The 136,288-nt window shown below is 54.6% G+C and overlaps 9 protein-coding genes across 16 annotated transcripts in view; 5 read left to right on the forward strand and 4 right to left on the reverse strand.

Annotated features, from left to right (window-relative positions):
- Positions 1 to 3,346: 3,346 nt before the first annotated feature.
- On the forward strand, positions 3,347 to 8,501 carry DUS3L (dihydrouridine synthase 3 like). The gene is made up of 13 exons (XM_080820383.1): positions 3,347 to 3,502; positions 4,167 to 4,440; positions 4,688 to 5,200; positions 5,525 to 5,566; positions 5,688 to 5,840; positions 6,133 to 6,249; positions 6,450 to 6,515; positions 6,596 to 6,706; positions 6,963 to 7,059; positions 7,182 to 7,257; positions 7,516 to 7,704; positions 7,789 to 7,917; positions 8,004 to 8,501. Exons 1-13 carry the CDS (start codon positions 3,402 to 3,404, stop codon positions 8,074 to 8,076), a joined length of 1,941 nt encoding a protein of 646 aa, XP_080676509.1. The 5' UTR covers positions 3,347 to 3,401; the 3' UTR covers positions 8,077 to 8,501.
- Positions 8,502 to 8,572: 71 nt separating this feature from the next.
- PRR22 (proline rich 22) lies at positions 8,573 to 10,553 on the forward strand (the record flags this gene model as incomplete). Its single annotated transcript, XM_080820395.1, has 3 exons — positions 8,573 to 8,847; positions 8,949 to 9,011; positions 9,406 to 10,553. The coding sequence occupies exons 1-3, from the start codon at positions 8,718 to 8,720 to the stop codon at positions 10,551 to 10,553; spliced, it is 1,341 nt and encodes a 446-aa protein (XP_080676521.1). The 5' UTR covers positions 8,573 to 8,717.
- Positions 10,554 to 12,169: 1,616 nt separating this feature from the next.
- Positions 12,170 to 60,633, reverse strand: CATSPERD (cation channel sperm associated auxiliary subunit delta; the record flags this gene model as incomplete). Its single annotated transcript, XM_080822367.1, has 23 exons — positions 12,170 to 12,249; positions 12,399 to 12,610; positions 13,779 to 13,936; positions 18,871 to 19,054; positions 20,798 to 20,926; positions 22,265 to 22,339; positions 24,043 to 24,095; positions 26,064 to 26,142; positions 29,243 to 29,301; positions 30,513 to 30,602; positions 31,383 to 31,496; positions 36,387 to 36,563; positions 38,226 to 38,308; positions 39,533 to 39,628; positions 40,564 to 40,714; positions 42,700 to 42,783; positions 46,038 to 46,151; positions 47,288 to 47,355; positions 50,767 to 50,881; positions 51,594 to 51,666; positions 57,726 to 57,802; positions 58,657 to 58,711; positions 60,560 to 60,633. 23 exons carry the CDS (start codon positions 60,631 to 60,633, stop codon positions 12,170 to 12,172), a joined length of 2,400 nt encoding a protein of 799 aa, XP_080678493.1.
- Positions 60,634 to 61,359: 726 nt separating this feature from the next.
- LONP1 (lon peptidase 1, mitochondrial) lies at positions 61,360 to 80,717 on the forward strand. Its single transcript, XM_080812217.1, has 18 exons — positions 61,360 to 61,815; positions 64,861 to 64,949; positions 65,626 to 65,745; positions 67,323 to 67,569; positions 69,236 to 69,297; positions 69,774 to 69,903; positions 70,317 to 70,400; positions 71,365 to 71,585; positions 72,231 to 72,369; positions 73,168 to 73,346; positions 74,716 to 74,803; positions 75,222 to 75,344; positions 75,427 to 75,543; positions 77,785 to 77,925; positions 78,293 to 78,458; positions 78,966 to 79,183; positions 79,261 to 79,425; positions 80,352 to 80,717. Exons 1-18 carry the CDS (start codon positions 61,384 to 61,386, stop codon positions 80,526 to 80,528), a joined length of 2,898 nt encoding a protein of 965 aa, XP_080668343.1. The 5' UTR covers positions 61,360 to 61,383; the 3' UTR covers positions 80,529 to 80,717.
- Positions 80,718 to 80,819: 102 nt separating this feature from the next.
- RPL36 (ribosomal protein L36) lies at positions 80,820 to 81,771 on the reverse strand. 2 transcript variants are annotated; one of them, XM_080812226.1, is made up of 4 exons: positions 81,719 to 81,771; positions 81,448 to 81,542; positions 81,030 to 81,164; positions 80,820 to 80,946 (listed from the first exon to the last, which is right to left on the reverse strand). In XM_080812226.1, exons 2-4 carry the CDS (start codon positions 81,538 to 81,540, stop codon positions 80,857 to 80,859), a joined length of 318 nt encoding a protein of 105 aa, XP_080668352.1. In that variant the 5' UTR covers positions 81,541 to 81,542; positions 81,719 to 81,771; the 3' UTR covers positions 80,820 to 80,856. The 2 variants fall into 2 exon arrangements, with proteins under 2 accessions (XP_080668352.1, XP_080668353.1); XM_080812227.1 differs by lacking the exon at positions 81,719 to 81,771 and having other exon boundaries at positions 81,448 to 81,686.
- A 1,758-nt stretch (positions 81,772 to 83,529) lies between these two features.
- On the reverse strand, positions 83,530 to 88,404 carry HSD11B1L (hydroxysteroid 11-beta dehydrogenase 1 like). Of its 4 annotated transcripts, none has more exons than XM_080816412.1 (8): positions 88,170 to 88,308; positions 86,340 to 86,435; positions 86,118 to 86,248; positions 85,373 to 85,484; positions 84,923 to 85,014; positions 84,664 to 84,757; positions 84,379 to 84,544; positions 83,530 to 84,294 (listed from the first exon to the last, which is right to left on the reverse strand). In XM_080816412.1, exons 2-8 carry the CDS (start codon positions 86,410 to 86,412, stop codon positions 84,099 to 84,101), a joined length of 864 nt encoding a protein of 287 aa, XP_080672538.1. In that variant the 5' UTR covers positions 86,413 to 86,435; positions 88,170 to 88,308; the 3' UTR covers positions 83,530 to 84,098. The 4 variants fall into 4 exon arrangements, with proteins under 4 accessions (XP_080672538.1, XP_080672539.1, XP_080672540.1 ...); XM_080816413.1 differs by having other exon boundaries at positions 84,923 to 85,011; positions 88,170 to 88,280; XM_080816414.1 differs by lacking the exon at positions 86,340 to 86,435 and having other exon boundaries at positions 86,118 to 86,244; positions 88,170 to 88,404.
- A 100-nt stretch (positions 88,405 to 88,504) lies between these two features.
- Positions 88,505 to 90,703, forward strand: MICOS13 (mitochondrial contact site and cristae organizing system subunit 13). Its single transcript, XM_080817410.1, has 4 exons — positions 88,505 to 89,007; positions 89,687 to 89,864; positions 90,059 to 90,110; positions 90,467 to 90,703. Exons 1-4 carry the CDS (start codon positions 88,979 to 88,981, stop codon positions 90,562 to 90,564), a joined length of 357 nt encoding a protein of 118 aa, XP_080673536.1. The 5' UTR covers positions 88,505 to 88,978; the 3' UTR covers positions 90,565 to 90,703.
- A 3,040-nt stretch (positions 90,704 to 93,743) lies between these two features.
- On the reverse strand, positions 93,744 to 129,485 carry SAFB (scaffold attachment factor B). Of its 2 annotated transcripts, none has more exons than XM_080809369.1 (21): positions 129,170 to 129,484; positions 126,167 to 126,251; positions 115,283 to 115,347; positions 114,996 to 115,202; positions 112,083 to 112,145; positions 109,425 to 109,452; positions 107,975 to 108,485; positions 107,502 to 107,551; positions 106,576 to 106,670; positions 104,782 to 104,931; positions 104,600 to 104,682; positions 104,114 to 104,253; positions 103,853 to 103,941; positions 102,038 to 102,144; positions 99,488 to 99,778; positions 98,195 to 98,332; positions 97,929 to 97,971; positions 95,037 to 95,155; positions 94,633 to 94,733; positions 94,219 to 94,285; positions 93,744 to 94,071 (listed from the first exon to the last, which is right to left on the reverse strand). In XM_080809369.1, the coding sequence occupies exons 1-21, from the start codon at positions 129,356 to 129,358 to the stop codon at positions 93,942 to 93,944; spliced, it is 2,751 nt and encodes a 916-aa protein (XP_080665495.1). In that variant the 5' UTR covers positions 129,359 to 129,484; the 3' UTR covers positions 93,744 to 93,941. The 2 variants fall into 2 exon arrangements, with proteins under 2 accessions (XP_080665495.1, XP_080665494.1); XM_080809368.1 differs by having other exon boundaries at positions 93,745 to 94,071; positions 94,633 to 94,739; positions 129,170 to 129,485.
- A 256-nt stretch (positions 129,486 to 129,741) lies between these two features.
- The window catches only part of SAFB2 (scaffold attachment factor B2), a 32,211-nt gene continuing 25,664 nt past the window's right edge, over positions 129,742 to 136,288 (forward strand). For all 3 annotated transcript variants that reach the window (XM_080801698.1, XM_080801697.1, XM_080801699.1), the window contains exons 1-4: positions 129,742 to 130,025; positions 131,168 to 131,255; positions 134,927 to 134,991; positions 135,074 to 135,277. In XM_080801698.1, the coding sequence (XP_080657824.1) occupies positions 129,840 to 130,025; positions 131,168 to 131,255; positions 134,927 to 134,991; positions 135,074 to 135,277 (543 nt within the window). In that variant the 5' untranslated portion in view covers positions 129,742 to 129,839. The remainder of the gene's footprint in view (positions 130,026 to 131,167; positions 131,256 to 134,926; positions 134,992 to 135,073; positions 135,278 to 136,288) is intronic.

A 136,288-nucleotide genomic window follows, 5' to 3' on the forward strand; every position in this document is an offset into this window, starting at 1 on the left:
TTGAGGCCTGTGGGCGGCGGGAAGGAGCTGGCCAGTTCCAGGCGAGGGAGGATGGGAAAAGCAGGGCTGGCGGCCGTCCCCATAGGGCCATTTGCAGCCACAGGCCACAGGTCGGGGGCCCTCTCCCTGGGGTCCCTGGGTCAGCAAGGTGGGAAAGCCATCAGGCCAGCCCAGGGGAGTCAGGGCAGCAGGGCAAGCAGCCGGGTGGGGCCTGGGCGGGGGGATTGTGGGCACATGTGGGGCAGGGCAGGGGCTCACGCAGGCACAGCCAGCCACACCCCCACACACAAAAGCCACAGATGTGTGCACACTGCCACACACACACATACAACAAACACAGACACACATAAACACGTGCACTCAGAAACACAATTATATTCACAGGCCCCCCCCAAATCAGACACACTCCCCAGTCACATAGCACAGTAGATGCGTATACACCATCACACGTGCAAAAGCCATAGACACTTACAACACACACGCAACAGCCCCAGCTGCCAAGGCTTGCGGGTGCCCTGTGGCATGCCCCCCCCCCCACAGCACCCTGGCTCTTACCACCCTCCGCCCAACCCTGCTGTCTCGCGTCCTTGGCCTGGGCTGCCCTAATCCCTGTCTCGTGTCCTGAAGCCAGGAGATAAGGGGCAGCTGCAGCCCCAGATAAAGGAGGCGCAGCCACAAATCCGGGGTGGCCCCGGCAGAAACGGGCACCGAGCCCGGGCCGCACCTGTCCTGCTGCTGCCTCCCCATCCGGCCTGGCTGCCTGGCTGAGAGGGCCAGCGAGGGCAGGGGAGACAGAGACACAGGGAGGGAGCAGGGAGACAGAGAAGAGAGACTCAGAGGGAGAGAGGAAGGCAGAGACCAAAAGAAGCAGGGGGGGGCACCTGGGTGGCTCAGTGGGTTAAAAGCCTCTGCCTTCGGCTCAGGCTCAGGTCATGATCTCAGGGTCCTGGGATCGAGCCCCGCGTCGGGCTCTCTGCTCAGCAGGGAGCCTGCTTCCCCCTCTCTCTCTGCCTGCCTCTGATCCCTGTCAAATAAATAAATATTTTTAAATATAAAAAAATTAAAAAAGCAGAGGCAGAGAGAGAGAGTGCAGACAGTGCCTTCCCTAGGCCCTGCCTCCCCCCATCTGAGTGCCTCAGTGTCCCCATTGGCACAGGGTTTCCTGGGCCACCTGCCTCCTTTCTGTTTCTCCGAATCAGTCAAAATAGGACATTCAGAGGACAACTCGGGCCTGGTTCAGGGGCGGCATCTTCCTGAGTGTCCCGTTCTCCAGGGTGACACCTGGGAAGTCCTCATCCCCCTGCCACAGCCTCAGTGAAGGCAGGGCCCCCTAGAGCAGGTCCTGGCCCCTCTGTGCCTCAGTCTCCCAGCTGTGGTAAGATGCACTCAGCGTTCCTTGGGCACCTCCTGTGGGCTGGGCCTGGTCCTGGGTGCTGGGGACACAGAGTGACTGAGGTGGGCCAATTCCCACCCTCTCTGAGCTCAGTACAGTGGGGAAGATGGCATGTGGCCAGGTAGCACCAGGATGTTGAGGGCCATGATTCCTGGGGGATGTCTGGATGGCTGCCAAGGCTGAAGGGGGCCGTATCCCCAGTATGGGGCAGTTAGAGAGGCTTCTGGAGGAGGAAGGTGGGGGAGGAGGAGAAGGAGGAAAAGGAGAGAACTAGAGGGTGAGTGGAGATTGGGAGCAGGGAACAGACTTCTTGCAAGAGGGAACAGCACATGCAAAGGCGGAGAGGTACAACTGCCTCATGGAACGTCTGGAATGAACTTGGTATTTGAGTTTAGGGTGTGGGGGGTGATGAGGAATGAAACGGGAAGGCAGCAGGGGCTAGGAACTGTAGGAACTTGGGGGTCGTGGTCCAGGGCTGGGGCAGTAGGGAGACATGGAAGGATTGGGAGCAGGGGAAACGCCATGGTCAGATTTGTGCCTGGGAGTCTGGGCTTTGGGGGTAGGATGGAAGACTGAGGCCCAGAAGTTGGTAGGGGGTGTGATGGGAGAGGGGATGGACGAGAGAGAGACTCCGAGGGCAAGTGGTCAGGACACAGGAACCCACAGGCTGTGGGGAGAGAGGCAGGGTGGGGAGGCTGATGCCCTGGTCTCTGGCTCAGGACGGGACGGCAGTCCCTGGGCCAGGGACCTCTGAGACCCATGGATTCAGGTGGATTGGGGGTGAATGCCTGCTCCCTCTGCACAAAGTCAGAGAGTAGAATAAGTGAGTTAATGCAAAGGGCTTAGACAATATTGGTGCTCAACAATTGTTTAGCTACTGGCAAACAATTCATACTACACCATTATAATAATAAGCAATTAATATTGCATCATTAGTATTTTTTTTAAAATTTTTTAAGATTTTATTTTATTTATTTGACAGAGAGAGAGAGATAGAATCACAAGTAGGCAGAGCAGCAGGCAGAGAGAGAGGGAGAAGCAGGCCCCCCGCTGAGCAGAGAGCCCGATGTGGGGCTCGATCCCAGGACCCTGAGATCATGACCTGAGCCGAAGGCAGAGGCTTAACCCACTGAGCCACCCAGGTGCCCCTAATATTGCATCATTAGTATTAATGCTGTCAGTGGCCAATCCGCAGTCATACCCCTTTCCCCCGCTTACAGGAGGCCCTCCTTGACTGCCTCACACAGAAAATACAGGCCATCGCAAGGCAGACCCAGGGAGCCCTTGGAGGCCCAGAGAGGGGAGGCTATGTTCAGACAGCCCTCTTCGGGCCTCAGTTTCCCCTTGTACCCAACTGCCTCCCCAGAGGGGCCTGGATGCCGTGGGACGGTGGGGGAAGACTCCAGGTGGAACCTCAGAGGGCAACGGGACGGGCAGTCTAGGAGGGAGGAGTGAGCTCCGGTCCCTGGAGGTGGGCAGGCACAGCCGGGCACGAAGTGTCCCAAGACCGGACGCCGCAGGTCCTCCGTTTATCCCCAGACTGTCCTACAGAGGGCAGCCGAGGCCAGCGCTGGGAGCCAGTCCGCTCCCCCGCGGGCTCTCACGGGCACGGTGCCGCCCGTTGTCGTCGCGGGGGTTCGCCCCGCGTCTAGGACAGCCTCTGGCACGCAGGCTTTCAACTGTCGATAATGCCCCGCATAAGAGTGGAGTTTAAGCTTTTTTTTTAAAGCCCCAGTTTTAAGGTTTTTCGAATACCCTTGTGGGTGGAACGCAGCCGGTCGGAAGAGGCACGGAGTGTTTCCGGGACCCGCAAACAGCTCCGCGGTACCAACCTGAGCGGCACCGAGGCTCCGCCCCCACCCAGGCTCCGCCCCCTTACGTCGGCTCGCGAACAATGGCGTCACTTGGAGCGCCCCGGGCATGCGCGTTTCCCCAGCCCGACGGGAAGACGCTCTCGCGACCCGGAAGGCCTTCCCGCCGCTCTCCAAAGCCGGCGTGAGGGGGGCTGATGGCGGAGGGAGCGGCGGAGGCCCCAGCAGAGAGTGGTGGCGGCGGCAGCGATTCGGGAGCCGGCGCACCGGAACCGGGGGTGGCGCCCATTAAATCTCAGTGAGTCGCCGGGGCCGGGGGAGACCCTCACGAGGCCTTCCCGGCATCTACAGGCGGTGCACGCCGGGTGACGGGGCAGCGGCCCAGGCGGGAAGCTCGCAGGCTCTTCAGTCTGGGCTGGTTCTGCACCCGCAGGGTCGGAGCGGACAGCGCACGTTGGGGGCTGTCACGTGTGCGAAGGACACCACGGTGCTTAGGGGCGCGCAGGGTTGGAGGCTGGGGCCCGCAGTGCATGCTGGGGACTGTAGTCCGGGCGTGTGGCGGGAGTAGCCCTCGTGCACCTGCAGCTGGTCTCAGCAACGGGCGGGGACTTGGGTCTGAAGCGAGGGCCGTGGGGCATGCTGGGGAATGTGGCGACCGTGGCCCTGTTGCAAGGCATGCGGGGACGTGTAGTTTTCTCTAGCCGAACGTGGTTGGGGATGTTCATGCTGTTAGTAGTTTGGCTGGATACTCTGGGCATGGGACCCAGGGACAAAATTTAGGCTCTCCCTGTGGCCTTGAGATGCGCCCCGACTGGCAGCTGGCCGCTTCTAAGTGGTGTACTCCCCATCAGCAGACGCACCTAAGCAGGGACAGGTGTTCCCGGTCCCCAGTGTCCCTTGCGTCTGAGCCGGAGAAGGGGTTCCTTCCACAAGCGCTCTTCCCACTGCCTCTCTGCTGGCAGATATCTCACCACCAAGGAGCAGTTCCACGACTTCCTGGAAGCCAACGGGCAGGAGAAGCCGAGCCAGGGAGTCGAGGCAGGAGACCCCGGTGGCAATGACCTGGCCGAACCTGAGGCCAAGCGCATCCGACTGGAGGATGGGCAGGCGGGGGAGGCGGCCGAAGCCGGGGACAAGCTGAAGGTTCAGAAGAGAGCCCGGGGCCAGAACAAGGGGCGGCCCCACATGAAACCCACCCACTACGACAAGAATAGGTTGTGCCCCTCGCTGGTCCAGGTGAGTGTAATTGTAGCTTGAAAGTCCTAGAGACCTTCGGTCTGAGCCTCTCCGCTCCGCATTCAATCCTCCGGAAGCTGGAACGTTAAGTGTTGTTGTCTCCATCTTGTCCCTGAGTAAACTCAGGCTTGATGGGTTTCTGACTTGCCCCGGGACACCCCCCAGGAGGGGAGGGCCTCTCACCCAGGCTGCCTGGCTGGCCCGGCGTGCCCCCATCCTTCCTCGTGGCCTCTTGGTTTCCACGCAGGAATCAGCAGCAAAGTGTTTCTTTGGCGACCGCTGCCGCTTCCTGCACGACGTGGGCCGCTACCTGGAGACCAAGCCTTCGGACCTGGGCCCCCGCTGTGTGCTTTTCGAGACCTTCGGCAAGTGCCCCTATGGCGTGACCTGCCGCTTCGCCGGGGCCCATCTGGGACCCGAAGGCCAGAACCTGGTGCGGGAAGAGCGGGTCCAGGCCCCGCCGGTCCGCAACGGCCTGGACAAGGCCCTGCAGCAGCAGCTGCGAAAGCGCAAGGTCCGCTTCGAGCGCGCTGAGCAGGCCCTCCGCCAGCTAAGCAAGGGCCACGTGCCAGGCCCCTCCCCGGAGGCCGCGGTCCCCGACCTCTCGGGGGCCGAAGGTGCCCCCGGACAGGACAGCGGTGACACCCAGCAGGCCCTCCTGGAGCCAGGCCCTGATGCCCCAGCCAGCGGCCTGGGGCGGACCTGTGGGCCCCTGACAGATGAGGATATAGTCCGGCTGCGGCCTTGTGAGAAGAGGAAGGTACATGGTCGGGGCTTCCTGCTGAGGGTGCTGGGAGCCTGGGGTAAGAGAGAGCCAGACGCACATCCCCAGCCCCAGAGAGTTGGGGCCTGCGGGGGAGGGAATGAAGGAGGGAGGAGAAGGCTTCCTGGAAGAAGGGGCATCAGGCCTGCGGTTTTGACGGTTGGGCAGAGACTCTGCAGCAGAGGTGAAGACGGGAACAGAATGGTCTTCGCACAGGGATCCATCGACTTGTGCGGAGGCCCAGAGGAGGACTGCGGGTGGGGTGGGGAGCAGGGAGCTCCAGAGGCCTGGCGAGCTCCTGTGGGTTTTGTTTTGCTGCAGCTGGACCTCAGCGGCAAGCTGTACCTGGCCCCGCTCACCACGGTAGGTCAGCCCGGCAGGGCCCTGTGTCTGCCCCTGCCTGGTGGGTTTTGGGGCTGTGATCGGCATCCGGGGTTCCTGCCCGCTGCCCCTCACGTGTGCCCATGTCCCCCACGGCCCCCAGTGCGGGAACCTGCCCTTCCGGCGGATCTGCAAACGCTTCGGGGCTGACGTGACGTGCGGGGAGATGGCCGTGTGCACCAACCTGCTGCAGGGCCAGACGTCAGAGTGGGCCCTGCTCAGACGCCACCCCTGTGAGGACGTCTTCGGCGTGCAGGTGGGTGCCGCCCCAAGGGGAGGGAGGCGGGAAGGACAGAGGGGCTCTCGGCTGGCTGCCTCGCTCTGGAGCAGGTTCGGGGTTGGATCTCTCTGACCGCGGGCCTGACTCAGTCACTCCCAGACCCCTCTTGCCTCAGCCGTGGGCTCGAGGGCTGACCCGATGCCCCTTTGCGGGTCGGTGGCCTTGTCGCCGGGCCTCTTCCGAGAGACGGGGCCCCTGGCTGGATCCCCGCAGTGGGCAGGGCCGGCCTGGGCCAGCCCCTCACTCCCTGCTCCGCCCCCGGCCGCAGCTTGAGGGCGCCTTCCCTGACACCATGACCAAGTGCGCGGAGCTGCTCAACCGCACTGTGGACGTGGACTTCGTGGACATCAACGTCGGGTGCCCCATCGACCTCGTGTACAAGAAGGTAGTAGCGGCCCTGGACCTCCGTGGTGGCAGGGGGGGGGGGGGGGCCTGGAACCCGGCCTTGCTCTTGCCTGAGTCTCTGGGGGACCCGTGGGCGCTGCTGTGCCTTGGTTTCCCTCATTTGGCTGGCGCAGGCAGAGGAAGGTGGCAGGCCCAGCTCGCATCCTGCCGTCCCTTGCTGCAGCCCCCCATCTCTCCCAGGGCGGGGGCTGTGCCCTCATGAACCGTACGGCCAAGTTCCAGCAGATCGTCCGCGGCATGAACCAGGTACACCCTCGGCCGCTCCCCCCCCGCACCCCCGCCCCGGCTGGCCCAGGTCCCGCTGACCACTGCCGCCCTCCCCGCAGGTGCTGGACGTGCCGCTGACCGTGAAGATCCGCACCGGCGTCCAGGAGCGCGTGAACCTGGCCCACCGCTTGCTCCCTGAGCTGCGGGACTGGGGCGCGGCCCTGGTCACGGTGGGTCTCGGGGCACGGAGGGCGTGGGGGCCCCCACCAGAGCGTGCCGGGGGCGGCCCTTCCTAACAGTCTCTCTCTCCCCGCTCCTTCCTCCTGTTCTCTGGCTCTCCCTTCATCTCTGTCTCCGTCTGTCTCTTCATCTCTCTGTCTCTCTCTCTCAGCCTGTCCCTCTTGATGTCTCTCGGTCTCTCTCTCTGTGTCTGATCCCCCGCCCCCTGGACCGGCTCTCCCTCCCCGCGCGTGGCTTCTCCTTCAGCTCCACGGCCGCTCCCGGGAGCAGCGCTACACCAAGCTGGCCGACTGGGGGTACATCGCGCAGTGTGTGATGGCAGCCAGCCCCATGCCGCTGTTCGGTGGGTCCCCCGCTCCCACCTGGGACCCTGCCCTGCCCCCGTGGGCATCACTGGGCTGCCAGAAGCTCCCCCAGAGCTCCCGCCTGCCCCCGGCCCCCTGAGACCCCGCCTCTGTCCCTCAGGAAACGGGGACATCTTGTCGTACGAGGATGCCAACCGCGCCATGCAGACTGGCGTCGCGGGGGTGATGATCGCTCGGTAAGGGTGCTCTGTGCCTGGGGGGCTGCAGAGAACCGGCCGGAGCCGCCCCCTGCCTCCCTCCCCGCCTCCCTGCTCGGTGTCGCTGGCAGGTGGCTCTGCCGGGGGTGAGGGGGGGCGGGGGGCGGGCAGCGGACGTCTGTGCGCTCGTGGGTTGGAACTCTCGGGCTTTGAAGGTTGGCTGAGCCTGGCGGGGAGGCAGGGCCCCGGAGCCCTCCAGACCACCGCTCCCTACCCCACTGCCAACCCCACTGCCAGGGGTGCCCTGCTGAAGCCGTGGCTGTTCACGGAGATCAAGGAGCAGCGGCACTGGGACATCTCGTCGTCCGAGCGCCTCGCTGTCCTGCAGGACTTCACGCGCTACGGCCTGGAGCACTGGGGCTCGGACACGCAGGGCGTGGAGAAGACCCGCCGTTTCCTCCTCGAGTGGCTGTCCTTCCTGTGCCGGTGGGTGCAGGGCCACGCGCGGGCTGGGGGGTCCCGTGGGGTGGGGGGGGCCAGCCTGGCCTCACCCGTGCGCGCCGCCTGCAGGTACGTGCCCGTGGGCCTCCTGGAGCGGCTCCCGCAGAGGATCAACGAGCGGCCGCCCTACTACCTGGGCCGCGACTACCTGGAGACGCTCATGGCCAGCCAGAAGGCGGCCGACTGGATCCGGATCAGGTGCCAGGAGAGCGAGGCGCGGGGCTGCGGGAGGCCGAGGGTCCCCTGGGCCGCAGGCCTGACCCCGCCCTGTGCCCTCTTCACAGTGAGATGCTGCTGGGACCCGTGCCGCCCAACTTCGTCTTTCTGCCGAAGCATAAGGCCAACGCGTACAAGTAGCCGCGGGCTGGGGAGGGGGCGTCTGAGGGCCCAGAGGGGCCTCCTGCTGCATGAGAAGACAATAAATCTTATTCTTTTAAAACCCAGGCCTTTCTGTGACCCCAAGGCTTCCCCGTCCCACTCTGGGCTTTTGTGTCAACGCAGGGCTGACCGTTTCCCCAGCACTTAATTGTTCTTTCTCGTTGACAAGAGTCTCCCAGTCGCCCCCATGGGCCCGGCCCTGTGCTGGCCACCACGGCTCCCCAGAGCGGCTTTACCCACCAAGAAAGCGCTAGGCACTTAGGAGGTAGGGACCTTGGCCTACTCGGGTGTGGATCAGGGTGGGCTTCCTGGAGGAAGGAGCCCTAGAGCTGCCCAGAGTACAGCACGCAAAGGCAGAAGGCAGCAGACCGAGTTCGGGGTCTGCCCCGCTTTTTGTGAGGCCTGTCTCTGACTGCCTTGGTTTCTCCGTCTGCCCCCTGCCCCCCCACCCCCCCGATACCCGGAATCCCGACCAGTGGGCGGGCCGCAGCCTGGAACCCGCTGCCCAGAGTAACCAGGCAAACAGAACTCGGCAGGACTGAGCCTGATCTCCGGGTGGGCTGCCTGTGCTCCCACCCGCTGCCCCCCTGGCCTGCGCAGGCTGGCCCCCCTGCCTCCCCATGCAGCACCCCAAACCCTTCTATGCGCCTACAGCTCCCCAAGAAGGCTTCAGCCCCCGGGGCCTGGATGGCACCGAGGGGTCAGGCAGCCAGCCTGCTCCCGCCTGCACGGAGCCTCTTCCTGCTGTGGGTACGAGTCGGAGGGTGTTGGGTGTGGTGGGTATCGGGGTCCCCAAGGGGGTGGGAGACCAGGGCTCAGGACCCCGCCCAGCCACCTGCTTCTGTCCACAGGCTCCTCCAACCTCTATCAGCCCCCAAACCCGGAGAAAGAGGTGTTTCCAGGCCCTCCGGCAGGTACCAGCCTCCCCCCAACCCTTGATGAGGATTCGGGGGTGGGCTGGAAGGGTCGGGGCCAATCCTGCCCATGCCCCTGGCCCTAGGTGGCCCCCAGAAGGTAAGGCCTATGTCTCTGGTCCCTCAAGTAGGCCTTCAGGGACAAAGCCTATGCCCACCGTTCCCTGGACAGGTCCCCAAAACGATACCCGGGTCCCTGACTCCCAGATGGGTCCCCAAAAGCGGGCTCTCTGTCCCCATTCCTCATGATGGAGCCCCAGGCCAGGTGTCTATCCCCTGTCCCACAGATGGGCCCCCGGGGTTTGGGCTCTGCCCCTCCCCTCCTCTAGCCTGTACTCCTTGCCCCAGGTGGGTCTCAGAGCTCCTCTCAGGGCTGCCCCTCCCTGGCCTGCAGGTTTCCAGATGGCACCCTGCGGGTGCTTCTTTGACCCCCGCATCTACCGAATCGAGTGGGCCACCACCGACTTCGGCCAGTCGTCCCTGTACAAGCTGACGGCAGTGGGTGGTGGGGGACCCCCCGGGGGTCCGGCTGGGGGCCCCGCCTCCCCAGGCACCTACCTCCTAGAGCCCCAGCACTACCTCAAGGCCCCCGTGCCAGCCCCACCGCCCCCGCCATACCCGCACTACCAGCCGCTGCCTGGGGGCCCCCAGTACCTCATGCCCTACTTCCCCGCCGAGGGGCCTGGGCCAGAGGCCCTGGGCTTTGTGGGCGACGGGGGGCCCCCCGCCTACATGGAGCTGCCCCCGCCCCTGCTCAAGGAAGGCCTGGGGCCAGCCCCGCCGCCACCCCCGGCCCCGCCCCCACCCCCTGTCCCCAAGGAGAACAAGCTGCCCCCCCTGCTCGTCACGCTCCCTGCGGAGGCCGCGCTGCCCCCCAGCGCCTACGGCCACCTCAAGGGCCGCCTCAGTCAGTTCCACGGGCCCAGCGAGCCGCTGGCCTTCCCCGCCAAGGAGCTGCCGGGTGGTGGCGCTGGGCCGGCCCTGCTGTACCCGCCGGGCCCCGGGGAGCCCAAGGTGGCGGAGGCGGAGGCCGCCCCCCTGGGGGCGGGTGAGGCCAGGACCCCCGAGGCAGCCAGGGCCTTCGTGCTGCCCGAGAAGGTGCTTCTGGAAGACGCCATGAAGCTCTTCGACTGCTTGCCGGGCAACGCCGAGCCCGAGGGGTTCCCGCGCACGGCCCCTGGGCCAGCCCTGCCGGACAGCGGGGGCGGCGGGGACGACTCGTCCAGCGACATCCGCTCGCTGCACCTGCCGGACGAACTGCTGTCCTTTGACTACAGTGTGCCCGAGATCCTGGACACCGTGTCTAACGTGGACTACTTCTTCAACTTCAAGGCCTTGGATGAGGAGCCGCCACCCCGCCCGGGGCCCCCCGTCGCCAACACCGCGGCCCCCGCGGCACGACCCGAGCCGCCCGGCAAGAGGAAGGCCGGCACCTCGTCCGCCAAGAAGGGCAGGCAGGGGGCCAAGGGCAGGCCGGCGGCGGGCCCGGCCAGCGCCGCCCCCTCGGGGCCCAGGCAGGACCTGGGAGCCGCCCTCCATTAAAATGGATTTGACCTCTCAGCTCACTGGCAGCTTGGTGGCGTCGGGGCCCGGGGACAGCAGGCTGAGGCTGGACGTGGAGGACGGTCCCCTCCTGCACCGGGTCACATGGGAAGGCCCAGCAGGCCCTCGGCACCTCCTGGGCTTCCGAAGCTGAGCCGGGGAGCCCTGCCGTCCTGAGGAGTCCTGAATCGCTCCTCTCCACCCCCCAGAAAGTTGGGAGTCCGCCAGCGGAGATGGAGTGGGGGGCTTCTGGAAGGTGGGGAGACGCGGTCCGGGCTGCTCTGTAAGGATCTTTCGCCCAGGTGTTTGGTGGGGAAAGGGTTGCCCGGAGAGGGCCAGGAAGTGGCCTGGGGATGAGGCCTACCCTCCCCCACGCCCCTACCCCAACCTGCTTCTCTCCCCCTGCAGAGGACGAAGGGGGCCTCCCGCCCCAGGCCCTGGGCTGGGTCCCTGGGGCCTTCATGATTGGGCTCGGCTGGGGTAGCCCCCAGGGTGGCTGGGTGTGGGGAGGCAGAGTCGGTAGCTGGAACCGGGGACTTCCTGTCTGCCGAGCACTGCGCCGGGAGCCTGCTGGGCTCACCTCATCGCACCCTCATTCCAGAGCTCCAGAGAGACGGCGGCACAGTCTGCCCCGCCCGGCCCTGTTCCGTGCCCCGCTAGAGGAGCCTGGAGTCCACTGCCCCCCGCTTCCTGCTGAGCTCCCCTCTCCCTGTGGCCACGTTTGGGGTATTTTTGAGATTAAAGCCAAGGGCGCTTGACGAAGGGAAGGCCCTGGCCAAAGACGTTGTCAAATGGGCTTGGCTTCCTTGAAGGTCAATGCGAATGTTAGCGGTCAGCCTAACGTGGAGAGTGGCCGGGCAGGGTGGGCTCCCTGCACCATCAAGGTCACGCTTCCGTTACTGGACTGAGACGGGACTGGGCCACGAGGCGGACCGTGGAATAGACTCACTGAACCTCAGAAAAATCAGGAAACTCACGGGACCACCCAAGTTCTCCCTTGGGATGAGCTGGCCGTCCCGTGCCACCTGGGAGTCAGAGTGAGGTAGGGAGGGGAGGGAACCCCCCTGGACGGCTAGGGAGAGTGCACACGGCTGTGTACGTTGTGTATACGTGCACACGCGTGTGCAGACACGTGCACGTTTGTGTATACGTGCTAGCTGTGTGTGCAGGTCTGTGTATCCGTAGATGTGTAGAAGCGTACACACGTGTTCATGTCCTGGGTAAACACACGTGTGGATGTGTACGCACGTTAGGGATGCACGCACATGCGTGTATCCACACCGCCAAACACCCGTGTATGTCCCTGCACACTATGCCCGTGTGCCTTGCCCAGGCACACCCGTGTACGTGTGTGCACGGGCACGCCTGCGTCTATGCCGTAGGCACGTGTCCGTACGTGTGCGCGCACATGAAATCACGCTTCCAAACGTTCCTCCGGGGACACAGCAGAGCACGCGTGTGCGTGTTTGTATACACGGGAGGGTTTATACCCCAGAAATGGACTCCCAGCAGTTGCTGCCTCCTCCAGACCCCCCCGCGCCCCTCTAACGGGCCAGGGGGCTGCGTCTTAGGCCTTTCAGGGGACCGTCTCTCCCTCCGTGGGGTGCTCCGCTCCCTCACTCCCCCCGCGTCCCGTCGAGGGTCTGGGCTGCCCCGGTCCCATCGCAGCCGGCGCAGGTGCCGCGGGGCAGGGGGGCTGCGACAGGAGGATGGGAGGTGGTGGGGGTAGGACACAACACGCTCCGAACACGCGGCACGAACACCATCACCGGCCGCTTTATAGAACGCTTTAAGGCCACGCGGGGATCCCCCGGTGCACTTAGCACCTGCTTCGGAAACACGCACAGGCCTTTCGGCACCTCCTGCACAGATGACTCCAGAAGCCCTTGAACTTGAGGCCCTTCTCTGTATGCAGCAGTTTGGGGATGGCGTAGGCCAGCCACACGGACAGCAGCATGACCACCACGAGCGGGATGATCGTGACCGCCGCCAGGATGACGGACAGGGGGAAGGCGCCGTACACGTAGATGCTGAAGGTGGTCTCCAAGTGACAGTAGCTGCAAGGGGCGGGTGGAGAGGCCATGGGGCGCTGTCCCACGGGGCCCCGCCCTTCGCCCCATTGAATGTGCCAAAACCCACAGAAAGGAGTCCTGGGCCCCGGGTGCTGAGCTGGGACGCCTGGTTCCATTTCCATCCATTTCAGCTCTTCTCCAGTCTGAGTCTGCTGTCCTCTGTCTGCTGGCAACAGTCCTGTCCTCCCCCGGGTTTCCCGTGGTGCCCTCCTCCTCCGGGGACCAGCTGTCTCCCTGACTCCATGCCCAGACTCAGTCTAGAGAGGCGAACAAACCATCCCGTTCCCGAGTGGAAGCAGAGGGCGGGCGTGATGGGGCCACAGGTGTCCACGAGGCGGGCAGCGAGCGCCAGGGTGTAGCAGGCCCGGAGGGAAGGGCACCCCAGGAGAGGGGACCCAGGGTAAAGGAGAACTCGCTGGACCCACGGTACGGACAGAGGAGTGAATGGGACCAAAGGCAGTCCTCTTTCTAGATAGACCACCCCGTCCTCCCGCCCGTGGCCATCCCAGAGCTGAGCCCCCTAGATCAAGGCGTGGGGTCTCAAGGCAAGTTCTCCATGTACTTTGGGGGGTGGACTTCATATCTGTCTAGAGAGGACAGATGATGGGGGTAAGGATATTGTCCCGTACGCACCCCCACACTGGGAGATGTTGGCAATCTAGGCCAGCATACCTAGAAACCTCTTCGCACACGTGGGTAGTAAATATTCAACAACCAGCTCTAAGGGGAAAGGCTGAATTTGTAGGGTGTGCCGAATCCCGTGGTGTAAATTCTCCCACCGTGGCTGATTCCAGGCAACCAAGGGAAAGACGATTGGCTTGCGAGATCCCTGGAGATTTAAGGGTCTGCACGTGCACTCCACCCACGAGATGGGGCTTGAGAGGGGCGTGACCGCCCGCCACTGCTGCCCCCGCCCCCCCCCACTGGAACGCAGCGTGGGCTCTGAGAAAGGACTTATTTAGGGAGTGAGCAAACGTCATCTAGATGCCACTCTTCCCAGGGACAGTCTGGGCTGCTGGGAACATTGATGTTTATCCAGGACCCGCCCAGGGGAGGGAGAAAAGTGGGTCCCTCGCCTGTGTGCGACCCACCCCAGGAGAGCCAGCCATCCCCCCCAGAGGCCCCTGGCATGGAGTGATTCACCCCTGCTCACCTGTAGTACGGATCCACGAGAGAAATGTAGAAGATGTAGATTCCATTCCTCTGGTCAAAAATAACCTTGTTTGCCGTCGGGCCTCCCAGGATCTGATATGGGACGTTTGGCCACCTCAAGGGGGCTTCATTGTTGGGGTCATGGCAGCTCACATAGTTCTGGAGAGAAGGACAGAGGCATGCCCACTAGCTCCGGGGGCTGGGGCAGGCTGGGCCCGTGCCCACAGACGTACCCCCACTGCAGGCTGGGCCCCACCTGCAACACTGCTCACCCAGCACCCATGGGGGCGGGTCCAGGGCCAAGTGCCTGATGGGTGGGTGGTGGGTGACCTTGGAGGGACACTGTGGGTGGCTGCTCAGCCTTTATCCTGCCGTCCTGTGTCCAGGCCTTGAATCCCCGAGTCGGGCTGTGAATCAGATGACTCCATTTCACGTACTCTTGGTGTTACGGCCTGACGTGTTCCCCACATACACACACACACAACGAGCCCACTGCCAGTGATATGCTGGAACCCTAACTCTTAGGGCCTCAGGATGTGACCTTATTCAGAGATGGGGTCTTTTTCAGGTGATCCAGTTAAAATGAGGTTGTTGGGGCACCTGGGTGGCTCAGTGGGTTAAAGCCTCTGCCTTTGGCTCAGGTCATGATCTTGGGGTCCTGGGATCGAGCCCCGCATCGGGCTCTCTGCGCAGCGGGGAGCCTGCTTCCTCCTCCCTCTCTGCCTGCCTCTCTTCCTGCTTGTGATCTCTGTCTGTCAAATAAATAAATAAAAATCTAAAAAAAAAAAAAATGAGGTCGTTAGGGCAGCCCTTGATCCAACAAGTTTCGTGTCCTTATAAAAAGGGGAAATTTGGACCCAGACGTGCCTGGGGAGAACATCATGCGTAGACAGAGGCAGAAATTGGGGTGTGTGTCTACAAGCCCAAGAACGCCAGAGATGACCGGGAAACCATCAGAGCCTGGGAGAGCCTGGAACAGATTCTCATTCACCCTTACAAGGAACCGACCCTGGCAACACCTTGATCTCAGACTTCGGCGTCCAGAACTGGGAAAGGATCCATCTCTGGCATCAAAACTACCTGGTGTGTGGTGTTTGTCACAGAAGCCCTAACTCACTGGTGCACCTGGGAAATCTGAAGGTAGAGAGGGCACAGAGCCACCTTCCTGGGGCTTCTCACTGGCGCTAAGGCCAAGCATGGCCATGGTGTCAAGAAGTGGTCAGGGGGTACCAGCAGCTTCTCGGCCCAGTCTCCAGGGCCCAGGATTTTGTACGAAGGGGAAACATCCTTGAACTCAGCTGCTTGCCCTCAACCAATACATCATGCTGCCTTCCTGAGCAGAATACTTTGCCCTTCTGCACTACTTACTGGTGGACCCAGATGGGAGGGGGGCTGGGCTTATAAAAAGAAAAGACAGAAAATGGAAAAGCAAGAAAGTCAAAGTGATGGGGAGCCCAGCAATATAAAAAAACTGAAGGGCTGGGGTTCCTGGGTGGCTCAGTGGGTTAAGCCTCTGCCTTTGTCTCAAGTCATGATCTCAGGGTCCTGGGATCAGGCCCCGCATTGAGCTCCCTGCTCGGCAGGGAGCCTGCTTCCCCCTCTCTCTCTGCCTGCTGCTCTGCCTACTTGTAATCTCTCTCTCTCTGTCAAATAAATAAAATCTTAAAAAAAAAAAAAAAAAACTGAAGGGCTCCTCTCACGTGGCATCAGCAAAAACCCAGAAGACATCACAGACACACCAGGGGAGTATAGCCACTGCATTGCAACAAAGGGTTAATCTCTCAGCACTAGAAAGAGCTCTTGACAAGCAAGCAAGGAAAAGAAGTGAAAGTGGCTCTCCAGCAGGAAAAGGCATGAAGCCCGAAGCCCGGCCGCGGCGGAAGTCAGGCACACGGAAATGGACAAGTCCGTCCTGGGGTGGTACACCTAGCTGGTGTGCTGTGGAGACAGATGCGTGGTGGGAGGCATGTGGCACCGGCCCGCAGAGGGGACCTTCATGACATCCACCCAGACTGCATGTGCGTGTACCCTATGACCCAGGCAGCCTTCCCTGCCTGCAGACAGCTCCCCAGGACAAGGGACCCATGCGGGTGGATGGAAGTGACAGACCAGAAATAGCCCATGACCATCAGTGGCGCAGCGGCTTAACAGCTTGGGAGCACCAGACTTTGGGGGTCTGGAAGCTTCCACTCTTGGAACCCCAAGCCATGCTGTAAGGGAGCCCAGGCTACCCTGCTGGGGAGAGAAAAAGCACACGGACAGACAGCCCAGCTCCTGCCTAACAGAAGCCCTGCACAGGAGAGAACCTTCTCAGACCTGCCAGGTGAATCCCCCTGCGGGGGCACCCCACCCGTGCCGCAGGTCTGAGGTGCAGAACCGAGAAGCCACCCTGCGGAGTTGGGGGTGCGCTGCAACGGCCGGCTGTCTATCTCACTGCTCTTCCAGGTTTCCTGTGGGTTTGGAAGTTCTCAGATTAAAAACCAGAACACAGGGACGCCTGGGTGGCTCAGGCGGTGAAGCGGCTGCCTTTGGCTCAGGTCATGATCCCAGCGTCCTGGGATCGAGTCCCACATCGGGAATCCTTGCTCGGCAGGGAGCCTGCTTCTCCCTCTGCCTCTGCCTGCCACTCTGTCTGCCTCTGCTCGCTCGCTCGCTCTCCCTCTCTCTCTGACAAATAAATAAAGTCTTTAAAAAAAAATAAAAATACATACCAGAACACAAATGCAGAAGCAATGTCCGTGGTGTGGATGGCCACTGGGGTGTATGTTCCCCAGACCCAGGCCCTGCCGGCCCCCACCACAGGTCGAGGGACGGGGTGAGGGCAGACCCCTGATTTCACCCGTGCCCCGGCACCTAGCAGCCCTTGGATCTCAGCCTCGTGGCTGTTAACAGCAACAGGCCCTCCCATCTGTCAGCAGCTCCCCGCGTGGTGGAACTACTCAGTGCCCCCACGAGGCACCCCTCCTCCGGGTCTCCCTTGGCTTCCTTGGCAGACGCATCCCTGAGTTAGCACCCCAACAGAGCCGGTTCTCACTTGTCCGTATGTTTTGCCCCTGGCCTCCTCTGTGTCACCTCCGAGCTCCCCCCACACAAATAAGCTCTGTATTTGCTTCTGCTGCTCCGGCTTCATCCCTACGATGTCACTGGCCCCAGGGTCTGCCCACGGGCTTCAAGCTGGAAACGAGGGCAACGCTTGACTCTGCCCCTCTCCTCCCACATCAACCCGACCCTCACCAGGCCCTGCTGGCTGTGTCCCTGTTAGGCACCGAATGTGTCCCCCGCCTCCCCAGATTCATATGTTGAGACCCTAGCCCACAGTGGAATTCGGAGATGGGCCCTCTAGGAGGTAATTAGGTTTATATGAGGTCCTGAGGGTGAGAACCGAAAACAGGGTCTCAAGGAGAGATTTGTGTATCTGTGTTCTTAGCAACATTAATTAACCGCAATGCCCAGCGTCCACTGACAGGTGAATGAATGGTGTCCATCCATCCAGTGGAATGTCATTCAGCCTTAGCAAGGAAGGGACTCTGACACCTGCCATGATGCGGAGGGACCCCGAGGACACTGGGCTCAGTGAGAGGAGCCAGACCCAGATCACATCCCGCAGGACCCCACTCCCAGGATGTCCCCAGAGGAGTCCTGTCCACAAAGAGGAGACGGTGGGAGCCAGGGCTGGGGCAGGGGGTAGGGAGTCCGTGCTTTGTGGGGACAGAGTTCAGTTTGGGGAGATGGAAAGTTCTGGAGGTGGAGGGTGGGGGTGGTCGCAGGACAGTGGGAGTGTGCTTCATGCCACTTAAAATGATTACAATGGTACATTTTAGGTTGTGCATATTTTACCACAATTGAAAAAAATTTTTAAATCCTTAATTTTTAAAAGGGGTTTGGGGCACCTGACTGGGTCAGTCAGTACAGCATGCAACTCTTGATCTCAGGGTCATGAGTTTGAGCCCCATGTGCAGTGTAGAGCCTACTTTATTAAAAAAAAAAAAAAGGAGGGGGCACCTGGGTGGCTCAATGGGTTAAAGCCTCTGCCTTCAGCTCAGGTCATGGTCCCAGGGTCCTGGGATCGAGCCCCGCATTGGCCTCTCTGCTCTGCAGGGAGCCTGCTACCTCCTCTCTCTCTGCCTGCCTGTCTGCCTGCTTGTGATCTCTGTCTGCCAAATAAATAAATAAATCTTAAAAAGACTCTACTAAAAAAAAGGGGGGGTTGTCTTTGGGAGTTAAAAAAAAACAAACCTGGGTCATATAAAAAGACCACATGAAATGGAAAAAGGAGACTGTTTCTTAACCTCTAAATCCCCATTTATATTGACATAGCTAGCTCCACCTGGTTTCGGTTGCTGAGTGGCTTATAACAAACAGTCCATCCCGACGTGCGGAAAAGGCAGGCATTCAAAATTGCCAATCACTGGGACTGATGGAAAAAAAAAGTAAGGGGACCATCTCCTAAACGCACGCTACTCTGAATGACGGCACTAGCGAGAAGAATGCACTACTGTGTATGGGCACAGTCGGAAAATTACAATAAACGCAAACCACACACGTGTGGCTTTCTCTATTTAAAAAAAAAAAAAAAAAAAAGGATCGGGGCGTGGTGCGTGTGCAGCCTGGCGAGGGCACGGGACCGATCGTGGAAGTGAGCTGCGCGCGCTCACAGGGCTTGTAGGTTAGGTGAGTTTCCCTTCAGACTGCGGGGAGGGGGGGGGGAAGCAAACCCATCGTCCGTAAGAAAATAAGTGATCAACTCAGAAGGAGTGTGGAGAGAGAGCTTCGGAGGTGCGGGGCTGAGAAAGGAAGCGCGAAGAAAGGAGCCCCGGTCCGCCCGCGGGGCCGGGCTGCGTCCGCGGGGAGCGAGCGCCACCTGTTGGCCGCGTCGCCGCGCTGCGTCCGCGCCCTTGGCCCGGCGGGGGAGCGCACGCCCGCGGCTCAGCAGGCTCCGCTCGTGTCTCCGCCGTGCAACCCCCCACCCCCCCCCACACCCCGCCGTGCCCGGAGCCCCCAGACGTGCATCCCGGCCCGACCAGTCCGCGCCGTCTGACCGCCGGCCCGCAGCCCGTTGCTGGGGCCTGTCTTGGAAAAGGAGTGGACGCTACCTCTCGGTCCCAGGCGAAGGGCCTCCTGTCGCCCGCGGTCTCCGTGATCGTGGTCCAGTTCTGCGGCTGGGCCCTGCAGAGCGCCGTCTGGGCTGTCAGGGAGTAGGTGTACGTGAACAGTCCGTGCACCTCCAGTAGGACGAACTCTGTCTCGATGACCTCCTGGAACTTGCCTTCCCGCCACCTGGGACACAGGCACAGGGCCGGGCTGAGGGGGGATGCGGCAGCCCCCGGGTGTGATGAGCCCATGCTGGGGGCGGCGGGGGGGGGTGCGAGGGGGCGGCAGGGAAGGCGGTGCTCCCCTCCCCCCAAGCCTCCCCAGGCTGCCACTTTGCAGAGGGAAGCAGGGGCAGGTGGGACAGGGGAGGGCGGGGAGGTGGGGGAGGTGGGGGGCGCGGGCCCCGTTTCCCGCTGTGCCTCTCTGCCTCTCAGGTAAAGGTCTAGAGCCCAAAACCACCACTTGTAAAGAAATAGATTGATTAGATAATAAGCAAGTAAACACACACACACACACACACACAACCCTTCAGGCCTGTCCTCTGACACTTTTCCGAGGCCTTCTGCCAACATTCCAAAGGGATATATGCAGGGCTGTTGATTCGGGTTGTTCTAAAAATCATTTTAGGGCACACGGTCTGTGATCTCCTGGCAGGTGGGAGCTCCGGCCCTTCCCCTGGCTGGTCGCTTTCCTTGATCTTTACCGGACAGAGGCTTGTGAACCCCATGTGGCCGCTCAGAGTTTGGGGCTCGGTCCCGCACGCCCGGCCCACAGTCCTGCCCATGCATGGGATTAGGGCCACGGGGAGCAGAGACGTGTCGCCCAAACGACCCCGCCTGTTTTCAAGGGTAAGCGGGTTTCTGCTGTCGCGAAGTCAGCGCACTACTATTGAGTCAGATGACCAGTCTGCGGGGCGCGGAGCTGTGGCCAGGCCCGCACATGCCTTGTTTAAATCAATTATCAATAAGTAAAATGGAAAAACCAGTTCCTGGGGTGCCCTGGCCACACTCGGGAGTGCTCGGGAGCCACATGTATACTGACTGCGGACAGGGCTGCACGGAAGGATGGAGAACTTGCACTGGGCAGCGCTGGTCTGGGGCAGCAATGAGGTAGCTCCCTCCCAGGGCGGCGTGGTTCTGGTCTCCCCCGGGCTGGGGCTCCAGGGGCCCCACGGGCTGGTCGACCACCCATGACAGTGTGGAAGCCATACATGGTGGGGCGTGCAGGGGCTGTGATGAAGGGAGGCAGCAGACTCCACAGAAGGGGAGTGACGTGACAGCCATGAGCTAAGACATGTCCCCCCAGACTCCCACGTGGCAGCTCTAGCTCCCCATGTGACTGTGTTTGGAGGCCTTTAAAGGGGTGGTTGAGGCTGACCGAGGTCATAAGGGTGCATGGCTGTCCTTGCTCCCTCCACCACCTGAGGACGCGGGCAGGGGTGGCCGCCTGTACACCAAGGAGGGAGCCTCAGCGAACCCAGCCACCCTGGCACTCTGACCTTGGACCTCCAGCCTCCTGGGCCGTGAGAAGACCAGGGCCCGTCCTTTAAGCCCCTCGTGGGTGGTATTTTGTTATGGCTGCGGGTGGTAAGACATTGCAGGAAGAAGGGGCGCCTGGGTGGTTCAGTCGCTTGGGTGTCCAACTCCTGGTTTCGACTCAGGTCACCATAGATCGTGAGATCGAGCCCGCATGGAGTCTCCTCTGCCCCTCCCCCTACTCGTGTGCTCGCTCTCTCTCTCTCTCAAATAAATACATAAATCTTAAAAGAAAAAAAAAGACATTGCAGGAAGAGGGCACAGCCAGGGTGGGGCCTAGGGGGTCCGCTGGGGGTCCAGGCTGTACAGAGAGGGGTGGGGAGGCCGGCGGGGAGGAGGGAGCGCTGTGGGAGGTGGTGGGGGGATTGGAGGCTCCCCCCACCCCGGGTCTTACAGTTCCACCACAGGTTTCCAGGGGTTGTCCCAGTAGACGAGGCTGGGGCAGCCCAGCTTCTCATACTCGTACTGCACCACCAGATCCTCATTGGCCTTCTGCCCCTGGAAGTTGGGGTCGTAGGCATCCCTAGGCGGAGACAGGTGGGGTGGCAGCAGAGGGCCATTCAGAGCCATGGTCGGAACGACCCCAGGAACCCTGCAGCAGTTAACGTCTCGGGCCCCCTTGGCCGGGGCGGCAAGCCCAAAGCCCGGCAGACGGCCGTTGGACTGGGACTGCAACAGTTCCCTACACCCACGGCCTCCCCCATCAGACTGTGGACGTGCCAAACCTGTGCGCTGATGCGAACTGACTCCTTAAACTCTCCCTCTCTCTGTCTTGCTCTGTCTCTGTCCCTGTCCCTCTCTCTGTCTCTCATGGTCTCTTATCTCTCTACGTGCATCCTGTTTACCTGTCTTTCCTGAGGTCCCGCCTCACGCGCCCCTCCGTGCCCCCCCGAGGTCGGACTGCGGGCTCCCTGGTCAGCAAGCCCAGCAGTGCCAGGTTGGGCCTTGGCCGTGAGTGTGGACAGGGGTCTGACTGCTGGCTCATATCTGAGGGGCTGTGGTGTATAAAACACACACGTGGCTTCCCGTGCTGGGGGTCGGGGTCTCTCTGTGCCCCGGTGCCAGGCAGGGCCACGTTCCACCCCACGCTCTCTCAACGGCCCTCGGGACCAGCCACGCCGCACAGAGGGTCACCCTGGCCCTCACCCCCTTCCGCCTCGGCTGATGGGGTCTGGCTACCTCCACTCGCTCAGGTGAGCAGGTGCCCAGGCTCCAAGAGCAGGTGGGAGGCTGGTGAGATGGCAGCGGGGTGTCCTGGTAGCTGGGCGGACCTGGGCAGGGGGGTCCTGCCACATCGCACCGGCTCCCCACAGACCCGCACCTCCCCTACTTGTCCCCTCCCCGCCTCAGATTCCCTACAGTCCAGATATCAATCTAAAAATGATTTCCAGGGGCACCTGGGTGGCTCAGTGGGTTAAAGCCTCTGCCTTCGGCTCGGGTCATGATCCCAGGGTCCTGGGATCGAGCCCTGCATAGGGCTCTCTGCTCAGTGGGGAGCCTGCTTCCCCCTCTCTGCCTACTTGTGACCTCTCTCTCTCTCTGTGTCAAATAAATTTTAAAAATCTTAAAAAAATAATAATAAAATAAAAATGATTTCCAGGGTGCCTGGGTGGCTCAGTGGGTTAAAGCCTCTGCCTTTGGCTCCCGTCATGGTCTCAGGGTCCTGGGATCGAGCTGCTCAGCGGGGAGCCTGCTTCCCCCCCCCTCTCTGCCTGCCTCTCTGCCTGCTTGTGATCTCTGTCTGTCAAATAAATAAATAAAATTTAAGAAAAATAAAAAAATAAAAATGATTTCCAATTAGCCTTTGGGGCTAGGGGGCAGTCACGGGAGGGAGGGCGTGAACGGAAATCTCTGGGCTCACCTCTCAATGACGTAGCTGTAATTGTCCTGAAGGCCCACGGGGTCGAGGATGTTGTTCTGACAGGCTGAGATTTCGCTGTGAGCGACAGAAGGTGGTAAGAACTCCCTACCCCCATGCTGCACCGAAAGGATCGTGAATTCTTCCCTTGGGCACGTACACCCCGGCTGGTTTCATTTTTGAGTCCTTTCTTACTTCCAGGCTCAGTCTGCCTCTTCCCTGCCCAGAGTCTCCAAGGAGCCCGAGTTCATGTGGGAGAATGATTATCCGAGCCCCAGACCTCGGCGCTGGGTGTCCTGACTCTTGAGACAATCACTTACTGGATTTTCTTTGTAGTGTTAGATCCGGGCATGCCTCCTTAGGCAACACAGTTTCTTTCTGCCTGATTTGGGGTTTTAAAGACTAGAATCACATTGTGTGTGTTCTGTTGCGCCTTCCGTTCCATGTTTCTACAACCCCGTCCAGGCGGTTCTGCCTTGACGGTTTGCGTGGCTGGGACAGTCCATTCATCCAACCACCGTACCTGTTGGTCCATCCTCCTGTCGAGGGATCCGAGCTGGCTTGCTCCCAGCTAGAAGCTATTAGGAATAATACTGCTCAGAACATTCTGGAACCCTTGCCAGTGTCCACATGCATGATTGGAGTTGCGGGGTCAAAAGACGTGCTTTCTAAAGCACCTGGAAAACCTACCTACCCGCCCACAAAGTTGGTGCGTTCCGGAGGCCGCCCGGGGCTCCCCGCGCTGACCAGCCCTTGCTACTGGCCACGCTCTGTAAATTTCACCACGTTGGTGAGTGAATTTGGCCTCTAAGAAAAGTTTTCATTTCCTTTTCCCTATTAAGTGAGGTTGGCCACCCTTTCAGCGCTTTTACCAAGCGTATGGATTTCTTTACTTTTTCTTTTTCAGAAGTGCCTGTTCAAGACTTTTGCCCCTTTTTAAAAATTTTGTCTTTTTTTTTATGATGATTAATTTGTAGGAATTCTTTATAAAGCCTGGATACGAGCCTTTGTTGGTTCCACGTGGGACAAATATCTTCCTACTCTGTTTATGGCAGAAGCTATTTGTATATTGTTTAAACAATGTTCCCTGTACATATGTCCTAACTATGCAATTTATTGATTCAACAAAATGTTTCCATTTTGGGGAAACGGTGGTAAAATCATCGCCTGAGTTTATCATTGCCCTCGAGCAGTGGAGAGCTGAAGCCAGCCTCGACTAGCTCCTGAGAGCCAAGTGTTAAATCTTCTGGAATTTTGTGGGCCAGCAGAAGCTGGAAATCGACAGGGTGGGCGTATTCACACCACCGGAATTGGCACATGCTTGGACTCGGGGCCTCCCCCTCCACCCGAACCAATTGTTATGCATTTATCAGCACACCACTGCCTGAGGGGGAAAAGTGTGGCAATTTGGCCAATCTTCCGGCTTTTTTTTTTTTTTAATTGGATTCTCATGGCTGCATTCCGGGGGCGGGGAGGGGGGGGTAGCTATGGATACTGAAGGCAAAGTTTTGCAAAATTTCAGCAACCAATTAAAACCCAAAACCCTAAGCAATTTTAATCAAAATGAGGAATTCAGGGACTCCTAAAAGGAAGAGAACTTGCAAAGGATTAGGGAAGAGGGAAAAAAATGTAAATATCACCAAATTGATAAAGGAGGGGAGGTCACTGTGCCAGAAGACCAACTTAAACCATTAGTATTCATTATTTGACTATTTGCTATGGAAATGTTAAATATACACAAAAGTGGACAGGACCATGTCACCCGACTTTAACACACTTACTTCTGAATGACGATCTTTTTTTCCTGGTCGCAACCCACTGAAATGAACGCCGTCTGTGGAGGAGAGAGGCGGACACGCTGACCTGGGTCAGTGAGGGCCACTGATGGCCCAGCCACAGCAAACACTCACACCCAGGGGAGACTGGACACGATGAGCGCAGATCCTGACACGGTGACCCCGGCTCCTGGGATTCATTGGAGCCAGGCTTGGCCGTTGGAGCTTTCAAGCCCTAAGACCCTCCCAGAGCTATGGGGTGAGCCTAAGTGCACCCCATCACTGAGCTCCAACCAGAAACCAATTTATAAATGCAGGATAATACTTGGCATACAGAAGGCCGAGGAGAAGAATGAATGAATGAATGAATGAACCAACTAATGAATGAGTGGATGGGCTTCAATAAACAGGAGAAAAGAGGAAAAAGCTATTTGTGTTTCTCAAAAAGCTAAGGTGGGCGGGGCGCCTGGGTGGCTCAATGGGTTAAGCCTCTGCCTTCGGCTCAGGTCATGATCTCAGGGTCCTGGGATCGAGTCCTGCATCGGGCTCTCTGCTCGGCAGGGAGCCTGCTTCCTCCCCTCTCTCTGCCTGCCTCTCTGCCTGCTTGTGATCTCTGTCTGTCAAATAAATAAATAAAATCTTTAAAAAAACAAACACAGATTTATCAAGGAACAGAATGCAAGGTTTATATCAGTTTTACAAAAATTGTGGTATAGAATATATATAACATAAAATTCGCCATCTTTTTTTTTTTTTTTTAAGATCTTATCCATCCATTTGACAGAGAGAGAGAGAGAGAGCACAATCAGGAAAAACAGCAGGCAGAGGGAGAGGGAGAAGCAGGTTTCCCACGGACCAGGGAGCCCGATGTAGGACTCAATTCCAGGACCCGTGACCTAAGCAGACACTCAGCCAACTGAGCCACCTAGGCGCCCCTAAAATTCACCATCTTAGCCATTTCTTTTTTTTAATATTTTATTTAATTATTTGACAGAGAGAGAGATCACAAGCAGGCAGAGAGAGAGGGGGAAGCAGGCTCCCCGCTGAGCAGAGAGCCCGATGTGGGGCTCGATCCCAGGACTCTGGGATCAGGACCTGAGCTGAAGGCAGAGGCTTAACCCACTGAGCCACCCAGGCGCCCCCATCTTAGCCGTTTCTAAGGGCAAATCACAGTGGCATCAAGCACACCCATCCTTCTCCAGAACTTTCCATCTCCCCACATGGAGACTCTTTCCCCACGAAGGATGGACTCCCCACCCCCTGCCCCAACCCTGGCTCCCATGGTCTCTTCTCTGTGTGGACAGGACTCCTCTGGGGACCTTCTGGGAGTGGGGTCCTGCGGGATGTGTCCTTCTGGGTCTGGCTTCTCTCACTGAGCCCAGTGTCCTTGGGGTCTATGTTGTAGCAGGTGTCAGGACGTCCTTCCTTTCTAAGGCTGAATTCCAGTGTGAGGACGGGCCCTTATGTGTTCATTGATTCACGCACAGGTAGACATTTGGGTTGCTTCCACCTTTTGACTATTATGAAAATGTCACTATGAATACTTGTGCACGGGTTTCTGTGTGGATGTATATTGTTCTCCATTCTCTTGGAGCGCCGAAGAGTGCTGTGACCAGAGTTGGTGAGTCTTGTTCTGGGGATGTCCAACAAGGAAAGAGACTATCCATGCACTTGCTCCGAGGATGGTGAGTCATGAGGGGGCGCCCTGGGGAATGCTGTCAGGGGGAAAGGGAGTGACCCTGGCAACTGGGACAGGATTACCTCCATTTTCAGATTCTGAGCATGGGCTCAGAGGAAAAGATAGAGGATGCCCACTGCCGTTATTCTTTTTTTTTAAGCAGGGTCCACACCTAGCATGGAGCCCAACACAGGGCTTGAACTCATGACCCTGAGATTAAGACCGGAGGTGAGATCAAGAGTCAGATGCCTAATCGACTGAGTCACCCAGGTGCCGTGCCCACCTCCCACTACTGCCATCATTCTTAACACTAACAACAAAGAATATGGAACAAAAATTTGGGACATACCAGTGGCTTGAGGTCCACACACGAAATTTCCTTGTTGGCTATGTCCAGAGTGATGGTAGATCCTGTGGGTCTCTTTATGCTGCAAGGCAATGGGATCGTGTGGTATTGCACACCTGTGTCACACATAGGGTCAGTGTTAAAAATAATCACTGACTCATCAATTTATTTATGCATGCATCCATCCATCATCCATCCATCCATCCCTCCATCCCTCCATCCATCCATTTGTCCCTCTGTCCATCCATCCATCTACTCATGCATCCACTCAGCCATTTGTTCCAGAACAGTGACAGAGAACCTCTGCTCTTACATGGCGGCCCCACCCTCCCTTGAGTTTCTACCTCTTCTTGAGTCAGTTTTGTTCATTTACATATGATAACTTATTGAAAACATCTGAATTCCAATTTCATTATCCCCGAGCTACATACACGTTTTCTTGTCCTGTTTTTCCCTGAGGTGTAAGTGAAATACAATACCATATTTGTTTCAGGTCTATGACATAGTTATTTGAGGTTTATATACATTGCAAAACGATCACCGTAATAATCCTCGTTACCATCTGTCGCCATACAAAGTTAGCACATTCTCATTGACCATATTCCCCTGCTATACATTACAGCCCCGTGACTTGTTTATTTCATAACTGCTAGTTTGTACCTCTTGATCCTCTTCACCTGTTTTGCCCACCCTCCAAACCCCCCTCCTCTGGTAACCATCAGCTTTTCTCTGCATCTGTGAGGTTGGTTTTGTTTTGTTTGTTTGTTCATTTGTTTTGTTTCTTTGGATTCCACGTGTAAGTGAAATCATATGGTATTTGTCTCTCTCTGCCTTATTGCGCTCAGCACAATGCCCTCAAGATGCATCCATGTCATCACAAATGGCAAGATTCCATCCCTCTGACGGCCGCGTGATACGCCATTGTACACATACACTCCATCTTCTTTATCCATTCTTCTATAGATGGGATACTTACATTGCTTCCTTAATTAGGCTACTGTAAATAATGCTGCTATAAACATAGGGGTGCACAATATCTTTTCAAATTAGTGTTTTTGTTTTCTTCAAATAAATATCCAGAAGCAGAATTACTGGATTGTATGGTGGATCTATGTTTAACTTTTGGACAAAACTCCATATTGTCTTCTGGACTGGCTGCATCCATTTGCATTCCCACCAACGGAGCAAGAGGCTCCCCCTTTCTCTACATCCTCACCAACATCTGTTGTTTGCTGTGTTGTTGATTTTAGCCATTCCAACAGGTGTGAGGTGGTATCCTGTTGTAGTTTTGATTTATATTTCCCTGAGGATCAGTGACGTTGAGCATGTTTTCACGTACTATTGGCCATCTAGAGGTCTTCTCTGGAAAAGTGTCTATTCAAATATTCTGCCCGTTTTTAATCGGGTTGTTGCTGTTGCTATTGGATTGTGTGTGTTCTTTACATATTGTGGAGATCAGCCTCAGTATCTTCTCCCAGTCAGCAGGTTGCCTTTTCACTTTGTTGATGGTTTCCTTTGCTATGCAGGAGCTTTTTAGTTTGAGGAAGTCCCCCCCCGCCCCCGCCCCAACTATTCTTTTCATGGGTTCTGTGTCCACACTTTTCATTTTCTATTCCCAATGTTCATTTCAATTCTCTCCTCCTTTGTCAGGATCACGGAGTCTCATCCAGTGTACTGGTCTTCTGAAGAACCAGCCTTGTGTCTCATTGTGACTTGACACTGTTCTTTGCCCTCTATTTAATACATTTCAGATTGTATCACTGTTAATTCCCTTCGTTTTGTGGTTCCCCTGGTTCTTCAAGTTAAATATTTAGTTTGTGCATCCTTAGTCCATCTTCTCCCTTAATAATAAAAGTGCTCAGGGTACTCATTTTCCTCTGAGTACTTTAGGTGTGTTCCATGGATTCTAAGATTCAAGAATTATCTAGAAAAGTGTCTCTTCATTTCCAAGAAAAGGGTTTTGTTGTTGTTGTTGTTGTTGTTACTGGTTTTACTTCTCTGGCTGTTCAGTTCCAGTTTTGTTGGATTAAAGTCTGAGCATGTGGTCTGAAAATCTCTCCTGGGAGGTCTGGTGGATGTTCCTAATGGCCATGTACATATAAAAATTGAGTGATTTTAAAATAAATTCACCATAAGTGTGTGAGAGAAGAACATGCATTCTATATTAATAACATACAACGTACTTTTCTTTTTAACTTTCTTTTTTTTTTTCTTTAAAGATTTTATTTATTCATTTGACAGACAGAGATCACAAGTAGGCAGAGAGGCAGGCAGAGAGGGAAGCAGGCTCCCTGCTGAGCAGAGAGCCCGATGTGGGGCTCGATCCCAGGACCCTGGGTCCATGACCTGAGCGGAAGGCAGAGGCTTTAACCCACTGAGCCACCCAGGCGCCCCTCTTTTTAACTTTCTATTTACGTTTTTCAACTTTGCTAAGGTAAAACTGATAAATAAATCGTAAGATCGTTAAGGTATATAATGTAATTATTTGGTATCTGTGCATTTTGTGAAAGGATCCCACCCCCCCAACACACCCATCACCTCACATATTTACCTTTGTTTGGGGGTAGTGGTGAGAATATTTAAGTTCTACTTTCTTAGCAAATTTCAATTATACCGTACAGTGGTACAAAATTCTAGATCTAGAATTAAAACTTTTTGAGCTACATACTCTGGAACCCTCCTGGGAGTGGAATCCTGCAGGACGTGACCTTCCAGGAATGGATTATTTCACTGGGCAACCTGAGTGTCCTCAAGGTTTGTCCACGTTGGGGCAGGTGTCAGGATGTCCTTCCTTTCTAAGGCTCAGTAATATCCATTGTGCGGATGGATGCCATTGTGTTGATGCAATCATCTGTCTGTGGACACAGGGCTGGCTTCCATGTTTTGGTGACTGTAAATCACGCTGCTGTGAACACTGGTGTGCAAGCATCTGTTTGAGTCCCTGCTTTCCCTTCTTTCCGGTGTAGACCCAGAAATGGGATTGCTGAATCATATAGTAATTTTAGGTTTAGTTTTTTGAGGAACTCACTACTTAGAAACTGTTTTCAATTATTCTGGTCTTACTGTCCTTGGAGGGAGGGAGTCTGGATGTTGGCCCCGGGTTCCCAGTTCCCGTTAAGGGAACCCCTTAGATAGCCTGGGCCACCCCTTTCCCACTCCGGTCTAGGTGACCGACCACATACCTGGAGGTGAAATTGGGGTCGGCTCTGCCCCAGTGGTGCTGCTGCTTCAGGGAAATGTTCTGTGGAATCAAGGGCAAACGGGCATTGCGACAGTAGGACAGCCTGGGGCCGCTCACAGTCAGGGCTCCGGGGAGGTCGAGGTAGGACGGGGCCCTGGGAGGTGGAGCCTGGAGAGCGTCCAGCCCTCTCCTGATTCTTTTTTTTTTTTTTAAGATTTTACTTATTTGACAGAGAGAAATCACAAGTAGGCAAAGAGGCAGGCAGAGAGAGAGGAAGGGAAGCAGGCTCCCTGCCGAGCAGAGAGCCCAATGCGGGGCTCGATCCCAGGACCCTGAGATCATGACCTGAGCCAAAGGCAGAGGCCCAACCCACTGAGCCACCCAGGTGCCCCAGCCCTCCCCTGATTCTAATTGTACCACCAGTGAAAGACTTCTAGAAGCTCATGGAAATGACCACCCCATGCCCCTGCATTTCCTTGCTGCCTTTGTCTGGAGGACATGTAGTGAGAGGTGACTGTCTCCCCTCTTCTTTTTTTTTTTTTTTTTTTTTAAAGGTTTTTTATTTATTTATTTGACAGACAGAGATTACAAGTAGGCAAGAGAGGCAGGCAGGGAGAGAGAGGAGGAAGCAGGCTCTCCGCGGAGCGGAAAGCCTGATGTGGGGCTCGATCCCAGGACCCTGGGATCATGACCTGAGCCGAAAGCAGAGGCTTTAACCCACTGAGCCACCCAGGCGCCCCTCCCCTCTTCTTTAGAAGGTGGCGAGGACTGGTCCAAAGGCTCTGTTATGGTGGACTGATGCCTTGCCCTTGACCCCTGGAAACCTCCCAACCCCACCCTAGGCTTCTGGCGTCAAGCACAAAGCCTGTAGTGCGACCAAGAGGCCTGGCTTGCCCCATGGATCCTCCAGACTCCTATTTGGCTAAGCCTCTCCTGGTCCCCCTAGGTCACCTCCATCCTCATGCCTCAGTTTACCCAACCACCCACATTTCCCCAGGGCTGTGTTAGGCTCCCTGCCATGGCCTCTGAGTTTATCCCCGTGACACCTTAAAGACCTCACTTGTCCTGGGAGACTGCTCCCTGCCTGGGGGAGGGGCCCGGCTGTGTCCTCTCCAGATTGTCCAGCACCTTACCCCACTGTGTGCGAGGAAGGAAAGGAGGGAGGAAGTTCAGGCCGAGGAGCGCCTTAAGGTGGCTGCCGTGGGCTGGGCGCCCACAAGGCTGTGCCCTTCCTCACGCGCACCTGGGGCTGGGGCTGGGGCGCAGCTCACCAGCCTGTGTTTGGTGTTCCCGTCGTAAGTGTAGCCGTCCTCATAGATGGTGGCCTGCAGGCCCAGGGAGTGGGGGTTGCTCACCATTGCCTGCCAGGGGCCGGGGAGGAGAAGCACACACAGATGTTCTGGGCTAGTAGGCACAAAGGGGTGCCACTGGGAGGGGGGCGGGTCTCATCCACATGTATCCTCGTGCACCTTCCCATTGAAAACCAAGCTTGCTCTGCAAAAACGGGTGCCCCTCTAATCCCCAAATGTGCCGCACCTCGACCACTCCCCAGCTTTGGCCTCTGAGCCCCGTGCTGCAGACAGCCCAGAGCTGCAGACCCCTGACCCCTCCCGGGTGCCTGGAGAGACCCAGAGGCCTGACCTGCACAGGAGGAGCTGGGAAGGGAGCCCAGATAAGAGCCGGAGCCAGCCTGGTGTCCCCTTCCAGGCGCTGGTCCCGGCTGGCTGGATGTCATCCCATGACCTTGCATTTATCGCCCCGCCCCCACCATTTTCAGATCCGTTACTTGTACCCGAGAGTCCAGGCTTGGACATTTGGGCTTCAGGTCTGGGGAGACTCACTGTCTCTCGAGCACCTCCCGCTGCCTGAGGGAAGGCATGAGTCAGGCTCCGGCCAGACTAAGAGGAAGAGGAGCTTATGGGAAGCGCCGGGCAGCCCCGGAGAAGGGTGGAGAACCAGGCGCACAGGTCCCGGGAGAGGAGGCCAGACAGGCAGAGGCTCGTTGAGGAGCAGGACAGGGCATGTCTACGAAGCGACCTGAGTGAGGTCTCCCCCTGGGGATCCCAGGGGACTCTGAGAGCCTGGGACCCTGGGGAGCACCCCGTCTCAGGAGCGCCCACCAAACGCCGAGGCGGCCTTACCAGAGGGATCAGGGACATGCCGGGCCGTGGGATCATCAGGGCCGTCAGCTCCAGTTTGCTGTTCATGTCAATGGTGTACATTTTGTTGTCAAATTCTCCTTCCAGAAGTTCCGCCTAGGCAGAAACGCCAAACACATCCATGAATTAAACCGAACTCTTGTTCCCAAAAGCAGAACGGGCAAGCAGGTGGGAGGCCTTCAGTGGTCTCCCCCAGGGATGGAACTTTCCAATCTGTCACTCATGCCAGTGTCTTCCCGGCTAGATCCTGCAGCCCCCGAAGACCCTCGAGGTCCACCCCATCACCCCACCACAGGGCCTCCTCTCTCCAGAAGTGCCCCCCCAACACCTGACTTTTACCACGATCGCTTTCTTGCTACATGTGCATCCCTAAGTGATGGGACTTAGTCCTGCCCATTTTCTTTCTTTCTTTTTTTTTTTTTAAAGATTTTATTTATTTGTTTGACAGACAGAGATCACTAGTAGGCAGAGAGGCAGGCAGAGAGAGAGGAGGAAGCAGGCTCCCCACTGAGAAGAGAGCCCGATGCTCGATGCTCGATCCCAGGACCCTGGGATCATGACCTGAGCTGAAGGCAGAGGCTTTAACCCACTGAGCCACCCAGGCGCCCCAGTCCTGCCCATTTTCAAACGTTGTTCTCTCTAAGGCTCCTTCAATCCCCAGGCCCCCCACCTCATCCCTTTCTTTCCGTCTCTATGCAGCTTAGAAACGCCCAGGAAGCTGGACCTGTAGATTCCCACGGTCTGGATTTTCCTGGCACAGGTAGGCGTGTTGCTTTGTGCTCAGAGTTTCTGGTAGATCGGCAGCTAGATCCGTTGGGCTTGGGTGGGATCGCGTTGGCAAGACTCAACGGATGGTTGATCCTCCATCAGCAGTGCCTGGGGCTGGCTGCCACCCTTTTTGATGTTGGGGTTGCCGCAAGACCACATTCTATCATTCTGTCTGCACACATTTGCCGGGGGAGTTTTGCAGACTCTCTCCCACTTCTACTTTCCGCCGACCCATTGGAACAGTTGGAAGGGAAAAATGGGATAAAGGCTTGCATCTTGCCTTTTATTTACCCCATGTTCAAGGAAACGGATTGGCTTCCTGCCGTCCTAGCCAGGCAGCCAGCCAATGAGATGCTTCTTGGAGAAGCGGCTGATTCCAGGTCTGGGGTGGAGAAACAGCCGAGAGAACCTGGGACTTCCTGCCCTCGCTGCGGGACTGTCGAAGTCCATCCTATTTCCCGGCTAATCTGGTGCCTGCCAGGCTTCTCCACTACCAAGTGGCTACTCCCCCTTTCCAGACTGTTGCCTGTGCGCACAGGACGGGGTGGTGGTTAAACGCCTCTAGGGGGGAGTGTATGCAAGCACCTTACTCAGAGTTCTTCTGTAGGGGGGAATGTGCCTCTGCTCCTTTATTTACTCAGTCACTTATTTATATCCCTGTGGACTCAAATTATCCAACTAATTGCCCCAGCTTTCTTTTTTAAAATTTAGTTTATTTATTTGATAGAGAGAAAGAGAGCATAAGCCGGCAAAGTAATAGGCAGAGGGAGAGGGAGAAGCAGGCTGCCCGCTGAGCAGGGAGCCCGATGCGGGGCTTGATCCCAGGACCCTGGGATCATGACCTGAGCTGAAGGTAGACGGTGAACCAACTGAGCCACCCAGGCGCCCCTGTCCCAGCTTTCATCCATGGGCTTTTTGCTGTTTGTTTTAGTCTTGGTTTTTGGTTTTTGTTTTTGTTTTTTTGTTCTTGTTGTTTTGTTTTGGAGTGGGTTGCACACCCAACGTGGGGCTCGAACTCACAACCTCAAGGTCAAGAGCTGCACGCTCTTCCAGCTGAGCCCGCCAGGCCTCCTCCATGGGTTTTCGTTATGCCATGTAGTTGCTGTTTGGGTGCTTTGTTCTTTTTGTTTTGTATTTTGTTGTCATTTTTGGTGGGGTTTGGGAAAACGTCTTGCTAGTGGCACAGCCACCTTTCTCAGAAGAGTCCAAGGGGCCAAGCGTTTGCACAAAGCCTACTACTGCTCGCTCTCTCTTTTTCTCCTCCATGTGTGCCTAAGACCAGCAATTTCCAGACATGGGATTTCAAGAGCCCACAAGAAAATCCCCATGGTTAGGGATGGATATTTTACAGTGGCAAGTCAAGAAAACAAGAAAAAAAAAAAAAACCACTCCCATCTATCAGCACCATCATTTCACAAAAGGCTATTTTACTAAATCGATACCCTCGGTGTGTGGCATAGACACTTCATTTTTTTCTCCGATCACTAAGTGCCTTGGATTCAAAGGCCATTTGGAGATGGACACCCTGAAACCTCTCTGTGACCCTTCGGCAGCCCTTCAGAAGGGGAGCGGCCTGGCAGACACAGGACACCGAGTCAGCTGGGTGCCAGGGAGCACAGCACTGACCTTATTTCTGATTCCGGGGATTTCAGAGCATTGAGAGATGGGATGAGGTTGCTGGACAGGGCAGACCCCGAGATGGCATTTCCTTGGGAATGTAAATGGGTGCTGGAAAACAATCCAGGGGTGCCTCAAAAAATTAAAAGTAGAGCTACCCTATGGCCCAGCAATCCCACTTCTGGGTGTGTATCTATAGGAAATGAAACGACTGTCTTAAAGAGGAATCTCCTCCCATATTTACTGCAGCTCCGTGTCAAGACATGAAATCAACCATGTCCATGAACGGATGAATGGATTAAAATTTGTGATATGGGGGTGCCTGGGTGGCTCAGTGGGTTAAAACCTCTGCCTTCAGGGCACCTGGGTGGCCCAGTGGGTTAAAGCCTCTGCCTTCAGCTCAGGTCATGATCCCAGGGTCCTGGAATCGAGTCCTGCATCGGCCTCTCTGCTCAAGGGGGAGCCTGCTTCCCCCTCTCTCTCTGCCTGACTCTCTGCCTACTTGTGATCTCTCCCTCTGTCAAATAAAGAAATAAAATCTTTTTTTTAAAGATTTTATTTCTTTATTTGACAGACAGAGATCACAAGTAGGCAGAGAGAGAGGAGGAAGCAGGTTCTCCGCTGAGCAGAGAGCCTGATGTGGGGCTCGATCCTGGGACCCTAGGATCATGACCTGAGCCGAAGGCAGAGGCTTTAACCTGCTGAGCCACCCAGGCGCCCCAGAAATAAAATCTTAAAAAAAACAACAACAAAAAAAAACCAAAAAACACCTCTGCCTTCAGCTCAGGTCATGATCCCAGGGTCCTGGAATCGAGCCCCACATCGGACTCTCTGCTCAAGGGGGAGCCTGCTCCACCCCCACCCCTCGCCTGCCTCTCTGCCTACTTGTGATCTCTGTCAAATAAATAAATAAAATTTTTTTAAAAAATTTGTGAAATGGAGACGTCTAGGTGGCTCCTTCCATTAAGCATTTGCCTTCAGCTCAGGTCATGATCTCAGGGTCCTGGAATCGAGCCCCACATCAGGCTCTCAACTTGGTGGGGACTCTGCTTCCTCCTCTCTCTCTCTCTCTCTCTGCCTGCCTCTCCACCTCCTTGTGATCTCTCTCTCCGTGTCAAATAAATAAATAAAATCTTTTAAAAAAGAAATGAAAAAGCCAAACTCATAGATGCTGAGAAAAGATTGGAGGTTGCCAGGGGTGGGGGGGCAGAGATGGGCAAAATGGGCGAAGTTGTTCAAAAAGCTACAAGGGTTCGGTTGGGAGATAAAGCGGTTGTGGGGATGTCACGCCCAGCGCGGCGACAGCAGGTAACAGCCTTGCACTGGGCGTGGGGAAGTGCCAAGAGAGGAGACCCTGAAAGTGCTCATCACCGGAAAAAAGCAACGTGTGATTCCGCCCTGGGGACAGTTTAAACATTCAAAGTGAAAGAAATGGTGTTCTCCTGCACTTCTGACCCATGGGATTTCCGGGGTCTGCGGGAGTGGATTCGGGAGGGGCCGCGAGATGCTACCGCGCCACTTCTGTCCCGGGGCTGGTCCCCTCCCCAGGGTATGCGCAGTCTCCATCCGCAGACGAGTCCTTGGCTCATCCTTGGGCCCAGGGCCTGGTGGACTGACGTTATTGCCATCCGAAGGTGTGGACTCTGATTGGCTCACCTCCAGCCCTGCGATTGGCGCAAGAGTGGGCCTGTCATCTCCCCTGAGCCAATGAGATGCGGGAGACACTCGGGGGGCGGGGATTTCTCATGGGCTCTGCCCAGCTCGGATGAGAGACCCTGTCTCTTGCCGGGGACACTGTGGGAGGCGGCCCGTCTGCACCCGCCAGCTCGATGGCGCGGTGTGAGGACCCAGGGCTTCCCAGCGGCGTCTAGACGGATCTTCAGGGTGAAGCGTGGAACACCCCCGCAGGCAGGGTGGACAGGTGGACAGGAGCTGCCTCCTTGCTGAAATCAAGACTCGCCCGAGGTCTTCTACCATCAGACCTCCCGGCTGCACCGGGCAACGGTTGCTTTTGCGGCGTAACCCCATTCGACTGGGACCGTTACTCGCAGAACGACGAGTCAGAACTGATGCCTCCATGTTTCACATAGTTCTGGAATTTCCCCCTGCTTTGAGCGAGGGTCAAGGCGGGCCCCGGGGCTGGGTGAAAGCCCCAAGCCCAATCGGATCTCCCTCTCCAGAGCTCTCCGGGTCAGATTCCGGAGAACACTGACCGTTCCTTTGCTGGAGGAGGAAGCAGTCCCCGCAGGCACACCATCTGCTTTATCCTCTTCCAAACCGTTGTTAGGGGTTGGCTGGCTTTCTTGTTCCAAAGAGTGTCCACTAAAGTGATGTATGTTTCTATCCAAAATAAGGGGCATGAAACCCACCACTGCCTTTGGGGGCAGTGGTGGCTGGCTGCCAGATTCAGTTGTTTAGGTGAAATTCAGGTCTAAGTGCCCGCCCCCTATTTCCCCCCAGCAATGCCCATCGAAGCTCTAGGGTGTGGTTACCTATGACAAATGCCCAGCTCTGGCTCTGTGAGGTTTGCCTTTTTTTTTTTTTTTTTTTTTTTTAGAAAGAGTGCCCCGAACATTGATCCAAACAGCGATGATCACATACTTTGCACACGTCAACTTGGAGTTGGGGATCCATGAGAATCGCCTGGATGTTCACGGAACACTTCTGGAAATCGAAAGCTGGAAACATCAAATCGGGGACTGGGGTCAGTATTTCCACTCTCCCCACATCCGTGAACATCAGGGCTGCATCCTGGGACCAGATGTTTTGGCCTGAAAACTAAGAGGAAAGCGATTTCAGGAATCAGGTCATTCTAAGTCGTTTTTGAGGACGCCCATTTTATGTTACGTTTCAGGTTTAAAGAAGGCAGACCAAACAAACAAACAGAGAAAGAAAATCATCGGCACACTTCGTGGAAATACCTGCTCTCCAGCTTCATTAATTCCTTGGTGATGAATAACGGAAACTCTGTCTTTCCTCATCGGAGAGGATAGGCAGGAACTGAGTCTAGACTTACGCACAGGTCCTAGACGGGACTGGAGAGTCAGGACGAAGGCTACGGACCCTCACCCAGAAAATGCCCTGGGCGTCGGAATGTCAGGGTAAAGGCTTCAAGGAGACGGCCCTATACTCCTTGTCCTATCCTATGCCAATGTCAGTCAGCCTTCTGGAACTACAGTGTTTGCAGCTCAAGCAGCCAAAGGACCAAAGTAGGGATCATCACACTTAAGGACTTGTCTGGCTCAGCTGCTGATGGGCTAAGAGGCCTGAGGAAAGAGGCAAACTTCAGTTTTTCCTCCCTTGTAAAAGTTGGATGCTCTGCTCTCCTTCCTGGGGCTTTGTGAGAATGAAATAGAAACAGATGGGCCTGACGTCTAAGGTAGTGTGAAATGACCCCTCCCTGCCACCACTTCCTACCTATCCATGCCTACCTATCCATGTTTTCCCGTCTGTCCAATGAGGACCATATAAGGCTCTACTTCTTTTCTTTCTGGCTTGTTTTTTAAAGTTTATTTATTTATTTTTAGCTCCCGCCCACCCCACCCCCCCCGCCGGGGTCTCAAACTCATGATCCTGAGATCAAGAGTCACAGGCTCTCCAACTGAGCCAGCCAGGCCCCCCTAAGATTCCACTTCTTAAGACGCTGGTTGGGATTGGGATGCCTGGGTGGCTCAGTTGGTTGGGCCTCTGCCTTCGGCTCAGGTCATGATCCTGGCATTTCGGGATCGGGTCCTGGCGTCAGGATCCTTGCTCTCTGGGGAACCTGCTTCTTCCTCTGCCTACACTTCCCCATGCTTGTGCACTCGCTCTCTCTCTCTGACAAACAAAATCTTAAAAAAAAAAAAAAAAAAGATGATGGTTGGGATTAAATGAGGTAGCAGAAGGAAAACGCTCAGACTAGCACCTGCCATATTCTCAGGGCTCAGTAGGTTTTAGCGGCTGCTGTTGTGATTTTCACAACCAGTAAAATCACTATTATTGTTAAATTTGTTCAATACTAATGTTAATTCAATATTGATTAAATTATTACTCTGTTATTGAAATACTATGATTGTTTCAATAACTAGAGTGATTTCTAGCTTTCAGAAAAAGGACAGAAGTTTGAGAAGGGCGCCTGGATGGCTCGGTCGGTTAACCATCTGACTCTTGATTTCGGCTCAGGTCATGATCCCAGGGTCCTGGGATCGAGCCCTGCATCGGGCTCTCTGCTCAGCGGGGAGCCTGCTTCTCCCTCTCCCACTCCCCCTGCTTGCGTTCCCTCTCTGTCTCTCTCTCTCTGTCAAATAAATAAATAAAATCTTTAAAAAATTTTTCTCTTCCCCTCTCTCTCTGCCCCTGGCCCCCACCACCTGCTTGCTCTCTCAAAAAGAAAAAAAAAAGGTTTGAGAATAATACCATTTCCTCACTGATGGGTAACAACACTACTTTGATTTTACCTACTTTGATCAGAGAACTTGACAGGATTCCCAGGCTGCCGTAATACAAATTGTTCTCCTGGGTTAAAACTGCCAGTTCATATTCATCTAGGAAAAACCAACAAGACGGAACAAAATTGAAATGAGGTTGTTTCAAAGGGCAAAAATATAAAAAATATAAGAAGTTTATTATAATTTTTTTTAAGAGACAGAATGAGTGGGGTGGGGGGCAGGGACAGAGAGAGAGAGAGGGAGAGAGAGAACCCCAAGCAGGCTCCACGCTCAGCACGGAGCCCGATGCAGGGCTCGATCTCATGACCCTGAGATCATGACCCGAGCCAAAATCAAGAGTCAGACGTTTAAGCAACTAAGCCACCCAGGTGCCTCAGGGGACTTCAACTGTACTTGGAATATTTTTTTTAAAAATCCTTTAAAGGACCATGCACTACTGGTTTAATTATAAGAGCATTTTATATCATGGATTTCTGTAACTCTAAGTTAACTTTAAACAGCTACAGGGACACAGACGGTAGGATGTTATGGGATTATCAGCAAGCAGGGGAGACACTGACTTAGCACCCAAGTGACCTCCCCAGTGTGTCCCACTCTCTGCCTCTAAGTGTGCAGCTCGGGAGCTGTGTGAGGAGACACACTAGTCAGGCGAAGCTCATCTTTGGGGATAGCAGCGGGACAACAATGGAGCAGCAAAGAAATCCTGAGATGCTATTTGCGATGGCTTGGAATGTGTCCCTTCCAAAAAAGGTATGTAGCAGCCCTAACTCCCAGGACCTCAGAAGGTGACTGTATTTGGAGATCAGGTCTTTACAGAGGTGATTAAGTTAAAATGAGGCCATCGGGGTGGGTCGGAATCCAGGAGGACTTGTGTCCTTGTAAAAAGAGGAGGAATTTGGACACAACCGCGCCCAGAGGGAGCGCAGCGTGGAGACACGGGGGTGGGGGTGGGGGGCGCAGCTTTCCACAAGCCAAGGAGACAGACCTGGGGCGGATCCTTCCCTGGAGCCTATGCCCAGTGCCCAGAACAGGTCCCTGCTGACACTTGATTTCAGAACCATCTGTCGTTCTAAGGTCCCCAGTGTGTGGGCATTGGCTGCTGCGGCCCCAGGAAGCCAACAGCCCATCCCCATTCTATCGCACGGTGCAAGAGGACAGAAGTTTATGCTGGGAATTGTTCTCGAATATGCGATAATCACGTCTGGGTTTGGGTTTAGGTTGGTCTGGTTCGGTTTTGGCTGGACTGGGTCTAGCGGGTCAGTGGTTAGTAAGCCCCGCAGAGGGCACTCCTAGAAAGCTACCCATAGGCAGGGCACGCACTGGCAGCAACGCTGTGGATGGTGATGTTGGCTTCAGAAATGGAGGAATACAAGGTGTTCGTTCCTTCTCGCACATGGACAGGGTAGACGAGCTGACCTGTGAGACGACAGAGCGGAGTCATGAGGAAACTGCCCCCCCCGCCCCCTGCTGAAATGCGGAGCGATCCCGCTGCCTGCCCAGTCCTTGGTGAGGGACTCAAAGGATACCGGGTGGGGGAAAGCACAGCACCGAGGCGCAGGGCTGTAGAGCCTCAAGCAGAAGGCGCTTGGCTTCGAGAAAACCAACCCCGTGCGCCCCCATGGGACAGGAACGCGGCACATCGGCTGCAGAGCTCACGAGAAAGGCTGTCTCACTGCGGGAGGCGTGGACGTCATGGAATGCCTTTCACTGTATGGGTAACATATGTAAGGAAGCAGAGCTTCTCGAACGAGCTCTCCAAATGGACAGGCCAGCCCTGAGCCCTTCTCTTGCTCGGGGGTAGGGGGGTGGGAGAGGGCGGGGGAGTGTGGGGGGACTGATGGTGTTCAGGAAGCCTGGCTGGTGCTCAGGGTGGGTGGTCTTGCAGACACACCTGTGCCCAGGGGTCCCCGACAGTACCCCTTTCCTCCTGGAAAGGGGAGGGGGGGCTGCCTGCTGCTTTTTGTCTCGTGCTTGCTGGTGGGCATTGCTGGGATTCCTCAGCTAGGCCAGCGGGAGGAGCTGTGCGGTTTCCAAGTTCACTCTGGCCAGGGGAAGTGCGAGCGGGCAGCCCGGAGCCACGTCCCGCAGTCGCTGACCTTGGTGCCAAAACAAGGCTTGTGGCCCTTGGAGGGAAGACGTGGGCTCTGTCCTAGGTGACTGGTGGACGACTTTCAGCCCCTGCCCATGTGGCCCTAAGGACTCCAGGGGGCAGGAAACCAGGGCGGGGTGTGGGCGGGGCGGGGGCGGGGGAGATATGGACACAGCCAGGACTGCCATCCAGAACGCCAGGGTCTACTGGAGGTAGGAGAGAGAAAAACCAGAGGGACACCCAGAGCCTGGGCCTGGCTCACCTGAGTTTCTGGAAACCAACAGGCTCTTCTCAAACCAGAAGATTAGAATGCCTTTCTGGCCAGGGGTGATGAGGATGCCCAGGGTCCCATTGTAGTCGAAGGGCAGCCCAAAACTGCTGTTCAGGGGGTGTTCTGAGTAACCGAACCTAGCCTGAGAGGAAAGACCACGGAATCTGGGAGAAGGCATCACGGGCTCAGCGGTAGGGGGTCCACGAGTTTGCGGCTTTGCTGCGGAGACTTCCTTCAGACCTTTTTATCTGGGCTGGTGGGTCTCAGCCTGGGGCGGCCCTGCCCCCAGGAGACACTGGACGATGTCCCGGGGAGGGGGGCAATAGGAGGGGATGTCAGGACTGGGGGTGCTCCCTGGATGGCGTGGGGGGGCTTCTCCACGCCCCACAGTGCGTGGGATGGCCCCCAGACACAGAACTCGTCCTCTAGCAATGCACACAGTGGGAGGCTGAGAAGCCCTGCCCTCTCCTTCTGGGCTGCCAGACACACAGTGCTCAGGGCAGGGTGGATGGCGCTGGACCCCCGATGCGGCCACCTCCCGGACACCGCGGTGGGGAAAGGGGGGTAGTTAATTAGGGGGTGTAGTTAGGGAGCACCTCAACGGACCTAGGCTAGGAATGCAAACGTGCAGGGAGCCTGCAGCGCATTTGCTCCACCCCCCGTCCCAGATGTGGACACGCCAGCCAAAGCCCGCAGTGCGTCTGCCCACCCTCCCAGTGTGGACACTAGCCAGTGTGGACACTAGCCAACCAAAGCCTGTGGGATTGCGGGTGGGCAGCCTGAGAAATCGTGCACAGGTAGTAACCTTGGACTCTGCCGGGCACTTGATGCTAATGAGAGCACTCTGGGCGGGGACTATGCTAATGAAACACTCTGGGCGGGGATGGGACCCAGCACGTGGTCAGAGAGTGGGGGCGTCCACCACGGAGGTCAGCCCAACCTCCCGAAGCTTCCTGACAGCGGGGCTCCCCTGAGCCCCCAGAGGGGCACATCCCACCTCCGCAAGGTGCAATACTGTACTTGACCTTTTTCTGCCTTAATATTTTTTTCTTCAAATGCAGTTTACATGGACCGACTCCTCTACTTAACTTAGTCTTATTCTAGATAATGATACCCGTGAGGTCACAGGTGTCATGTACTGAACTTCCGGATACCCGTGAAAATAATCATTAACAAAGAGTTCAGCGTGAAGCATTTAACACAGTCTTGTGCATTGTCAGCGAAAGTACACTGCACTTTGCGTCTCATCCTTAGTGTTCAGCACAGTGCTTAGCCCCTCTAGACACTACTTAAATGCTGCCAAGTGCATGACTGAATGAGCGGATGAAACGGGAAGGAGGGTGGTAGTTTGTGAGTGGGAAGATAGGTGCATGGATGAATAGGTAGGTGACTAGATGGGTGAATGGCTGAGTAGGTAGGTGCACGGGTGGGTGGGTGAATGGATGGATAAGTAGGTAAATGGATGGAGGGAAGGTCAAGGGAGGGATGGATGGACAGATGGATAAGTAGGTCAGATAGGTGGGTGGGTGGGTGGGTGCTGGGTGGGTGGATGGATGAATGGATGGATGGTTGGTTGGATGGATGGATGGATGGATGGGTGGGTGGATGGTTGGTTGGATGGATGGGTGGATAGTTGGTTGGATGGATGGGTGGGTGGATGGTTGGTTGGATGGGTGGGTGGATGGATGGTTGGTTGGATGGATGGGTGGGTGGATGGTTGGTTGGATGGGTGGATGGATGGATGGGTGGATGGTTGGTTGGATGGATGGATGGATGGATGGTTGCTTGGATGGATGGATGGGTGTATGGTTGGTTGGATGGATGGATGGGTGTATGGTTGGTTGGATGGATGGATGGATGGTTGGTTGGATGGATGGATGGGTAGATGGTTGGTTGGATGGATGGATGGATGGATGGATGGTTGGTTGGATGGATGGATGGATGGATGGTTGGTTGGATGGATGGGTGGATGGTTGGTTGGTTAGGTAGATGGATACATGGAGGGGCCGGTTGAATGAAAAGCTAGATGGATTTCAGATATGAAAATCCAAGCATGTCAGTCTTAACAAAAACTTGGCTGGGGGCAAAGGTCCCTTAAGTCTTTCTTCCCAGTCCAAAGTTACTCACCTTCCCTTGATCAATGAGAAGCAGCCCAACCTGTGACAAGGAGTGAAAGTAGAAGGTCCCACCCAAAGACCCGACTAGTTCTGCCTATAAAACAAACACACAAAAAATCACACATGAATAAATCATTAATGCATTTGATTTTCACTCCAGATTACCTCATAAGCTAAAATGAAGCAAAGTGTTTTTTGTTATGATCTATTTCCCCTTTATGGAAATGTAGCATGTAGGACAGAATCTTGAATGAAGATAGCTTTTTTGGGGGGTGTTGGAGGAAGTGGGGTGGACCCCGACTGTTAGATGGTTGTCTAAATCCTTTACTCCTGCTTCGGTTCCTCACACCTGATTTTGAATTTGTCAGCAAGGCATCCAGAAGCCAAGTGGGAGCATAAGACCAAGGGCTCTGTCCTCGGGACAGTGGGACAGCCCAGCTAACTGCCTCCAGAAATCTTTCAGGTAAGAGAGAGAAAGACTACTATTTTATTTAAGCCTCTTAGGTTATCATGGGGAGTTTTCTATTATAAACAGCACCATGGACTGAATTGTGTCTCCCCCAATTGTGTATGTGGGGGGACACACAAACATTCAAACTAGCATCACCAATGGGACAGTCCTTAGAGGTGGGGTCTTTGGGAGCTAAGAGGGTTTAGATGAGACCATGAGAGTGGGCCCCAAGGATGGGGTTAGTGTCTTTATAAGAAGAGACACCAGGGGCGCCTGTGTGGCTCAGTGGGTTGAAGCCTCTGCCTTCGGCTCAGGTCGTGATCCCAGGGTCCTGGGATCGAGCCCCGCATCGGGCTCTCTGCTCAGCGAGGAGCCTGCTTCCCCCACCTCTCTCTGCCTGCCTCTCTGCCTACTTGTGATCTCTCTCTGTCAAACAAATAAATAAAATATTAAAAAAAAAAAAAAAGAAGAGACACCAGAGCGCCTGGGCAAGAATTCCTATTGGAAGGGGAGCCTGGGTGCTCAGTCAGTTAAGAATCTGCCTTGGGTTCAGGTCATGATCGCAGGGTCCTACTCTGTGGGGAGTCTGCTTCTCCCTCTCCCTATGCTCCGCTCCCACTCATGCTATCTGTCTCTCTCCCTCAAATAAATAAATAAAATCTTTAAAAAAGAGAGAGAGAGAGACACCAAGCATTCTCTCTTCTTCATGTGAGGACACAGTATGGAGACAGCCATCTGTGAGTCAGGAAGAGAGCCCTCACCAGGAGCTCAATCAGCCATCATCTTGATCTTGGATTTTCCATCCTCCAGAACTGTGAAAAATAAATGTCTGCTGTTTAAGTCACCTAGTCTGTGGTGTCTATTATGGTGGCTCGAGGTGACCCAAGACATACAGTCAACCCATCCCAACTGGAACAGGTTGCTGGACTTCCCAGCCCATCACTTCCCCACCAGACACCCCAACTCCTTCCCTGCTGGCAGAACTCCAAGGAGATGAATCAGGAACGTCAGCCTTCTGGCCTTGAAAACAACAGTAACCACCCCCCCACACACACACACATGCACACACACATGCACAGAGGAGAAAGACTATTGTATTAGTAATTGGTGTTTGAGTGAGGGGGCATCAAAGAGAAGAGTAAACTTCACACCGAAGGGAGGAGTGCATTTGCAGTTGTACTTAGGACGGTTGTATTGTGTTGGGTGGAATGATGACCTCGTTCGTGTCTTTATTTGGAGATTAAGGGTGGTTGAAGGAGATGCATATAGGCGCCAGGCTGACAAGAGGTGGACTTGTGTTGGTTCATTTTATGTGTCAGCCGGACTGAGCTAAGGTATGCCCAGGTAGGTGGTAAAACATTCTTTCTGGGTGTGTCTGTGAGGGTGATCCTGGAAGAGATTTGCATTTAATTTAGTAGACCCAATGAAGATCACTCTCACCTATGTGGGCGGGCATCACCCAGTCTGTTGGGGGCCCTCATAGAACAAACAGGAGGAGGAAAGGTGAATTTGATCTCTCTTCTCGAGCTGGGGTGTCCTGTCCATCTTCTGCCCTCAAACATCAGAGTTTCTGGCTCGTGGGCCTTCGGATGCTGGGACTTCTACCAGCGGTTCCCAGGTCCTCAGGCCTTTGTCTTTAGACTGAACTATGCTACCAGGCTTCCTGGCTCCCCAGCTCACAGATGGCAGATTGTGGGGCTTCTCTGCCCCCTTAAGCATGTGAGCTGATTCTTACTATCTGTCTATTTACCTACCTACCTACATCAGTTTTTTAGTGATGATCAATTCCAACTGAGCACAGATGTTAAGTCCTTCAAGGCCTAATTTTGAATGCAAACATGGGGTCAGTTAGGTTTTAGGCTCCCTTGGGCTTCCTGGGCAGGGTAGAGAAACCGCATTCAAGACACGGTCAGAGCTGGAGAGCAGAGCAGACTCCCTGCCTTGCTTTGCACATACTTCCAAATGTTTGGGGGCAAAGCCACTCTCTGCGTTAGAATAAAGCAACCTCATGCCCTTAGCTACCAAGTATCCTGTCCACTTGAGCTGTTCAGATCCCAGCTCTGCCAGGCTGTATGGTAAAGGCCCCGCACCACTCTGTGCCTTCACCTCTGTATCCATGTCCTGGGGCTGCCCTGTGCTTGATGGCTTCAGGCGACAAAAATGTACTGTCACATTGGTGGAAGCCGGAGGTCTGAAATCAAGGTGTCGGCAGTACTGGTTCCTCTGAGGAAGAAACCTCACCATCCTTCTCTTCCAGTGTCTGGTGGTTGCCAGGAGTCCTCGGCATCTCCTGGCTTGCAGGTGTGGCCCTGCAATGTCTCCTGCCGCATCACAAGTTCTTCTCTGTGCGCATCTCTCCACGTCCTCTCTTCTTAGAAGGACACCAGTCATTGAGGTGTTGAGGCCCCACCCCTGATCCAGAATGAGGCCCCACCCCTGATCCAGAATGATCTCAACTTATATCATTAAATCTGCAAAGACCCAATTTCCAAGTAGGGTTATGTTCTGTGGTTCTGGATGAATATACTTTGGGGAGGGTGGGAACTGAGCCAGGACCGTTCTGTCCTCTGTATAATTGGGATGTTGATGGTACCCAATGGTTCTGAGTTTTGGGTGGACCTGGGGAAAAGTGCAGACTTTACTGTGTCCCCAGCTTTGTTTACGTGAGTATTCCTGAAACCATCCAATGCCCTAACACCTTTTGAAACCCTTCCTAACTTCCTACTCTCCCTAGCCAGCTCCTTTGACCTGAAATTTTCCCTACTCTCTAAGCCCATCAGACTCTTCAAAAGAGAAAAGCTCTTGCTCACCCAGGGATTGCTAATGACTCCTACAATGCAGGACATAAAGATATATTTATTATTTTGCTTTTCAATTTTTTACCAAATTGATCATACCTGTCTTTCATAGGCAAACTTCTGAAATTTATATCCCCGGGTGTTTGAGAAATATACAGTGGTCTGAGATATCTGATCTCCGTACAAATAAGCAAAAACTGAATTACTCATATCCTGGAAGAAAACACATTCAAAAGGAGATAGAGGGTTAGAGTTGTTGGAGAAATGTTCTTTAAGGGCACAAGCTTGCAACTGGTAGAGAAATAAGTTTGAGAGATCTAATACACAGCATAGTGATTACAGACAACAATACTGTATTATACATTTCAAAGTTGCTAAGAGACTAGATCTGAATTGTTCTCACACAAAAAGGAAACAACGATCACGTGATGGCGGTATTAGTTAATGCTATGGTGGTCAATCATATTGTAACATATAAATGTACCAAGTCAACACATTGTACACCTTAAATGTATACATTGTTGTATCTCAATTATATTTCAGTTAAAAAAAAAAGGAGATAGATGCCCATGATCATGCTCCTGGGCGTTTATCCCAGAGATGAAAACTTACGTGCAGACACAAATGAATGTTCATTGCAGCTTTACTCATAATAACCAAAAAGTGGAAACAACCAGATACACTCCATGGAGTACTACTTGACAACAAAGGGGAATGGATTAGATACACGCAATGAGTGGGAGGAGTCTCCAACCAGTGGGCGGAGTCTCCAGTGTGGACAAAAGCTAATTCCCCAGAGTTAAATGTTGTAGGATCCCTGGTAGAGGATATTCTTGAAATGATGAGATTATAGAGATGGAGAACAGGTTAGTGTTTGCCAGGGGTTAGGGACCGTGGGGCAGGGATGTAGGGAGAGCTTTGGGCTGATGGAAGAGTCTAGTATTTCGCGGGATGTAGTCTTTCTGTGACTTCACACATAGATAAATGGCACAGAATTAGACGCACACAGTTATTTCCATATCAGCTTCCTGGTTGTAGTTTTTTACTACAGTTACATAAGGTGGAACCATCGGTGGGACCATTGGTGAAGGGGGCGTGGGACTTCCTGCAGGGTCTATAATCATTTCAAAATAACAAGTGTAAAAAAGGAAGGTAGGCGGGTATATTCCTAGGGTGTCAGCCAGGTGATCCCGTATCTCAGGTCCTCTCTGAACCCTGGGGCAGGGACCCTGCCCATGTCCATCATGGAACCTGATGCCCCAGCTGTCACGTCCCTATTTTCATTCATAATTATTTTTGTTCAAAATAGAGCAAAAAAAGGAATGGCAGGCTCCACACCATAGACTCACCACACAAAAGGGATGTCCGCTGTAACAACAGTTGTCACCAGAAACATGTGAAACAGGGCGTTCTATACCTAAAAGGACAAGATCATTTTTAAAACCATGAGCTTCTGGGGTGCCTGGCTGGCTCAGTTGGCGGAGCATCTGACTCTTGATCGCAGGGTTGTGATCTCAGGGTTGTGAGTTCGAGCCCCATGTTGGGTGTGGAGCCTACTCTTTAAAAATAAATAAATAAATACATCAACCACGACCTCCATACATTTCAGAGAAAAGGGTAGAGCAGGGGTTCTCAACCTTGACCCTACTGACATTTGGAGCCAGATGGTTCTCAGTTGTGGGGCTGTCCTGTGTGCACGGTACTCCGTTCTGTAGCACCTTTGTCTCTGCTGACTTGATGCCAGTATGGCACCCTCCCCCAGTCTTAACAACTAAAACTATCTCTAAACACTGCCAAGAGGGGCACACCTGTCGCATCTGAGAGCCACTGGTGTCACAGGCACACTTAGGACCCTGCCAAAGTGGCGGGAAGGGCTCCTTTCTCTTAGGGAGATTCTATTGTAAAAGCAGAAATTTCAGCTCCAAAGAAAATATGCATGTGGCCAACAAGACAGAGAAAGGTGCTCTTGGCATCACCGATCATCAGGGAAATGCAAAGCAAAACCCCAGTGAGATGGCACTCACACGTATTGGGATTATTATCAACGGTTATGGGTTATGATCAAATGGGTTATTATCAAAGAATCAGAAATCAAGTGTTGGCGAGGATGGGGAGCAATTAGGAGCCTCGTGCCCTGTTGGTGGGAACGTAAATGGGTGCATGTGGTGTGGGAGACAGGATGATAGCTCCTCAAGAAATTGAAAATAGAAATCTGGCAATCCCACTTCTGGGTAGACCTACCACTCAAAAGAACCGAAAGCAGAGACTAAAGGAGATACTTGCATGCCCATATCCATGGCGGGCTGATTCACAGTAACTAAAACATGGGAGCAACCCGGGTGTCTGTTGACAGATAATGAATGGATGAGCAAAAACGTCATGCAGACACACAGTGGAATATTATTTGGCCTTAAAAAGGAAGGACATACTGATACCTCCTGCAGCATGGATGGACCTTGAGGACATTGTGCTCGGTGAGAGGAGCCAGACACAAGGACACACCCTGCATGAGTCTACTTGTATGAGCCCCATCCATAGAGACAGAAGGTAGATGGTGGGAGCTAGGGTGGGTTCAGGGGGTGGGGAGTCAGCCCTTTGGATGCTGTTGAAGAAAGTGATGGAGAGAAGAGGAAGAAGAGAGGCTGGGCGGACTGGTGTTACGAGGAGCCCTTACGGTCCCTCAGTACATTAAAACATGGAGTTTCCAGATGACCCAGCACTTCTACTCCTAGGTTAGGTTACTCCAGGGAACTGGAAACTTACATCCACGTACAGACTCATACAGGAATAGGCATAGACGCTGTATCGCACAATGGCTCAAAGGATGAAACAAGCCAAGTGTCCAGCAGCTAATGGATGCACAGAAGTGGTTCATCCACACCGTGGAATATTATTCAGCCTTAAAAAGGAGCAAGCCGCTGACACACGCTAAAACGGGGAGGAAGCTCGAAAACACAACACTCGGTGAGAGAAGCCAGACACAACAAAGCCACAAAGTGTGCAAGTCCACGCGTGTGAAATGTGCTGAACAGGCACGTCCACGGAGACAGAAAGTGGGTGTGTGGTTGTCAGGGGCTGGGGAGGGGTGGGGAGGGACTGCTGATGGGGAAGGTCTTTCTCCTCGGGGTGATGGAATGTTCCAAAACTAGGTAGCAGAGATGGTGGCACAACATTGGGACTATGCTAAATGCCACTGAATTGTACACTTTAAAATGGTTAAAATGGTCAGTTTTATGTGGCTTTTATGCTCCCTTCCCTCCCGCAAATGAGAAAGGCATGAAATGTGAGAGAGAAAAGAAGGGACGCAGGAGGGGGATAGAGGGGGCTGGCGGGGCAGCAAAGCGAGAGCCAGCTCAGGGGTGAATGTCGGAGGCAGGGAGGTGGGGGGAAGCAGGGAGGGCTGCGCAGCTGTTTGGCTCCAGGCACTAAGTTCTGCAAGGAATGGACGGACTCGTGTTTCAGAAGCAGCTGGGTGTTTGGTTTGGATGTGACAGTTGATGACGTGGCCCCCAGACTGGTCAGAGCAGGTTTCTGGGGCTTGTTTCTACAGCCCCTGACGGAGGCCCGGGGTCCCTGCTCCCCCCGGGTAAGATACATTCTGCACCCACCCAGCCGCCGCGCATCTTTCACTCAGAATCTCCAGGTCACCTTGTTGCTGAGGGTCAAATCCCAGCACCGTAATGAGAAGTCAGACAGGGGCCAAACCAATGTGTGGCTCTTCTGCTCTGCTTCTCTGTCCCTCCGAGGGGGCTGTCAGCCCCTCTCCAGTCAGGGCTCAGCAAGCACCTGGCGGACACTGCACTGGCTGGACAGTGGGGTCCACAGTCTTTCACCAAAACGAATATAAGTGAAGCAAAAGAATAACACATTGCAAGATAGTGATCTACCAACCCTTGTGGCTCTCGACTGAGGGTATTTTGACTCCCGGGGGACACTGGGTGACGTCTGGGGACGTCTGTGGTGTCAGGACGTGGCGGGGGGAGGCGCACTCCTGGCAGGGGGTGGATGGGGCCAGAGATGCTGCCCCACATCCCCACAGTGCCCAGGGTGGCCCCCCCACAGAGAACGACCTGGACCTAAATGTCAGCAGTGCTGGGGTTGAGAAACCTTGAACTGACTTCTTTCCTTTCCTCTCCTTGTTAAAAAAAAAATTTTTTTTTTAAAGATTTATTTAAGAGAGAGAGAGAGAGAGAGCAGGAGGGTGGGGAGGAACAGAGGGAGAGGGAGAAGCAGACTCCGTGTTGAGTGTGGAACCCGGGGTCCCCGCTCCATACGCCGGGCCCGATCTCTTGACCCTGACATGGTGACCAGAGCCAAAATCAAAAGTCAGACGCCCAACCATCTGAGCCACCCAGGCACCCCAAAGTGACCCCTTCCTCATCACAACGGGTACCCAACCCTCCCTCTTCTCTACAGAATGGCATCTCCCTTCTCGTCCTTCTCGACCTTCTGTCCTGTTCCCTGTCCCTAATGGGCAGCAGGTGGGACTGAATATTCCCATCGCCCAGCCTTGTCACCGAGCATGTATGGGTCATTCTTGGCCCTCCTCAATCCTCCCTGACATCCACCCTAACACAATTCCCGCTGAAGTCCCTCATTTACTCCAATCATGTTGGAGCAGGCGTTTGTGGTGTGTAACTACAATCCCCAATGGGAACATGAGGTTCCCACCGTACAAACAATTTTCATTTGAATTTTAAAGGACAAGGTAGTGTCTAGGGGCTGATATCCAAGGAACAGCTTTGTTTCTATTTCCAAAATAAACAAACCTGTTCTTGGATGTTGGCAGATTGCAAACAAAATAAGAAAAAATACAAAACATATATACCTCGAGATATGTTCCAGGAATTGGCTTCATAGTCATAAATATAGACTTTTTGATTCACTACTAAGAGCAATACTGAGTCAGCGATATGTGCTGATGTTAATTCTGGTGTGCCAACCTGAAAATAATGACACAGGATATCAGGAAGTGCATCCTTTCTGACGGGTTGGAAACTAAGACGTCTAGATGCACATTTAAGAAACATGTATGCCAGCAAGAGTTGTTTGGTTCCTAGGTGTTGGGAACTGAATATTCTGGGCTCACCTGGGACCGAAACTGGGAGCTCAGAATTGGTGTTTGGTGCCCTCGGATACCTCCTTCTTCCTTATCAAAACTTTCTCTGAGGATAAAGCTTAAAGTGTAAATTATAAATGATGAACATAAATGATAAATGTGTTGCTTATAAGAGAAACACTGGTCTCTCAATAGATGGCAAAGCCTTCTTTAGGGTAGGGGCCAGCGGTAGAATTTCTCAAGATAGTTACTGAGAGTGTAAAGGTTTTTTCTGTTTTGGTTTAGGACAATTTAGGGAGGCCCTGAAATTAGTGCATATAATCTATCTATTCATAATGCACAAACAGTTATAAGGAGCACTTCCAACAATTCTGCCTCAGTAAAAGAAAAAAAAAAGCCTATCTTAGTAGTAAGGGCAGAATAGAATCAACCCTACTTCTGGCTTAGAAATTGCTCTCAATATCTTTTAGAGGTACATTTTAATATAAGCCCCCAAGCTAACAAAAACAGACTAGTGTGGTACTTCCAAACTGTATCTTCCCCCTGAATGTTACTTATGTTGAGAATCCTTCAGATGGTTCAGTAAAATGAACTACCTTCATTGACGCAGGGATGGAAAGTGGAAGGAGACTACTTTTGAAATTATCTGTCGTGAAAAAGATTTGTCTTCTGAAAGACAATAAAAGAGTTAAATTAGGACAATTTCTCACAAGAAAAGAAAAAAAGATAATGTCAGACACTCTAAAAATGTTCTACTCAAACAAAATTCCTCTTTTTTTTTTTTAACACATTTTATTTGAGAGAGAGAGAGAGGGTGTGTGTGAGCAGTGGGGAGAGGCAGAGGGAGAGACTCCCAAGCTGACTCCCCACTGAGCACAGAGCCAGACATGGGCCTCGATCTCACGATCCTGAGATCACAACCTGAGCTGAAATCAAGAATCAGATGCCCAAATGACTGAGCCATCCAGGTGCCCCCCCCCCCACTTTTTAAAGACAACGTTTGGTTTTTTTTTTTTTTTAATATTTTATTTATTTATTTGACAGACAGAGAGATCACAAGTAGGCAGGGAGGCAGGCAGAGAGAGAGAGGGAATCAGGCTCCCTGCCGAGCAAAGAGCCCAAAACGGGGCTTGATCCCAGGACCCTGAGATCATGACCTGAGCCGAAGGCAGAGGCTTAACCCACTGAGCCACCCAGGTGCCCCCAAGGTTTGGGTTTTATCTATCTTTGCATGAGTAAACCTCTATAGACTGGGTATTTGACTTCTTGAAATAATATTTTAAAGGTGTGACCATGTCAAATATAAAATTATATAAAAAGTACTTTAAGCAACAGCTTGCCTTACTCAGGATGAACTTCAGCTTTGTCATTTTTATGGTTCTGATCCCACTAAAGTAAAAGGTTTCAGACCAGGAATGTGTATGCATGAAAGAAACAATGTGTTCCCTCAGGGCAGGAAAGTTTTAAGAAGTGAAAGGCCATCCATGAACATGGTATACTGCCTCCTTATCCAGATCTTTTCCTTCTGCCTCCTCCAGGAGAGTCTTATGGTTTTAGACATAAAGGAACTGTGAGTTATTTCTTATGTTTTAAAGTGTTTGTTGCTATTGGGAATGATGTTTTTTATAACTACTTTTCTGAGTCGTCATGGCTAGTTTACAAGAGAGGTGTTGATGTTTTCAATGTCTGTGTTGTATTTGGCCCTCTTGCTGCACTCAGTTATTACTTCTAGGAGCTGACACTCTTGGTTTTGGCAAATGTTGTCTCTTTCTTTCCAATGTGTTTTACATTTCATGTATTTATCTAGTCATACTGCATTGGCTGGGAACTCCAATACAAAGTAAATGAGAGGGATATGATTCTCTGTTACTTTTACCTTTATGTTGTCTCTTTTACAGGGTTGAATGCTTTCAGCAAATACATAGCTGACATCAAACCCAATAAAACATTGGAGGAGAAAGGAACACTAAAGCATAAACCGAGGAATATTATTTTACTTGCTTATTTACTTTCAGGTTTTGTTTCTCTTGCTCTCTTTTTTTTTTTTTTTTTTTTTTTAAGTAGGGACCATGCCCAGTACAGAGCCCAGTGTGGGGCTTGAGCACATGACACTGAGACTGAGACCTGATCTAAAATCAAGAATCAGATGCTTAATGGACTGAGCCAGGCAGGTGCCCTTGGGTTTTGTTTCTGTTTTAGAATCTGTCACTGAAGTGAGTTTTGTTTTGTTTTCTCTTCTTTTCTTTATTTAAGATTTTTAAAAGATTTTATTTATTTATTTGTCAGAGAGTGAGAGAGAGCACGCACAAGCAGGGGGAGGAGCAGGCAGAGGGAGAAGCAGGCTCCCCACTGAGTAGGGAGCCGGATGTGGGACTCAATCCCAGGACCCTGGGATCACGACCTGAACCAAAGGCAGACGCTTAACCGACTGAGCTACCCAGGCCTCCCTTTTCTTTTTAAGAGGGAGGGAGAGAGGGAGAGAGAGAGAGAGAGAGCGCACACGTGTACACAGCCAGCGGGGGAAGGGGGTGTTGTTGGGTAGGAGGGGCAGAGGGAGAGGAAGAGAGAGAATCCCAAGCAGGCTCCACGCCCAGCACGGAGCCCAGCATAGGACTTCATCTCATGACCCTGAGATATGACCTGAGGCAAAAATGAGTCAGATACTTAACCAACTGAGCCACCCAGGTGCTCCTGAGTATTCTAAACAAAAGTTTTCTGAACTATTATAAGGTTTTCACCTATTTTGACCTTTCTCTTTCTTAAAACAAACTCTAATTCATTCACGCATTTGGTACCCCTTTGTTGGATACCAGGCTCTGATGCCCAAACACTGTTTCTACCTACAAGACCTTCTTTAGGTCACTAGGGAAAAAAATATAAAGAAACAAGTTTGGGGTTGAAATAAATATATAATGGTTCGCTTTTTCAGGAACCTTAGCTATTAGAAACCTCGTTAAGAACCTAGAAGGAAGTAACCACAAATTCAGCACACGCAAAATCAACACTCTTGTTCACAGGCTAAAGTTCAAATACCTCAGTAATACGCTTTCCTTCAAATTTTATTTGGTCTGGTTTTAGACACAACTTGAACACAGTAAATTAGAAGGGCACCTGGGTGGCTCAGGCAGTTAAGCATCTGACTTTTGGTTTCGACTCAAGTCAGGATCCCAGAGTTGTGAGATTGAGCCCCATGTCAGGCTCTGTGCTTCTCTCTCTCAAATAAATAAATAAAATCTTAAAAAAAAAAAAAGAAAAGAAAAGGTTTGAAACAGTAAATTAGAAAGTAGGAGACTCTCATGACAGTCTTGCAAAAGACTGGCATGTGGTCAACAAAATATGATGTCTGTAAACATGGGAAAAAATAGGAAACATGTTTAAATTAGATATACTGGGACGCCTGGGGGGCTCAGTCATTGGGCGTCTGCCTTCGGCTCAGATCTTGATCCCAGGGTTCTGGGATCAAGCCCCGCATTGGCCGCCCTGCTCAGCGGGAATCCTGCTTCTCCCTCTCCCACTCTCCCTCTCCCACTCACCCTGCTTGTATTCCCTCTCTCGCCGTCCCTCTCTCTGTCAAATAAATAAATTTTTAAAAAATCTTTTAAAAAATTAGACATATCATGATTTTATAGCAAAGGATAACAGCCAGCTCCAAAGACAGTGGCTGCTGGCATTAGCCAGGCCACGCTCCTACTTAGAAAACTTGACTCGCTACCTATATGCTAAAGGATCAAGGGCAAGATTTCTTTTTTTTTTTTTTTAAGATTTTATTTATTTATTTGACAGAGAGGGAGAGATCACAAGTAGGCAGAGAGGCAGGCAGAGAGAGAGGGGGAAGCAGGCTCCCTGCCGAGCAGAGAGCCCGAAACGGGGTTCGATCCCAGGACCCTGAGATCATGACCTGAGCCAAAGGCAGAGGCTTAGCCCGCTGAGCCACCCCAGCGCCCCAAGGGCAAGATTTCTAAACTGGCCTGCAGGGTGGTCCACGATCTGAACTCTACCCATCTCCCTACACTAGGGATTCTTGCACTATTCAGCACTACTGACCTTCCCGATAGTCACCCTGATGGACTGAAATCCTACCTGGGCTTCAACTAGTCCCTGATGCCCCTTCCCCCATGCAGCCTTCCTTGATTGCCCCCAAGACCGCTCCTCCTCTGAACCACTAGATTTCATGTACGACCCTCCTAACCCTATCTCCCTCCGATGCTGCCTCCCTGGTCTCTCCCTGTGCCACAGCCTCAGGCCCCTCACGTGTGTCCTTCTGTTGTCTCACCTCTCTGCTTGCTGTTTGTCACCCAAAAATCAACGGTCGTTTAAAAAAGAAGTTAGATTGTTTCACTCCTCTGCTTAATCTCTGGTGACTTTCCACTGAAATCCAAATGTGTCAGCGCGCCTTATAAAGCCCTATGTGATCTAATACTGTCGACATCTCCCTTCACTCTTCCCCTCACTCATTGTCCTTGAGCTGTCCCTCTGAAAACCAAGCAAGGTCCTGCCTCAGGGCCTTTGCTCATGCTGTCCCTCCCACCTGGAATGCTCTTCCCCCCTGACCCTAGAGGAAAGGACACTCCAGGGAGAGGTTCCAGGTGGGACAAAGGGCTCAGGAAGCACATGCACGAGCAACATAAACACATTATCATTTTAGGTTAACTGCCAAGATATGGGGTCCTTGTGTCTGAGAATGTGTGTTGAACATTTTGACAGATTCTGCCAAACTGTCCAAACCCACTTAGCCTCATCCATGTTTGTCCTCATCCTCATCAGCGCTCCCGGCAAACAAGTGACATTTTCATCACTGTATTAAGCACTGGAATGTCTCATTGCCAGAAGCTGTTGGAATCAGACCCTCTCTGACTCCAGCGTGTTGTGGGGATCAGGATATCGTTTAAGCATGTTATGCTTTAAGCTGGGTGTCTGGCAAACTTTTCCTGTAAAAGGACAGAAAGGCCATATTTTAGGGACCCCATGGGCTCTGTCTGGACCGCTCAACTCTGCTTTTGTAGCACAAACGCTTCTGTGGACAGTTAAAACCTTATTATGGACATCAAAATTTGAATTCCACGTCATTTCACTGCCACAAAATACGGTTCTACTTTTGACTGCCTTTCAGTCATATAAATATATAAAGACTGTTCTTAACTTGCCGGCCATACACAGTCAGGTGGCGGGGCTGAATCTGGCCGGGGAGGCCACTGTGTGTGACTGCTGCTCTAAAGCAGATGTGATGAGGGGACCATTCTGCTCCTGGGCTGTCCCACACGCTTGCCACGAGCTCAGCTGAGTGCTTGAAATGCGCTCCGTTTGCGTGGCTTCTACACTGCATTTAATTTTAATCAACTAAAAATTTTAATTTTTTAAACTGCAGTGTAACACACACAATATAAAATGTGTACTTCACAACTTATTTGGTGATAAAATATGCTATTATAATTGTTTCCAATGTCCAGCTCAGCAGCGTGAAGCGCACACACACTGTCCTGCAGCCACGTCCACCCTGTCTCTAGAACTTTCCATCTCCCCACACGGAGACTCTGTCCCCGTGAAGCATGGACTCCCCACCCCTGCCCCAGCCCTGGCTCCCACCATTTCCTATCTCTGTGGACGGGACTCCTCTGGGGACCTCCAGGGAGTGGGGTCAGGCAGGGTAGGTCCTTCTGGGTCTGGCTTATGTCACTGAGCATAATGTCCTCCGGGTTCATCCACACTGCACCAGGTACAGGAATGTCTTGGCTTCTGGAGAGAGTGACATAAACCTTGAACCTCTCCGTCCTTGCCTTCTCTCCAATCTGTCCCACTGCTTCGTCAGCTGCTTCCCCACCCATGTGCCCTGACTTCTCTGTGACATCCCTCTGTCCTCCCCGGCTCAAGCCTTCTCTGGCTTCTTGGGTCTCCTGGGTTCCCATTTCTCTTTCTCTTCTCCCACCTGCTCTATATAATCAAGATTCACCAGAACCTCTGGCCGATTAAGAGATCACTGGGTGAGATCACTGGGTGACGGCCCACAGCCAGAACTAGCACTGACAGGTAGAAGACCTTCTGTTCCCAGCTCTGGCCTCACGTGTCCTCAGTGTCTTGCAAGCAGTAAGCCATCCCACACTGCCAACGCTCTCCCCTACCCTGTTCCTTACACCAGAAACTTGAGGGCCATCTTCGACGGCTTGCTCACCTCCGATCTCCACACCCCAGGAGAACTGACATGTCCTGCTGTGTCCCCTCCTGTTTATAGCCTTGCCTTCTGTTTAGACTTTAGCACATTGTTGTTTTGTTGTGTTTCTTGTTTTTTTTTTCTTGTTTTTCTTTTTTTTGCCTGGGCTCTTGAAATCCTCCTGAACACAAACTGTGTAGCCCCCAACCCTCCACTGCCCTTAGGATGAGGAATAAACATTTCAGTATGCTGTACACAGCTGGTTTCCGAACCTTGCACCCTGATGACCCCAAGTGCACGCTGGGCAGAGTATCCCCATTCCTTTGAATGCGCCCCCCTCCATGATGATTAATTATATCCAGGATCTGTGACAGGTGATACCATATCACACCATAATTCTTTCATTTGCTGGTTTCTTCATTTCTCTTCCTCTGACACCCCCCCACCCCGACTATGAACTCCCTACAGGCCAGCAACCAGCAACATCCATCTGCCTTAATGTTTGTTGAATGAATGAATGAATGAGGTCAAATCTAACATTTTAATAAAAAGGAAGTTAACAGTACATAAAACGGTCACTTACCCTAGATACAGGGCTACATTTTTCTTGCAAGGATGTTTAATCAAGTGTGCTCTCCTAGATGAAAAATACAGTTGGTCCTAGAGAGAGAGAGTCACACAATAATATCAGTAATAATGAACAGTTGAGAAAAATAATTTCCTGATATAGAACATTGAAACTGTAAATGTGAAGTTGAGGCAGGTGCGTAATAGGAATGCAGTGTAATTCTCCTGTTTTCCTAGTACACTCTGGTGACGTCAGATGTCAAGGGGAGGGTGGGGAGGTGGGTAGAAAAGGTGGGTGAGCAGTATCTGAGACATCTCTGTGCTCTATTTGCCACTTGTTGTATATTTATGTCAAAATAAAAAATTAAGAGAGATTAACAGGAAAATTACTGATATCACATTCCTTGTCCATGTTACTGCGTATTTACAGGTCATGAGTTATTGGGAAGAGACACCAGAGGATGAGGAACTGTAAAGGTAACATGTTAGGGACCAGGCTCTTGGGAGAGGATTTAGAAATGCAGACATCGCTTTCTGAAATAATGCCTGTCGACAGGAAACGTATTTTAACAGGTGAAATATTTCTTCCTGCATTGTAGGCACACACGGGGTGAAAAAAAAAAAAAGTTCTTTCTTGCAGGACCTCATGTAAGCCAAGTAACGGTTTGTTTCTTATTATTCCAGAGTTACAGTGTAGCAAATGAACACTGAAAAGGAGTATCTGAGTTCTAAACCCACTTCCATCTCCTGGCTTTCTTCATGCCATTTGATTGCGGGCAACGTTTTTTAGTAAAATGGGAAAGATTAAGCCCTACTTCCAAGTGCAATGGTAGGAATTAGATAATGCTCTATATCTGACACATCACGGGCGCCAAGAAATACTAGCTGAGTGTTAGTTCTGAAAGTGAAGGAGAGATAGAGCAAGAGAGCAGTCTGGAGCCACATACCCCTTGAATTTGCTGTCTGATATGAAACACCTTTCCTGTCCTCACCATGTGATTACTAGAGGTAAGTGACAAGAGAGACCATCTGTCATTTTTACCAAATATTCAGCATGACTCCTACCAGGGTGCCTCTGGGTTAACCCTAAAATACCTGTTCCTGATGCTTTAGGGTTGTGGGAGGCCCTGGAAAAGTCTGATGAAACTGTTGGCCTTCCTCTCCCACAAACACACACGTGTACATGCAACAACGGAGATTTAATTCCTGAGAGCTCATAAAGGCTCATTTGCAGACCTCAGATTAGGAACTCCTACTTCAACCCCAAGGTCTTCTTTCTCTCTCTTTCTTTTTTTTTTTTTTTAAGGCTGTGGCCTGGCCAGGGGTGGGGAGGTGGATGGTCTTGGTGGCTGGAGAAGGTTGGTACAGTTTATAGCTTATCGCAGAGTTTGTCCAGCTTGACCTGCGCCAGAAGCACCTGGAGGCTTGATAAAGGGTAGACTGCTGGGCCCCACCTCCGAGTCTCTGATTCAGTAGGTCCAAGTCTAACAAATTCCCAGGTGATGCTAATGCTGCTGGTCCAGGACCACACTTGGGAGAACCAGTGTGAGGAAATGGGAGAATTGGTATCACCAATCTTTCCAAACTCTGGGACAAATCCCATTGGTAAATCGTACTGGAAGACTCTGCATTTTGCTTACTAGCTATGTGTCTTTAGGTTGGTGAGTTTTTAATTTCGCTGGGTCTGTTTTCACATCGATAAAGTAAGGTTAAGGAATCGCTGCTCTGTGAACTGTTGTAAAGATCAAGTTAGGTCATGCACCAGGAGCGCACGTTTACTATTTCATGGGCAAACAGGGCCCTGTGGAATAGGACAGCTTACTCCAGGCAGGAGTTCCCTGAGGGCAGGAACTGGGATTTCACATTTCCCTAACCCCCATGGCAACTCCCCACCCCAACAGTATTCACTAATCTAATATACACTGAAATCTAAAAATGTTCTGGGTAACGAGTGAGTGAGATAAGTACTCCACACTCTCATGGACTTCACATTCTAGTGACAACAATAGACGAAAATTTGTCAAAACAATAACAGAAATTAGCCATTGCTAGGAAAAAGCCATTGCCAGGGGTGGGGCAGGGGGAGCGCTTTAAATAAGATGTGCTGTTTAAGTCAAGATCAGATTGACTTAAACCAGGATCAGGAACCAGCCATGGAGAAATCTGGAAGCAAAGTGTGCCAGGCAGAGGGGATACGAAACACCCTCTCCCCTGTCCCCAAGGCTGGTCAGAGTTTGGCTTGTTCAAGGGATGGTGTGACTGGGGCATTGATTCAGGGGAGGCCGGGGACCAGATCTGTGGTTCTCAGATTTCCAAGGCAGTGCCTAGAGACATTCTTGATGGACTGTCGAGCCTGGAGGAGGAAGTACTATGGCCTCCAGCAGGTGGAGGCCGCGGACCCTGCTCCACATCTTACAGGCACGGGACGGCTCCGCCCCAAAGCGTCCTCAACGTCAGCAGCGCGGCTGTTGAGAACGCCCGGGCTAGATCATGCCGGGGGCTGTAGGCTGCGTCAGGAACTTGGGTCTCATCCTGGGCGCCACAGAGAATCGGGGCAGGGGAATGACGGGGTCAGATCCTTTTACCGACGATCGCCCTGACTGCGGGACGGGGCGATGGAGAGGAGCGCACGGCCAGGGCGGCGGCAGCGGACGTGGCTCCCAGGGTGGGAATCGGGCCCAAGCTTTGAAATGGCAATGGGGGGACCTGGTGATGGGCTGGGGGGAGCTGGGGTGAAAGAACGGGAAACATCAAGTTCAACTTCTAGAACAAGAAACTGGAAACCCTTAACGAGGTTGGGGAGCCTCCGCGACCCCGGGGAGCACCCCTCCCCGGGGAGGGCAGCCCCACCGGCACAGCGGCTGAGCTCTGGCCAGCAAGCAGAGTCGCAGGGTCGCCGCAGCCACCAGCATCCAGACCAGCATCTTGCACAAAGAACCACCGCCACCAATGCACCTCAACCGCCGCTGGGTGTCGCCTCACAGTCTGGGCATGCGCAGCCTGATCCCGAGCGCGCAGCTGCGGCGGGGGGGTGGCGGGGTGGGGGCGCCCTGGCGTCTGAGCATGCGCACCTCGTCTCCCGGGGAACGCCAAGCCGCACAAAACACGCCCCCCTCCTCGAGCGCCCGACGGTGCGCACACCGCCGCGCACGCTCTCGCCAGCCTGAGCATGCGTTCATCGTCTCCCGAACGCGCCACCAGGCTCAGGCTGGCGCACACAGCTGCCCGTGGGCAGGCTCGTTGGAGCATGCGCACGGTGTCTCCCGGGAAATCCGAGTCCACCAACCAGGACGCGTTCCAGAGCCGGAGCGCGTGTCGCCCGCGCGCCTAAGCGAAGTGTATGCACAGGGCTGCCTAGGCGTTCTCGCAGCTGCGCTTGCAGCACCAGCGCTCGCTTTTCAGAGGTGCTGGGGCGCGCCCACAGCCCTCCACGTGAGCCGAAGCGGCTTGCAGCGCCTCGGCTGGGAGGCCGGAAGAGGCGGAGGCGGTGAAGAGGCTGAGCCCCGCCCCCACGCTCCTTCAAGCCCCACCCCGCCGCTTTCCGTTCCGGGTCACGCTCCCCCCTTTGCCCACCCCCCGCCCCGGGTCCCTGGGCACGCGCGGGACTTCACGTGCGCACTAGCGGGGCGGGGGGAAATGACGCAAGTCCTGTGCGTCGCTAGGATGGCCGGGGCATGGCGGCGGGCACAGGCTACGTGCGGCTGTGGGGCGCTGCGCGGTGTTGGGCGCTGCGGCGGCCACTGCTGGCCGCCGCCGGGGGGCGGGTTCCGACTGCCGCCGGAGTGTGGTTGCCCAGAGGCCGGCGGGCCTGCGACGCCTTGCCTCCCTGGGCTCTGTGGGGCCGAGGCCCTGTGGCCGCGGGCCAGTGGCGGGGACTTTGGGAGGCGAACAGCCGCGGCGGCGGTGGCTCATTCTCCAGCGGCGAGGATGCCTCCGAGGGCGGCGCTGAGGATGGAGCCGCGGGCGCGGGGGGCAGCGCGGGGGGTGGGGAAGGCCCGATCATAACGGCACTGACTCCTATGACGATTCCGGAGGTATTCCCGCACCTGCCGCTCATTGCCGTCACCCGCAACCCGGTGTTTCCGCGTTTCATCAAGATCATCGAGGTAATGAGCGCCCCCGCCGTGGCCTCCAGTTTCCCCAACTCTCCAAACGGCAGGTGGGACCGAGGGATCCTTGGGTACCCTCATGTTACACAACTTTTTCCACGCACGAAGGTTCTTAAAAGTTGAAGTTCGAGTCCTTGTCTTCTCACTAGTTTCGTGAATTTGAGCCAGATTCCTCCGCCTTGCAGATCTCTGATGAACCCAGTGAGCTTAGGACTGTCCAGTTAGAGCCCTAGTCATAGAAATCTCCGATGCTGGGAGGGACCGGACCAGAATAGTCTTTGCGGTCCAGTAACTTTTCTGCGGATTTTGGTAAATGTTTCATGACATTCTCACTCGGGGCGGTTTGCAGTCTGGTTGTGAGCCCCTTTGGGATTAGGATTCATTCCTTCCTTAAACATTTCTTGACCGCTTACCAGGGGCCAGGTAGGGCTCTTAGGGCTACAGCAGTGAACAGGAGTGATAAAAATTCCTGCCTTTGGAGCTTACGTCCTAGCGGGATACAAGAGGCAATAAACCAGATTAGTAGGTAAATTTTCATGTTGGAAGGCAGTGACTACTGTAGGGATAATAGAGCCAGGAATAGAGTACGGGAGACTTAGGAGGTAGGTGGGGGAAGGATGTTCTCAGAGGGGGGCAGCCATGGTTTATTCATTCAGTAGAGTGTTTTTTACCTGTTATGTAGCAGGCACTGGGGGTGCAGCAGCAAACAAGCCACATGCAGTCCCTGTGCCTAAGGAACTTGTGTTCTGTTGGAACAGACATTAAGCAACATCATTCAAAACTAAGAGCCAAGGGGGTGGGGAGATGGATTTGGGTGATGTAATAGAAAGTAACATGAGTGCAAGGAACTTGAGTTTTTAGAGTAGGAAGGACCCCAATGCCTTCTTTCTTCCCTGTCCCTTCCCCCACCCCCACTTTTTTTTTTTTTTTAAACGATGTGGAAATTAGAGTCCTTGGTGAAAAGTTATCTGTAACAGAGCAAGGTCGTACAATGAGTCAGCCTCCGCATTCACTCTCTAGCCTCTCCCTCATACTTTAGTCTCCGCTAAACAAATCTCAGGGCGGGAGGAGCCCCTTCCACCTCCTCTCCCACCTGCTGATGGTGTGTGTTGGAGCTACTCTTCCAAGGGCCTTCCTTGGTTTTGAGTGGTGGTTACTTGCGGGCCCCAGAACCTATGGGTTCATATCCTGGCTCCACCACCCATAGCGCCTTCACCTTCAGAAAACTGTGGCTCTCGGCCTCCATTTTCTCATCTGTGAAATGGGTGTTGTAATCAAACCTCATTTCTTAGAGCTGGTCGGGGAGGTAAGTCCATCATTGTTGGGGGTATGGCCCCATACCTTAATCAGAAGTTGCTGCTGCTGTTTCCTGTGTGGTACCCTCCTGACATTTCAGAAGCTTGCCCTTGAAGCCTTTTTCTTATCCTTGACCCCAGCTGACCTCTGGGGCCAGGAGCGTTCGGCTACGGTCCCCTCAGTCCTGCAAAGTGGCAGATGCCTCTTTTGCTCTTTGTCCAGAGAGATGATTCCTCCAGGAGATTCTCTCTCCCCACCCGGAGTTAGCTGGGAGGGTTGAATGAATCGTTGTGGAAAGCGGGAGACTGGCATGTGTTGTTGTTACCTTGTCAGTGACAAGGAATCCTGCCAGAGGGAGGAGGCAAGTGCTAAGGTGCAGCAGTCAGTTATCATGGGAGAGGAATGCGGGAAACTTCCGTGGCACTGGGTGAAGGTTTCCGAACCTGTTAGCAAAGCTCTGTTCACTTTTGATTCTGTGGTTGACACGGCCTGTGGCTAACTTGCCCCTGTAGTTTCTCCCCTTATTAGTGGCCTCTCAGTGTAGATCAGTGGCTCTTAATTTGTGGTGGGTCGAGGCACCTGGGGGACTCAGTTCTTAAGGGTCTGCCTTCAGCTCAGGTCATGATCCCAAGATCCTGGGATCGAGCCCCGCGTTGGGCTCCCGGCTCGGTGGGAAGCCTGCTTCTCGCTCTCCCAATCCCCACTGCTTGTGTTCCCTCTTTTGCTGGGTCTCTCTCTGTCAAATAAATAAAATCGAAAAAAAAAAAACTGTGGTGGGTCATGTACCCATCCTGTGGTCGTCTTGGACCTCTTCCCCGGGAGAAGTGCATCTGTAGGGTCAGGAATCCCTGAGTCATAAGTTACGAGCCTCCGCTAAGGGATGAGCTTAGGACGCTGGTTCCCAGGCTGTGGTGCGGAGGCTGGCAGCGTCAGCATCACTTGGGAGCTTGTATGAAATACAGGTTCTCAGGCCCGCCCCAGGCCTCGTCTGTCAAGAGACTGAGGGCTGGGGTCCAGCCACCTGTCTTAGCAAGTCCTCTAGGTAGCTCCGGTGCTGAAGTTTGCGGGCCCTTAAGTATAATCAGAGTCTGGGGTGGGAATTAATACCTGCTGGAGGGAAATCACTCGGCCTTACGGACGTCTGTGCTCCTGCCCGTGGGATGTTGCCTAGAAGATGTTAGTCCTCTCCCTGCCGTTGAAATGACATCGAGATGATGCGTTGTCATCCCGGGGCTTTCGATCCTTGATGAAAAGGGTGTCGATGTGATTGAGAGATACTTTCAACGCGAACTGGGGGAAGTTACCAGTCTGTGGATGGGCCACGGTTGAATCACACACATTTAGTGTTGTCTTTCTGGTGTTGGTAAGATCAGAATCGTCTAGATTTTCAGGCCAAGGCACTTCACCTCTGAAACAGCTCTTAAAATCGGAAGTTAAATCAGTTTCTTGGTTCTGGCTTTTGGTCTACTTTGAGTTTTCTTTAGAAGGCAGTGGGGCCCACCACGGCCTGCAGCCCTGTCAGTCTGTCCCACCGCATTCTCTACGCATTCGTGTGTGTGTGTGTGTGTGTGTGTGTGTGTGTGTGTGTGTGTGTGTGTTTGGTTTGGACTCCCTGGACTGTGTTGGTTAATGTCCTGGGTCAGGTTAGCATAGCCTTGAGAATCATCTTGAAAACGCTAGAGCTGTTGTCGAAATGTCAGCTAGGAACCTACGCTGCGTTTCACTTTGGGGTCATTGTCGTGCTAGGTTAAAAATAAGAAGTTGGTTGAGCTGCTAAGAAGGAAAGTCCGTCTCGCCCAGCCATATGCCGGCGTCTTTCTAAAGAGGGATGACAAGTAAGTGTAACTTTTCCTTCACTCCTTCGTTGAAGTTGCCCTGGAGTGTAGTTCGTTACAAGTCCTGCTCCGTAGAGTAGCCGGGACCTCTGACCTCTGACCCGGAAGAAATCAGGCAAAACCTGCTGAGCACAAGGCCAAGAGCAGAGCCATCTTTTTAGTCTGGGCTGAAGACTTGGCTCAGCTCTAGGTCTCATGTGGTCAGTTGTTGGGGTGGGGGTAGAGGGGGCGCAGATGTTAACCTCCAGGACCTTTGGTGGTGACCCCACCTGTGAGGTTGCTTCAGAGCAGAGCTGGGAGGACAGATAGATAGGGCAGCTCCGGGAACACCCACCTTGACTCCAGGTGGGAATTAGTTCCACTTCTGAGTTGGGGGGTACGTTCTGTTGGGGGAGGTGTGGAATAAAATCTCTTCCATCGGGCCTGTCTTTACAGCTGACTTAGCCCAGGAGCTGCTCACCTGTGTGCGGCGGCGGTGGCGGCTGCCAGGGGCTGCCCTTAGCCCGCAGGTGCTCTGCGGGGCTTTGCGGCACCTGTGGGAGCGAGGAGGTTGCCCTCGGGTTTCAGTGGAGGCTGGCAGGGCTGTTTCTCTTCTCTTCCTCCTCCCTCTTCACCCAAGATGCCCCGTTGAGAATCGGGGCCTGTGACCATGCACCTTTGTGTCCCTGTCCCTTAGCAATGAGTCTGACGTGGTCGAGAGCCTGGATGAGGTCTACCACACGGGGACTTTTGTCCAGATCCACGAGATGCAAGACCTTGGGGACAAGCTGCGCATGATCGTCATGGGACACAGAAGGTGAGGGGCCCCGAGAGTCTGGGGTGAGGCAGGAGGAGAGGCCCTGAGTTTCCCCAGGTTCCTCTACTGGCCATCCTTCCTGCTCAGTCCTCCTGCCGTGTCACTGCCGGGGCTAGACCAAAGTCGGAGGTGGCGGAGACAGGTCACTTCTGGGTCCCTCTTCTTAAAGTGGCTTTATGGGTGGCCAGCGGCAGGTTGTATCTCTTATGCACGTCATTCACACGAGCGTCACAAATACAAAAGAGCAGGTTGCCTCGTATCCCGCGCGAGGTGTCAGCCGTTCACAGTTGGGTGTGCTTCTTCTCCAGGCGCCCTTGTCTGTGTCTGGCCTCGGATCGTGCTGGATGTCCAACTTAGCACCGCGGGTTTTCCCTCAGCCAGACTCATTGCCTTGTCAACAGGGCAGCACACCCAGGGGAACAGGGTGTGGCAGGCACTGACTCTGTTCCGGGTCCTGGTGGTGGTCTCACTTGGTGAAGCCCCTCTCCGGTCTTCATCTGCTCGTGTTAGAGGCTGTTTTTAGGATAGAGGCTGCCATTCTGTCTCCGGGCGGGGGGGATTCATGAGTTGGAGGGAGTAACGATGCCACAAAATTAATAAAAGCTTGGTCTTTTGCTGAGTGCTGTCCTGACCTGCAAGGTGCCTCATGGAAGGGGCCCCGCCGGCTCCGGGGGCCAGGCACTGGGTCCACATCCCGCCAGCTCTCAGGCCAGCCCTCTGGGAAAGGTAGCAGTTAGTGACCCTGTGGGACAGGAGGGAGCCGAGAGGGGAGGTGGCGTGTTCGTACTCACATCACCTAACCCCTGGTGTCTGCTGGGTACTTGGGTGTGGATGGAGAAAGAGGCCCGGGTCCACCCCCCACCCCCGAGAGAGGAGGCTGTGAACATCAAAACGGGCTGCCAGCTGATTTTTTTTTTTTTTTTTTAGATTTTATTTATTTGACAGAGATCACAAGCAGGCAGAGAGGCAGGCAGAGGGGGTGCGGGAGCAGGCTCCCCGCCGAGCAGAGAGCCAGATGCGGGGCTCGATCCCAGGACTCTGGGATCATGACCTGAGCCGAAGGCAGAGGCTTTAACCCACTGAGCCACCCAGGCGCCCCTGCCTGCTGAATTCTGACGGTGGTGGGAGCTTTGGGGGGAAGCAAAGACGGGCATGGTGAGGGGTAGGCGTAGACGGGGGCTGGACCTCACATGGAGTGGACAGGGAGGGCTTCTCTGTGGAGGTGCTCTCGAACTGAGGCCCGAACAACACGAAGGAGCCGCTGTCTGGTGAGCTCCGGGCCGAGGGAGGGGCAGGTGGAGTCCTCGAGCCGGGCTGTGCTTGGTGGCGCCCGCGGCTTGTGGCGGGGCCCGGAGCTGGCTGCAGCTGGCTCGCCGGGCAGACTCCAGGGGCGCGTGCGGGACAGCGGGCTGTTGGTGTGGCGCGCGGAGCGGCTGGGGCAGCTGGAGGCCGGTGGTGTGCCCGGTGGGGGGTGGGGGGGTTGCCGCTCTTGGTGTTCTGAGACGGGCCCGGCGCGCCCCTCCGCTGTCAGCACCGGAAGCCCCAGCAGCTTCCCGTCGCCCCGTTTGCGTCCTCAGGGTTCACATCCACAGACAGCTGGAGGTGGAGCCGGAGGAGGCCGAAGCTGAAAACAAGCAGAAGGGCCGCAGGAAGACGAAGCGGGGCAAGAAGGAGGCGGAGGAGGAGCTGAGCGGCGGATCCCAGGGCGGCGGGCCCCTCACGGAGGGGACGGCGGAAGCCGCCTCGGGGCCCCTCGGCGAGGTGCTCATGGTGGAGGTGGAGAATGTCGTCCACGAGGACTTCCAGGTCACCGAGGAAGTGAAAGTGAGTCATTGCCGCCGCCCTCGGGGCCCCCTGAGCAGGAGACGTGCTCCCCGAGGCTCTAGCCCGTTATGGCTGCCAGGCTCTCGTGGGAGGCAGAACGTGCCCCCCGCCCCGCCCCACAAGTCCTGGGAAGAAACTGGCATTCAGGAGTGAAGGGTTGAAACCTGGGTCCGGCCCCAGCCTGTATTGGCTGGAACCCCCCGGCCTTTCCGTACTGGCTCCTTCCGCTCAAGCCCGGCGCGCTGGGGAAGGCGAGCGGGGCCCACTCCCCGTTACCCGTGGCTTCTAGGCAGGGAAGCGGCAGCCTTCTGGCCGCCTTGACCCCAGATGCAGGCCTGCTTGCCGCCTTCGTAGCCTAGCGAGCCTGCTGTCGCAGTGGTGGCTGCTGTCCTCCCACCTGTTCTGGGGCAGGTAGCAGCAGGGCGGCCCGCCTCCGGGGGTGGGGGGGAAGAAAGGCAGCGGTCACGGAAGGCCCCCACCTGCGCACGTCCCGGCATCGTCCGGCCTGGGGGAGAGCGCACCGTGCATAGCCGGCCAGCAGCCTCGGTTGGCTCCTGTGGCACATGTCAAACAAGAGTTCTGGGGGCTTCTGAGCTGAGGCAAGGAGGCCTGCGGTCTGCAGGTGACATCTGCCCTGGGCGCTGGGAGGACCTTGGCTGCGTCTGCCCAGGACAGCCTCACACCCACGCAGCTGTGCTGTCCGGAACTTACCGACACGGTCTCTGGTTCTGCACCATCGGCCCCGGTCGCTATCAGGTGCTCGATCTGTGGCTGGTACCACCGAGGGACAAAATGTCAGCTTTTGTCTTGATTCTAAATTATTTTTTAAACCTGGGTGGCTCCCCCAGTGGCCGGACTGGGCCTCAGAGCTTCCTTCCTCTGAGGAAACTCGCGTAGGGGAGAAAAAGCAAAATTCATAGATGCCACAGGGAAAAGCATCAGGGAAACTTGAGGAGGCTCAGTGCTCGTGCTCGTTCGTGCAGGCGCGATGGGCCTCTAGCTGCCCTCTGCAGGTTCCTTCTGGAAAGTCCTGTCGTTTGAGGGACAAACCCGTAGCTAGAGGCTGGGTGCTTGCAGTGAAGGAACTCACGGCGGCCACTTTCCCGATCCCTCCTGTGCCCTCGCTGGGGTTTGGCGTGCTGGGAGCCGCCTTCCGGAAATCAGGTTCCAGTGCTCACCCCACCAGCTGTCCGTGGTCCCGCCAGGAGCACCATGGTCTTTGCTGTGGCGATGATGCTCCTGGTGTCCACAGCATGGTGGTAGGGGGCGGTCCTCCACCTCCTCGGGGAGCCTGGGCCCAAGACCCAGTGACTCGCAGGGACCTCCCCGGACAGAGGAGAATTCAAGCCAGGGTGTGCTGACATTGAGGACATGGGTGTTGGTCATGAGGCTCGTGCTCAAAATAAAGGAATAAAGATACCCATGTCTCCTTTTTCCCTCCAAATGGCTTGTTCAAGGTCAAGGTTCGACAGGGTGTAAGGAGCTAGGCGAGCTAGGCGTTGGTGTTCGTTTTTACGGTCTTGATCCCGAGCCCCCATGGCTGGTGGATTCAGGGTACACTCCGGGGCGTCTGAGGCCATCCATGGCCTGGGCCAGGTGGGAGGGGCTCCTTGGGCCACGGCCCCTGTCGGCCGCAGGGACCGATGGCCGCCTCCCTGTTCACCAGGCCCTGACCGCCGAGATTGTGAAAACCATCCGGGACATCATTGCCTTGAACCCGCTCTACAGGTTGGTCTCCGGTGCCGCTCCCCAGGCCTGGTGTGTGGTCGGCCCTCCCTGAGGCCAGGCGGGGCTCTGCCTGCGTCTTTCTGCAGCCGGGATAATGGGAGGCTTTCTCAAGAGTGTCGTCCCAAGAGAAAACTGGGGGTGGCCCTGCGGTGGGAGGGTGGAGGGAGATGCCTTACGCAGTGCACGTTCTTGCTTCCTTCGTACTAAAGAGAGCGTGGACTTGCCCAGAAGCCTTTTCATCATCAGCTGAGGTGGAGGGAGGGACTCTCACACGGGGTCACTCCATGGCCGGAGGGGGCTTGTGTCTGGGCATGGGGCTGTGAGTCTCATGGCTCTAGGACGGGTGGCCCCACCGGCCCTCACCCGGCTCTCTGTGAGCATCCCGGACCTTGACCGTCGCTGCCGGGGAAGGGACATGGGGGCCAGCGCTGCTGCCGGGCGGGCCCCAGCTGCAGCAGCGCGCTCTGTCCCTGCAGAGAGTCTGTGCTGCAGATGATGCAGGCGGGCCAGAGGGTGGTGGACAACCCCATCTACCTGAGCGACATGGGCGCCGCGCTGACCGGAGCCGAGTCCCACGAGCTGCAGGACGTCCTGGAGGAGACCAACGTGAGCGCACGGGCCGGCCTCCTGGCCTGGCTGCTTCTCCGCGGCTCGGCTTTGCCATTCCACCTTGCACTCCCTGGGGCCGTCAGGCCGCCCCTGCTCCCCAGTCTCTGTGGCGACAGTGGCCATTCACTCCGGGTGGTGTCTTTTGTTCAGCGGGTGTCGTGTTTGGCCTGCCGCCGGTCTTCTGCTGTTACCAGCGACAGCGCTACGAAAGTTCTCGGCCACAGCTTGCAGACCTGCTGGCCTTTAACTGTAGGAGGTGTTTGCAGAACTGGGTCAGAGGGGGCTTGTCTCCACTTGGGGACACGTGGCTGGGTCGAGCTGCCCTCTGTGTGTCCGTCAGGAGGGGCCTGCTCCCCGCACACAGAGATGCCGACTTCTGACCATCACTCGCGTCTTCGCTTTCTCGGCAGATTCCCAAGCGGCTGTACAAGGCCCTCTCCCTCCTCAAGAAGGAGTTTGAGCTGAGCAAGCTGCAGCAGCGCCTGGGGCGCGAGGTGAGCCCGGGCGAGGGCGGGAGGTGGGCCTCTCTCTTGTCCGGGGTGGCGAAGCTCTCTGAGAACCCAAGACTGGTCTCGGCGCTGAGCCCGGGGTCTGCAGCCCCCAGGATACCCTCCGTCGCAGTGGAGCTGCTCTCACGTCCACGTCCTGGGAAGATGCTGGGCACTGGCAACCAGTCTGGGAAGGGGTGAAACTGTTTCCCCGAGGCTTCGCTGTTTGTGTCCCGCCTTCCTGATTGTGGCCAAGTCTAGGGGCCGCGTGGACGGTCGGTTGCTTACCACGCGTGTCGCTTCTCAGAACTGACTTGCTTTTTCCACTTTGTTTTATTTTCGAGAAAACTTTCAGGTCGCATCTTTACTTGGAAAACTTTGAACACTGGGTTACTAGCCCAAGGCAACTTGTTTAATTTTTAATTTTTAAAAAAAATTTTTTTATTTGAGAGCGAGAATATGTGCTAGGGGAGGGATAGTGGGAGAGGGAGAGGGAGAAGCAGGCCGCCTGCTCGGGCCCAGTATGGGGCTCCATTCCAGGACCCTGAGATGATGACCTGAGGTGAAGGCAGATGCTTAACTGACTGAGCCCCCCATCGTGGGGCTCAGACTTATAACCCCGAGATCAAGAGTCACATGCTCTACCAGCTGAGCCCGCAAGGTGCCCCAGCACAAGGCTGTCCTTAACGCACCTCTGACGGGAGACAGGAGTGAGGCTCGTAGGCGGGCCTGGTGCTCGGCGGCCTCCGAGCCTCACCCACGACCCTGTCCATCCGGAGGAGCGCCGCGCCCGTGGCGGCTGCACCAGCATCAGGCCGGCTTCACCTGGTCCCACTCAGGACTGAGGATCGAATCTGCTCCTCACCTGGAACTTGGCGTTGTTTATTTCCATTTTGGGGAGACCGGGTTCATGGAGGAGGGAGCTGGAGACGGGCTTCCCACCCGTGCTGACGGCTGCGCTCGGCCGCAGGTGGAGGAGAAGATCAAGCAGACGCACCGGAAGTACCTCCTGCAGGAGCAGCTGAAGATCATCAAGAAGGAGCTGGGGCTGGAGAAGGAGGACAAGGACGCCATCGAGGAGAAGTTCCGCGAGCGGCTCAAGGAGCTCGTGGTCCCCAAGCACGTCATGGACGTGGTGGACGAGGAGCTGAGCAAGCTGGCCCTGCTGGACAACCACTCCTCCGAGTTCAAGTGAGCCTCCCGGGGCGGCCCAGCCGCAGGGCGTCCACCCATAAGGGCGCCTCAGGCTCAGAGAAGCCGGTGACTGGCAGGGGCCGGGAAGCCAGGAGGGAGGGTGGGTGCCTTGGCCACTCTCCGGTCACGCTGGGCGCCCGAGAAGCACTTGGCGTGTGGCGGTCCGCTCTCGGCGCCCCCGAGCAGACGCACTTCTCTTTGTCACTCGTTTCCCAGCTGGGCAGACGGCGGCTCAGGTGGAGTCAGTGAGCAGGGCCAGGAAGTCCACGCGTCTTCCTGGGGGCTCAGCCCTGCCCCGTAGGTGTGCAGCTCCCAACCTGGGGTCGCTCTCGCGGCAGCGCTGACCGGCCACCAGCCGGGCCTCTGCCCCGCATGCCCTGGGAGAGGTCATCTCCCATTTTTACCCCTGCCGCCTTTGGAGCGGGATTCCGAGCAGTCCCTGTGCTCGCGGTGTCCGGGCCCCTGTCGTAGGAGTCATGCGGTTCCCGCAGCGAGGCTTTGCCGGTTACCAGCTCCTCCAGCTGACGTGCCCGGGGTGCGGTTCGAGCGGCAGGGGCAGTGCGCGCCGGCACCGTGGACTGGCAGTGGCAGCACCGGGCAGCGGGCTGGGCTGCTCACCGGGTCTGGTCTGTCCCCCGGCAGCGTCACTCGTAACTACCTGGACTGGCTGACGTCCATCCCGTGGGGCAAGTACAGTGACGAGAATCTGGACTTGGCCCGGGCCCGGGCGGTGCTGGAGGAGGACCACTACGGGATGGAGGACGTCAAGAAGCGCATCCTGGTGAGGACCCCTGCGCTCCGCCCTTGGGTCCCAGGCCTGCCCCCATCTCCACCCCACCCTGTCCCCGTGAGGCCCTCCCCTATGTCCTGGGCCCTCCCCCACCCCACCCCATCCCCATGAGCCCCCCCCCCGCACCCCTCCTGCACGTCCTTGGGCACGGGCTGCTCGAAGCCTCCCCTGGGCGCCACAGTCCCGCCTCCCCGGCTCTTGTTCTGAGCACGCGGTGTGGGCACTGAGCAGCACGGACTGTCATCATGTGGATTCGGGACCCAGGCTTCCCCCGTGGTGGGGCGGGGTCCCAGGGAGTGGTTTGGGGCATTTCTGGTCTAGGGTCCAGGAGGGCCTTGGCTGAGGCAGGGCTGGCGGGGTTGGCAGAGGCTGAGGAAGGAGAGGCGGAGGGCTTCGGGGGGAGGGACTGGCATTGGAGTAGCTCAGAAGGCGGCAAGGGCAGCCCGGGCGGGGCAGACTGCTCTAGGGGCCTCGGATGCCTGAGGAGAGGGACAGGAGTTGTGCCTGAGAGGACAGGTGATGGGCCCAGCTCAGGGCCAGTAGTTTGTGGCCAGAGCGGCGAGAGGGTCAGTACGATCCGGGATGTGGAAGGGGTTGCTGCCAGCTCGGCCTGGTGCCCTTATCACCCAGTCGGTCACTGCAGTCACCTCGGCCCCTCTGGGACATGCCTTGTCCCTTCCACAGCCCCCCGAGGTCTGAAGGGCAGCGTGACAGTGGCGAAGGTCACAGCAGGCAGGGCTCCTGAGCGGGGGTGGCGCGGGTCTCATGGGAGCCGGCCTCTGCCCACAGGAGTTTATCGCCGTCAGCCAGCTCCGAGGCTCCACGCAGGGCAAGATCCTCTGCTTCTACGGTCCGCCCGGCGTGGGCAAGACCAGCATCGCGCGGTCCATCGCCCGTGCCCTGAACCGCGAGTACTTCCGCTTCAGCGTCGGGGGCATGACGGACGTGGCCGAGATCAAAGGGCACAGGTAGGCCTGGCCTGGCTCCGTTCCTGCGTGCGCGACGGGGTGTCAGCGGCGAGCGGTGGCCTCTGCTCATGCTGGGCTAAGTGCCGACGAGCCTGGACACCCGCTGCCTGCGGGCCCGGCGGAGTCCGGCGGCTCCAACGTCGGCTCAAAACCTTGGCCTCTCGACCAGCAGGAGGGCGGCCCCCCCGGAGCATTTGTTTACCAGGCTCTTGGCAGATGGTCCCCGCGAGTTCCAGCTCCCATCCTGCCCAGTTCAGCTCCCCCAGCGCTGCGGCCAGAGTTCCGGGGCAAGGCGCTCTCCCCGCTGAGAGCGGGGCCACACACCGGTGAGGCCTCAGCGCCTCTCCTGTGTCTTTAATCCCTCACCAGGTCTAGCAGGGGCTGGTAACCCTGGGTCCACGGTCTGAAACTGCTGGGCTGTGTGCATGCGCCCTTCCATCGGGACGGTCGTGGCGTGTTCTCCTGGGACCTGCAGCCTCGTTTCCTCTCTCCTCTCTGCCCTCACTCTGCTCTAGCCACGTGGGCTTTCAGCACAGCAGGCCTCGTCCTGCTCTGCCGCTGGGCCTTTGCACAGGCTATGCCCCCTACTCAGAAAACCCTCTTCCTTCAAATACCCACACAGCTTGCTGCTTCACTTTTTTTTTGCTCAGGACCTCTCCCTGAGACGTTCCTTATTCCCGCTTTAACACCCCTGAAATGGCATTCCAGATCCCTCGTCCCTTCTTATGTTTGTGGCATGTATAAAGTTCCTCACACCTCTGAGTTCCTCCTTCATCTCTTGTGCCATTTGTCTGCCCTGCTGGGCCTAACTCAGGCACAAGACTCGGGTCTGCTTTACTCTGTGAGCGCCAGACCCCCGCAGCTGAGCTGGGACAGTAGAGCAAGGAGGTGGTCAAGAAATACCCCGGCAGGCGCCAGGCGGGTCCGGGCCATGGGCCCAGGGACCCCAAGGCCTGGGAGGCCGTGCTGTGCCTGCAAGGACCTGGTGGGTGGAGAGAGCATTTCTGCCGCCAGCATCTGGCTGCTCCTGACCTTTCTTGTTCCGTTAGGGTGGGCAGTGTGCGCTGGGTTTCAACATCTGGATAGAAGGTGCTGGCTCGGGGGACAGGTCTGAGCGAGCCCTGGTTTTGCATCTGTTCCCGGGCCCAAGTCGGAGCCGGGGGGCGATGGCGACATTGCCGTTGCTGGAGAGCACAGGCCATCGGGGAGGCCATCAGCTGGTGCCACACACACCACCTCCCTGTTGATGCCTCGGGGTGGCCCTCCGTGGAGGCCGAGTGCTACACCGAGGGTCTGTGCGCTCTGGGAGCCTGGCCTGGGGGAGCCGGCAGGGGAGGAGCCGACCGCTCCGGGTGTGCTCTGCCCCCAGGCGGACGTACGTGGGTGCTATGCCAGGGAAGGTCATCCAGTGCCTGAAGAAGACCAAGACGGAGAACCCCCTGATCCTGATAGACGAGGTGCGCACGGGCGGGGGGCTGGGCGGGAGGCTGGGTGTGCGGCGGGGCTCAGGGCTGACACGGCAGCACGGCCTCCATTCTTAGCACCCTTCCCCAACGTCAGACATGGTGCTTGAGGCCTTCCTGGGCCGGAGTTCCAGGCGGTCCCGGCCAGGCGGAGTCTGAGATCGGACCCATGGCCCCCGCCATTTCGGTTGTCCCCTAGTCCCCGGGGGGGCCCCACAGCTGCTGGGCCACTTCACAATAAGCTTCTGTCCTTGTCCTCGGACCATCCCATGGCAGCCCTCCTGCTCCGGGCTCACCCAATGCCTGGCCCTGGTGCTGGTGAAATGGGGCCCCACCCTCCTCCCTCCCGCCAGGAGCAGCCCTGGGAGCGGGGACCAGTGCCCAGAGCACCCACCTTGCACTGCCCCTTCAGGTGGACAAGATAGGCCGGGGCTACCAGGGGGACCCGTCGTCAGCACTGCTTGAGCTGCTGGACCCCGAGCAGAACTCCAACTTCCTGGATCACTACTTGGACGTGCCCGTGGACCTGTCCAAGGTGTGTGTCCTGCCGGGGAGCCGGGCCCAGTGGGGAGAGGCGGGGGGCTGGTCCTCTGGAACCTTCCTGCTGGCCTCCCCAGGTGCTGTTCATCTGCACGGCCAACGTCACCGAGACCATCCCCGAGCCGCTGAGGGACCGGATGGAGATGATCAACGTGTCTGGCTACGTGGCGCAGGAGAAGCTCGCCATCGCAGAGGTGAGGGTGAGACCCTCGCCCCAGCTCTGGACAGACGGGGGTGCCCACTGCAGCTGGGGGTCAGGGCATATTTGAGCCCAAGTGCCAGGCCCCTAACCAGAGCTGCAGGGAACAGTCCATAGTGGTCCTGCTCGGAGCAGGGATGGCCAGGGGCTGTCCACTGGCGTAGCGTGAGTATGGCCGAGAGCAGAGGTGCGTCCAGCCGTGAGCCGTGTAGCCGCGCACGTGTGACCCCTGCGTGGGCGCGTCCACGCCCCACCCGCTTTCCAGCTGGGTGTTTGGTGGCTCCCGTTTGCCCCTGCCCGGGCCTGGCGTCAGACCCCCGGGCTGTTCCTGCTTGGGGGCCGGTTGCACATTGCAGGGCTGGCTGTCCTCCGACCGACTGGCTGTACCTCGGGGGTTCCCACACCTCGTGTGTGGGTTTGGCAGTTTGCCGTAACAGCTCGCGGAGCTTGGGGCGATAGTCTGCTTCCTCACCAGTTCGATACAGAGAATACAGCCAGGGAACAGCCGTGACCACGCATCAAGCCCAGCAGGGCCACGGGGCTTCCGTGTCCCTGGGTGCGCCACCCTTCCAGCGCCGCCCAGCGGGCCCGCCTTCTCCCAGCTCCGCGGCCCAGGCTGTTCCGGGAGGCTTCTGTCCCTGTGCGTTGTTGAGTAAATCATGAGCCGCTGGTGGTGGACTGGCCCTCCAGCCTCTCCTCTCCCTGGGGGTCAGGGGCGAGGCTGACCAGTACCCACCACCCCGCCCCCCACCCTCAGACCCCCACTCTAGGGGCCGCCTCACTGGCGCAGGCCCAGGTGAGGCGACAAGGGGCCCTGGGAGGCACCAGCAGCCGCCCTGCTCCCCCCACTCTCCTGCAGACCCACCTGGTACAGATTTCTCCTACCCCACTCCCCCGGGCCCCAGAACAGGAATAAGAGAGAGACCGCAGTGAAGGTGACATTGGAGGGAACAGTCTTCTGGGTGGGCCATCAGCAGGGCTATCCGCGCACCGTGGGGGGCCGTGTGCTGGGCCTGCTAGTCCCCTCCCCCGTTGGTGCTGCTCCCTGTCCCGCCGCACAGCTGTCCCAGGGCTGGCACCTCTGCCGCCCGTCTTCCCACCAGCCCTGGGCCTTCTGTGGCTGCGGAACACTTGTCCGAGGCCCAGGCTCAGCCAGGATTCAGGTCTCCGTGCATTTCCTAGACCTTAGTGGTCTCCCTGGCCGGAGGCTGGCTTCCTACCCTGAAGAATGTTAACCGGAGCAGAACCAGATTTCTCTCCAGAGCCAAAGGGAGGTGTTTCTGACTTGTGGTTTTCGTGCTGGGAGGGGGTCGAGCACATTTTTTCCTGAGCCCATTTCAGCCGTCAGGTGCTGGGCCCCAGCTCTCGGGGCCTGCTAGTGGCCTCCTGTGCCCTGCTCTGGGAGGGGAGCCAGAGGAGCTCTTGGCTGAGGTAGTTGTAGGGGGCTTGGGGCCTCCCCTGCCGGCCAATGAGGGGCAGGCTTGGGGACCTGGACAGGGAACTTCTTTTAAAACTTTAAAGGGACAAGAAGAAGAACACGGACTCACAGAGGCTTCGGGGCCAACCCATGTCAGTTGACAAATGTACTGACGTGTAAGGTTGTGTCCCCCATGTTTCCATTGCCTTCTACCCCCCAGTTTGTGCTCAGGCCTGTCTGTCCCATGACTGCTCTGTGGCAGGAGTCGGGCTGGGCTGTGAGTGACCTTGGAGCCTCTTGACCTCCCCATTCCTGTCTGTTCAGGGTGGCCTACCCCGAGTAGGGTGAGCCCAGGGATCCAGGAGATCTTCCTGGAGGGGTGGCCTCTTAAGTGCCGTTTGGAGGGAGGACAGGAATGGAACCTGGGCAGAGGACGGCCCAGGAGCAGAGCCCTGGGAGCCTCCGGAGGTGGCAGGCTGGGCCTCTGTGGGCTCCCAGGAGGGCCTGGCACCCGCCATGCACTCCACCCAGACTCCCTGCCTCCCTTCCTCCCCGCCCTGCTGGCTCCTACCCTCAGGTCTCCACTTTGGTGTTCCCTCCTGGGGCAGCCTTCCCCGAGTTCCCCGGAGCGCCCTGCCCCCCGACCCTGGGGTTGAGAGCTTGTACAGACAGATGCTGGGGCCACCTCCATCACCTCTAGCCAGCCAGGGGTTGTGGGAAGGTTTCGGGGGTGAGTGGGCGTGGGGGCACGCAGGAGAGGCACCTGTTCCTGGTCCTGAGGCCCCGAGGGTCCTGATGGCGGCGTGCTCCTCCTGCCAGCGGTACCTGGTGCCTCAGGCACGAGCCCTGTGTGGCCTGGACGAGAGCAAGGCCAAGCTGTCGGCGGACGTGCTGACCCTGCTCATCAAGCAGTACTGCCGGGAGAGCGGCGTGCGCAACCTGCAGAAGCAGGTGGAGAAGGTGAGCCGGGCGGCCTGGGGGAGGGGGAGGTCTGCATCCTGTGCAGGCGGGTGGGGGCTGACTCAGGGACCCGTCACGCAGGACCCCACTCCCAGGAAGTCCCCAGAGGAGGCCTGTCCACAGAGACGGGGAGGAGCTGGTGGGAGCCGGGCTGGGGCAGGGGGTGGAGGGGTCTGTGCTTCACGGGGACGGACTCTCCATTTGGGGAGATGGAAAGTTCTGGAGACAGATGTGAATGTACTTGATGCCGTGAAGCTGTAAACTTGGAAGTGGTTGGACTGGTCACTTTATGTATCTTATCCTGATGTGAAGAGTTAAAAAGCGGAGTAGGGGGCACACGCTCATGCTGCTGCCTCGCCTGCTCCAGGTGTTGCGGAAGTCCGCGTACAAGATCGTCAGCGGCGAGGCCGACCAGGTAGAGGTGACGCCCGAGAACCTGCAGGACTTCGTGGGGAAGCCCGTGTTCACCGTGGAGCGCATGTACGATGTGACACCGCCCGGCGTGGTCATGGGGCTGGCCTGGACCGCCATGGGTGAGCGGCAGAGCCCTCCAAGGCCCCTCGGCAGAGGGAGTCCAGGAGACCGGGGGCTGATCGGGGAGGGGAAAGATGGGCCCCCAAGGTGGCAGGAGCGCCCCACAAGCCTTATTTGCCTTGGGAGTCCCTCTGGCTTGGGGGACTAGGTTGTCACCCAGCTGTGGGGGCTTCCTTACACGGGTGACGCCACTCCACCCCAGGCTGACGGGTGGTGCCGTGGGGTGAGTCTGCAGAACAGGCTGGCTCTGACTGGTGCACTGCCTGCACATCTGGATGAGATGTAACGGAACTGGGGCTCGGCGCTGGAAGGCTGCGCCCTTGCTGTGCCCATGAAAACGAAGCAGAGGCCAGCAGCCGCCCAGGGGCAGCACTGCAATGTGGAGAGGCAGGCGGGCATCAAGCCAGGGAGAGGGGGGCAGAGGGAACACTTGAGGTGTCCCCTAGGCACCCCACTGTGAAGGGGGGGGTCCTAGGGTTCCCAGCTTCTGCCTGCTGGTCTTCCAGGAGGCTCGACGCTGTTTGTTGAGACGTCCCCTCGGCGGCCCCGCGACAAGGATGGTAAGGGGGACAAGGATGGAAGCCTGGAGGTGACAGGCCAGCTGGGGGACGTGATGAAGGAGAGCGCGCGCATCGCCTACACCTTCGCCAGGGCCTTCCTGATGCAGCACGAGCCCAGCAACGATTACCTGGTGACCTCCCACATCCACCTGCACGTGCCCGAGGTGAGGACCCGCCTGGCAGCCCGGTCCGCCGTTCGGTTGTGCCCGCCTCTCATCCAGCCTGCCCATCTCCCCACCAGGGTGCAACCCCCAAGGATGGCCCGAGCGCCGGCTGCACCATCGTCACGGCCCTGCTCTCGCTGGCCATGAACCGGCCCGTGCGGCCAAACCTGGCCATGACGGGCGAGGTCTCCCTCACCGGCAAGATCCTGCCGGTGGGCGGCATCAAGGAGAAGACCATCGCGGTGAGTCTCACCCCCTCTGCCCTGGGGTGGGTCTAGACTAGGGCCCCCAGGAGGCACTGTGTCCTTGCAGAGCGGGTGTAGACCTTAGGCAGGGAGGGTACCGGCCCCTACAGACTAGGGTTTGGGTCCGTGTTGAGCGGAGTGTCTAGCTGTCCCGCTCTGCAGTGGTCCTTTGTCTCTCCAAGATTTCCCGTCTTGACTGCTCTCAAGCTAGCAGGGCTTCCTGCTTCCTCAGCCAAGCACCAAGGATGGCGGAGGCAGAAAGAGGAGGAGAGTCTGGCCTGGGAGTGCGAGAGGCCTTGCCTTGGCCAGTTAGTCCTGTGCTTCTCCCTCAGTGCTGGGACTCCTGTCCTGTCGTCCAACTCTTGATCCGCTAACTCCTGAAACCTGGACCCCCATCTGTCCCTTGACCTGCCCACTAGGCACAGTCCATGTCTGGGGGTGTCAGAGCCTCTACACCATGCTTTCCTCACTTGCGAAGTGGAAGAGGAAATAAGGCCGCACACGCCGTGTCCCTGGATGGTGCCTGGTGGCCAGTGGGAACCATTGTCCCCCAGGGGGCTAGTCAGGCAGCAGCAGGGTGAAATGGGGGTTGGTGGCGGGAGCCCTGAAGGACTGTGGGCTGGACACAGACCAGCCTCCAGAGCGCACAGGTGCTCGCTCAGGCTGCGCAGTAAGGCTGTGGCACGCTTTAATGCAGTTCGTGTTCAGATCCTGTTTACTTGTAGCTGCCAAAACGCTTAACCGGCTCTGGTTACTGTCCTCGATTAAAACCCGGGGTTCTGCGGGAGCAGGCTGCTGGAACCGAGGCCAGGGATGGCGCTGGGCTTCGATTCCTCAGCTGTGCGCCGGTGCGAAGGGGAGGCCGACAGGGCACAGCCCTGTCCCGCAGCCCTTCCCATTTGCCCACGGGCCCTCCCTCCCAGGCAAAGCGAGCTGGAGTGACGTGCATCGTCCTGCCGGCTGAGAACAAGAAGGACTTCTTCGACCTGGCGGCCTTCATCACGGAGGGCCTGGAGGTGCACTTCGTGGAGCACTACCGAGAGATCTTCACCATCGCCTTCCCTGAGGAGCAGCCAGAGGCCCTGGCGGTGGAGCGGTGACGGCACCCGGGCTCGCTGGCATGGACAGGCCCGCTCGGGCCAAGGTGGCACTGGACCAGGAGCTCTGGGCCGCTGAGCCCTCCGGAGACCCGGCAGAGCCCAGAGGTGAAGGGCCACGGCAACGGCTTAATCACGGCGCCCCACATGGATGATGAACTATTTAATTATGATTAAAACGCCTTCCCAGGACTGCTCGCCTGCTTGTTCTGTGCCCCACTCCAGCGCCTGCCCCTCCCCAGTGCGCCGCGCAAGGACTCCCCCGCCTTCCTCAGATCAGCACGACACCCGGAGTTCCAAAAACGCTTTATTACACACACGGGCGGGGAGCTCAGTCCTTCTTGGCCGCCGCTTTCCTCATGGCAGCGAGGACATTGCTCAGCTCCTCTCGCTTCCTCTTGGCGCGGATGTGCGTCCCCACCTGCCGGGCAGGGAGAGCGCTCAGTCGGGGAGTCGGGGACCCGGGACCCCGAGGCCCGCCCGGCCCCGCGACCCCGCACCTACCCTTTTCTTGATGAACTTGAGGGCGCGCTTGTCCTTGGACACCTTGAGCAGCTCCATGGCGCGCCGCTCGTAGGGGGCGAAGCCGCACACCTCTCGGATCATGTCCCGCACGAACTTGGTGTGCTTCGTGAGGCGCTGCGGGGCGGGGGGCGTTCAGAGCCCGGGCCACCCGCGGTCCTCGGTCCCGCGCCCGCGCCCTCTCGCGCCAGGGCGCCCCTGCCCGAGCCCGCGCCTCATCCCGCGGCTGGCCTCGCCCCTGCGTCCGGGCGCGCCCCGCCAGCCGTTCCCCGCCAGGCGATTCCCAGGAGTGTCCGCCCTCCGCCGGGGCGGGCCCTGCGCCCCCTGCCGCTCGCCCCGTCGCCGGGGCCGTGCCCTACCCCCGCCAACGCGGCCCCCGACGGCGCGTGCCCGCACTCACCCCGCGCCGGCGGCTGTGCCTCGGCTTGCTCACGTTCTTGGTCACTTTGTGGCCCTTATTGAGGCCCACGGCCATAGGGTAGCGCAGAGCCATGGCTGCGGACGGGACGGAAAGGGACGTGGGGCTGGGTCCGGGCTCGGCTCCCGCCGCCCGGGACCCCGCGTCCCGACTCCCCCGGGCTCGCTCGCGGCGCCCCACTGTAGCCTGGAGCCGCACCGGGGCCCCGGAGCCCGGATGGCAGCAGATCCCTGTCGCCCGGCGCCCCACTAACCTGCAGCTCTTCAATGGCTCCCGCGGCGGAAGGGCTGTCGCCTCGCGGAATTCTGGGATTTCTAGCTTCCGCGGGTCAAGCGGGCCAGAGCGGCAGAGACCCCGCGGGCTCCCCCTGGCGGCTGGAGGCCCTGCTGTTTCCCCGTGCGCATGCGCAAACCGTCTCCCTGTGCGCGCGCGCTCAGGACCAAAACTAGCCTTAGCCGGAGTTGCCGTGGCTTTCTTTGCGGATGGCTTGGGGGTTGAGTCCTACTTCTGCCGCTTGCTGGCTGAAATCCCACCTACGCCGCCGGCTTGCGGACCCGGCGCCAGGGACTTCAGCTCCTGTACTTGGATTTCCTCATGTATAGAATGAAAATAGTAAGGGCCGCCTGGGTGGCTCAGTCGGTTAAGCATCTGCCTTCGGCTCAGGTCTTGCTCCCAGAGTCCTGGGATGGAGCCCCGCATGGGGCTCCCTGCTTTTGGGAGCCTGCTTCTCCCTCTTCCTGGTCGTGCTCTCTCTTAAATAAATAATCATCTTTTTTTAAAAAAGAAAAGTCTTTATTAGAATGAGGACAATAATAGCACTTATTCCAAACTGTTTGAATAAGATATAATGATACTTGACACAAAATAAAACTCCCATAAATAGGTATTGGCTTATATGACACCAAATTCTGTATTAGAACTGAAGAGGGCGATTTGGTATAGTACCCCCTGATGGTGTTTGATATAATTTTAGGTCGTGCAGGGACAGGAGGTGTGGTAGAAACAAACAGAAACCACATTTTTAAAAAAAGATTTTGTTTATTTATTTGACAGACCGAGATCACAAGTAGGCAGAGAGGCAGGCGGGGTTGGGGGAGGTAGGCAGGCTCCCTGCTGAGCAGAGAGCCTGATGCAGGCTGATCCCAGGACCCCAAGATCATGACTGGAGCCTAAGGCAGAGGCTCAACCCACTGAGCCACCCAGGCATCCTTTCTTCCTGGTTTTTATCTTTTAATCCTACTTATCCCCCAAATGATGGTCCCCATTTGGGGCTAGTCTGGGGTTAACCCTTCTAACACTTGCTAATTCTAGAGCCTTCCACAGCCAACAATAGCTAGCATTCTGTAATGTTGTATTCATCCTACAGTTATCTGTAGAGTTGCTTCGTCTTTATGCAAACCACACTAACTTATCATTTTAGAAGAACTGTCCATTTTTCACTAATTGATGTAAATATCAGTGATGTGCGGATAGAAGTACCCCACACTTTGTTTTAAGTCCCTTTTCAGAATCCTACCTCCTGCCACCGACTTCCTCCCTCTCTCTCTTTTTTAAAAGATATTATTTACTTATTTATTTGAGACAGAGGGAGAGCACAAGTAGAGAGGAGGATCAGAGAGAGAGGGAGAAGCAGACTTCCCAGTGAGCAGGGAGCCCGATGTGGGGCTCCATCCCAGGACCCTGGGATCACTTGAGCTGAAGGCAGACGCTTAACCAACTGAAGCCACCAGACGCCCCTTCCTCCCTCTCTCTCAGCACATTTCCTTATCCATAAAACGGAAACAATGGTAGCGCCAACTTCCGTTGTGAAGATGCCACGAGACCACTCATGTCAAGGGCTCAGTGCCTGATACACGTTTTCATCATTGGCACAAAAAACACGTACTTTACACTGCAAATAAGGCCTTTGGCCCACTGACTCCATATCTTTCCTTCGACCCCTGACCTCCTGGGGGAGATCTACCCCTCTCGGCTTCCACTTCTCCACTGGCAAATAGGGAGGAGAAGTTCCTCTTGACCCACCTCCCACCAGCAAACTGGAAAACAAAGCACCGTGAACGACCTACGAGCAAGGGGAGAAGGGTTTTATTATGAAACAGAAGGCTGGGTCCAGCCCAGAACACATTCTTTCCCACCTACGCTGCCTTAGGCCCTGTGGGCAGGTGGACAGTTTGAAGAACATCCCCTACTTGGGGCAAGGGTAGGGGGATGCTCCAAGGCTGAGCGAGTGGACAGAAGAGATCAGAGATGCCCTGGTTCCAAGTGGGAGATGGACAGGGTTCCCAGGGTGCGCCCTGTCGGATGTGGCCAGGGGCCTAGGCAAGTCACACCAGCTCTCTGAGTCTTACTTTTCTCATCTGCAAAATGGAAGCAGCAACCGTGTCACCGAGGGTGGCCCGGAAGACAGAGGTAACGCTTTCCAAGTCGCTGCCTGGCCCACGATTAGCACGTGCACACCCGCAGCTGGGGCTGTTTCCAGGGGCTGGTCGTTTTTCTCGGTTGTACTTTTCTGTCTTGATGACTCTGTCTTGAGCCACGGCCACCAGCTCAGAGGTGTCTCGGTTTGTGTCACCGCTCTGGGGCGGCTGGATGGAGGGCTCCCCTCTGGAAGGACGAGGGCCAGCCCCGGGAGCTCAGGCAGCAGCGGCGGCCGTGACATTGAGCTCCTGGAGGATGAACCAGGCTCTCGGGTGCGGCAGCCACGCCCGCAGCAGGCAGAGCAGGTGGAAACGCCACGGGTAGAAGACGCCCGGGGCGCGGGTGGCGCCGCCGCGGATCACCGCCAGGGCTGCCTTGGGCCCTGGGGCCGCCTTGGCCCTCGAGACGCCCCTGCGGACGGGAGGATGCGGTGGAGACTGCAGGCGGGCGGCCCCCCACGGCATCCCCCTGCCCCTGATGGCCCTGGGGCCCCACCTGACTCCCTCGGCGGTCGAGGCGCGATCCCGGAGGCCCAGGACGCACATGGTGATGGCCACGTTCACGTCCTGCACGTCCAGCTCCCGCCGGAGAGAGCCGAAGAAGCCGTCCAGCGCGAACTTGGCCGCCGAGTACGGGGTGGAGAAGGATGTGGGCACAGGGCCTAGGAGCGCGGGAGGGCACCCCTGAGCTCCCCCTCCTCCAGGCAGCCTTCCTGCCCTCTCCAGGCTCGCCCGCCTCGAGCCCTGTGGCCTCCCGACTCCCCGGCCCACGGGCGCGCACCGAGCAGCGAGGACACGACCACCAGAGAGCCTTTGCTGTCCGTCAGGCTGGGCAGCGCCAGCGAAGTCAGCTGCACGTAACTCAGGAAGTTCACCTGGAGGCGGTGGCGACTGCGAGTCACCGCGCCGCGGAGAAACTCCTGCCCGGGAGGGGCGGGGCCTGGGCGGGGCCGGACCTGGGGTGGGAATTGGGAGGGGCGGGGAGGGGTGCAGCCTGGGGATAGTAGGGGTGAGGCGCTGGGCGCGGCGGGGCGGGGCACCTGCAGGAGCCAGCGGGTCGCCTGGACGCTCCGGGACCGCGTGCCTGCCGGGGTGGCGCCGAGGTGGTTCAGCACGAGGTAGTCCAGCCCTCCTGGCCCGGAGACGCCCATCAGCAAGGAGCTAGTCCTTGAGAGCCCGCCCCTGGCCCCGTTACCTTGAACTAGAGAAGCTGGGGCCAGAGCACTGAGCCAGTGAGTTCTGCCCCGGGTAGCTCCCCGCCTAATATCAAAGAGACGAGGCCCTACTCCCCGGCTCTTGCCAGGGTTCGTCCCTGATCCAATAAGGCCCAGTCCAGAGTTCCGCTCCCTGGAGGCAATGAGGTCCCACCCCTAGCCACGCCCCAGACAGCATAGTCTCCCCCCCGCCACCGACTGCCCCGGGCCCCACCGCTTTCGGGTCCTGCCCTTAAGGCCTAGGCCCGGGTCCCAGAGTCCAGGCCCGCCCCTCACCCAGCTTGTCCAGCGCAAACTGCACCACGCGCTCGGGCACCTCGGGGGAGGCCATGTCCGCAGCGATGAAGAAGACCTTGGGAGCGCCCAGCTTCCGGCAGTTCCCCACCACCTGGGGGCGGGGGGCAGAGCTACCCGTGGGCCGTCCACGGGGGCTGGGCCCCTCCACCTGCTAGACCACTGGGGCCCTACCCTCAAGCCTCCTCCCCGACCACGAGCTCCAGGTGACATTTGACACTGTTCCCAAGCGCTGCCACTGGGGTCACAAACTGGCAGCCTGGGGGCCCAAATCGGGCACATTTTATTTGCTCAATACCAACATTTAAAACTCAGGAAATTTCATATAAATCTCGACAGTTCTGGCCTTTCTAGAAATTTTGCAAGGTTTGTCCCCAAGGACTGTACATCTCCGTGGAGCCACGATGGGCTGCTGCTAAGAAGTGTCCACCCACCCCTCTTTTGAGGACCCGGCCGTTGGCACCGGCTGTGGACACCACCAATAATCCCATTTTTAAGGAACACTCCCTGTTTTACACTCACTGTCTTAATGGATCAACCCAACGCTATAACCGCTGTAACCGGTGAGAAGGTACTTTTGTGGTCTCTGGCTTGCAAAAGTAGAAACTAAGGCTCAGGGGCCAAGCTACGCCCCTAAGGCCACCCAGGGGACCTGCATCTTGGCAAGGAAGGGGCCTGTTTTCCAGCCACTCCCCACCACCACTCAGCTGGAAATGGGCGGTCTCACCTTCTGCAGGAGGGCCTCGGTGTGGGCCGTGAGCACCAGGTGGGAGCCCAGGCGGGCGTAGTGATAAGCCAGCTCCTCCCCAACGCCGGCACTGGCCCCCGTCAGCAGCACTCGGGCTCCCTGGAGGCTAGCTAGCAGGGCGCAGGGGTGGTCAACCCGAGGGGGGCGGGCGGCACCGGACGGCTGGCCCGATTCCTCCCTCCCCCACCTCCAGGCACTCACCAGGGTCGAAGTTGTCATCCCAGTAGTAGGAGAAGAACAGGGCCCCCAGCCCGGTGAGCAGCAGAACCTTCATGGCCCACCCTGGGTCTGCAGGTTCTGCAGCGGGAGAGAGGACGGCGGGCAGGGACCTGGCCCACAGCCATCCCCATTCCCCCAACGAGGCCCTTGTTTGATGAAGATGCTCCGGGCCCTGCCCTTTCTCCTCCATCTCCCAGCCACCACCTGGTCCAGGGCACCACACAGCTTTCCCTGGGCCTCTTCAGGGCTTTCTCTCTCCGCCAGGCAGCCAAATTACATCTTGCCTCCCCATTTCATTGACGACAAAAGCCAGGCTCCCTGATGGTCAAAAGGGCCTTGCAGGGACCAGCCCTTCCGACCCACTCCGCTATTTGCCACACCCCGCCTCTTCACGGTTTCTCAGAACTGGCCAGTCTCCAGCCAGCCACAGGGCCTTTGCACTGGCTGTTGCCTCTGCCGGGAATGCTCTTCCCAAATAGAATCCAATGAGTTGCTCTCTCACTTCTTGAAGTCAGCACCAAACGGACCTTCTCCAAGGGAAATTCCCTGGCCTCCTTTTCTAAAGCGACTCCTGGTCCCTGTCCCTCCCTGGCCTCCGTCTACAACTTCTTGACATGACCCGAAATTATCCTGATGAGTTGTTACATGTTCACTGTCCCTCTCTCCTCCCAGGCTGTCAGCTCCGGGAGGCGAGAAGGAAATGGAAACCTGCAGCTGCTTGGTTCACTGTCGGGTCCTCAGGGTCCCAAATGGTGCCAGCCATGCTGTAGGTGCTCGATACCAGGCTGACCCTGAGACCCCGAGTGATACGAGGAACACTGGAGGGAAGAGCTGGGGGCAGGGGGCAGGAGGTACAGAACGACGGCTCTGTCCGGAGACACCCAGAGGGAATCTTGGGGCTCGGTAGGAGACATAGGAGCAGTATCAGCGGGATTAAGATGTGACTTCAGCTGTGGGAGTGGATTTACTTGTTCCAGGCAGAAGGTGAAAGAGAGAAACGGGCCAAATGCTTAACAGTGGCGGGGGGTGGGGGTGGGGGGTCATGAATCTTCCCTGAGAAAGGCACAGGCCCATCCACATCTTGGGGTTTCTGTCCTCTGAACTCAGTAGGACAAAGAGGAGAGGGAGACTTCCAGAACTAAGAGATGGTGGGGCTGGGCTGTCTTGAGGTCTCTAGATTAGGCCTCAGTCCTTTGCCTCCTATTGCAAAGTTCCAGCTGCCTCCCCCCTGCCTCCCCTACCCTCCTACTCCCTTCCTTCCACCCTATGCTTTTCCGGCAGCCAAAGGGATCTCCTGAAGAAATCCGACGTTCCCCTTCCTGCTCCAAACCGTGTTAGGGTTCGCCACTGCCCCCCATGGAGACCAAGCTCCTCACCTCAGTGCCTCGCGGGTCTGGCCCAGGCTCACCGGTCCAATCTCATCCTCCACCATTACCGTCTATGAATCTTTCTCAGCTCTCAGAAAGGTGAACTCCGCGCTCTTCCCCAGTCATGGCAGCCATCCCACCTCTCCCCGCTTTGCAAGGGAAGCCCGTGGAGCCCCGCAACTTGACCCTCTTCCCACCTTGACCACAGCAGCCACGCAGGGCAAGGTGGGGTGGGGCGGATGAACGGCCGGCTGGCCGTCCGGGTGGATAGATGCAGGGATGGAGGGATGGAGGGAGGGATGAAGCGGCCGCCTGCGACCGGGGAGGACGTGGGAGAACCAGACCCTCGCAGAACGTACTGGTCCCCTGACCTCGCCAGGCCTTAGTTTCCCCTCTGGACAAAAAGGGTGTACGACGTGCCGCGCGCTCCCAATCTCGCACTCACCCGCTCGGGCCTCAGGTTCTCTCGCAGTCCAGCGGGGCTGGATCCGGACCTGGGAACCCGGCGCGCACCCCTCGGAGCTCCCTAAGCGGCCGGGCCCCCGACCGCGCCCCCTCCCGTAGGGCCCAGGTCACGTGACACCGAGCCCACCTCCTCAGGGGGAGGGCCTAGTACGAGAACTCCGTGCCCGGGCGTTGCCCGGCAACGGCCTGCCATCGGGCTCGCCCCCTCCCGGCACAGGTCCTGATCCCGGTCCCGCCCCCTGGACGAAAGCCCCACCCCGGACCAGATCACGTGATCCAGGCTCCACCTCCCTCGCACAAGTCCGCCCTCGCGTTGCCATGACAACAACGTTATTGGTCCCCTCTTCCCGGGCCTGGGCCCTCAGTCCCCCGCGCGGGCGCGGGTGGATCTCCCGGGCTCCGAAATCTTCTTGGGTCACTTACAGGCCTCACTCTAGACGCCTGACTCCCCTTTCTCCCCCACGGCCCCCGGGCGGTGCCAGGCCGGACTGCATTTCCCAGGAGTCTCGGCGGCTAGGCGAGGCGTCCGGCGCCTGACGGGGCGGTGCTGACTCCATTTCCCAGGCAGCTTTGCGGCGGACCGGCTCTGAAGATCACTCCCCTCCGAATCCTTTCGACCCTTTCGCGGTGGGACTGCGGTCTTCTGGCGTCTCTGAGCCGTTGCGCGACTTCGACTCCCGCAGGCCTTTGCAACTGACCGGGGCGCCTACACTTCCCACAGGCCTCTGCGGCGCCGTCACCGGAAGCGGCGGGAGGGTCGAGTGTCCTTGCGCGCGGAGCCGAGCGACCATGGTTCCCCGAGTGTGGTCGCTGCTGAGGTGCGTCGGGCTGCGGCGCGGGCCCCGAGCCCTCGAGCAAGTCCCCTCCCGTGGGCACCCCCGTTGGTTTGCTCCCAACTGGATCTCCGAATTCCGTGGTGTCAGGTCCCGCGTCGCGTAGATGGGGAAGCTGAGGTTCAGGCGGGGACGGCCTTCCCGAGATCGCTTGTCGCGCGTCCTTCCCGCCTCCCAGCGAGCCCTTGTCCCCTGATCGTGTCCGAGAGCCCTCGGGGCCCCAGTGGCCCCCTCTGTAAGGTGGGCATGCCGCAGGCGCTGTATCAGGAAGCGACGTATGACACACAGGAAGCGACCAGGGCCCCTCGGAAACCCCTCGAGGGTGGCGCGCGAGTCGGGCCTGCTGGGGCTGGCAGGCGGAAAGTCAGGGCTCTCCGGTCTTCACGGTTCCCTGCTCTGTGCGGGATCACGAGTGACCCCTTTTCCTCTCCGGGCCTCAGTTTACCAGTTAAATGGGGCCGAGTAGCTCTGCTTGGTGCAGTGTGGATTGAGAGCTGTGCAGAGTAGGTGCCAGGCACGCCTCTGGGCTCGGGGGAGGTGGCTCGCTCTGTTGTATGAGCTGCCTTGGCCTCAGGTGTGTCACTGCTAGGGCTGCGGACTCCTCCCCGGGACTGGCCAGCTGTGCCCGAGGAGATGCTGAGCGGCTGTCCTTCCCCGACCGCAGGTTCCTCATCAAGGGCAGTGTGGCCGGGGGCGCCGTCTACCTGGTGTATGACCAGGAGTTGCTGGGGCCGAGCGACAAGAGCCAGGCTGTCCTTCAGAAGGCTGAGGAGGTAGTCCCCCCAGCCATGTACCAGTTCAGCCAGTACGTGTGTGAGCAGACCGGTCTGAAGATGCCCCAGGTACCCTGAGTCTGGGAGCGAGGCTGAGGCTTGGTGGGAGGAGGGTGTCATTTCCTGGGTGGCTTTTGGTCCCTGGTCCCTCCAGCCCTGCTTGGTGTCCTCGGTCTTGGGCTTTGCGCTGCCCTTCCCTGCCTGGGGAAGCTTCTGGCTGGGCCCTCCCCTTTTCACCTGCCCCTTCTCCCCTCTCTTCCCAGCTCCCAGCCCCTCCAAAGTTTAACTTTCACATCCGCGACACCTGGAATTCAGGTAGGCCCTGGTCCCCGTGCTTGGGGGGGTGGCCCCCGATACCCCCGAGTCTAGCACCCTCTACCACCCCTTCCTGGTCATTCCTTCCCGATGCTCCCCTTGCTGCTCCGCGCAGCTCCCGTGGATCTAAAAGAGGAAAAGGGGCAGAGATTTCAGGGATCCTCCTTTGAGGACGGGTCATCATGTGACCTCAGACAAGAGGAGGCCCTGCCCCACCTCTGCCTAGTTTCCCTGTGTGGAACCAATGGAGCTGGTACTGGTGCCTCTAAAGGCCTTGCAGGGCTAGGGTTTCCGGGGGGCCGGGGTCGGTGGACTAAAGCCGGGGGCTGAAGGTGCTGGGCCCTCCCTCTCCACAGGCATCATGACGGTGATGTCAGCTCTGTCCGTGGCCCCCTCCAAGGCCTGCGAGTACTCCAAGGAGGGCTGGGAGTATCTGAAGGAGCGAACCAAGTAGCCTGTCAGAAGAGGCCACGTGCCCCGCTCAGGAACAGGGGCAGGTACGCCACAGACCCGGAGACTCCAGACTGGGACTGGGACCCCACTCCAAGGGCAGCTCCCGGCCTTGCCGGCCCAATAAAGGACTTTGGAAGTGCTCCCCGACCCGTGTGCTGGCCCCGGGGACTTGGGTGGCCCGGCTGGTGCTCGGAGCGCAGGGGCCCCGGCTTCTGGCGCCCAGCAGCTCCTCGGGGCCATGGGTTCACCCCTTCGCTGTCCAAGGCCCTGCCTGCTGAGTCCCCAACCTGGTATGGGGATGGGGAGCAGACACTTGGCCCTGGTGCCCCATAGACTGTGCTCAGGGCTCAGGAATGGGTTGGGGAAGTGCTGATGGCCAGGCCAGGTTGGGGGGGGCTCAGCTCATGGAGGGCTGAGCCCAAAGTGGGGTTATTCTGGAGGTGGGGACTCGGGGTGGGCACAGTTCATCATCTCACCGTCTACATGGCCGGGAGTTCCTGTGGCCGCTGAGTCTCCATCTGGCTCAGCTCACTGATGTCCGTGTGTCATCCCGTCCTGACCCTCCCTTGCCTGCTGTACCCGCAGTCCACCCTCCCCACCATCTGGGGATGCCTGGGACCACAGGCTTCGTGGTCATTACAGTGGGGGGGGGGGCTCCCCTACCCTCAAATGTCCTGCCCTCCCAGCTTCCCCTGCTCCCCTGGGAAGGCTTTCCCACCCCACACTGGGTCAGCTGCCTGGTGACCTGAATGTTCCTCCCCACCGGGCTGAAGCGCCAGGTGGGCGGGCCCTAGGCATACTCCCAGTCGGGAGGGCATCCCACCATGATGGCAGTGGGAGGAAACCTGTGTCCCAGACAGACGGACGGTAGAAAGTGGGCTTGGCTGGGACCCGGAGACTCACCCAAGACGCCTCTCTAGGAGCTCGGAGCAGGCCTGGGCGACGGGGCCCTGAGCTGGCACGGGATCCTCCGTTCCTAAGAGTTCTGGGGGTTATGTTCCTTGGTTTGGGGGCCAGAGCTCACTGAAGCCCACGAACTAGGATGGTAGCTTCCAGTGAGGAAAGCAGAGACCAGAAGTCAAGACATTGCCCAAGGCTCTCCCTGGGAGGAGCAGCTGGCGTGTGTCCAAGGGAGGTGTGGGGAGGAGTGTGGGGGAGGACAGGGGGCCTGGCTGGCAGTGTTTGGGGAGGCAGAGCCCGGAGCGACCTGTGTCGCTGTGCTCGCCAGGGAACAGTCTCTGGGTGGATCTCCCATGTCCGCTGTGGCACCTGGAGGCCACCCGGCTCCCTGTGCCACCCCTGCCTGCTCATGGCCCCAGGGCAGCACTCAGTCCCCAAGCGCTGTTTGATTCTGCCGTTGGTGCCCACCAGCTCACACTGCTTTCTGGATGGCTCTCAGCCTCCCAGGTGTTTTGGGGCTTGGCTGATGGGGGTAGCCTCTGCCCACATGGACCCAGCCACTAGCCCAGAGACTATGGTGCCATTCTTGACCCCTCCATCCCCTCGTGCAAGTCAGACCCAAATTCCTCTGTCCACTTGAATCCGTCACCAGTGCCAAGGCCACCTCCCTGGTCTTCTGCCTGCCCCCTTCCATCTACTTCCCCAGGTCCAAGTCTGATCATGTCACTGCCCTAGTCAGGAACCTTCTATGGCTCCCTGCTGCCCTCTGCTTGAGCCCAGACTCCTCGGAGGCTCTCTGTTCCCAGAACACAGCTGGCTTTCACCACTGGCCTTGGCACAGCACCCCCGCACCCTCTCACTGGGCCGTCCTGACTCCTGCTTGTCTTGCCCACGGCTCAGCCGCAGCCTCCGGAAAGCCTCCCTCGGGGCCTCCTGACGGCCCCATGGTCCCTTCGAGGCAGGAGCCCCCCCACCTCAGCACCACACAGGCTGAGGACCAACCCCGGAACACCAGCAGCACCCTGTCCCCTGAGTCAGGACCGTTCCAGATGTCTCCAGGGGCTGGCAGGTGTCTGTCCTCTGGGGACAGTCATTCCAGCTGACCGCCACCGCCCTGGGAGGCTGTAGTAGTCCCGTGACAAAGGTCCACAGGTTCAGGGGCTTGAAACTACACACCCTGATTATGTCACAGATCTGGAAGCCATTAGTCCAACATGGGTCCCCCTGGGCTAAGTGTGGGTATGGACAGGGCCAGCTCTTTCTGGAGGCTCCGGGGAAAGTTACCGTTCCAGCCTCTTCCTGCAGTGAGAGGCCACCGCAGTCCTTGGCAAGAGCCCCTTCACCTTCAAAGCCAGCCAGTCTGCCTGTCTGCCCCTCCTCCGGCTCCCCCGCCTCACTGCTCCCCATAGAAGGACCCTAACGAGGACCCTGGGCCCACCTGGGTAACCTGGCTAACCCTCCACCTCCAGGTCCTTAACTGAATCCCGGCAGCAAAGCCCCTTCTGCCGCGGTAGGTGCTGTGCGTGCGTGCGGGTTCTTGAGATTAGGGGAGGGACCCCTCCGGCCCCCCACACAGTCTGAAGCCTGGGTCATGTGTCTGGTTGCCCCCAGAGAGGACCGGACTCTGCTCTGATGCGACGAAGACGGAGCCCAGAGAGGGAGGCGACCAGCTCATCTCCACAGAGCAAGAGGCAGCAGGCCTCCTGGCCGGCCCGGCTCCCCCAGATGGGCGCACGGGACTCCCTCCCGGGCACTAGGGGCACAGCCGCGGGGCCCCCGGAGACGGAGTCTGGTCTCACTCACTGGGATGCAGTTCCACGTAGCACGTCCCAGGAGTCAAAGCCCGATGCGGGGAGTCGACGGGGGGTGTGGGGGCCAGGGTGTGCGGACCGGGGACAGTTGGGGTCAAAGACGGAAGGTTCTGCAGCTGGAGGCTGGTGACTGCTGCACGGCAGCGGGCAAATGTGAACGCCACCGAGCTGTGCATGTAGACGGGGTTAGAATGGGACATTCCGTGTTCTGTGTATTTTACGTTAAAAAAAAGCACAGCGGCCGTTCAGCAAGGACTGGGCGCATCCTGGACACAGGCAGAGCCCGGGGGACAGAAACACTGGAGGTACGGCCGAGGGCCCAGGAGGGGGCGCGGTCAGCACACAGCTTCTGGAAACCCGAGAGCCCCTTAGAGCTGCTCCTTCTGTCCTTTCCTGAAGGAAGAGCCACGGCTCAGCAAGACCAAGTATGATTCACACAAGGAGATGAAATAAAAAGAGAAAACACCTTAAATAAAGGGTATGTGAACAGAAACACGTTTATTACAAAAAAAAAAAAAAAAAAGAACAAAAAAAAACATAAAAACATTCACATTGTATTGAGCTACAATATGGCAGCAGATAAAAAAAATTATTGTACACAGTTTAAGATAACTCCTAACAGAACATACTGTTGTAGCCACGTGACAGAACACAGGGCTCCCAGCACTCAGTAGCGGCGAGTGAAGCGGGTGTCGTTGGGTCGGCTCCCCCGGTTCTGTCCTCCAAAGCCCCCCTGCATTCCACCACGTGGGATCACGTGGCCCCGCGAGGCCCCACCGGGGGCGAAGCTGCCGCGCCTACGACCAACACAGATCCGGGGTCACGGAAGCCCGTGCTGCGCGCGCCCGCGCCTGCCCGACCCACACGGTTTCTAACCTTCTCCCAGGCAAGCCACCCTGCAGGGAGGAGACGGGTAAGAGGGACAACAGCACGCGACACCTTACCCTGACATCCCTCCCCGGTTCATCATGTGACCCGGCCCAGAGTGACCAGACATACTTCTTTCGCCACCTACAAGAGATCCAATGCAGACAGCGCCTCAGCGCAGCCCGTGGAGTTCGAAGAACACCGACGTGAGGCTCATGGGGCTCCAGTCCCTTCCCCGAGACACCCGGTCAACCAGAACCCACAGGTCCCGGCCGAGGCATCAGCCCATGAACCGCACACACCCGCGGCCCTGGGTAAGTCGAGGCAGAGAAGTGAATCTCCCGTTTCCCCTTCCCCAGGTCCAGTCAGTGACCAGCAAGACCCCGTGGCCTCGGGGAGGACCGAGAAAGCTCTCCCTGCCCTCAAGAAGCAGCCTGAGCTTTCCGATGCTTCTCCAGAAAGACACAGTCCCGGCGGAGAGCCAGGCTTACCTTGCCACCTCTTGTGGTCCCTGTCTATCATGCCTCCGTCGGCGGCACCCTGCCACGCACGGTCATCTTCTAGTCTTCGGCCATGGTCCCCCCAGTCACGTCTGCCCCTTGGAGAAAGAGAGCTCTGATTTGGATTGCCCCCTCTCTGCCATTCAGAAGAGCAGGGGTGGTGGGTTCAGGATTCTGTGTGCCCAGTGCCCATCCCTGCGTGGTGAGGGTCTGCGGGAGGCAGGACCCGGCTCCTGGAGGCTGCTCAGGGCTCTGAGGCGGCCCAAGCCGAGGCCAGTGTGCTGGGGCGGGGCTGGCACCCATCCTTCCCTCAGGCCGACGGTCCTGAGCTGGACCCACCAACTGAGCCAGCGGTGCGAGGCCTGCGCAAGCGCGGCGGGGTGCAGGGCACAAACCTGGGTGGAGGAGGCAGCCCCCGGCCCTCGCTCATCCTCTTGTCGGAGCCGTAGCCGCCCCACCCGTCGCGGGAGTCCCGCCCGTGGCGCTCTGGTCCTCCGTGGCGTTCGGGATAATGCTGGATATTAAAGAACCAGGAGAAAAAAAAAGCTTCGGTACCGAGCCTGGCTCCCAAGGCCGTTGGGGCAACAAGCTAATGATGACAATGACGACAGCTCAGCAGTGCAGCTGAGCACGCGACACATGGCCTCGTGCCACGCGGGTCTTTAGCCTGCATGACCGCCACATCCCGCCTGCCCGTGGACCAGCGAGCAAAGTCGAAGAATGGAGTCACAGAATGGAGAACTTGAGGGCTGAGATTCGCCCTGATCCAAGTGGAGAGAACTCAGGCACCACGGAAAGAAGAGCGCCTAGCGGCTGCCCCGCGCCAAAAACAGACAGCGGTGCGCCGAGTGCCGGTGCGCGGGCCCTGCAGAGCCACCGGAACGAAAGGGCCACTGGGGATCCCTGCCCACACTCATTCTGGACCTGACGCCCCGGGGCCAGCCCACCGCCAGCCACCCTGGGGCCTCGCTCGTGGCAACGGCTTGGGGGCAGAGGCCACGCGGATGCCTGACCCCGTTCCAGGTGCCACCCGAAGGATGGATGGAAGAGGAAGCCTCCTGTTCTAAGAAAAGCCTGTTTTGAAGGTTCATCTGATAAGAGAATGAGTGAGCCTATGGGGGTTGGGGGGGGGCACAGAGACAGAGAGAATCCCAAAGAGACTCCCTGCTTAGTGTGAGCCCAACACGGGGCTCCAATCCATGACCCCGAGATCACCACCTGAGTCCAAAACCAAGAGTTAGACGCTCAACAGACCGCACGCCCTAGGCGCCCCTGGGAAAAGCTGTTTGAAATAAACGTCCACTCATCCTTCACCTGCACCCTCCCCTGCGTGCCGGGAACGTCCACGGCTCTAGGGAGCTGGGGAGGTGGCTTTGGTTCCATTGAGGGTCTCACTGTCCCACAGATCCAACCTGTGGCCCTGGGGTCATTTGTGCCAGGATTACATTCTAAGTAGTAAGACCCAGAAAGGAGTCCCGGTCATGACACCCCTCGGATGAGTATGCCGGGCGCCCTGGTGCGGTTCCTGTCCATGCTCACCTTCACCATTAAGACAGGAACTCCCGGAGGCCGGGGCGCGCATGCTCCCACACCGGGAGCCCTAGCCACCTGGGCCTCCACCCCGCTCCCCCTGGCCTCTCATTCCCAAATGTGTGCAGACATCTCGCTCAACTGTAGAAGATGGACAAAATATGGCACTGTTCCTTCTAGGAGCAAAATCAAAACCCAAGAGGGTCCAAGAAAGTCAGTGCTGCCAGATGGCAAGAGCTGTTAAAATGAAACCCCAGAATAACATTTCCATAAAGAACCTTCAAAACACACCAACCAAAAAAAAAAAGATTTTTTTTAAAACTTCATCTTGTGATTTAAACCATTTCCTTCACTTTTAAACCATCACAAATATTTAATAAAGAACAATCAGGGCTCCTGGATAGCTCAGTTGGTTAAGCGTCTGCCTTCAGCTCAGGTCATGATCCTGGGGTCCCGGGATCGAGCCCCACGTCAGGCTCCCTGCTCAGCGGGAAGCCTGCTCCTCCCTCTCCCTGTGTGTGCATGCACGCTCTAATGAGTAAGTAAAATCTTTAAAAAAAAAGAAAACAAGGAATAATCTTTTATAAATAGCCTTCTAAAAACACAAAGCTGAGAGAGAAAAGACTTTTTACATAAGGCCCGTTTCTAGCTCTACCTGATACTTCCCCACATAACCACGCTCTGCCGTCCGACCGACCCCTGTAAGGGTTCAGCAAGACCAGAAGCCTGCACCAGTGCTCCCCTCTGTGTCCCCTGCCCCCACCTGCCATCCAGGGCAGCACCGTTGTCTTACTTAGGACAGTGTGCAAGAGGAAAAAAACCCGTTTCAGTTTCAGGGGTGCTCTGGCTACTAATGGTGGGCAAGGGAGCCCGCGGTGACCAGCAGCTGCACACGAGGGACCCGGCTAGCATGGCTCTCAGCCCGCTCCGCCCCACTCCCTCGCGCAGGCGAGGAACCCCCCTCAGTCTCACAGCTGGAGACACCTGCTCTGCCCAAGTGCCGGCACCAGGACGCAACTCTGTTCTGGTTCTGGTACCTGGACATTTAACCACTACGCTCAACTTCATCAGAGAAACCGGAGACCAGGTGTACATTTAACTGTGTCCCAGATTCACCTCCAGGAGCAGAGAAAAAGGAATCCTGTGAGGATTCCCCCAGAGCGGGCAGAGGAACCCCCTCCATCTGGCCACGGCAGGCAGCCGGCCCCCATCAGGCCCTCAGGAAGAAGGAGGGAGCCAGCTGGGAGAGGTCTGTGCTCGCCCCAGGGAAAGGACGCCCACCGGGCAGCAGTTCCGCCCAACGATGATGCCCTGACCACATCCTTCCCTCATTCCCCACGATTTTCCGAGTAAGTCCACGGAAGTCAAGGCTCTTTGGGGAAGTTCTCAAGCTAAGTCTAAGACAGGAAAAAGGAGCCGATCAAGCCCATTTTCTAACGCGCTCAGCCTGCAAGGCACTCTGGGTGTGGCCCAGAGAGTGAGCTGCCTCCCAAGGCGGCCCCGGACTTGCGTGTGCACAGCTGAGTAGGGCACAAGCAAGCAGCCGGCCTGCCAGCCGCACCTGAAGCGCTTTAGCCAGGAGTACGAGGAATTATTTACTCTTATTCAGAGGCGGACAGAATCTCAGGGTCAAGACCCAGAGAGGCTCCAGGATACACGGCTTCTCCCCCTCAGCTGCAGAGAGAGAGGGCGGCGCGCCAAAGGAGACAGAAGCGGTCCCAAGGCAAAGCTGGATACGACCGAAGTTTCTGACTCACCTGTCCTTCTCTTTCTCCCATCATAGATCTTGAACCTTCTCTCCTGAAAAAGACAATTTCCATAAAAACATTAAGGAAAGAAAAGTTAAGTCGGTTAGGCCCTCCCAGACGAAACACGTCCCACATGGAAACCAGGCACTTCATGCTCTGATGGTTCGAGTGGGCCCGCAAAGCCTAGACGGGCTGACCTTAGTTCTCAGGCATTCAGAAAAAGAGAGGAGAGGAGAACAGACAGCACGGGGGCAGGGCCAGGGGAGCCGGCTGACCTGTCGACAGAGTGGTCAGGGTAGCGGCCCCGGTCCCTGTGGTCAAAGTCATGGAAGCGGTCCTGGCGGTTGAAGTCGGAGTGGTAGCGCTCATCCAGGGCGGCCCGCTTTGCTTCGGGCCAATAGGCATCGTCGCGCCTGCAACGGGAAGAAAGAGGTGAACGTAGTTTCTCTCCACCTTCGTGACCTCCGGGGGAGCTGGTGAGCCGGACCCTCCAACGGTCCTTGGCTCCTGTCGCTTCACAGAATGTGAATGGATTTTATTGGGGGGTCTTCTCTGCTACGTGATCTGAGGGGGGCTGGCAGGGTGATGTGGGATCCGACCCATGTCGGATCCGCTCTATTTCCTCCAATGTGCCCCAGCGTCCCCTGCACGGAAGAGCTGCGGCTTTCCAGGCAGGAGTGGGCACACGTGCGCCCCTGAGGTTCGCCCCCAGAACCGTGCACGGCCTCGACCAGGACAGCAAGCGAGAGGCCGGACCCTGAGCTCTCCCTAGCACAAGGGCTCTCCTCCGAGGTGGACTTGACCCAGCAAAGACACCAGTGGGAGGGCTCTGAGACGCACTTGAAACATACGGTTTGAAAACACTTAGGGCTGTAATGGACTCCCAGCATCAGTATTTTGCACAAAGGTCCTAAGTCTGAAAATAGCACAAAGTCCCCGAAGACCAGTCCTGCTGGCGGTCACCTGGGCCCACTCTGAGCTGTGCAGCTGAGAGCACATAAATACAAACTGGTTTCTCCCAAGTGGAGACGCAGGCGGAGAAGCCTGGATCCCCAGTACGGGGACTACCACCCCCTAACTCCCAACAGCAGGTCTGAAATCAGGCCCTTTTCAACGGGGCTCGCATTTCAGTATTCACATGGCACACCGGTATGTCTGGGAAACAAAACAATGTTCTTGGAATAAACCAGAACAAATCACTACAGTGACAACAAAGCCTAAAAAGGGGGCTCGAAGGAAACGTTTTTTTGGTCTCTGGGCGCCTGCTGAGCCCTCATGTGTCATGTGCGGCTGGCTCTGTGAGTCTGCACTCCCTCCTCAGGGGTCTGCGCTGGGACTGGAACTTGAGGCTTCACCAGACAGCCGCTGCTTTGCGCAACCATTTCTCCACCTACCCCTAACCATCTCCCAGGTTCTGGACGAAGTAAAGGACATCGAATGGGGTTGTAGCATGTACCCGTGCTGCCTCCGGAACAAAACTCTCCCGTTCACGTGACCCTGGGGCCCATCCCCCAATCCCGAGCGCCCCGGGGCCTCCGCTGCGGAGGGCTAAGAGCAGCCCGACTCACCGGCCGTCCACATCGTAGGGCCTCCGCACGGCCGGCCGCCGCTCCTGCTCGTAGCGCAGCTCCTGCTGGCGCCGCAGCTCCTCGCGCTCGCGGTGGATGCGCTCCTGCTCCCGCCGGCGCTCGTGCTCCACGTGCATGCGCTCGCGCTCCAGCCGCTCCCGCTCCATGCGCTCCCGCTCCAGCCGGTGCCGGTGGAAGGCCAGCCGCTCGCGGGCGATCTCCAGCCGCTCCCGCTCCTCCCGCTCCCACTGCGCCTGCATGCGCTGCTCCCACTCACTGCGCTCACGCACCCTGCGGGACAGCAGCAGCTGCAGGGGCCCCGGGCCACGGAGCTGCAGGACACAGACCACAGCGCCCACCCCGGGGAACGCTGACCCGCCCCAGAGCGTGACACAAATGCGGACTCGGGGACGAGGGCAGCTGCGGCCCTGCCATGCCCACACAGGCCCCGTTCCACGTGGTTCCTGCCCGGCAGGTCATGAGGGCAAGAGGCGTGTGCACGTCGAGGGTCAGCTAGAGTATGAGCTCAGTCTCGCTCCCTAAATATTTTTTCTGGAGCTCCACATCTCATTCCACGAAACAGCCCACTAACAACAAGCAACAGAACATACTTTTCATAGCAAATCAAGTCTCACCGAGAACCTCTGCTCCCTGACCCATGAGCTTCAATAAGTCCCCATGGGACGGGCTAGGGCACTAGCATCGAAACTCCTGAATGCAGTTGTACAAGTTCAGATGAGCTGACCAACCCGCAGGGGCCTGCAGCGGCTGCGTGAGGTGCCGGCAAGGCTGTGCGGGGACCCACGGCACCTACTCTGTCGCCAGTTTCCCTGCTGGCCCCTGTGCGTGTGGCGGCGAGGAGCCGGGGGCGACGGCTGCCAGGCTGTCCCCCCACAAGCCCTGGCCACACACTTACAGATACGGTCTATACCCGCAGAAATGCCTACTCTGGCTTCACTATGCTTGTGGTTTGGACCAAAACAGCTGCTCCTCTCACATGCACTCCTGATGCCCAGCGAGGCGGAGCCCACTGCACGACCAGCGGTGTCTGGCCTGTCCCTTCCGGCAACTCTCTTCTGTCTGCTTTCCGGTCATGTTACCGCTGCCTTATTGCACTGATTTCAAACTGCATTTGTTCCCATCGCTCACGTACAGAAGTCACGTTTGCATTCAGTCGGCTTCTCCTCTGTGACATTCTGGGCTGTCCAACCCTAACTCCTGAATTCGCTCACGTTCACTTTCTACGAACGCAGACGTTATGTTTCACATTCACGTTTAGTCACCAGTGTATGGTGAGAGTTTTGTCACGGACGTGAGCGGGAGACCCAAAGTGCTGCGTAAAGAATAGCCAAGTGACCTGAAGCTACTCGGGCTCTAGTCCACCCCGTCATGTTTGCAGATCACATCCCCACAGACACATGGGTCAGGTTCATGGCTCTATCTGCCAGTTACCTCAAGAAAAGTGCCCTCTGCCCGCTGCCTTACCCTTGGAAGCAGGAAGCTGTGAGTGTGGACTAATTAAAAACAATGCCTTACCCCCTTTACTCATTCTTACTCTGCCAGTAGCACTAATGATTTGTTCAGAGTATGAAGTTTAGGGGTACCTGGGGGGCTCAGTCAGTGGAGCATTCGGGTCTTGGTCTCAGGTCATGATCTCTGGGTCATGAGATCGAGCCCCACGTAGGCCTCTGCACTCAACAGGGAGCCTGTCTGATAGTCTCGTTCTCCCCCTCTGCTCCCCACCTGCCCCCTAAAATAACTAAGTCTTAAAAAAAAAAAAAGATTTCTTGATAGGAAAAATTAACTGTTGTAACTCTCTCCCTGCATACGTTTCACTGTTCCTTTTTCCCTTTCTACAGCTTCCGGAGTACATCTGGAATGTTTGCTAACTAGCACTACTAAACCAGGAAGGCATTCCAACTCCCTACTGTTACCTTCCATAATCTTTAAAAAGAGATGGGCCAGGGTGCCTGGGGGACTCAGTCGTTAAGCGGCTGCCTTCAGATCAGGTCACGATCCCAGGGTCCTGGGATCAAGTCCCACATCAGGCTCCCTGCTTGGCAGGAAGCCTGCTTCTCCCTCTGCCCACTCCCCCTGCTTGTTTCCCTCTCTCACTGTCAAATAAATAAAATCTTAAAAAAAAAAAAAGAGAGGGGGGGGGTGCCTGGGTGGCTCAGCGGGTTAAGCCTTTGCCTTCAGCTAGGGTAATGGTCTCGGGGTCCTGGGATCGAGCCCCACATCGGGCTCTCTGCTCAGCGGGGAGCCTGCTTCCCCCCTCTCTCTCTGCCTCTCTGCCTACTTGTGCTCTCTCAAATAAATAAATCTTAAAAAAAAAAAAAAAAGAGAGAGACAGAGATGGACCTATGTGCTTCTCTGAGATCATTGAAAAAAAAAGATACCACAGGATGAAAGCCAAAGGAGTCAAGAGGTTTAACACAATATTACACAGACAGAGGACTTTGGAAGGACTTTGGAAATACCCCCTACGACCTGATTATAACTAGTCCAGAGATACAAGCAAACCAGTAACACTCCTGGACACGGACTCACCTGCGGGACTCGGAGTCTCTTGACTTTCGAGGCTCTTTGACTTTATCAAAGGACACAACTGACCGCTTCTCTCTGCTGGCCGATTTGCGATCCTGGCTCTTGGAAACCTGGTTACCCAAAAAACATCCAGAAGTTAAAGCAGAAATGACAACAGAAGAAATCAGGCGGGTCCAGGTCCAAGCATCCAACATGAAGGTTGGAAATGACCACTGTATGTTTAACGGAACAACCAAGTAACATGGCATTCCCCTCCTAAAAACCGTCACGTTTTCCTTCTCATAATTCAAAGAGCCCTAGCTCCACGCTCAACTACCCCCTGAGTACTTTCAACAGGGTCAAAATGGCAGCACTTCCACGCCAAAACTTATTAATGATCATAACCAATTTTTTTTAACACTTTGTCTTCTGCATCTAAAACCAATTCCTTACTCTTGTTCTTTTCCTTCCTTAACTAAACAGGCACTGAGCACCCGACCACAGCTACTTCTGGTGCATCTGAGGATTCCCGAGTGATTTTTATGAGATCGTCCCATCTCAGCCCTCGAGCTTGTATTCCTGTTTTGGCCATTTTCTAATTACCTTACGTAAAATAAATGTAAAAGAGCTCCCATGTATTACATATTTGCACAAACACAAGCAGACTGAAACTTTCCGTAACTGCAAGGCTGGCTTGCCAGAGCTTCGACGGTTTGTCACCTCGCAGCATGTGGCGGCACAGCCGGCCGGGGCTGGCGCCGGGAACTTAACGCCCAGAGCGCCTCCAAGCAAGAGCTCCGTGGTAAGGGCAGTTCGCTGGGCCTAGACCATGCAAATGTGCTTTGTGCTGACCGCCTGCTCTCCTTCTGGGAGTCAGAAGTTTGGTCCGTACCTGGCAGAATGCCTATGTAACCAGGCCACAGTAAAAGCCTGGGGTGCTGAGGCTCTAACGGGCAACGGTGATGGGTGCCCTGGGCGGAAGCAGTGCCCACGTGCCGCTGCACTTTCAGCGCTGCGTGAGCTCATGGGCAGAGGAGAGCACCAGGGGGCCTGCAAGGGTCTCCCGCATACTCTCTGCCAGCGTCTCTTCCCCACGATCTGGCTGCGTGGCCTGACCGCCCCACTGGAGTCCGTCTGCGTTGGGCGTGCCACGACGGGCTAAGCCCAGTGGTCCTTACAATGAATCACTGAATGTGGGTGGCCTTGGGACCCCGGACCCGAATCTATCAAAAACTGCATTTATGGACAATAGCTGCCCAAGACCCTAAGACCAGGAGGAGTGAAATGGTAAGAACCCGAGATGGGTCCTCTGTGAACTGTGTTCATTGGAGCATCTGCGAGGGGAAAGAGTGTGGGACTGAACCAAAATGGAGACCGGACTCAGGCAGGAGCGGCTGGCTGGGTTGCGTGTGAGTTTAGGACTGCGCAATGGAGAGCTGCTGAAACTTTCGGGGGGAGGGGGGCAACGGAAATAGCCAGACATGGGCTGATTCGGGGGCAGGGGGGACCAACCAGTTCCATATTTAAATTTTGTAAGACCAGTGCTCTAACCCTTGATCTACTATGGAACCTTCTCTACCACATCTGAATTTTAAAATTAGCTTTAGGGAAATAAAATAAAAAATAATAAAAACTCTCATCAGAAAAGAGTTAAGTATTTATAAACAAAAGCTTTTTAAACTCTTTGTTTTCTAGAATATCAAGCTGTCTACATTTTGAAAAGGTGTACCACCTTTCTCTTAAATGAAGTTCAAGAACTGTCAAAACTCTACAGAAATGTAAATGAAAGAAATGTGAAATGAGAAAATACTATGCCCTAGTTAGAAAATTAATACTCACCCTCTCTTTGGATCCTGATGTTTTGACACTAATAACAGGCACACCTTTCGATTTATCCATCACCACGGTCCGCTCCGTTCCTCGACTTCCTACAGGAGGAAAGGAGGTGTGTAATGTAAGAAACAGGAAACACTCAAATTAGCCAAAAGTACTCAACTCTATGGCAAAGAAATCTAGTCTGTGCCGCTGACTACAGCGAACCATGAACCACACCAACCAGGAAGAAAAAAGAAACACAGGTGGCATCTCCGGCGACAATACCTGATTTTGTAGTTCGGGATCGCTCTGACGGGCCAGGTTTCTGATCGTCCTGATCTTTACTCTTTTCTCCGCTTCCGTCTTCACCCTTCTTAACGTCCTCTTTTCGATCAGCTTTATCTTCCCTCTTAAGGTTCGCAGACCTAGAAATAACGTCCCAGGACACACAAGCGTGTTCCATCCCGTACTCAGAGAGGTAAAGCAGCCCCGACCGGACCCTTGGCCCGAGCACCGCGGGACTAGGAGGCCGCTGGGGCGGGCATCGGAGGGACGATGAGCAACAGAAGTCCCGCCTGATCTCCCCAAGCTCCCCTGGTGTCGGGCCTGAAGGAAGGATCGCCTCGGCCGCTGCAGGTGAGACCCTTCCACCAAACCTAAGAAAGGAAGGGGTGAGGGGCCCCGCAGTCCCCCCCAGCTGTGGAAAACGTGCAGACCGGGACTACAGAGCAGGCCTCTCTCGGCCCCAGCTCCCTCGCAGAAGAGCAGTACCTGTCGCTGGTGCCGGACTTCTCCTTCCTCCCCTCACCCTCTCTCTTTTCAGAGGTCTTCTTCCCAGTAGGCTCATTTTTCGCCTGAAAAAAGAGAATCAAACCCAAGTATTACCACAGACACACACGTTACCACATACATATATAAAAGGGTCGCGTTCCTGGAAGAAAATAACCACTTACTTTTTCCACTGAGATCATCTTCCCATGGAGCTCTGTTTTGTGCAGGTGGTTAATGCACTTTGTGGCCTCTTCTGCTGTGGACATTGTAACGAAGCCATAGCAGCGAGCTCCAGGACTCCGGGCATTTGTCACCACCTTGGCACCCACCACCTCAAAGGAAAGCGCACAAGCATGGCTCAGACAGGAGCACCCCCACCCGCCCCCGTGGGAAATGCGCAGGGCATCGCAGTTCACGGCGCCTTCCGCAGATGCTCGAGTCCTGGCGCCCTCCCTGGGGTGCAGACGTCAGGGAGACCGTCACCTGGTGCCTGACAAGTGGCACCTGACAACGGGGAAGATGATGCTACTGCCTCACTGCGACTCCTCAGAGGCTCTGCGCCCCCTTCCGGCCGCTCCTCCTGGGGACCAGGACAGCAGTGCCGAGGAGTGGCACGAAGTGAGATGCACGGCACGCCGCTGCCGGCATCCCACCAGCCGCATGCGCAGTGAGCCAGGAGGACAGGCCTGCGGATGGAGCCCGACAGACGACACATTCTCAGAGCAACTGTGAGACTCGGTGCGCGCGTCCAGGAGCTACAGGCGCATCGTCACAAGCGACTCGGTTTTCCTGACCGCCCGCAAGCCGAGGATTGGCCCCCGGGCTCGGGGAGGTCCCACACAGCCTATATTCCCCCGCATTAGGCCATATGGAGACTCAGACCCAAGGGAGTTTCTGAAAGGGCTGGTCCCCTACTCAAACACCCGAAGCCTGCAATGTACCCAGGACACTGGAGGCCCCAGGGGACAGGTCCCTGCTGAGAGCACCCACCTGCGGAGGGCTACAGAGAATCATCAAAGGGATGAGCCTCAGGGACTCGCTAGTTACTGCTACAGGCACGTCATATTTAATTTTGCTCGTCAGTTCTTGGACATCAATAACCAAAGTAAATACTATCAGTTTTCTCTGCTGTGATCTGTTGAACCCTCAGTACGAATAAAAAGTCCGTGTCTTCCGCTTGCCCCAAAAGCTACGTCTGAGACAAGGAGCCCAGTATATTGAGGACGACTAGGGAAGCGACCCACCACAGGTGCTGTGAAACACAGGGACCTGCAGCAGGCCTCGGGGCCAGGGAGAGGCGGCCGCTCTACCCATCACGGCCGCAGCTCACGGCCGAGCAGGGAGGGAGGACAGGTGGGCGCTCCAGAGGGCACGTGGCCAGCGCTGGCCCAGCTGTGGGTGAGAAAAGTCACGGGGCAGAGGCACCAACAGCTCGGCTCCGGCTACACACACCATCTTGAGGAAGCAGCAGCTCTGAGGGCTCCCAGATGTAGACAGAGGTTCGCGTGGGGAAGGGGCCAGGCTCACGGCCACACGGCTGTGAGCAGCGGAACTGCGGCCTCCAGCTCTCCGCACCAGTCTGGCTCCACAGGCCCCGTTCACAGCCCCTTTCCACAGCCTCACTCGTGTTCTGAAATCTTCCCAACCCACCCTCTGCTATGACCCCCAAAGCCCTCCCTGAGTTTAAGGCCCAAAACCACAGAAATGAATCCAGGAAATCCTCTGACTGAAATGGTGGCTTTCGGCCAGGGAAAAGGAAGAAAAAGTACTAAGTTGATGTGGGCTCTGGGGCCATCCACCTCTCTCACCTCTAGCCGTGGACAGACAGATCGTCCACGGCCGTGAGCAACTGTGAGCTTAAAGAATGGCAACGTGTTGTTCAGAGCAGTCACCAGGAGGCGACAATCGTCTGCAGGTCAAGGCCATACTACACTGGCTTCAAAACATTTTCTTCTCCAGAAAACCCCTGGTCTTACCTTCCCATATTTGCTGAAAAGATTCTTCAAATCTGTCGCTCTGGTAGTAGAAGAAAGTCCACTAACCCAGAAATTTCTACCACAACTGCTCCGACCTATTTCAAAAGAAAAGCCTGGTCAGAAACACCAGACTCACAGGAGCCCGGACCTGGAAGACTGAAGTCATCCCAGACCAGACACTTTCCCACCTCTCCCAGATGCCAGCTTGGGCAGGAGGGCCCGCCCCCTGCCCTCACACAACCCTTGCAAATGCGCACGAGGCCCACCAGGGCTGCGAGCAACGCCACTTATGACAGTGAGTCAGGGGCTATTAGGGCCATGAGAAGTTTGCTCCCTTAGAAGTCACCCAATAGCATTAGGCAGCGCACCGGGGTGGCTTCCGAACATAAAGCTGCTATCGGGATGAACCCAACTCGGGCGCTTCTCCTTCTTGTCACAAATGCCTTCCCACCTATATCCCTTGTTTGTATTCTAGGCTGCTAAGGACCCTGAACCGACAAAATGTGTTCTCCACTAGCGATTTTTTTAATAAACAGAAACGGTGTTGATAAACCTGATGTACCAGGTAACCCCAAGGTATCCTGAAACCAGAAAAAAGCTTTCCATTTGCAAGTGTCCCTGAGGCTAAGGCATCGGCAAATGGGGGGGGGGGGGACAGTCAGGGTCAGCGACCTCAGAGGGTCACGGTGCTCTAGCAAAAGCAAGAGTCAGCTTCAGATCAGTACCTTAACTCTGAGGACCTGGCCTGCTGCCTACAACCCAGAACCTGCAGACTGAATAGCAGAGGAACAGAGAAAGGCTTCAGGAGAGGCTGAGGCAAATCTGGGTGAGAAACGCAGTACGCAGCGAATGAGAACCCGAAAGCCCACCGCTGCCAAGGCCAAACGTGGTGCAAGAGACAGACCGCTGTCGCCCCAGTGACCTACCCTTTTCCTCTTTGGAAAGCCTTTTTGTATCCGACTCATCTTCGACAGAACTAGAGACAAAAGATAACGTCACTCCAGAAGGAAGAAGCAGAGACGAAACAAACTCAAAATTATAGCACACGTGCTGAGGTTGCATACCTACCCGAAATTTAGTTCTGAAAAAATGATACCCCGACAAACTGGTATTGGAAATCTGACCTAACCATAAGATTTCAGACCCACAGGAGTTAATTAATTCTGCTGGGCTAAAGATAATTAGGAAGAATTAAAGAAAACAACCATGATAGGTTGAGAAAAGAAAAAAGATTATGTAATCAGTTTAAAATAAACAAAGAGAAATAAAACATGGTTCAGAAGTAAGCTACGACTGCATCAGTCTGGCTGGCCAATTGCAGAAAAAACAGCTTATGTGTGTCATTAAATGACCAATGGAAAGGAGATAGCGTCTGGTCTAAAACTGAGAAAAAACAAACCTCATTTTCTGATCAGCGCCCTCACTGGCTGAGGACTCTTTAGGAGCCGGAGGGACTTCATTACAAGCTTCAAAAGCAAACTTCTTCACGTCTTCTTTGCTATCTCTGGGGTCTGGGCTTGAGGCTTCCGGGGGCGCTTCCGCGGCCTCCTCGCTAGAGGCTTCCGTGCGCTCGGAGGCTTTACTACTCTGCTCAACCGGCTGCTCTAGCCCTACAGGCTCACAGTCCGTCCGCGCGCCACCGCCTGGCTGCTCCACGGGCTCCCTTTTCACTACCGCTAACAGGGTGTCTGCCCTGCTCGCCTGAGCTTGCGCTGTTGACTCGCTGGCCAAATCTAAGTCACCCTCCTCCGGGTGGCCGCTGCCAAAAAGGTCCTCTTCCTCCGCAAGCTTTCTGTCTGGCCCCACGCTACTTGTATCCTGTGCCAAGGGCTGCTCCAGCTCGGAACCTTCTTCTTTTACTGGCTCAGATTTACAAGTTTCCCCCAAAATGTCGAGTATTTTCTCATTTTCTACGGATTTAACAGGAATAGAATGGCACAAGGTTTAATTACCAGGGAAATAAAGCAATCACAAATGCGGAACTGGCACGGCTGCCACACTAACACGAAGAGAACCGCTAGCTACACAGAGATTGGAAAACCCGCGGGTACACAAAGTTACACCGGTTACACTACCTGCGCTCCAACCGACTGCTACAGTAAGCCGCTACGCTACATGGAAGAGAAAAGCATCCCAGAGATTTAACCCCCAAAACCTTCTGGCTGATTCTTGACAGTCTTCATTCTGTCGTCGTTTACATAGGACTCTTCCAAATTTAGCTTCCAAAGTCCAAGGTGCTTAACTGAATGTATCACCATTCACTGAACAGCTCAATTTCCAAATTTCTTTGAATTTCTTTTAACAGAACAGTCCAACATGAAAACCAGAATCTCTTCCGTCGGTGCTCTGAGATATTTGCAGTCCAGAAAGTGAATAGCATTTGTTTGGAATTCTCATGAAGAAACGCTTTCCTCTTCTGGAATCCAGTTATGTCTCAATGTTTTAAAATGCATCTCCCTACAGCTACCTGCACTGCCTGAATTAAAAACCACAAAGTTAAGACACTGCCCAATATCACAAGATCTGTTTTGTGGGGAGCACAACAATGAGCTCACGAGAGGCATCATGCAAACTTTCTACATACGTTTAAGTGCCGTTTACGTTTAAAAAGGCATGAGATCGGTTCATCTCAATACATTCTGTGACATGAGAAGCGAGCCACCTTCACAGATCTGGTGATACGGCTGGGTTTCCAATCTCTATGATCCTGGTCTGTTCTGGGTCGTAACCCTTCAGAACAATGTCTACTACAGTAAGGCAACTTTTTAAAATTAAAGAATTTAAATTAGAGAAGGTGGAAAGCTAGAATGGTTCAAACCCCCGCTGGTAAGTTTTTCATTTAACAGTACCTGGCTCCAAGGATGGCTCCTCAATTTCCTGCAACAAAAAACATAAATAAGATTGTGCCAGATGAATGAAACCTACAGCTTCTTTACACCAAAAACTGTAACTAAAAAGGGAATTTCTAAAACACGTACTAGGAAACTCACAGACACGACAGGTGGAGAACCTAGTCACATTCAGGACAGAGCCCACACACGACAGTGCACCTGGCCCGCCTGCGCCCGAGCCCCACCCCACCCCCTCCACCTGGGCTACTCTCGAGGGGCCCAGGACCTGGTGGCTGCTCCCGTTCGTGCTGCCTCGTTTCCCCAGCACCTGGCAACGTTCTCACTTTCCATGGCAATGACCACATCACATGCCCATCTGTCCCCCTAGACTGAACTCTTAAAAGCCAGGAGAGCAGTGTTTTTGTCGACTTGGAGCATGTTAACAGAGTGCCTGACATTTACCAGTCATGGTTTCCACTTAATGTAGTTTAACTTTTGAAAATTTGAACGAGGGAGGGAGTAGAGGCACAGGCGGTTCGAGCCCTGTTCTCACTTCTCCTGGTCCTACCACATCTGCACCTGGTCACCTGAGCACTCTCGAGGATGACACGCTACTCCTCCCTTATCTCTTCCACCCTTGGCCACCTCTAATTCCTAAACATTCCTGAAACCCTTCCCAGGAGGCCCTGGCTGGCAATCCAGACCACTGCTGTTCCTTGCCTCCAATGGCACCCGGTTTTACTGTCCCTACGCTATCTGCCACCATGGTGAGCACACGGTTCCTCTGTGGCCCGTAGCCTTCGGCAACGGCCCCTCCTATCTTCTCTCTCCTGACAGGCCCATCCACACCCCTCCTGATCCCCAGCTGAGTCCCACACACACCCCCAGCACTTAGCTCAGGGGCCATCTCCTCCCAGAAAGGTTTCTCCTAACGGCTTCAGAGGCCGCCCCACTACAGAAGAGCCTCTCTTTCACTACGCGGCCCTCAGCGCCCACAGCCCCTCTGCGTGAGGCACCTTACCCTGGAATTCCAGCCACTACTGATGAGCGCTGACTAGGTTCCAGGCACAAATGTAAGCCCTCTACATACACACAGTAATCATCAGCCCTAACGGGTTGGTACTATTAGTACCGTCCCGGCACAGAGTGGCTGACAAACTGCCTCAGGACACACAGCAGAGCCACGTTCTGCACGATGGCTGTGTGAGCACGAGTCTCTATCAGCCCAGGTCTCTCCCCAGCACTGCTGGTTTGTACTTCACACAGGGAGGAAGGGCCCTGCGAGGATGGCGACATTCATCTCTGCACGCACGCCTGACAACACCGCAGGCACGAACACACGCCTGGGAGAGGGGGCGGGTGGTCTGCACCTTCGTGGGCGCTGGCCTGCCATTCTGAAAGCCCCGGGAAACTGTTCCCTTTCTTCATACGTTCATTCTGTGAATCTTGTTTCTCAGGCAACATACCCCATTCTGGGATTTAACCCCAGAACTAAAGCCAAAGATCATTCTAGGCAGAAGAATTCTCTCCGTAACTTTCTGCAGAGAGAAACAAAATCTATCCCTATCTGTGTCTGTAAGGGTTTATGTATTTTCCACTTTAACACAGGAGTCTTGGCCCTAGAAAGACTCGAGAAAGTGACAAGACCCAGCTCCCCCTTGCCCTTCGGAGCCAAGAATGGGTGGTGTCACTGCGCAGCTGGAGAGAGACATTAGCCCTAAAGGTGGGCTGGGTTTTCTTGAGGTCTGCAGCTTCCTTGAAGCTGGGATTCTGACTTCCCAGTAACTATCCTTGCCCTTGCCTGGCGGAAGCAAATGCAGATCGCATCTGAAGGAGGATTCTAATTAAGCAGCACAAGTGAATAAAATATGACAACAAAAAACCCCCAGAACCAAAATCAGCAAAACAAAATCAGCAAAACCAGCAAAAATCAGCAAAAGCTGACTGTACTTTCCAATGAAAAATCACACAGCGACCCAGGTTAAGTTTATTCCAATGGTTTATGTATCTAGGTAGGCTGGCAGAAAAATGAAAAAGGAAACTCAAGACCCACATTTATGTAAATCCTACCTGAAAGTTAGTCCACATCTCATTTGTTCTCATCTAAGATTTAATATTTACACAGATGATACAGTCAAGACGATAAAGTCATCAAAAGAAATCTGTGCATTTTCTATGAGAAAAATTCCCAAAGGCAAAACCAGATCCCACCCCCCCCCAAAAGATTTCACCTTCCCCAGCTGTGATGTCAGTGTTCTGGCCACCCCACCCTCCTGAATCCTCATCTGGACCCCATTATTAGTATCTCCTGGGGGGGGGAGTGCCCCCCAACCCCCGCCACCATCTCCCCTTACAAATCTTTCTGCAGAGGATGCCCCCAGAACAGATCAGACAGGCAGCCTTTCCCCGGCAATCAAATCAACAAGAACTTCCCCAAACAGGCCCTCCTCTCAGCTGCAGATAAGCCACAGTGCTTGTAGGGGAAGTCAAGATGGTAAGTCCTTTGTGACAGACCTATTGTGTCTGGGGAAAGTGGAAAGCAAAGTCTCTGAAGATGCCAAGAGGGCAAACAAACCTTGCAACGACTTTTACTCGGGAATGCCATACAATGTCTGAAGTCGTTTCCAGAAATGGGAGGCTAACCTGATTCTAAAATTCCTGAGACATACAATTTACCTGTAATATAGTGAAGTCAGATGATGAAGTATCTAAATTGTTTAGGGTTTCTTTGTCCTCTATCTGTAAAATAAACAAAAATACAGTTTGCAATGTCAACATCAAATAATAGTACATCTGTAAGATGAAAAGAAAGAGCAATAAAAATCACGACAAAATTCTAAACACAATGCAGGAATCCAAACAGCATTAGAGGTTGACTTTACCTCAATTTAAAGAAATAGTACCTGCAAATAGACTGGGAAGCCCACTATGGTACCACTGAGGGTTTTAAGGTACAACCAAAGAAAGAAAAACAGAGTTTAAGTTGAGCAGAAAAGAGATTAAAATGAGATAGCACGTGACTCTCCCAAGTCAACGGGAACACCAGGTGTGGGGGCTGCTCTTCCGTGAACAACGACCAGAAGCAGACTACAGAATGGATTCTTGGATCTCGGGGGCCACCACCACTTCTCCAAGCCCAAATGCTACTGCTACTGAACCCACTGCCCCAAGATGACTGGCCCAGACTGAGATGGCATGTCTGAGTACTGGCCTCCTAAATTTCCTAGAGTGCAGAGACAGAACGTAGGACTGCCAAGGCAGGTGGCCCATGGAGGCCCCTCTGCTGGGGAAAAATGACCGGTATGTTGACCTCCTATTCCAAGAGGTGGGCTCTGCCGAACAAGGTGGGGGTTCCCCAAACACATAAGTGAGGTTCGTAATATTACTTTGTGAGAACCAACATAATTTGAACTGCTTGCTGTAAAGCTCCAAGGCTGTTGTATTTTAGGGAGGGGGATCATTTTGCAAATATTTTACCAACAACATGTATGGCTATTACGACTACCTGACTAGGAAACCACCCGTGCACCACCCTTCCTTGCCCTGATGCGATCTTCTTCAGACAGTGAGTGAGTGCTCACAAGAGCACAGCACACATGCGTTCAAGACCCCCTCGTCTTTCTCTGTCCACACGAGTGGCAGCACATTCTGTCCCCTGCCCTATTTTCACTTCCCTCTTGAGGACTGTTTAGTTCGTATGAACCTACTTAGTTCGTTTACACGGTTATGTAACAGTAATAACTGTACTACTGGAAGGACGAATATAATCTTACAGTAACACCACCACCACTATGGTGTTGCTATATGCCAGGCACAGTTCTAAACCAAGGTCAGTAAACTTTTCCTATCAGGGGCAGACAGCGAATATTTAAGACTTTGCAGGCCAGATGGTCTCTGTCACGACTACTGTTTGGGAAATCGGCTGCCACGGATGACTACCACAAACGGGTATGGGTATGTTCCAACCGCTTGTTGGCCAGTCTGAGGACTCTGGATCTAAGCTAGTAATAAATGTTCATCTATTCAATCCTCCCAAAACCTATTATTTTTATAAGGTCCAGAGAGATTAAGTAATTTGCCCAAGGTCACACAGCAAATCAAGTGCCAGACCTCTCGTGAATGGGCTTAATTCTTAACTTACCCTACTTCCATTTATTATAATTATTTAACCATCACTGGCAGACATGTAGGATGTTTCCAGGCTTTACCGAGTCAAGGTATGAATTTTCTAATCAGAGGAGGAAAAAACAGCCTTTAGCAAGAGCAGCTAATAAGAAAGGGTATGCACCTCATGTAACTGCGTGAGTGTTTCAGGCACCTTCTAGGAAACCAGCGAATGAAACTTACACCAAAGTAAAATTATACACCCTGTTTGTATCAAAATGAGAGCCACTTCTCATAATCAAACTCCCCATTCAAAGATGACAGTCCGCTACTTCTCAGGATACTCAGAATCACTTCCAGGAGGAAATGCGAAAATATTCTAAGGCATGGCAGAAGTGGATCCATTAGCAGAGAACAGGGCTTCCGTCCCCTGGGGTTTGTGGGACACTGCATGAGATCGGAGCCACGAAGAAAACAAGGTACCGCCCAGCAACCAACACAAAGATTTCTACCGAGATGCCCAAGAGCTTCTAATTTTTTTTTTTAAAGACTTTATTTATTTGAGAGACAGAGATCACAAGTAGGCAGAAAGGCAGGCAGAGAGAGAAGGAGGGAAAGCAGGCTCCCTGCCAAGCAGAGAGCCCGATGTGGGGCTCAATCCCAGGACTCTGAGACCATGACCTGAGCTGAAGGCAGAGGCTTTAACCCACTGAGCCACCCAGGTGCCCCCAAGAGCTTCTAATTTTCACGGCCTTTTCAGTCCACTCGACGAGCACGCTTCCTCACGGAAAGTAATCTAATAAATTATTCGCACCAAGTCCACACAATGTAGGAGTTAAGCACACAGACTCTGGAATTAGCCTGGTCTTAATTCTTCTTCTCTTCTGAGCTGTGTGCTGCCTGGAGATCATTCTTTACCTCTTTACTCCCTAATTTCCTCAAGTGGAAAATTGACAAAATATCATCTACATACGTCCTGTTCTTGTTAAAAGTATTGAAGGACAGCTGCCTAATGCCTGGCAAACAGAACTCAATAAATACTACTCTTTATAATTATAGATTAATTAGATTTGTTTCTAAAATGAAAAAAACTAATACTTTAAAGACCATGTCAAAGCTTACTTTATGAAAGACTGACTAGGAGGAAGGCACAGACTGGTTCTTTGTCAGGAAAAGGTTAACTTTCAATCTCTTTCACTACTTTCAAGGCATGCGAACCATACCACCACAGACCAAGCTCCTCTAACAGGAAGGTCTCTGACAGCGCCTCAAAATGCTTCGTGACGACACAGCCCCGGCCAGCTCACCTCGGTGAGCCGAGATACTTCTCAACAGTGTTTTCAGAACGGCCTGGATTCTACACATGAACAGATTAAGCACAGTCCCACGGAACCAGCACCGAGCGCGCTCAATTCCAAACATAAACCTTATCATCGCTCACGACATTCACGGTGCATCCTCGAGAGACACTGCCGAGTTACCTACAGCATGTTCTTGAAGCTGCTCAGGAAGCTCCTTCATTTCTCCCTCGACTAGCTCTCTGCCTTCGGACAGGGACTCTGGGAGGTTATCCGCATCGTCGTCTTCTACACAGTCGGCGACGCTTCCGTTATCGATTTCTGCTTCATCCAATACACTGATATCCATCATGTCGATGTCTTGCAAGTTCTCCAAACTAGTTTCAACATCCTCCTGCGACAACAAAACCCAACCATCACGTGACTGCCAGAGATCCGTCCACCAAGCCGATTCACTGACAAGGCTGCACGTACCTGTCCGTCCCCAGAGTTCTCCTCCAGCCCGTTGTCCTCCACGCCCTCTTCTTCTGGTTTACGCCCTGGAGAGGGAACAGTTTACAGAACCAGATCAATGACAGGTATCTTCCAGAAGCGGTAATTTTTACAGGCCCTAAGCATCACGGAAGCAGACACCAAAACCTGTAGTACTTCCCAATTTCGGAACGGTAATCCTGGAAGCATAAGCCCGCTCGCAGCCCAAGCACGGGAGGTCCTGTTCTCATCAAGTGGGGGGCGGGGGGGGGGGCGAGTCTAAGGAGCTGGAAATGAGAGCTTAGGGCCAAGGTAGATCAGATCTGTTTGAAGGCCTGGCCTTCCTGCCAAGTAGCTTTGCTTGTGGGAAAAAAAAGTATTTCATACAGTGTATTGTTTTTTTTTTTGAAAGATTTTATTTATTAGACTGAGATCACAAGTAGGCAGAGAGAGAGGAGGAAGCAGGCTCCCTGCGGAGCAGAGTCCGATGCGGGGCTCGATCCCAGGACTCTGGGATCATGACCTGAGCTGAAGGCAGAGGCTTTTACCCACTGAGCCACCCAGGTGCCCCGGTGTATTGTTTTTTAGTTAAGAAACATGGGGCATATTTTCCAACAGAAACGGATACAAAACACAATAAAAATAAGCAGTAAGAAAAGCCATTCATAATTTTACTACCTAGAGTTAGCCCCCATGTTATCCTGACACACACAGATATCCTCCTCTATTCTATGTATATACACGCACTACGCTTACAAAAATGACACTGTTCCATCATTCTGTGACCTTCCCAACTACTATGTTATGAATTTATTTCCATATTCTTTCACGGCATTATACAGAGAGAGCACTGTTGATCTAATTAATACATATGCACGGAAACTCAAGAAAATGCTTATAAAGATGAACATCCTGGCAATTCTTTTTGTACATAGGCAATTACCATTTTAGAGCATATTTCTAGAAATGGCATTCCTAAGACAAAGGGTATGTATATTTTTAAGGCTTTTATTAAAAACAAAGAACCCGCATATTATCAAGATACCCCAGAGGAAGGCTGCTCTGATTCGTACAGTTCCATCAACGACGAATCAAAGCCCTGATCTTTTGGAATCTCTTTTAAAACCAGCTCTTATATCTTACCCCTGCCAATGTTCTAGGCAACAAGGGAAAACTTTTATACCTGAATATATCCTTAGGTTGAGTTTTTTTTTTGTTTGTTTTTGTTTAGGAGGCTGGACTCATTTTCTGGCTCACATTTCAATTTTTAGACAAATTTGACTCCACTGCTTTGAAAAATGAGGATATTATTTCCCCTTAACTTCCATCACTCAACTTTTTAGTATTTCTTATGAATAGATTTATTTTAAGACACTCACAATCTGTTCTGAAGATGACAGTTCACCGTGGGCAGGCACATGGGCACACTCCTCTAAATAGCTTTTATGTGGCCGTTTGCCTTTATTTTTTTGTATAAATTATAAGGATGAATAAAAATAGAAATAGGAAAATGTAAATGATAATAGAAATGCCAGGGCTGAAGAGAAAATGGAGATCACTAGCCATGATAATACTGAAAGACTAGGGGAAAAGTGAAGTTTTGGGTCTAAGAACAGGCTTGCTACAATTAAACTTACTTTCTGCACCGTGAGGAATAAAATCCCATGTATGACATACGAGACCGTGTCTCCAAAGCAGAGTGTTGCGCGGTCAGGTGATGTGCTCTGGAGCTACAGCTCCTTATCACAAGGGCAGTGCTCAACTTCTTTTGTGACTTAGTCACAAAACGAAAAAACTCACTTCCCTCAACACCTTTTCCCCAACATGAGCATCAATTTCTTAAGCGCATTAAGGGTTTTTTGAGGAATGTAAAGGAAAGAGACACTACCTTGCTTATAGTCAAGAATTAAGCTTGTAAGTGTATGACATGTGTAATATTCAGGGCAAAAAAAGGGGGAGGGATAAAAACCCAAACCCAATCATTTATACCATAATTGAGATATTTTAAATTTTATAAATAAATAAATAACCCTCTCAGGGATAAGAACTTCCTTATTACACGTGTAACCTCATTTTTCTATACTCTTTTTTTTAAGAGTTTATTTAGTTACTTGACACAGAGAGCGAGCACATGCAAGGACAGGGGCACAGGGGGAAGCAGGCTCTCTGCTGTGCAGGGACTGAGACTAGGGGCTTGATCTGGGATCCTGACCTGAGCCAAAGGCAGATGCCCAACCGACTGAGTCACCCAGGCACCCCTGATTTTTCCAAATTCTAATGTCATTCAGGAATATCTTTCAGGAAATCTGAAAGGTCTGTCAGGAATACATTATTTAAAAACAGAGATCATGACACTAACAGCAGAATTCAATACATTATGTGAAAACAGCCTTAGCGGCTGGCTGGGAACACCACTGCCATTTTGTAGTAACTATGACAAAACATGCCTTGAGCTTTTTAAAAAATGTCTGGAACTCAACCCAATGGTCTTTATGTAAAGATATCAGGAAGTTGCACCGGCAGCATTTCCACAGACTTATATTTGATAAAGCTGAAATCATTCTAAAATACATATATTGGTTTTTACCCAGTTCTACCCTAGTTACTAGGAAAAATCTAAGTAGGTCACCACAAATTTGCAATCCTCTCGCTCTCCCTTTCACAAGAGAGGCAGGAGGTTTCCAACAAGCAAAATCAGTTTTCCACTTTCACAACCACCTTTGCCCCAGAGAGCAGCACAGATACACTGCAGCCCAAACCCCCTGGGGTCGGGTGCGGGAGCTCTCTCAAGAAAGAAAGGACCACAAGGGAATGCGTGCTCTTAAGAACATTTAGTCTTGGGGCGCCTGGATGGCTCAGTCATTAAGCATCTGCCTTCAGCTCAGGTCACGAGGCCAGCATCCTGGGATGGAGCCCCCATCGGGCTCCCTGTTTCTCCCACTCCAGCTCCCCTGTGCTTGTGTTCCTTCTCTTGCTACCTCTATCAAATAAATATATAAAGTCTTTGAAAAACAAAAACAGGGGCGCCTGGGTGGCTCAGTAGGTTAAAGCCTCTGCCTTTGGCTCAGGTCGTGATCCCAGGGTCCTGGGATTGAGCCCCACACTGGGCTCTCTGCTCACTTGGGAGCCTGCTTCCTCCTCTCTCTCTGCCTGCCTCTCCGACTACTTGTGATCTGTCAAATAAATAAATAAAATCTTTAAACAAACAAACAAAAACACTTAGTCTTGAGGGGCGCCTGAGTGGCTCAGTGGGTTAAGCCTCTGCCTTCGGCTCAGGTCATGATCTCAGGGTCCTGGGATGGAGTCCCGCACTGGGCTCTCTGCTCAGCAGGGAGTCTGCTTCCCCCTCTCTCTCTGCCTACTTGTGATCTGTCTGTCAAATAAACAAATAAAATCTTTAAAAACAACAACAACAACAACAACAACAACAACAACAACAACAAAAAACCACTTAGTCTTGAGTACATGCAGAAAAAAAGCATAACCCTGGCTGGAAAGCTTATCAAGAAGCACTATTTGGGAAAAGGCACCCTACTTTCTAGAAAGAAAAAAATGTGCTTAAGCCAATGCAGAACTGATGAGAATGGAAACCAGAGCTCTCCGGAACAAAGCCGAGTGCTTGCTTCAGCACCAAGGGAAAAGGTGCCCCTCAGATCCTTCCTCCGGAGTAAGCGTCACCCTCATCTGCAGCCTCCAAACTGGAAGGCACGGCTCTACCCGCCCTGCTCTGGCTTCCCTAACCTGGCCCCAGCCTCCCTGCCTGGGATTCCACTCCTCTTCCCCTGCCGAGCTTCCGCCTCAGGGATCACGTCCGAACTCACCGGTGAGGCTGCCTCCCCCGACTTCTGCCGGATTCCCCCACAGCACCCCGAGTGGGCAGGTCATTACTTTTAAAACATATCTGATTATAGATACACTGACGTACCTATATCCTCATTTCACTGTCAGTGTTACTTCCATGGAAGAGCCGCGCTCCTAAATACCTTCCTGCACGGCATGCGGGCCCTCGTGCGTGTTTCCCATCACGCTGCGCGCGTCCTCCCGTTTGTGGCCCCCGTGCGAAGAGGCTTCAATTCAGTACGTGCGACGGCTGCCCACCTCCTCCTCACCCTCTTGCTAGCACGGGACACTGCGAGCAGTGTAAGTTTTTACGAGTGTGAGAGACAATACGATAATTCTGCTTTTACGTGCCTTCCTTCAATCCCTCCCGAGAGAACGTTTGTGTCCACAGGCCAAGTTTATTTTTTCTCTGATCTGTGAACTGCTTATTCACAGTCTCTACTTCGCCGACCAGCCCGCATGTTTGCCTTACTGATGTGTAAGAATAATCGACATTTCCTGGATATTTGTATTCTACAACGCTGCTTCTAAGTCTGTTGCACCCGGATTATTTATGATGTCTTTTGCTGAGAGGATTAAACCTTTCATGCAGCTGAGTTTATTTGCCTTTTTGTTTTACTTGTAGTGTCCTTTCAGGTCTCCCTCACCACGGCGACTATAAAAGTACTACCCTAGCCAGAACGTCTATTTTCCACAGAAGGAGGAAGAAGAGGTCCTTCCCCACCGTCAGATAGAGCCAACTGCTCCAGCATCATCTACTGAAAAACCCTTAGAGCCACCATTTATTTATTTATTTATTTGAGGGACAGAGATCACAAGTAGGCAGAGAGGCAGACTGAGAGAAGGGGGGAAGCAGGCTCCCCAATAAGCAGAGAGCCTGATGCGGGGCTCGATCCCAGGACCCGGATATCATGAACTGAGCCGAAGGCAGAGGCTTAACCCACTGAGCCACCCAGGCGTTCCTAGAGCCACCTTTAAAAAATATATATATTTGAGGGGCGCCTGGGTGGCTCAGTCGTTAAGCGTCTGCCTTCGGCTCAGGTCACGATCCGGGGGTTCTGAGATCGAGTTCCGCATCGGGCCCCCTGCTCAGCGGGAAGCCTGCTTCTCCCTCTCCCATTCCCGCTGCTTCTGTTCCCTCTCCTGCTATCTGTCAAATAAATAAGAAAAATCTTAAAAACCATATATATATATATATTTTTTTTAAAGTAAGCTCCATACCAACGTGGGGCTTGAACCCGCGACCCTGAGATGAAGAGCTGCTTGCATTAACGACTGAGCCAGCCAGGCAACCCCAATGCCACCTTTAAGACGAACAAATCTTCAAACTTCCCACTCTTTTGATAACCTACTAGTAAAACGAGAGCAACTCTATGTCACTGATTATTCAGAATTTCCGTTATTGTTATGCACTTTCTTTTAAGATCAGCTTGGGGCTGATCAACAGCTTTCTAGAAAGATCTTCACGCCTAGGAAAATCTCAAAATTAGTCATGTCACAGGTCTTAAATATTTCCTTTTACTTTTATTTTGCCATTCAAGAACACTAAACGTGTTTTTTTAATATCCATCCTGCTTCTGTCTCAAGTATGACTGCCACCTCCAAAATCCAAGACAATCCATTAGTAAACAATTTTAACTAGCTAGCTAGCAAGCTCAGTTGGTATACGGCTCATATTAGCCAGAGCTTTATTTTTTCACATTTCTGAAGATGTCACTGGCTAATTCGATTGCTTCGCCAGGATTTAATTTCATGAGGCTTATTCAGTCCAACAGACCTTACACACCCAGCACTGGCCTACAAGGTACCACTCTCCACAAAAAAGGACAGGGGAGCCTAGAAGAAATGGCTGATTCCCAAGGTGCAGCAGGAAGTACAAGAGACTGGAATGCTCTGTTCTGCCAGAACATAAGAAGGTGCTCGAAGATGGACAGGGATACGTCAAAAGGACACACAAGTCAGCCTGAAGGGCTCTCACTGGAACAATAAGAACATTAAAATAATCATCGCAAAGGTTTATAACTTACTGAACAAAGTAAGACTCTCTACGTTCACACTGATAAATAGGGAAGGGCGAGTCACGCCTTACAGCAGAAACCAACTAAGAAATGTAGATAGGATAATAAATTTAGAAAATCACCAATGGATAATAATCAGTGGGTGATAAAACTAGTGGAGGATGAACAAGATATTTAGAGAAGTCTTACAGTTTCTCCCCCAGAGATAAAATTACAAAGGGTAAGAGAGTAACTTTCCAGTGGAGAAACCTGACCAGCAGCACTTTCAGGCAGTTACTCAACTGGACAGCATGTGCCTTGCGAGGATATGCTGAGGAACAGAGCACAGAGGGAGAGCAATGTTTGTGGAACTGCTGACAAAAGTGTTTCATTTGGACCTAATGAGAGGAGGAAAAAAATGAATGAATGAACAAATAAACCCCAATTCAGAAACCTGCCTTCAAAACAAATGGTCTGTACGCTTCAAAACTGGCAAGACAGGAACACAACGGAAGTCTCAGAAACTGCCCCGGGACAGGTGACAATTGGACGCAATGCATGACCCTGGATTATTCTTCCTTTTGAGCAATAAAGAACCTAACATCTAAAGATCTCAGTTTAGGCAACTGTATCCATGTTAATGCCTCAATTTTTATTAACTAGGGCTCCTTAATATACTTGCTGCCAGGTGATACGAAGTTTGTGGGCCAAAGGGGTCCATGCCAGCCTATCATTATTACATAGTTCAGAAATGAAACAAAACATACATAAGGAGGTGGTGGGAGGATAAAGAAATTTAGTAAAATGCTAACATCTGGGGAGGCTGGATAAAGGACACGTAAAAAATTTTTGACTCTTGCATCTTTTCCTTACGATTAACCAGTGTCAGAACAGACAAACAGCACAGGATCGGTAAGAGCTAAAAAGCAAACAGACCAACTTCACTTTGCCAGTGAGGTTTGCTTTTCTGATAATTACTTTAAAAAAGATTATGCTTAACAGATTCCTGGTATGAAACTACTCTGGAGAAGTGCCAAGATTGCCTGATACACACTCTGGGACTGTGATTACAATAATCAGTATGCAGATTTCAAGGTATTTTCAGTTTGTTCACCAAGCGGGTCAGAAGAACGAACTTATTTTCATTAAACTCTTCCTAAAATGTAGTCAGGCTGCTGAAAATAATACAGTAGAACGTACATACTCGCCCCACCAAATATCAAAATGTACTGTAATGCTCAGGAATAGAACAAATTACGCCAAACAAAGAACCAGACACAAGAGAGTTCATATTGAATGGTTCCATTTTACATGAAGTTCTAGAACAGACAAAACTAATTCATCATGAAAGTCATCACAACAAACTTCTTTTGGAGTGGGGTGAGGTGTTAGGGGGCTTCAGGGAGTGTGACTGGGAAAGGGCACAAAGAAACAGACAGAAATGTTCTGTACTTTGATCCCTACCTACCTCACAGCACATGCAAAAGTAAATTCCAAACGAATTAAACATCCGAATTAAAAAAAAAACCATAAATATTACTCTACAACGTAGAATACGTTTTATAATTTTGAAGCAAAGAAGGACCTTTCTTTTTTTTTTTTGCTTTTTAAAAATAACATTAAAAAAAAAAAGATTTTTATCTATTTAGAGAAAGAGTGTGTGCAAATGTGCAGGAGCAGAGGGGGAGGGAGAGAATCTCAGCAAACTCTGCACTCAGCCTGCCGCGGAGCTCCAGCCCCCATCCACCTACTTGCAGATGACGACCCGAGATGAAGTCAACAGTTGGTGTTTAACCGACTGAGACACCCAGGCGCCCCAAGGAAGGCCTTTTAAAACACAACTCAAAATCTAGAAACCAGGGGTGCCTGGGTGGCTCAGTCGTTAAGAGGCTGCCTTCGGCTCTGGTCACAATCCCGGGGTCCTGGCACGGAGCCCTGCATCAGGCTCCCTGCTCTGCGGGAAGCCTACTTCTCCCTCTCCCGCTCCCCCTGCTTGTGTTTCCTCTCTCTGTGTCTTTTTCTGTTAAATAAATAAATAAAGTCTTTGAAAAAAAAATCTAGAAACCATACAGAATAGGTTGACAGTACAGCCTGTATTAAAGATTAAAACTCAAAGGACCAAAACATCACACACAAGTCAGGTCAAATGACAAACTAGGAAAAACAATTGCGACATTTTAGAGAGCAAGCCCTCAAAAATCAGTAAGACGAGGGGCACCTGGGTGGCTCAGTGGTTTAAGCCTCTGCCTTCGGCTCAGGTCATGATCTCAGGGTCCTGGGATCGAGCCCCGCATCGGGCTCTCTGCTCAGCAGGAGCCTGCTTCCCCCTCTCTCTGTCTGCCTCTCTCCCTAGCTCTGATTTCTCTCTGTCAAATAAATAAAATCTTAAAAAAAAAAAAAAATCAGTAAGACGAACTCAGCAGAAAAGTATGCAAAGGGCATTAAAGGCAGTTCAGAAAGTTCAGATGGCCAATTACCAGAAGCAGTTTAACCTGTAACGAAATGTAAATTAACACTTTACCTGTGAACAAATGCAGATAAACATAGTAGTTTTCTCCTTAAACATAGATTTAACAAAATAATCCTCAATGTTCAGTAAGACTTTCAATAGGCGGCCCTCTCCCTGGTGCTGGTGGAGATATCAGCCAGCACAGCCTGTTGGAAGAGCTACTTGTCAGTAGCTATTTCAAAATGCAAATATCCTTGACCCCATAATTCTACTTCTAATTAAGTTATCAAAAAATAGGGCACCTGGGTGGCTCAGTCAGTTGAGCATCTGCCTTGGATTCAGGTTCTGATCCAAGGGTCCTGGGGATCAAGTCCTGCACCAGGCAGGTTCACTGCTCAGCTAGGAGTCTGCTTCTCCCTTTGCCTCCGCCCCTCACCCCTGCTTGTGCTTTCTCGCTCATCCCCTCTCAAATAAAGTATTTTTTTTAAAAATCAAAAAATACGTTTCTTTACACAGAGACATTTCTGGTTCATGGCAGCACTGAAAACTGGAAATGCCAAGTCAAAACTGGAAAAAAAATCTCCGCAGTTTAATAAAAAAGGAGACTGATGAGCTAAACTGTGGTACACTGATAGGAAAAGTTACAATTAAACTGTTTAAAAAAGAATAAAATCTTTTTATACTTTAAGGTACGACAGAAATATGTCCTTAACGTGGAAAGTAAAAGAAGCAATCTAAAAAATATTTTGTAAACTAAGACCTATTTCCTTAAGAAAAATACATGTGCATGGTTGTATACACATCTTTACATATTTACATTTCCAAACATTTTATTTACTTATTTATTTTAGAGAGCGAAGGAAAGACACACACACACAACACGGGCACAGAAACAAGCAAGGAGAGCGGCAGAGAGAGAGGGAGAAGCAGGCTCCCTGCTGAACAAGGAGCCCAAAGATGTGGGATTGGATGCCAGGACCCTGGGATCATGACCTGAGCCAAAGTGAGATGCTTCACCAACTGACCACCCAGGCGCCCCTCTATATATTTATTTTTAAAAGACTGCATACACACTGCATACACACAGAATAGTCTAATAATGGGTTACCACTGCCTTACTTAATGCCTATCTGTACTTAAAAAAAACAAAACAAAACATAACAAAACACTTAAAACAAGTATTTCTTTTATCAAAAAGAAAGTAAAACACAAGAGGAGGCCAAGAGGCTCTATTTTCTACCAGTATGACTGTCTTTCTGGGATTTTCCAGCACTTTTACCCTGGCAAAGACGTTTATTTGGGCAAAGCCAAAAATGCACAATGTACTAGGGACCACAGAAGTGACTTCATTCCAAAGCGAGGTTGCCTGACTGTTGTTGTCCAAGAGCTTACAGGACACAGTGTGGCTGACCTTGGTCCCTGCCCCTTAGACATTTCAAACCCAATTCTTCACCACTGGCCAGGTAATATGAGTATTTCATTTTGTTGTGGGGTCCACGCAACAAAGCCACCAATTACCAAGAGAACTTTTAGGACAGTTCAAATGTCCAGTTTTAACTGATTCTTTCTTAAAACGGTAGCTGAATGTTACTGAATAAAATTACAAATAAATACTAAAGAAGACTGACAAGAAAGATAGAGCCCCTGCCCCCCAACAATCTCATTAACATGGGGCAGAGTGACATTAGCATTAAAGCAAGATCTAAGCCGGGGCACATGGGTGGCTCAGTTGGTCAAGGATCTGCCTTTGGCTCTGGTCATGATCCAGGTCCTAGGACTCAGTCCCACACCTGGGTTCCTTGCTTGGCGGGGAACCTGCTTCTCCCTCTGCCTGCCACTCCTCCTGCCTGTGCGCTTCCCGGCAAATGCTGACAAATAAATAAAATCTTTAAAAAAAAAAAGCAATGCCTAAGGAACCGGGTCATGACTGCACAGGGCTGAAGGTGGGAGGAGTCGCTACTGGGGGGATCACAGGTCGTCTGCTGATGAACAAGGACTTGACTGCAGACACATGGGGAGAGGGGTAGGCAGAGAACGGAAGCCTAGGCAAAAGAGGACCAAGAAAGGGAAGCACATCTTTGGCACCTGACTAAAGCCCCGGATGCAGTAGAGGAAGGCTGAAGGGGAGAAGAGGGAAATGGGAGATTTCGGTCAGACGGTAAAGGTCACTGCTGCCATGTGGATTGGAGCACTTATGCACTAGGCAATTTTAAAAGCAAAGTCTGTGAAACTGACAACTCTCTTTCAGCCAAGTGGTATTTAAAAGAGAAATTACATTCCTCAGTCAGAAATAGGAGACCCAAGCAACCCTAAGTACTCTCTATGTAAAGAAGGTTTAAAGTCTTGGTAAACAAGGGCTGCTGAGAGCCTGATGAACCAATATGCAAACACCCCTTCCATCCTGTCAGAATTCCTAAGTACCAGAAAAAGAAAATACACTGGAGAGATCTTGAAGGAAACGCAGAGCTTCATTCCAGGCCCTTTGGATTCACAGGGTAGTTCACAGACCCCAAACACGGCCAAGTAAACAGGCTCATTAGCAAAGGAAATAATTGTGAAGGAAGTTCTCAACATTAGCAGTGCTTATAAAATCCTTCATACCTTTGCTGGATCTCTTTGACGTCTTCTTGTTTCCTTCAGAGGTAATTTCAATTTCGTCAGGATTACCCCCCTCATCCTCAATCGCCTAGAGAGAAGATTAAAAAAAGGTTTACCAAAAAGGGCAGCACACAGACTTGACTTTCACAGAAACTTCAGGTTGCTGATCTGGAAAGGGCCTCCCTCTACCCATTTGCTGTCTTGCTCTCCCTTGGAACAGTGGCTCTGGAGTCAACTTATTTCTTGGTATTAACATCACCACCATCTAGATCATCCTATTCCTGGACCCAAGGGAACTCAGAAAGGAAAAAGCACACTCTTTTCCCGAGACTACCCAGCAATGTGTTGTTTGACCCACTGTGACTCCCTCTCCATGCCATGCCTACACTTGGCACTGTCTGCACAGATACTTACACTCACTCGGCTGAGATCGTACTGTGTGAGGCATGAGGCTGGACATGACCTGTACTACCTTACCAGATCCTGCACATCTAAGACTGACTCCAAAGGTCTTGCTCTTAACCAGTAGGGGACTTACCTGAAAGGGTACGAAATTAAAACCATCTCTTGGTAAGCCCCACCTCCCACCCAAGAGCTCATCGTTCCCTTGAACAGCCCACACCCACACTCGGCACAGCGCGGGGCACCAAGGAGGTGCACAGCAAATGACTACAGAGCATGTTCTCAGTGATATTCTTGGATACTGGACTTTGCGTTTAGTTTTTACCGATAACCCTCTCTCTTCTTATTGCATTATCCTAAGAGTACGAATTCTGTACAAACCCCCTTCAAATAGAATCTTTTATTTGCAGACGGTTTCAGAAATTTCAGATCTCCAGGAGTTTCTCAGCGTGGAAGTCTGAATTTGCAAGAGCTGTGAATTTGTGGGCTTAGACGCTCCATATCTGATCTGTACCAGGAACAACAAAAAAAATCTCTCTTCTCTCCGTAAGCCAGGGTGAGGAGGAGGAATTGGGAATTCTACTCTGGAATCAAGGAAAGCACAACCAGAATGTCTGTCCCATTCTTCCTGGCAAAAGAGGATTCTGGAATACCACTAGGAGAACAGAGAACTGCTCCAGACAGAAGGTGTACCATTTTGCCCCTCAGTAAGTCTCCTCTGGGTGCAGTGTTTACAGGATCATCCCTAGAGACCTGTGGGCTATGAGTCATCCTTACAGAGCTCGGGAAACTACTGTTTGTGCTCCTTCCACCTTCTCCTCATTTGCCCTTTCTGGAAAAATGACCAAAAAAGGGGACACTAACTAGATGGTAGAAGTAAAAAAGAAAAAGTCAATCAGTAATTCTAAACTCACTTGGGTAAAGTAGCAAGTAAACATACAGGCTGCTGATATTTACGTGCTATGACCACACCCCTAAGAAAATGAAAACAGGGAGAAGAAATGAAAAATGGCTCGAAGAGGACAGTGATGGAGGCTCCCTAAAGTCACACACCAGTCTCAGCCACCAATCTGACAGGAAAGCTCAGTGCCATCCTATCCGCTTTGCCGGCTTGCAGGCTGTGAGTAGAAAGGATAAAAGCCCCAATTTCACTTTGCTGACTGGAGGCCCTGGTGGAAACCCTCAACGTTCCAGCAATTTTTCTAGATCATCTTCGCTGAACTACCTGCCCGGAGGTGAGCCAAGGGAGTTAGTATCCATAGTGAAACAAACACAAGCTCAAGTTGTAAGAGCCCCACTGACTCTGGGCTCATCAACCCGTTTCCGAGCCCTAGCTTCCTCATTCGAAAAATGAGAAACAATCCCTACACTCCGGCTTAATGGTAATCAGTAATAATTAATGCCCTGGTCCTCCGTGGCCGGGGAGCCAGGAGGGTGGAAAGAGTCACAAGTCACACCGTCTGCAGGGGCTGGGGGTGGCCGAGGCTGAGATTACACCCAAGCCCCAAGATGAGAAAAGGCAAACGGGAGAAAAGCGAAGAAGCCAACGAGAGAGTACGGGAAAAGGGAAGCAGAAGGCCCCGAACGTTGAATGAACTGCTCAGGCTTTCGCACCGGCCCCTCAGAACCCTCACGGCAAGGACCAGAGTCCTGCTGCTGCACAGAACAAACGGAGGCACAGAGAGAAAAAAAAGTGAATTGTGACAACGATCGCGTCTCTCGCGCCAGGCAGCGAGCCAAGCCCGGTTCATCCTAACACGAAAGCTCGCTCTTTGCGGCTCCTTCCGGCATAAACAGGCCGAGAGCGCGTCCGACGTCGTCCGCGCCACGGAGACCCGGCAGAGGCCCGAGGCCAGACCCCAGAACGGGCGCCCTGCCTGCCTGCCTCCCGGCGAAGCCCTGCGGCCGTCCTCACGGCCCCCGCCGGGTCTCTCAACGTTGCCCCTCGCTACCGCAAACAGCGCTTCCCTTTCCGCGTTACTTCCCCGACCCGGGACTAGCGAGTCCACAAGCCGTTTTCTTTTTTTAACCTCTGCACATGCTCCCGGCGCAGTCGCTCGGTAAACCAGCCCCTCTCCTCGAAGTGCGTCCACCCTAACGGGCCGGCGAGCGGCGGAACCTCCAGGGGAAGCCCGGCGGCCAGCGCGGGCTCAGGAAAGCGGCCGGCCCGTCGCCACGGCCGTGTGACCTTGGCCGAGTCCCCCCACCTGGCCCAGAAAATGAGGGCTTCCGGGTTTCCCGTCATTTCTGGAGGCTGGGGTGGGCCCCTGAGAGGAAGGCCGCGCGGCGCGGTGGCTGGCGCGGAGAACAGGAGCCCTCGGCCTGGGTGCCCCGCCGCCCTCCACCGCAAGGCCGCGGCGCCGTCGCCGGGTCGCGCCCAGATGTTGTTCTCTCCCCACGGCTGCGCTGAGGTTCGCACCCCGGCCGCGCTGGGGTGGGAGCTCCCGCGTGGGCCCGGGAGGAGCCGGGAGAAGCCCGGAGCGCCAGGCCAGACGCAGGCCCCACACCGGGCCGGGGGCGGACCCCGAGGCCAGGGGACCCCGGTCGCGGCCGCCAGGACCCCCTTCCCACCTCCTGCCCGCCCCCGCAGGGCCCCAGCTCCACCTTTTTGAGCCGCTCCATCAAAACGCTCTTGTTGCCGCTCGAGTCTAGGTTCCGTTTCCTCAGCTCCGCCCGTAGATCGATCACCCGCAGGTCGCTGAGCCGCCGCGTCCCGGTCTCCGACGAGGCAGAGCTCAGAGCCGCTGCGCCCGCCGCACCCGAATCGCCTAGGCCTGACAGAGTCTCCGCCATTCCAGGGACCCTGGCTCCGCCGCCCACTTCACACAGAACCGGGCCGGTTTTATCTGGGCACCTAGCACAAAATGGCGCCGCCTGCGAGGGAACCGCTCCAGCCGCCCTGGCGCGCCTCGCTTCTGCGCAGGCGCACCCGGCGCGGAGCCGACGCTGCCGGTCGCATTTGCACATGCGTGGTGAGCACTAAAAGGGAACTGCGCAGGCGCATTGCATCTCGCCGGCCTCCCGCCGCGAACGGCCGTGACACATGCGTGCTGCAGTTACGGCGCCTGCGCGTTGTGGTGGGGAACGTGCGGTTGGTCGACGCGCGAGCGCGCGTGCTGTTAAGAAAGCTGGCAAGTGCGGCACGCATGCGCGGCCGGAAAGCGGGGCGGGAGGAAGCGAATGCGTTTTCCTCTTAGGCGGCGCCATTTTGTGCTCAGAGCCGCTACAGCCGCCGGCGGTGTGGGAAGAAGGTGGCGGGGCCGTGAGACCTGGGATGGCGGAGACGCTGGCAGGGTCCGGCGAGTCGGGTTCTGGCACAGCCGCTGTTGGATCGGGTGCCTCGGAAGCCGGGACGCGGCGGCTGAGTGACTTGCGGGTGATAGACCTGCGGGCGGAGCTGAAGAAGCGGAATCTGGACACGGGCGGCAACAAGAGCGTCTTGATGGAGCGGCTCAAGAAGGTGAGGCGGCTCGACGTCCCGGGTTGGAGCAGGAGGCCGGGGCACGCCCCCGTGCCGGCCTGTCAGCGCGATTGCCGGACGCGGGCCCCCCTCTACCATTCCGCCTTGTGACCGACCCCGGCCCGAGCCTGCGGGGACCGGGGGGCCCGGCTCTGTGACCTTGGCCCGTCACCACGCCTCTCTGTACCTTGCTTTTGCTCCTCCTCGCAGCTGGTCGCCTCGAGAGTGCTGAAAGCGCGTCCTTTTAGCCGCCGAGTGGCCGCCTGGACTTCTTCCGGGCTCCGGTCGGAGACTCGGTTCTGTGACCTTGGATAGGTGCCTTTTTCTCCCCGCGCCTCAGTTTCCTCCCCTGGGGAACGGAGGAACGAAGAGCCTTTGAGATCTTAAAGGGGTGGGGCTTGTGTTTGTTCCCACTCCAGGACTTTCGCTCCTGTCATGGCCTCCCCCCCCCCCCCACCACTCTTCCAGGGCTTCTCCTGGTTGGTGCCTTGCAGTGCGCCTCGCTCTACCTGAGATGTCTCCCCGCGCGCTGGCTCAGGTGTTGGTCCATCTCCCCGCTCCCGGTGTTCATGCCCCAGCCGGCCGCGCTCAACCCCGCGTTGAGTATGGAGGGATTGCTGACTGTCCGGCCGGAGCAAGCTCTTAGCTCCAGTTTACCATTGAGCGCCCAGTCCTATGCCGGTCTGGAGGAGGGCGCCGAGCAGCACCCGCCTCCCCCCCACACCACCACCCAGTCTGTTGGGTGGGGTTTCTCCCCAGAGGTCAAACATGGCTTGTGGAACCCCGCGCAGCCTTACAGATGGTGGACTTAGTGCGGTGTCTCTTTGACGGTTATCGGTATTAAAGTGGAGGTTTGGGCAAGTTCTAGTTTAAGGGCCATTTTGGAACTAGACATTGACCTGCACCCTGGAGCCCCAGCTCACCCATCCCTTTGTCTTTTGTGCTTAGGGCCCGGAGAGAACCAAGTTGCGCTGGGTTCATCCCGTGCCTTTTGGGCTGGCAGCTCAGATAGTAGGACGGGAGTTACTCCTCTTTGCAAGGAAGTGTTTGACTTTGTTTGCTGGGGAGTCGTTACTTAACAAAGAACAGTGTGTGCCCCGCAGCTCTCCACGGTGTTGTAAAGTTTCATCTCTTCTTAATAGGCGGTTAAGGAAGAAGGGCAGGATCCTGATGAAATTGGTGTCGCCTTGGAAGCCACAAGCAAGAGGACAACAAAGAGATATATTAAAGGTAACCGCACGTACTTATTACCGCTGGAGGCCTGAGCGTGTAGAGAACTTACTTACAGATCGAATTTTTTAACACTGTTTCTGACCTTCGGGGCAGGAAAATGTCCTTGGCCTTCATTGTTCCCCTCTAACAAATAGGCTTGGTTTTCACTGCCTTACACGTAGCTCTGTCAGGAGTGCTGGAAGGAGTAGAGAGTTGTGCAAGTGGCTACGTAAATTAAAATTGAAACATGTGTTAGAGACCTCTTGGCTCTTGTCGTTGGGATTCAGAAAGAACCAGCGTAAGGCACACTCTTAAAGCTGCCCCGAGCAACCAAATACACTACGTGGCTTCCTTCCTAGAAGTTCAAAAAACAAGATTTCAAACCAAAGAAAATGACACCGGTCTGAGACAGAGTAGAACTCAGTATCTTAAGGATCCAAAATAGATTGTTGGAGAATTTGCACCCAGCCTTTTTTTTTTTTTTAAACCAGTGAGTTGTTTTTTGTTTTGTTTTGTTTTGTTTTTAAGGTCTTATTTTTAAGTAATCTCTACATCCAATGTGGGGCTCATATTTACAACCCCAAGATCAAGATTCACGTGCTCTACCCACTGAACCAGCCAGGCGCCCCACAGTGAGATTTCTTTTTTTTTCAAATTGAGGTATAGTTCACATACTATAGAATTTACTCATTTACAGAGTACGCTTCATTGCTTTTTAATACATTCACGGAGCTATGTTACTGTCAACACTATTTAATTTTGGAGCATTTGCAGTACCCCAAAAAGAAGCCCCCGTGCCTTTTAGCACTTCTTCCCCATTTCTCCCTCCTGTGTGTGGCCTCTGGCAGTGTGTCACTGATCGTCATGTTTCATGTAAATAGGGTCACGCGGTATGTGGTCTTCTGTGTTTGCTTATCCTGTTGAGCGTGTTTTCAAGGTTTATTCACTTTGTGACATAGACTCATGGCTCATTTTTGTGTGTGGATGGTACTAGCTATTTTTGGAATCATTTAATCCCATAAAACTTTGAAACCTCGTTACCCTCCTTGGTTTTCATCCTTATTCGTTTTTACATGGGTAAGGACGATATAATTGGGCACTTCCGTGTGATGGGGATTATTTTCTTGAAAGGGACCAACACAGAAATTGTCACGGCTGGACGTACCCTGTTCATCTGAAGAAGAGTTAAATTTAGGCAGTGGAGGACAGATGCTTAGAAAGGGAAAAGTAACTTGCAGCCTTTCCGGTAATTTTAGTCTATCTTTTATGAGTGGTTTCCTAGGAGGACTTTGACGTGAGTCATTCGTTAAAGCTTTCTATGTGTTTTGAAAGGTTAAACTTTTTAATTAGGTTGTATAAAGGAGTTATAAGCTGAATTTTAATCCATCGATCTGTTTTTATTGATCTTGTAATGGTCGAGTATAAGCGCTGACTAGTCAGGCGAGTGGAGGCCGAGAGATGTGTATCTGTCAATCTAAAAGTTCTTAGTGGAAGTCTCTAACGTAGGCGCTCCTTTAAAACTTGGGAGCGTCAAGGCTCACTGATCAAAGTGTTCTTGGCTCTTAACGGGGATCTTTGCACCATTAGACAAACCAAACCTCAGCCAAGGGCTCGTAGTGCATGTCTGAATGTCTGGGTTACAGTTTACGTGACGGTAAAACCACTTGGACTTACCATTTTGTCAAAAAAGCTTTGGTAGTAGTTATTTTTGTTGGTATAAAGAGATGTCGGTCCCAGGGTAGCTGTAGCGGGATAAGAAGGGCACTGGTCCCTTCCCCCTTCCTTTTTTTCTGAGAAGTCACCAAAAGCACAGAGAGAAAACAGGTGGCCCCGACCCTGTTTGGTGGAGGTGGTGGAGCTGGAATGTTACTCTGTAGCAGTCTGGACACACAGTTAGTCACACGAAGCACTGGACCCTTGCCGTGTCCTGGTCGGGACTAGGTCTTCAAGGTTATGTAAAAGTAAAAAATAAGTTAAATTTTCTGAAAAAAAACTTCAGGATGAGACAAGGGAACTTCCCCTCTTTAGCTCATTTAAACAGACAAAAGTTTTGAACCTTGTGGGTGTGTTTGGACAGATTGTAATTTTGGATTAGGTTTTCTAGCCTCTCGGTCCCCTACCCCTGCAGCTTTTGTTACTGAAACCAGGCCCTTGGAGTTGGGGTCCGGACCTCTCTGGCCAGTGTTTGTCATTCCCCCCCCCTCTTTTAGGGCACTTTGTGGTCTGCATCTGTCCTGTTGGCATCCTGGGTACTGCAGGCCCTGAATGTGGATGCTGCTGCCACGCATTTTTTTTTTTTTAAAGATTTTATTTGTTTATTAGACTGAGATCACAAGTAGGCAGAGAGACAGGCAGAGAGAGAGGAGGAAGCAGGCTCCCTGCGGAGCAGAGAGTCCGATGCGGGGTTCGATCCCAGGACCCTGGGACCATGACCCGAGCCGAAGGCAGAGACTTCAACCCGCTGAGCCACCCAGGCGCCCCTGCTGCCACGCATTTTTAGAACCACTTTTAAGAGGTGAACCAAATGCCCGTGTGTCAGATGCAGCTACTAAGCCTGCTGGTGTTGTGGGGGACAGTGACGGAGAGGCCACAGTGCCTGACACACAGTAAAGCCACACATCTTGAGTGAGTGTCGCGATGGCGGTGCAGAGACCGCTTCAGTGTACACACGGCAGTTTGGGTCTTTATGCAAAGATCTATGTTCCTTTGGTGTGGTTTTCTCATTTCAAGAGAAAGTTGAGAAATTTCAAGAGAAAATTCTTGTAAAAAATTACAGGAACCATACTTCTAGGTACTTTAGAAAACGTAAGAAGTATGCGTGTGAAAATAAAATCATCTCTGATGTTCTCACCCTGTATTTTAACCCCTGTTGGTGACTGCCTGAGTCGTTCTCATGTGTGTATTTTAGAAAGGCGTCTTTATCCTTGATTGCATCCATATGTGTATGCGCCTTTTAATGAAAGCGGAACTACTCTCTGTGGTCTTTTGTGTGTGTGTGTGTGTGAGCATTTTCCCATATCATTACTCCTTAGAAGCATAATTTTTTTTTAAAGATTTTGTTTATTTATTTGACAGATCACAAGTAGGCAGAAGTAGGCAGAGAGGCAGGCAGAGAGGAGGAAGCAGGCTCCCCGCCGAGCAGAGAGCCCGATGGGAGGCTCGATCCCAGGACCCCAAGATCACAACCTGAGCAGAAGGCAGAGGCTTAACCCACTGAGCCACCCAGGCACCCCCATAATTTTTTTTTTTAAGTTGTAAGACATTGTGTGGTGGGCCACCGTATTTTGCAAGCTCGGTGCTATTGAAAGTTGGGGGTGAGTAATTCTTCCCAGCAGGGTGCTGTCCTTCGCGCTCTTCTGTCGCATGGCATCCCTGGTCACTACCCACCAGCTGCTGGGGGCATCCCCGAGTTGTGACACCAGAAATGTTAACAGTCATCACCAGATTCCCCTCCACTTCCCCTGCTGAGGACAGCTGGTGTCCCACACATGAACGCACTGTGGGGATTTGTTTCCCTTTTGAATGTTTGGGCTGTATACAGTTTCTGGATAGATGGGTTATGTTTTTGGTTCGTCCTCAGACATTTTAGCACATGCCCTTAACTGGGCGGATTTCTAGAATAAAAGGTACTCACGTTTTGTAGGCCAGAACCTGAGTATTATCTGATTAAAAAATTATTTTGTCATCAGGACAAAAGATGGAGGAAGAAGGTACAGAAGACAACGGCCTGGAAGAAGATTCCAGAGACGGGCAGGTATGTGGCGTCCACGGCAGACACGCTAGCAGGAGCTCCGTGACCAGCCACCCGTCGCTGACGCCCTCCGTTCTCTTGGCAGGAGGATATGGATGCAGGTTTAGACAGCTTGCAGAGCCTCGACATGATGGATGTGGGTGTGTTGGAAGAGAGCGAAGTTGAGAATAGCAGTGCTCCCGACTTTGGGGAGGACGGCGCTGACAGCATTCTCGGTTCCCTTTGTGACAGCAAAGAATACATGGCGGCCCGACGGCGAGAGCTCCCGGCGCAGCTCACAGAGCACGCTGTAGGTGACTTGAGGACACGGGGAAAGGTGCCGGCAGCCCTGGGACGACTCGGTGCTCCCGGGCCGCCACAGGAGTGAGCGCGTGCTGGCGGTTAGGTGGCACACCACCCCATTAGCGGTCACCATAAACACAGGGTCCTTGTCTCAGGCCTCGTGGTAAATGATGTCTGTTTAAATGGCGCTCAAGTCAGGTGTTAGCTGGCGCCTAACTTCTCAATGGTCCTGAGGAATCGTTTGATACAAGGGTGAGAGGCCCTTCCTCAGCATGAGTCGGAAAAGGCTGACATTGTTGGTAAAAGTATTTTCCTTTGCAAAACAGGAAACCAAAAACAATTCATCATGTCAGCATTCGGGTCTTCCTGTTGTTGTTTTTTTTTTTCTTTTTTAAGATTTTATTTATTTATTTGACAAACAGATCCCAAGTAGGCAGGCAGAGAGAGAGGAGGAAGCAGGCTCCCCACTGAGCAGAGAGCCCGATGCGGGGCTCGATCCCAGGACCCTAGGATCATGACCTGAGCCGAAGGCAGAGGCTTTAACCCACTGAGCCACCCAGACGCCCCTTCCTGATGGTTTTTTTAGGATGTGCTCTAGGCGCAAGGTTAGATGGTTATGTTAAAAGACACGAGTGAGGGAAAGTACTCATGCCCTCGGAAGCACCCCTCCTGTGGGGGGGAAAAAGCACTCTTAACGTTCCTGTACATAAAGGAGGACTTGAATTCTATCACCGATGTTGCTTTCTCGAGCTTTTGCTTCATTTAGTGAAGAATTCTGTGGCCATCCTAAAACCAGTTGGCATTTTAATCCTACTATCAGTGCATTCAGCCTTTTAGTTTCCTTGATATTTTTTGTGTTTGGGTTTGGTTTTCTGTTCTCGCTGTCTTTTTTTTTTTTTTTAGAAACTGGGAGGGGAAGAAAAAGTGCTCTCGGACTGGACTTTAAACGTTAAAGGTCAAAAATCACAAACTCCAAACACCACTGGCCCTCAGCCTAGGGTGACGATGAGTAACAGTC

The sequence above is a fragment of the Martes martes genome, assembly GCF_963455335.1.
Source record: "Martes martes genome assembly, chromosome: 1".
Taxonomy (NCBI): Eukaryota; Metazoa; Chordata; class Mammalia; order Carnivora; family Mustelidae; genus Martes; species Martes martes.

Excerpts from the sequence above, each read along its gene's own strand:
- RPL36 (XM_080812226.1), bottom strand. The coding sequence starts at position 81,540 with ATGGCTCTGCGCTACCCTATGGCCGTGGGCCTCAATAAGGGCCACAAA. Across the intron at positions 81,165-81,447 it reads GGCACAGCCGCCGGCGCGGG|CGCCTCACGAAGCACACCAA; the intron begins GTGAGTGCGGGC and ends CCCGCCCCGCAG. Across the intron at positions 80,947-81,029 it reads TCAAGTTCATCAAGAAAAGG|GTGGGGACGCACATCCGCGC; the intron begins GTAGGTGCGGGG and ends CCTGCCCGGCAG.
- MICOS13 (XM_080817410.1), top strand. The coding sequence starts at position 88,979 with ATGGTTCCCCGAGTGTGGTCGCTGCTGAG. Across the intron at positions 89,008-89,686 it reads CGAGTGTGGTCGCTGCTGAG|GTTCCTCATCAAGGGCAGTG; the intron begins GTGCGTCGGGCT and ends CCCCGACCGCAG. Across the intron at positions 89,865-90,058 it reads CCGGTCTGAAGATGCCCCAG|CTCCCAGCCCCTCCAAAGTT; the intron begins GTACCCTGAGTC and ends CTCTCTTCCCAG.
- DUS3L (XM_080820383.1), top strand. The coding sequence starts at position 3,402 with ATGGCGGAGGGAGCGGCGGAGGCCCCAGCAGAGAGTGGTGGCGGCGGC. Across the intron at positions 3,503-4,166 it reads GTGGCGCCCATTAAATCTCA|ATATCTCACCACCAAGGAGC; the intron begins GTGAGTCGCCGG and ends CTCTGCTGGCAG. Across the intron at positions 5,841-6,132 it reads AGGACGTCTTCGGCGTGCAG|CTTGAGGGCGCCTTCCCTGA; the intron begins GTGGGTGCCGCC and ends CCCCGGCCGCAG.
- SAFB (XM_080809368.1), bottom strand. The coding sequence starts at position 129,358 with ATGGCGGAGACTCTGTCAGGCCTAGGCGATTCGGGTGCGGCGGGCGCA. Across the intron at positions 107,552-107,974 it reads GGCGCTGATCAGAAAATGAG|TTCTGTCGAAGATGAGTCGG; the intron begins GTTTGTTTTTTC and ends TTTTGTCTCTAG. Across the intron at positions 94,286-94,632 it reads GGACCACAAGAGGTGGCAAG|GTGGCGAAAGAAGTATGTCT; the intron begins GTAAGCCTGGCT and ends GATCTCTTGTAG.
- LONP1 (XM_080812217.1), top strand. The coding sequence starts at position 61,384 with ATGGCGGCGGGCACAGGCTACGTGCGGCTGTGGGGCGCTGCGCGGTGT. Across the intron at positions 77,926-78,292 it reads TGCAGAAGCAGGTGGAGAAG|GTGTTGCGGAAGTCCGCGTA; the intron begins GTGAGCCGGGCG and ends CGCCTGCTCCAG. Across the intron at positions 79,184-79,260 it reads TCCACCTGCACGTGCCCGAG|GGTGCAACCCCCAAGGATGG; the intron begins GTGAGGACCCGC and ends TCTCCCCACCAG.
- HSD11B1L (XM_080816411.1), bottom strand. The coding sequence starts at position 86,547 with ATGGAGGAGAAAGGGCAGGGCCCGGAGCATCTTCATCAAACAAGGGCC. Across the intron at positions 85,015-85,372 it reads GTTTGCGCTGGACAAGCTGG|GAGGGCTGGACTACCTCGTG; the intron begins GTGAGGGGCGGG and ends TCTCCGGGCCAG. Across the intron at positions 84,545-84,663 it reads GGTCGTGTCCTCGCTGCTCG|GCCCTGTGCCCACATCCTTC; the intron begins GTGCGCGCCCGT and ends CCGCGCTCCTAG.